This window comes from Sciurus vulgaris (genome assembly GCF_902686455.1).
Source record: "Sciurus vulgaris genome assembly, chromosome: 16".
NCBI classification, from domain to species: Eukaryota; Metazoa; Chordata; class Mammalia; order Rodentia; family Sciuridae; genus Sciurus; species Sciurus vulgaris.
The window spans coordinates 79382284-79526462 of NC_136477.1; the positions used below are offsets into that span (position 1 = coordinate 79382284).

Consider the following 144179-nt stretch of genomic DNA (forward strand, 5'->3'; position numbering starts at 1 on the left):
ACATTCATACCTTGCTATTGTCCTTAATAAGAAAGCTAGTTCTTATTAAAGAACTATATAGCTTTAATATATAGCTATATAAAAGAACTTATAAAGCTAGTTCTGTTAAATATCATGTTAACTGCAATTTTTTGGTAGATGTTCTTTATTGAATTTAATAAGTTCCTTACTCATAATTTATGGAGAGTTTTTATTATGTTGTTGTATATTGGGAAATAATTTTTCTGCAACTATTAACATGGGTTTAGGATTCTTCTTTCAGCTGTTTTTACATGTTCAACAAGTCTTCCATCCTTGGAGTAAGTCTTACTTGGTTGTGGTATATAGTTCATTTTATATATTGTTTTTTTTTTTCCTCCCATATTTTTAAAAATTGGTGAATTATAGTTTTTGCATGATGGGATTTGTTGTTTTATGTTCATAGATGCATATAATCTATTAATGTAATTTGGCCAATATCACTCTCCAGAAAAGCCCTCTCCCCACCTCCCACTCCTTGATCCCTTTTCTCTACTGACCTCCCTTTGATTTTAGGAGATTCCCCCCACCTCCACTTTTTCTTTCTTTCTTCCTTTCTTCTCTAGCTTCTGCATTTGAGAAAGACGTATGATCTTTAATCTTCTGAGTTTGCCTTTTTTCACTTAATATAAGGGTCTTAAGTTCCATTCTTTTGGTACAGCCAACTCATGTGGTGGTTCCATGCATAGTCTTCTAAGGAAACTTCATACTGATTTCCACAGTGTTTGTACTAATTTGGAGTCCCACCAATAGTGTAAAGGCATTCCTTTGTCTCTACATCGTCTCCACCTTGTATTTTTTGTTTGTTTGTTTTTGATGACTGCTATTCTGACTGGTGTGAATGAAATCTCAGTGTAGTTTTGATTAGCACTTACTGTTGGAAACAGGGTGATATCTGTGCAGCTAAATGTCTTAATCACCAGGATGCAGGTAGTTGCGACTGCACCCTCAAGAGCCAATACAGCGCAAACAGGACTGCTGGGCCCCCGTGCTTACCAAGGTTGTTAAGAGATATTTGTCTGAGGAATGTGCAGTTGCCTAGAAACCTTATCTATCAAGGACAGGGGGTCCTAAACCTGACCCATCTCCTGCACAGTTCACCCCTTGCCTCCACCCTTCTTCTAGGACCGTTCAGTTCTGGCGGGACCCAATGAGAATCAAATAAATTGGCAGGACCCAACCAAAGGAGGACTAATGTTTAGCTGTTCAAACGTTAACCAATAACGTACAGGTCTTTGTGTGTGAATGCTTGGAAATCTCTTAAATAGAGGGCTTTCTCGCCCCTCGGGGCCGCTCCCTTCCCCCAGCCATTGTATTGGTCTGAGGGGCTGGTTGTGGTCCAGGCTCAAGCTTGCTTTAATAAAACCTCATTGTGTGATTTGCATTACCATGTGTTCACTTTGACTCTCCGGGGATTAGTCGGAATGGGACCCTAACACTTACCAAATTGCTAACAATGTTGAACCTTATTTCTTTTATTTTTTGGCCATTTATTGTTGGGGGCTATGCCATGCAGACTCGCCAAGATGGCGCCTGGCAGCCAGCCAGAAGTTGTTTTGGTCACATCAGCGGTGAAGAGGTTGATTAACATAAGCACACCCAGGTGATTTATCATTGGCCATATTCAATTAAGTCCAGGCACACAACGTGTGCACAAGTGTTCCCAAGTGCTTTTGATCATGCCTGCTCGTTTTGACCTTTGCCATGATTGGGCAGCTAGCTCCTCGCCTAATCTTTGCATAATTGGCGTCAGTCCTACCCTTCATCTCTTGGAAGGGATATAAGCCAGCTCTCCTCGAGCACCGGAGTTCAGAGTTTGGAGTTTGGAGGAGTTTGGAGGAGTTTGGAGGAGTTTGGAGGAGTTTGGAGGAGTTCGGAGGAGTTTGGAGGAGTTCGGAGGAGTTCCAAGTCCCATGTTCTAGGTTCGAGAGCCAGGGTTCCTGGGTTTCCTGATTCAACAATAAACCGTTCCCTAATTCAAGAGCCTAGCTACTCTTTTGTCCCCCATGCCAAATCAATGCCACTGGACAGCGTCAATTTGTATTTCTTTTTTTGAGAAATATCTTTAATTTATTTTCCCATTTATTAATAAGATTATTTGGTTTTGGGGTGTAAAGTTTTGGTGTAAGTTGTTTTTTTGTTTTTTTTTTTTTAGTGTAAAGTCTTTAAATATTCTAGATATTAATTAACAGAAGAGTAGCTAGCAAAGATTTTCACTCATTCTTTAGGTTCTCTTTTCACATTCCTAATTGTTTCCTTTGCTCGGCTGAAGCCTTTTAATTTGATGCTGTCCTATTTATTAACTCTTGGCATTATTTCCTGAGATTTTGGGTTCTATTTAGAAAGTCACTGCCTGTGCCTATAAGCTGTAGTGTTGACTCTGTTTTATTCTAGGAGTTGCATAGTTTCTTGAACACACAGCCCTTTTAACATGTGCCATACCTCTAGCTACACCACCCTACCCCAATTTTGTTGAGGAATTTGTTGTTGAATTTCGTTTTTGTTCTCATGAAACTGGTCTAGTTTTTCTTTGTTGTAATATCTAACTTGAGTATTTTGGTGATGCTTTCCTCAAAGGATGAGTTAGGAAGCATTCCCTCTGTTTCTGTTTCTTGGTAGACATTGTAGAAATTGGTATTTCTTTATTGAATATTTAATAGAACTCACTAGTGAAACCATCTGAATCTGATGTTTTCTTTTTGGAAGATAACTGTCTTTAACATACATGTACAGGTCTATTTAGGTTATTTCTCCTTGTATGCATTTAAGGTAGATTGCATCTTTTATAGAATCAATCTAAATTAAATTTGTAGACATAGTGCTGTGCGTGGTATTCTTATTTTCACTGTAAGTATCCATGAGATCAATAGTTTTGAGTCCTGTTTTATTTGTGATGTAATTTGTGACTCCTCTCTTCGTGGTTAGTGTGGTGACAGGTTTTTCAACTTTTATTGATCTTGTAAAAGAAGTTTTGGGTTTCAAATTTTTTCTTTCATCTGTTGATTTTCCATTTCATTGATTTCTCTTTTTAAAATTTTTATATTTTATAGTTGTAGATGAGCAGAATGCCTTTATTTTATTTTGTTTTATTATTTTTATGTGGTGCTGTTTGAACCCAGTACTTCACACATGCCAGGCAAGTGCTCTGCTACTGAGCTACAGCCCCAGCCCCAGCCCCATTTCATTGGTTTCTTATCTTTTAATTCTATCTACTTGGTGTAGGTTTATTTTGCTCTTCTATAGTTTCTCAAAGTAGAAGTTTAGATTTTGATTTTATATCTTTTTTAAATTGATGCATTTATTGCTAAAAATGGTCCACATCCTTGCTTTCATGGCACCTCTCCAGTTTTGGTAAGTTGTATTTTTATTTTTATTCAATTCAAAGTATTTTTAATTTCTCTTGAAACTTCTTTTTTGACATGTTATTGATGTTCCATTTCCAAATAGTTTGGATTTTTTCCAGTGAATATTTTTGTTAATGATTTCAAGTTTAATTCCATTTTGGTTTGAGAGTATGCTTTGTGTGTTTCCTATTCTTTTAAGTGATCTCTTTTTCTTTTTAATTTGATGCTGGATAGCAAACCCAAGGGTCTTATGCTTGCTAGCCAAGTGCTCTACCACTGAACCATAACACGGGCCCTAACACATGGTCTTTCTTGGTAAATGTTCCATGTAAGCTTCTGAAGAATGTGTATTTTACTGTTGATGGATGAAGTGGTCTATAAAACTTATTTATCTTACTCTAGATTTCATTGTAAAATTACCATTTGGTTCTTTTTTATAATTGCTTCCTTACTGAGAAAGTCTGTTTTCACTTAAGAGTGTCTGTCCTTACTTCTTGGAATATTGTCTTGGACTTCTTTAAAGTCTTTTTTGGATAGTTCCAACACATGAGTCATTTGATAACCTCTCCCTCCTCTGGTCAAAGAGAACTGGTTTGAGACTTTGGTATGTGTGTGCCATTGGCAGTTCTACTTCATTGAACTGTTGTAATCCCAGGCTGGGATATAGGAGAGACAGAAAAAAATTTCACATGGATGTCACCACCAGATTTCCCAACTGGTTCTAAGACACCTAAGTCTGCTATGATTTTCCACCTTTTAGAGCTTCTTATACAGTTGCTCTGCATAGTTCAGTCCAGGCATCTAGTTGTAGGTTTGCAGAGAGAAAGGCTGAAGTGTGCTTACTACATTTTTTCCAGAAGTCCACGTCTGCATTTTCTTGTAAAACAGGTTATGTGATCCTTTCTGTAAGTCAGTGTTTTTATAAGAAATAGTAATTTTTTATTTTAAATAATTTATTTTTTAAATTTTCTACAGACTGCATTTTGATTCATGTACACAAATGGGTACATCATTTCATTTCTATGGTTGTACATGATGTAGATTCCCTACCATTCATGTAATCATACATGTACATAGGGTAATAATGTCTGTCTCATTGCACCATTTTTTATATCACCCCTCCCTGTCAAAATATAAAGTCTACATAAACTAAAGTTCTTCCATTCTTCTCTCACTCCCCCCATGACCTCCATTATATATCATTTTCCACTTGTCAGGGGAAACATTTGGCCTTTGGTTTTTTGGGATTGACTTATTTCACTTAGCAAGATATTCTCCAATTCCATCCATTTATTTGCAAATGCCATAATATATTATTCTTTATGACTGAATAGTATTCCATTGTGTATATATACCACAGTATCTTTATCCATTCATCTGTTGAAGGGCATCTAGGTTGTTTCCACAATCTAGTTATTGTGAATTGAGCTGCTATGAACATTGATGTGGCTGTGTTACTGTAGTATGCTAATTTTAAGTCCTTTGGGTATAGACCAAGGAGTGGGAAAACTGGGTCAAAAATGGGGTCCATTTCAAGTTTTCTGAGAATTCTCCACATTGCTTTCCAGAGTAGCTGCACCAATTTGCAACTCAATCAGCAGTGTAAAAGTGTGTCTTTTTCCACACATCCACACCCACATCTATTGTTTGTGTTCTTGATAATAGCCATTCTAATTGGAGTAAGATGAAATCTTAGATTTGTTTTAATTTGCATTTATCTAATTACTAGAGATGTTGAACACTTTTTCATATATTTATTAATCACCTATATGTCTTCCTCTGTGAAGTGTCTGTCCAGTTCGTTGGCCCATTTATTGATTGGATTTTTGTATTTTTGGTGTAACTTTTTATAAGTTCTTTAAAATTTTGGAGATAAGTGTTCTATCTGAAGTATGTGTAGAAAAGATTTTCTCCCATTCTGTAGGCTCTCTTTTCACATTATTGATTGTATCCTTTGCTGAGAAAAATCTTTTTACTTTGAGCACACTTCATTTATTGATTCTTTCTTTGATTTCTTGTGCTTTGGGAGTCTTGTTAAGGAAGTCTGATCCTAAGCCAACATGATGAAGATTTGGGCCTACTTTGTCTTCTATTTGGTGCAGCATCTCTGGTCTAATTCCTAAGTCCTTGATCCATTTTGAGTTGAGTTTTGTGCAGGATGAGAGATAAGATGTTTAATTTCATTTTACTGCATATGGATTTATAGTTTTGCCAGCACCATTTGTTGATCAGGCTACCTTTTCTCCATTGTATGTTTTTAGCTTTTTTGTTTAGTATGAGGTGACTGCATTTACGTGGGTTTATCTCTGTGTCTTCTCTACCATTGGTCTCCCTGTCTATTTTGTTGCCAATAACATTCCATTTTTGTTACTATTGCTTTGTGATGTAGTTTAAGGTCTGGTATTGTGATAGCTCCTTTTTTTGTGGTGCTGGGAAATAGAACCCTGGGCCTTGTGCATGTGAGGTATAAGTCAGTATTTAATGGCATAATATTTTGTTACTTCCTCTGTGCAGAAATCCCAGAGTGAGGAAATAACTAGCACAACTGACAGTGTGTATACAGGTGGGACTGAAGTGACTGCAGCATTTTTCTGTAAATCTGAAGAACCTGATTCTATTACCAAACCTATTAGTTCATCATCTGTTTCCTCTGGAACTGCGGACAAACCTGTAGATTTGTCTTCTAGAAAGAAACTTGATGCAGAATCTACAAGCCAAGGTAAAACTTAATGAATGTCTATAATCATGTATTACATAAAAGTACACCTGTATGTTTCAGAAGATAGACTTTTAAAGATATGAAGGGGCATAAGATATCAGCAATACTAAGAAGGAAAGTCATATGGCCTTACCAACAAAGAAAATAAATATGTATCTTTATTGTTAGACCTGTGGTTACAGGGATTGCACAGTATTGTGACTCTTGACTTTTTTGCCTGAACATAAAAATGAGAGTTTACTTACATGGTGACTCTCTTCATGATAATATTTTTATTTTAGTATGGTTTAATAGTATTGCTCAAGCTTTTATTTCTTTTTTATAAGTCTAAATGCTTGCTAAATTATTCAATTATAGTAACTAATGTTTGATATTGCTTTCTTCCCATTTTTTCATTCTAATTGAGGTGAAAGAAGTGTCTCTGTAAATTGTATTACTTTATAATATATAGTACATAAGTTTTTCCCCAAAAGGAGGTCTAAATAAGTAACAAATATTGCATTTATAGACACTTTAGAATTTTACTATGGTAAAAGAGGAAGGTAATTGCACACCTAAAAATCTCTACATTTTCAAATTAGTAAGGCATAGTGATTTCAGAGATCATATAGAATTCAGTTAACCCCACACTTATGATCAAATGCAAATGAGACATTTGGTTTTTGTGAGATTTTTTATAATACAGAACAAAAAACATTTTTATACAGATGTTTTCTAAAATCCTCCCCTCCATTGCTTGATTTAGCAAATTTTTGTAACAGACTTTACAAAGCAGAGACTGATTGTGTAATTATTTTAATAGTTCACCACCTCATTACTTTTTTGGCATGCATTTGGTGTAGTATTGTATTCATTGTGAATAGTACCTGTAAACATGATATTACTTAAGAAACTCAAAATTGGATGTAAAATTTACCAAAATATACAACTTACCAAAATATAGAAGCTAAACCTTTTTTCCCTTTAGTATGAAAAGTCTTGTCCTTTTTTCAGTCCTGGGGAAATCTTTGCTGTTCAGAACATCTTAAGTGAAAGAGTAAATTGTTCTTTTTCTTTTGTCAATGGAAAGAAAAACAGTTTCATTTGGATTTGAAAGTGGTAGAGCACTGTCATTTGCAAATTTGGCTTCCAGTAATTCTGGGGATTTTGCTTTTGGTCCTAAAGGTAAGATTAAGAAATTATTTTAATCATCATGTTAACGGAACAAGATGCAACTTAAAGAACCAGTAGTTTGTTACAGTGTTGTCACTAAAGTAACATGTCCCCATTTATTAAGTATTCTCATAATGAAGGACTTCTCTGATTGATTGTACTGGAGATTAAAACCAGAGGTCCTCTATCACTGAGTGTACATTGCCCACCCCTTTATAAAATTTTATTTTGAGACAGGGTTTCATTAAGTTGCTAAGGCTGTCCTTAAACCTGTGATTCTCCTGCCTCAGCATTCCCAATCACTGGGATTACAGATCTGCAAGACCACACCCTGATTAATTATATTATTAATAATATAACCATAAGAATTTTTAAAATTTTGTATAAATTATTCTAATGATCTTCCCTGTCCTTAAATGCAGAACTATCTTTCACTTTTTGAATAATTCTGACTTTGGTAATGTTATTCTTTTAACTATATGTACTTTTTGATTTGATTTGTTGATATTTTAAGAATTAGGAATCTACTTTTTTCCCCCTTCTTAGAGGTGCTAGGGATTGACCCCAGGACCTCACACATGGTAGTCAAGCCCTCTACCACTAAATTTTATCTCCATCCCTGAATCTCCATTTTTTTTTTTTTTTTTAGTGTGGGAAAAAATATTTATTAAATTCGTACAAAAAATGCCTTCCATTATAGGATATATCATGATGTTTGCTAGTACTATTACCAACTCTATTTATTAGTGGTAATGTATTTTTCACTGTATTTTTAGTTGTTTCATGGACTAATATACAACCATCTCAAAATATTTTTATGCACAAAAAAACAAAAGTATAGCTGTTTTACTTTTAACAATAGGCTTATTCACTTTTTTTATAGAACTCACTTTTTTCTTTTGCCTTTAGCAGTATATAGTAGGAATCGATTTGCAAGTGTGTGTATATATTTATTTTTTAAATTTTTATTGTACACAAATGGAATACATAATGTTTCTCTGTACATGAAGTAAACACATACCATTTGTGTAGTCATACATTTACATAGGGTAATGGTGTTTGATTCATTATGTTATTTTTTCCTTCTCTCCTACCCCTACCATCCCTCTTTTGCTTCTATACAGTCCCTCCATCCTGGATTCTAACCTCCCTCCCACCCCCCACTATGTGTCATCATCCACTTAGCAGCGAGATTATTCATCTTTTGGTTTTTGAGATTGGCTTATCTCACTTAGCATGATATTCTCCAATTTCTCCATTTCCCTGCAAATGTCATAATTTTATTATTCTTTATAGCTGAGTAATATTCCATTGTATATATATATATATATATATATATATATATATATATACACACACCACAGTTTTTCTTATCCATTCATCAATTGAAGGGCATCTCGGTTGGTTCCACAATCTGGCTATTGTGAATTGAGCAGCAATGAACATTGATGTGGCTATATCTCTGTGTATGCTAATTGTAAGTCCTTTGGGTATAGGACAAGGAGTAGGATACCTGGATCAAATGGTGGTTCCATTCCAAGTTTTCTAAGGAATCTCCACACTGCTTTACAGAGTGGGTGCACTAATATGCAACTCCACCAACAGTGTATGAGTGTACCTATTTCCCCACATCCTCGCCAACACCTATTGTTACATGCATTCTTGATGATGGCCATCAAGATGGAATCTTATAGTGGTTTTGATTTGCATTTTTCTTATTACTAGAGATGTTGAACATTTTTTCATATATCTCTTCATTGTTTGTAGCTCTTCTTCTATAAAGTTTCTGTTCATATCCTGAGCCCATTTGTTGATTGGATTATTTGTATTCTTGGTGTAGAGTGCTTTGTGTTCTTTATATATTCTGGAAATTAGTGCTCTATCTGAAGTATGAGTGACAAAGATTTTCTCCCACTCTGTAGGCTGTCTTTTCACATTGCTGATCTGAGAGAAAGCTTTTTAGTTTGAATCTATCCCAGTTATTGATTCTTGCTTTTATTTCTTATGCTATGGGAGTCCTGTTGAGGAAGTCTGATCCTAAGCTGACATGTTGAAGATTTGGAAATACTTTTTCTCTTCTATAAGATGCAGAGTCTCTGATCTGATTGCAAGGTCCTTGATCCATTTTAAGTTGAGTTTTGTGCAGGGTGAGAGATAGAGGTTTAATTTCATTCTGTTGCATATGGATTTCCAGTTTTCCCAGCACCATTTGTTGAAGAAGGCTATCTTTTCTCCATTGCATATTTTTGTCACCTTTGTCTAGTATGAGAAAATTGTATGTGTTTTGGTTTGCATCCATGTCCTCTTTTCTGTATCATTGATCTACCTATTTTGGTACCAATACCTTGCCATTTTTGTTACTATTGCCTTGTAGTATAGTTGATGTTCTGGTACTGCGATACCTTCTGCTTCAATCTTCCTGCTAAGGATTGCTTTAGCTATTCTGGGTTTCTTATTCTGCCAGATGAATTTCTTGATGGCTTGTTCTATTTCTGTAAGGTACATCATTGGGATTTTAATTTAATTGCATTGAATCTGTATAGCACTTTTGGTAGTATGGCCATTTTGACAATATTTGTTCTGCTTATCCAGGAACATGAGAGATCTTTCCATCTTCTAAGGTTTTGTTTAATTTATTTCTTTAGTGTTCTGTAGTTCTCATTGTAGAGGTCTTTCACCTTTTTTGTTTGATTGATTCCCGAGTATTTTTTTTTTTTTGAGGCTATTTTGAATGGCATAGTTTTCCTACCTTCTCTTTCTGAGGATTCATCACTTATGTATAAAAATGTATTAGGTTTATAATCATTGATCTTATATCCTGCTACTTTACTGAATTCACTTATGAGTTCTAAAAGTTTTTTGGTGGAATTTCTTTGTTCCTCTAAATATATAACCATGTCATCAGCAAAGAGGGATAGTTTGAGTTCTTCTTTTCCTATTCATATCCCTTTAATTTCCTTGGTCTGTCTAATTACTCTAGCTAGAGCTTCAAGGACAACAATGAAGAGAAGTTGTGAAAGAGGGCATCCTTGCCTTGTTCCAGTTTTTAGGGGGAATGCTTTCAGTTTTTCATCATTTAAAATGATATTGGCCATGGGCTTAGCATAGATGGCCTTTACAATGTTAAGGAATATTCCCACTATCCCTATTCTTTTTAGTGTTTTGAGCATGCAGGGGTGCTGTATTTTATCAAATGGTTTTTCTGTACCTATCAAAATAACCATGTGAGTCTTCACTTTAAGTCTGTTGATATGGTGAATTACATTTATTGATTTCCAAATGTTGAATCAACCTTGCACTCCTGGGATAAAACTCACTTGATCTGGTGCACTATCTTTTTTTAATATTTTTATGCGATTTGCTAAAATTTTGTTGAGAAATTTTTCATTGATATTCATAAAGGATATTGGTCTGAAATTTTCTTTCCTCGATGTATCTCTGTCTGGTTTAGTTATCATTGTGATATTGGCTTCATAGAATGAGTTTGGGAGGGTTCCCTCCTCTTCTATTTCATGGAATTCTTTGAGAAGTATTGGAATGAGCTCTTTAAAGATTTGGTAGAACTTGGCTGAAAACTCATCTGGTCCTGGAAAGCAGAGTGGCCTATACCCAAAGGTCTTCTCAGTTCACAATAGCCAGATTGTGGAACCAACCTAGATGTTCTTCAATTGATGAATGGATAAACTATGTATATACATATATATATATATATATACACACACACACACACACACACACACACACACAATGGAATATTACTCAGCCATAAAAAGTAATAAAATTACGGCATTTGCAGACAAATGGATGAAATAGGAGAATATCATGCTAAGATAAGCCAATCTCAAAAAACCAAAGGACAAATGATCTCCCTGCTAAGCGGATGATGACACATAATGGGCAGAGGGAGGGGGCAAGAATCAAGGAAGGAGGGACTGTATAGAGGGAAGTGAGGGGTGAGAGGAGTGGGGGGAAGAAAAATAACAATAAAACAAACACCATTACCCTATGTAGATGTATGATTACACAAATGGTATGCCTTTACTTCATGTGCAACCAGAGAAACAACATGTATCCCATTTGTTTATAATAAAAATTTAAGAAAAATCTGAAGGTAAGTTTTGCTGTATATAAGATTCTTGGTTGCCATCCATTTTCTTTCAGGGCCTGAAAAATGTTCCAGGACATTCTAGCTTTTAGAGTCTAGATTGAAAAATCTGTTGATATCCATTTTCATTTCCCCCTGAATGTAATTTGATTCTTTTCTCTCGCAGCCTATAAAATTCTGTCTTCATTTTGTATATTAGGTATTTTCATTATAATGTGCCTTGGTATGGGTCTGTTGTAATTTTGTGTATTTGGAGTCCTATAATCCCCTTGCACTAGATTTTCATTTTCATTCTTTGGATTTGGGACATTTTCTGATATTATTTCATTGAATAGATTGTTCATCCTTTGGTTTGTTTCTCTGTGCCTTCCTCAATCCTAATAATTCTTAAATTTGGCCTTTCCATGATATCCCATAATTCTTGTAGATTCTGTTCATGATTTCTTACCATCTTCTCTGTTTGATCAAATTTGTTTTCAAGATTAAATATTTTGTCTTCATTATCTGTGGTTCTGTCTTTGAGATGTTCTCTCTTATTGGTTATGCTTTCTATGGAGTTTTTAATTTGGCTTATTGTTTACTTCATTTCAAGGATTTCTGTTTTGATTTTTTTCAATATCTCTAACTCTTTATTGAAATGTACTTTTGCTTCCCATATTTGCTCTTTTAACTGTCGGTTGGTGTGATCATTCAATGCCTGCATTTGCTCTTTCATCTCCTTGTTTGCTTCCTTGATCATTTTAATCATGTACATTCTGAGCTCCCTTTCTGACATTTCTTCTGCCATGCTGTTATGGGATTTTATTGATGTAACATCTAGATTTGTTTGGGACATTTTCTTCACTTTTTTTCTCATAATGATCAGGTATCAGTGGAATGCTGAGATATTGCAGATTTCCTCTATTGGCTTATAGTGTCCCTGAAGACTTCCAGTGTATCTCCTCCTAGACTTCAGTATCCTGAAGACTTGGAGGAACTTGATAATGCAGTGCTCCACAAGGAAGCTGTCTCTCTAGGGGTGGTGGCCTTCAGGTGGGGAATATTTCCTACTAGTGAGCAGAGGCACCTCCACTTGTAGACCAGTGGCCAACCAAAGGGGAACTACACTGCGGGCTGAGGCTCGCCTTGTTTGAGCCTGTGTCTCTTGTTCTACTGCCTTTGTGGAAAAGCCTCACCCAGCAGGGAATATTCACCTGGTGGGGACATCTTGCTGGTGAGATCTCCTCCTAGAAGTTCCCCACAATCCAGAACTACCACCTGGGATGGGAAGCCCTCCTCTGCAATGTTCCCAGGGGCTTGGACCTACCTTCTGGGTCTGGGAGCATTGCCCTGCACCAAAGCTTCTCTTTGGGTGCACCCTCCTCATAGAATCTGCCCACAGTCCTGGAACATTTGCTCCACCCCTAAGCATCTTTCTGTGCAGCTCCTCCTTTGAGCAGTTGTCTAATGTCCCAGGGCCTTCGCTCCAAGTCCAAGCATCTCGCTGGGTGGCTTCTCCTCTGAGAAGTTGCCTAAAATCCCAGGGCATTTGCTCTTTGCCCGAGCATCTTGCTGAGCGGCCCTCCTCTACAATGCTCCAGGTTGTCTTAGTTCACCGCTCCAGTGGGAGTGGCGGGGGTGTCTCATTGGGCAACTCTATTTCACAACGTTCCCTGCATTCCAGTACTACTGCCCATCTGGGGCACCTCTCCAATGGGAGAGACTCACCCAGCAGCTTTGAGTTGGTTCCAAGTCTCTCAAAACCTCATTGTCTTGAATCCTGAGTCCTGGAGTGACTTGAAATGCAGTCACCCTCTAGTCTTCCATCTTGAAACTCCCTCTAATGGATTTCGATGACTTTTTGGGGAGCAGATCCTTTGCATGGTTCCTCTTTGTTCCCAAGAGCTGCTGCTTTTAGCTTCAAGTGCTCTCTTGTGCCACCAGTTTGTGTATTGTTCATGTACTATGGTTAATGTGCACATTAATAAAAGCTAAATAATAAGAGCTTAAAAGTTTTGCAGAGGAGCATGGTCATCAAACAGCTTTCACTAGGAGGTTATAATTTGGTTCTCAATGACAGTATGCTGGTTTGCATTTGGATGAATAAGCACAAAATATAAATGTTTTCCAGCAACAGAAGAAACATTCAATTCAAACTGTATTATTGACACTGGGAGCATATTCCCAGAAGAATTTTACAGTGGAAGAGTTTCTTAAATTGCTTTGCAAATGGATTTCAATGAAATGTTGTGAATTTATTAAGCTTACAACCCCATTGTGTTCTCAGGTACTAGTCCTCCTATCTATGAGAACTCTTTTATTAGACTAGTTTGTGTAATAGGAATTAGCTGATGTTTGAAGATACTGGCTGAAAATAGCTTACAATAACTGAGGAGGAGTAGATCCACAAAGTAGCTTCAATGTAAAAGTTCTCACTGTTCTTAATGTGTACCTTGTGTTTTGCATTGGGATCAATACCTCAAATTTTAACTGCTTACCAGAAAAGTCAGATTTTTTTTTTCAAAGCTCTCCTACCATTGTTAACTGGAATGTCATCCAAAAAGGAAATGGTAGTTGAAGAGTGATTGCTAAAAATGTTTCAGTAATGAATGTCAATGATTCTTTTGGGAACAGATGCAGTGCATATTTCCACTTTACCTCAAAGGTGCTTTCCAGGAACAGAAGAATCCTTTCAATTCAAAGTGTGTAATGTGAAGCTGGGAGTTTATTCCTAGCAGAAATCTGTTGTTAAAGAATATCTAAAAAATGTTTTACAAATGGATTTCAACTAGATCTTGTACATTTGATCATCCTTAGAGTCCTACTTTGCTTCCAGAGGATGGTGTGCATGTCTATGAGAACTTTCTTGTTAGCCTAGATTAGACATAAGTATAGAACTGTGGTTTTAATGTGCTTTCTCAAAACAGCTTAGAAGTGCTGAAGAGCAGGAGTTGCAGCAACAGGAATCAATGTAAACATACTCACTGTGTTCTCTATAAGAAAATGATGTTTTGTGTCTGGATGAATTATCTCAAAGCATAAGCACTTATCTGCAAGGAAAGTAAAGGTTTCAAATCACTTTCTGTGTACCAGTGGTAACTGGATATATATTCCAAAAGGGAAATTGCAGTTGAATAGTGATGGCATAAAAAAATTACTACAGTATTTCAATGATTACTTGAGGAAACTACATCTTGCCTGGCTCCACGATGATTTCAGTGACTGATCCTTGTAATTTCAAGAGCTTATTTGTTCTACCAGTTTGTGTATTACTAGTGAGCAGTGGTGTAAATGTGTATTCTAAAAGAGCATAGAAGGAATGCAGAGGAGGAGAGTCAGTCAGCAGCTTCAAACTGGAGACATTCACTCTGTTCTCAATGAGAATAGTTGGTTTACATTTGGAAAAATACATAGTTTGATTGTGCTTCCTCAAAACAGCTTAGAAGTGCTGAAGAGCAGCAGATGCAGCAACTAATTCCAATGTACACATACTCACTGTGTTCTCTATTTTAATATGATAATTTGTATAAGCAGGAATTGTCAAAAAGAATATGCACTTACCAGCAAGTAAATGAAACATTTCCAGTTACTGCCTTGTACCAGCAGTATCTGGCAGTAAAGTCCGTAGGGACAACTAAAGTTGAAGAGCGATTGCTAAAAATGTTTCATGAATGGATTCCAATGACCCCTTGGGGAACAGATCTTCTTCATGGTCCAACTTTGATCCTAGGGTTTTGTGCTTATACATACTAGAGCTCTCTTGTTCTACCAGTTTGTGTATTATTCATAAACTGTGGTTAATATAAACATTTGGAAGAATAAGTATAAAATGTAAGTGCTTTGGAGCAACAGAAAAAACAGTTTCAATTCAAAATGTATCATTGAAACTTGGAGTTAATTCCCTGCAGACAAATGCTGTGAAAGAATTTCTTACAAAGGTTTCACAACTGGATTTCAATGAGATCTTGTGGATTTGTTCATTCTTGCAGTCCTAATTTGCTCCCAGAGGATGGGGCTCTTCTACAAGAGAGCTCTCTTGTTAGACCAGTTTGTGTATTTGCACAGAAATGTGTTTTGAATGTGCTGTCTCAAAATAGCACAGAAGTGCTGAGGAAGAGCAGTTTCAGTAAGTTGCTTCAGTGTACAATACTCACTGTTTTCTTTGTGAGTATATGATAGTTTGTATGAAATATCACAAAGCATAAGTGCTTATCATCAATTAAGGAAAGGTTTCCAATCACTGCCTTTGTGGCAACTGGAAGTAAATTTAAATGGGCAATTGCAGTTGAAGAGTGAGTGCTGAAAATATAACAAATAAATTCCAATAAATCCTTGGAGAACAGATCCTCCACATGACCCCAATTTCATCCCAGGACTTGGTGCTTGTAGCTCCAAGAGTTCTCTTGGTAGAGAGTTTGTGTATTTTTTATGAACTGTGGTTAAAATGTACACTGGGAAGAGCTTAGAAGGTCTGCAGAGGAGCAGGGTCAGGAAACAGCTTGAACTTGAAGGAACTCACTCTGTTCTCAGTGAGAATATCTTGGTGTGCATTTTTATGAATAAGCACTAAATGTAAGAGCTTTCCAGCAACAGAAGAAACAGTTTCAATTCAAACTGCATTATTGAAATCAGGAGCACATTCCCAGAAGAAAACTTCAGTGGAAGAGTTTTCTTCAAATGTTCCCAAACGTATTTCAATGAAACTTTGTGAGTTTTATCACCCTTAGAGTCCCACGTGATTCCCACATGTCAGTTCTCCTATCTACAAGAGCTCTCTTTGTTAGACTCTCTTGTGCAATAGGACTGAACTGATGTTTGGATGTGTGGGCTCAAGACAGCTTTCAAGTGCTGAGAAGGAGAAGATCCAGCAAGTAGCTTCAATGCAAAGGCACTCACTCTTCTCAATGAGTACCTTGTGTTTTCCATTTGGATCAATTAGCTCAAAGCTTAGTTGCTTATCAGCAAGTTAAGAAAAACTCCCTGGTCAGAGCCTTCATACCATTGTAATCTGTAGTGTGTTCCAAAAGGGCAACTGCAATTGAAGAGTGATTGCTGAGAATATTTCAGAAATGGATTTCAATGACTCTTTGGGGAACAAATCTTTTGCAAGTTAAAACTTTGCAACATAAGTTATTTCCAGCAACAGAAGAAACCTTCATTTCAAATTTATCATTTGAACCTGGGAGTTCATTCCCAGAAGACAACTGCTTTAAAGAGTTTCTTAAAATATTTCACAAATGGGTTTCAAGGACATCTTCCGAATTTGATCATCATTGCAGTCCCACTTGGCTCACAGAGGATGGGGTTCCTGTCTATGAGAGCTTTCTTGTTAGCCCAGTTTGTGTATTAGCACAGAATTATGTTTTGAATGTGTTTCAAAACAACTTAGAAGAGCTGATGAAAAGCAATTCCAGAAAAGTGCTTCAACTTCATATTCACTGTGTTCTTTAGGAGTGTATGATAATTTGTATTTGGATGAATATATCACAAAGTGTTTTCCTAATTTGTTTCACAAAAATGGATTTCAATGTGACTTTTTGAATTTGATTATCATCCTTCCAGTCCCACTTGGAGCCCACATGTAAGTGCTCCTAACTACCAGTGCACTCTTGTTTGACTATTGTGTGTAATAGGACTGAACTGATATTTGAATGTGCTGGGTGAAAAGAGCTTACAAATGCTGCGATGCTTTAAGGTAGAGAACCTCACTGTACTCAATGAGTACCTTGTTTTCTCCATTTAGATCAATTAACAAAAAACTTCATTGCTCACCAGAAAGTTAAAAATTGTTTCTTGTCAGAGCCATCCTCAATTTGTTAACCGTCATTATAATCCAAAAGGGCAACTGCACTTGAAGAGTGATTGCTGAAAATGTATCACTAATGGACTTCAAAGACTCTTTGGGGAACAGATCCTATGCATCATCCCAGTTAAACACTTACATGCTTTCCAGCTACAAAAAAAAAAAAAAAAAAAAAAAAAAAAAAACTTTTAAAAGTTTATCCTTTGAAAGCAGGAGTTCATTCCCAGCAGACAACTACTTATTATAGAATTACTTAAAAAGGGTTTTGAAATGAATTTCAAGAAGTTCTTTTGGATTTGTTCATCTTTACCATCCCTCTTTTCTCCCAGATAATGGAGTTTCTATCACGGGGAAATTTTTTGTTAGTCCAGTGTTTGGAACAGTGTTTGCATGGAACAGTGGTTTCAATGTGCTGCCTCAAAATAGCATAGAAGTCCAGAGGAAGAGAGACTCTAGCACACTGCTTCAACCTACATCCTCAAAGGGTTTTTTACAAGTACATGGTAGCTTATATAAGGATGAATTGCCACAAAGCATAAGTGCTTTCCAGTGTAAAGATAGAAAGAGCCCGCACCTGTGTAAATACAAGGCTCTTCCCAAACTGCCCTCAACCCCTCATAAAAGCCACAAAGAATTTTCATCTCTTATCTGTAAAGGCCAGGTGGCTGGCCCAAAACAAACTTTGCTGGCACAAACGCAAACTTAAAGATAATGACAACCCTCCTCTTGGAGGTCAGGGTGACCCAGAACTTAAAATAACATGCTTTGTATACAATTTTATATGTTAACCAATTAAAAAGAACACTGTAAAACTGCTTGCCTTTCATTATAAAAACCCTGCTAAACAAGGGCTGGGGGCCTCTTAGCATCACTGGTTACCGAGTGTGCGGAGGACCAGGCTCGAGCTTGCTCATAAAAGACTCTTTGTGCTTGCATTGATGGTGGTCTCTGGTGGTCTTTGTGGGGTCTCGAGCCACTGGGCACAACATCTTGGGGGCTCGTCCGGGATACCCCAAGCCCACCCAGACACCTGATCATAGAGTCATAAGTGACATCATTGGCCAGTAAGTAAGGCATTGCCACATTTTTTGTCTGGATTGCCTGCAGGTTCTGGTTCTGGGCTGGTAAAATCCTGACAGACGCGCTATATGACCCCAGCAGGGTCTTGGGAGATGTCCCCTCGACCCATCTGGGCAACTCTTTGTCGCATCTGGGCAACCTCTGTGTTGCATCTGAGCAACTTTTGTGTTGCATCTGGGCAACTCTGTGTGGCAATCAGAAATTTTTGTTTTTGTCGACAAAATACTGACTAGCCAATTTTGATCTAGTACACTATATGTCTGTCTGTTTGTGTACTGTACCATATGATCTTTACTCTTGCCTCCTATTAATATTCTTCACTGTGTTAGTCTGCTACTATTCTCACTGTTTCTCATTCTTAAATTTCTCATCTTTAATCTGGAGGAAAACGGGTCTATAAATCTTCTGACAGAAAGGAGAAATACTACTCAATAGTCAAATTCATTTCATCCTTTTGGAATTATACAGGGAATACGTTTTCAACCGGATAGACAACCAGTGGTGGCTCTCTGCTGTAATGACATCTCCAACCCACATCGGTGTCATCTGGTCCAATTTCTTCTTTATCTATCCTTTACATTTCTCCTCCTCTTGATAGAGAAAAAGCCCACAGCTCCTCATCCTATTCTCCTGGAGGAGATCCAGACCCCCTTTTCTTTACCCCCCCTCCTTATATGCAAGCCCCTATTCCTCCTCAGGACCCAGGACAGGAGGTTGCAGAAGAAAGAGAACCTGCCACAGCCGGAAGTGAAAAAGAAAGAACTGGCTCGGGAGGGCCGGCAAGGAGAACGTGAGGCCGAGTTCAGCATGCAGCCTGCCCCTCCCGACCAGAAGCTCCAGATTCTACAATTGCTCTGCTGCTCTGAGAAACTTGGCCGCCAAACAATGCTGGCAATCCCCGGCTTCAATATTGGCCCTTCTCTACAAGCGATTTATATAATTGGAAAAATCAAAATGCCAAGTTTTCCGACAATCCTAAAGACTTGATTTCCCTTTTAGATAGCGTCATGTTTACTCACCAGCCTACTTGGGATGGCTGCCAGCAGTTACTCCGGATCCTGTTCACAACCAAGGAGCGTGAAAGAATCCAGATGGAAGCCAGAAAGTTGGTCCCAGGGATCAACGGACAACCCACAGTAAACCCTGACTTAATTAATGCTTCTTTCCCCTTGTCCAGGCCTCCACAAGATGAATGGGACTACAATACGGCTGAAGGTAGGGAGAGGCTCCGGGTTTATCACCAGACTCTAATAGGGGGTCTCTGGGCAGCAGCTCGTAAGCCCACTAATTTGGACAAGGTGTATTCAGTCATGCAAGAAAGGCAGGAATCACCCTCAGCTTATTTAGAAAGATTAATGGAGGCATTTTGACAGTACACTCCTATGAATCCAGAGTCACCCGAGATTCAGGCAGCAGTAGTAATGAGCTTTGTTAATCAGGCAGCACCGGATATAAGGTGGTGTAAGTTACAGAGAATAGAGGACTTAGAAGGGAAAAGTATTCAAGACTTAATGAGAATAGCCCAGCGGGTATTCAATAACAGAGATGCACCAGAAGAAAAACAGCTTAGGGCTACTAGGGAAATGACTAAAGCATTAGCAGTAGCAGTGCAGGGTGGAAGGACAGAAAAAGAAAGAGACTCCCGAGCAATCGACCACCACGTGGGAACTCCAGGGCACATGATCTGGGTCAAAATCAGTGTGCCTACTGTAAGAAGGAAGGTCATTGGGCTAGAGAATGCCCTAAAAAAAGAAACCATAGATCTAGAGATGGTAAATGGATGACCATTGGTCCTGGCACCCAAGATGAAATGCACAATTAGGGGTGACGGGGTTCAGAACCCCTCCCTGAACCTAGGGTAATTCTGAAAGTGGAGGGGACTCCAGTGCAATTTTTGGTGGATATAGGAGCTCAATATTCAGCTTCGACTGACCCTCAAGGAAAGATTTCAACAAGCACCTCATGGGTCCAAGGGGCTACAGGGATTAAAAAGTGCCCTTGGACGACCAAAAGAACAATAGATTTGGGAACAGGGAAAGTGTCCCACTCGTTCTTAGTCATACCCGACAGCCCCTATCCCTTGTTGGGAAGAGATTTATTAACCAAAATTGGGGCTCAAATTCATTTTCACCCCGAAGGCACCCAGGTAACAGGTGGACAAGAAAAATTGTTACCTATGCTAACTCTTACTTTGAAGGATGAATATCGGCTACACCAGGAGCTGCAATCCCCTGATAAAAACATTGAAGACTGGGTACAGTGGTTCCCAGATGCTTGGGCAGAGACTGAGGGAATTGGGTTAGCTAAACATCAGCCCGCCCTCTATATAGAAACAAAACCAGGAGCTAACCCCATTAGGGTTAAACAATACCCCATGACCAGGGAGGCTGGAACAGGAATAAACCCCCACATCAGGTGACTGCGACTGCTGAACCAAGAGGTACTACGATCTTGCTGGTCAGCATGGAATACCCCCCTGCTTCCGATACGGAAGCCCAACTCAAATGAGTACCGCCCAGTACAGGACCTAAGAGAGGTAAGCAAAAGGGTGGCAGACATATACCCTACTGTGCCTAATCCGGATACACTTCTGAGTGTGCTTCCTCCTTATAGACGGTGCTGGATTTAAAAGATGCCTTTTCCAGCTTGCCTCTAGCTCCAAAGAGCCAAGAGCTATTTGCCTTTGAATGGACAGACATTGATAAGGGTATCAATGGACAACTTACCTGGACAAGATATCTGCAGGCATTCAAAAATTCTCCCACCTTGTTTGACAAAGCTCTACATGAGGACTTGGATGAGTTTAGGCAAAATCATCCCAACCAAACCTTGTTACAATATGTAGATGATCTCCTTATAGCTGCTGAAACCTGGGATGAATGTATCTGAGGAACAGAAAATTTACTCCAGACACTGGGCAACCTGGGATATCGGGTGTCAGCAAAGAAGGCCCAAATCTGCAGACCTGAGGTAACATACTTGGGCTATCTCCTAAAGGGAGGTAAACGATGGTTAACTCAAGCTCGAAAAGAGACTGTTCTAAGAATCCCAAAGTCCCAGTCTCCATGTCAAGTAAGGGAATTCCTTGGGTCAGCTGGCTTCTATCGACTATGGATTCCAGGGTTTGCAGAATTAGCCAAACCACTGTATGAGGCTACAAAAGACAAGCAGCCCTTTAATTGGACAACAGAAACAGATAAAGCATTTCAAGAAATCAAGGATGCCCTCTTGTCAGCCCCAGCCCTGGGACTTCCCGATGTCATTAAACCATTTTTTCTCTATATAGATGAAAGTAAAGGGATAGCGAAAGGAGTCTTGACTCAATACCTAAGCCCCTGGAGAAAACCAGTAGCATACCTGTCAAAAAAACTGGAGCAACCGGTTGCTGCAGGCTGGCCCCCATGCCTACGTATGATTGCTGCCACAGCCCTAATGGTAAAAGATGCTGATAAATTGACTATGGGACAAGAATTACATGTGATCACTCCACATGCTATTGAGGGAATCCTGAGACAACCTCCAGATCGATGGCTCAGTAATGCTTGGCTCACATTATCACAGCCTATTGCTTAACCCTCTCAGGATTATTTTTCAGGCACCCTCAGCTCTCAATCCTGCTACGCTGCTGCCTGACCCTGACCTGGACACACCCATACATGGTTGCTCAGAAGCCCTAGCCCAGGTTCATGGACTTAGAGAAGACCTGCAAGATCATCCGCTGCTTGATGCAGATGCAGTGTGATTCATGGATGGGAGCAGCTTTTTACATCAGGGTCAAAGGTATGCGGGCACAGCAGTAGTAACTGAGACAGAGGTGATTTGGGCTGAGCCCCTACCAATAGGCACCTCTGCCAAGAAGGAAGAACTGATAGCCATGACTAAGGCTCTAACGATGGAAGAAGGCCAAAAATTGACTGTATACATGGACAGCCGTTATGCCTTTGCAACTGCCCATATTCATGGGGCTATTTATAGGGAAAGGGGAATGCTAACCACAGAAGGGAAATCTATTAAAAACAAGGAAGAAATTTTGTCCCTGATAGACGGCCTCTGGTTACCCAAGAAATGGCCCTGGGCATCAAAAACCAACTGATCCAGTTTCTAGGGGCAACTGCTTAGCAGATAAGATGGCACGAGAAATAGCCCTCCAGAGAGACTTGATTATGGTTGCTCAACTCCCAGACTCTGGCCCACGAACCCTTCCAAAAGACCCAACCTACATGGAAGAGGATTTATCATGGATTCACCATCAGCCACTAGCCCAATGCTTAGACGGATGGTGGAAAGACTCTGAAAGCCGGATAATACTTCCAGAACTGATGGGACAGAAAGTGTTGCACAGGCTCCACCAGAACACCCACATGGGGACAAGAAAATTACGGGACTTGATGCAGCAAGCAGGAATTAGAATTAAAGGTGTGCAAAATAAGATAGAACAGATTGTCAAAAGTTGCAGGATTTGTAAGTTAAAAAATACAGGATGTAGTAAGTCAGAATCAGGAAACAGATTAAGGGGAGATAGGCCAGGGGCTTATTGGGAAGTTGATTTCACTGAAGTAAGTCCTGGAAAGCATGGGTATAAATATCTATTAGTTTTTGTAGATACTTTTTCAGGATGGGTCGAAGCATTTCCCACCAAGTGAGAAATGGTGCAAATAGTGGCTAAAAAGATTTTAGAAGACCTCCTGCCAAGGTATGCATTTCCCATAATGAAAGGGTCAGACAATGGGCCAGCGTTTACTTCACAGGTAAGTCAGGGGCTGGCTTCAGTACTTGGGGCAAATTGGAAACTACATTGTGCTTATCAACCCCAAAGCTTAGGACAGGTAGAAAGAATGAACAGAACTTTAAAAGAGACCTTGACTAAATTAACCATGGAGACTGGTGGTAACTGGGTGGCTCTCCTTCCCTATGCCCTATATCGGGTGCGTAATTCTCCCTACAAGATGGGACTCACCACTTATGAAATCATGTCTGGGTCCCCACCTCTAATACTCCCTGATCTGACTGAGCGGCTCCTAAAAGAAGAAAATGTAGATGATTTTGAACTTTTATTTTCCCTCCAGTCCCTGCAGAGGGCCCACAGAGAAGCTTGGCCAAAGCTCAAAAGCCTGTATGAGTCAGGCCCGCCTCCTGTTTCTCACAACTTCCACCCAGGTGATTGGGTCCTAGTGAAGCGACACCGACAGAGTAACCTGGAACCACGGCGGAAGGGCCCCTACATGGTCATGTTGACTACACCCACTGCTCTCAAAGTCGACGGCATCACCTCCTGGATTCATCACACCCACGTCAAGCTGACTGAATCCCTTTCCGACATTGTGCTTCCTGCCCTAGACGACTCTACGTGGAGAGTGGACAGGTCCAAAGACAACCCACTAAAGATCAAGCTTTGCCGCCACAGACTGTGACCATGTTCTTACTTTTGCTTTGTTATTTTGCCCTGGCCACAACCGCAGCTATAGCTCCAGTTTTTGGAGCCACCAACCTCAGTCCACATCAGCCTTATGAAGTCACCTGGGAAGTAACCAACCCAGCGGCAAGAGTTCCCAGCCTGACTGTGACTGAATACCATCCTTTATGGACATGGTGGCCTGAACTGCAAGTAGACCTTTGCACTTTAGCAAATGGGGCTTTTTCTGTGGGAACAGGCACTATTAGTGTTAATGAAGAATTATACCTAAGTAAACGGGCCCTTTCAGATACAGTCAGTGGGAGAACAAGAAAATTTAACTGTGCCTATACTCGTGGGAGGGAGGAACTTCAGCATCTCCCCTTCTATGTGTGTCCTGGTTATTCTCACCAGAAAGAATGTGGAGGGGAAGAATCTTATTTCTGTGCTAAATGGGGATGTGAAACTACAGGGCAGGCTTATTGGATAAAAGCCTCTCGTGATTTAATTGAAGTCATGCGAGGTAAAAAAGCTTCATGAAACGATAATTGTAACCCCCTCTTAATCACCTTCACCGACAAGGGAAAGCAGGATAGACAATGGATAAGAACCCGATCATGGGGGTTACGCCTCTATGCTGAGGGACCTGATTTAGGGGTTGTGTTCACTGTTCGGATGATTATAAAGCTTTTCACCCAGCATTTAGAGCCTAACCAAATTTTACGCCCTCCAGCCCAAAGAATTCCAGTCATCCCCCCTACCCAAAGTCCAAAAATTATTAAATCAGTTACTAGCTTCCCAAATACCCCACAACTGACCACCCACTCCTTAAGTGCCCCCTACTTAAGGAAAAAATAACCCCATGAACAGTCGATTGTAGATCCAATTCAAACAGAAGCTCATCCCCTTCTGAGTCTTTTGTCTTGGTCCTTCCTGGTGCTCAATGCCACCTACCATAATTTGACCAGGTCCTGCTGGCTCTGCTATGACACTGTTCCCCCATATTATGAGGGAGTAGCAGTAGAAGCTCATGTTACTATCTCCACCAAGCTCCAGGATTGCCGTTGGCGATCTAAACAGTCCATAACCCTAGTGCAAGTGTCAGGGCAAGGGCTCTGTTTAGGAACAGTGCCACATGCCAGCCGGTCCCTCTGTCACTCGACATGGGAAATCTAACCTGAGGCAGAAAACTCTTTTATAATACCCCACAATGATACCTGGTGGGCTTGCTCCTCTGGACTCACTCCCTGTGTCCACTGAAGTGTGTTAAAACAGTCAAAGGATTACTGTGTTCTAGTCAGATTGGTTCCATGGCTAATTTACCATGGGCACCAGAGTTTTATGACTATGATTGAACAAGGATGGGGCATGAAACAGAACCCCATTCGACAAAAATGGGAACCTATTACCACTCTAACACTTAGTCTGCTGCTCAGGGCTAGCTTGGGAGGGTTAGGAACTGGAGTAGCATCCTTAGTCACTCAGAACCAACATTATTCCAATCTAAGAGCAGCAATAGATGCGGACATAGAGCGTTTAAAAGATTCAATCTCTCATTAACTTCCCTAGCTGAAGTGGTCTTACAAAATAGAAGAGGTTTGGACTTAATATTTTTACAACAAGGAGGCTTATGTGTTGCCCTAGGAGAAGAATGTTGTTTTTATATAGATCACTCTGGGATAATCAAGGATAATATGGCAAAAGTCAGAGAAGGACTAACAAACAGAAAGAAAGAATGGGAAGCTAGTCAGAGCTGGTTTGAATCCTGGTTCAGTTTTTCCCCTTGGTTAACTACTCTGGTGTCCGCTATCGTGGGACCCCTAATATTGTTGCTACTAGCTTTAACTATAGGACATTGTATAATCAATAAGTTAATTGCTTTTGTTAAAGATAGAATAAATACAGTACAGTAACTAATGGTGCTAAGGGCCCAATATCAGCCTGTGAAGCAGCAAGGGTTAAAACTATAGAGACCCAAGATTGACTCTCTAAATGTTCTTGGAAAGGGGGGAATGTAAAGATAGAAAGAGCCCGCACCTGTGTAAATACGAGACTCTTCACAAACTGCCCTCAACCCCTCATAAAAACCACAAAGAATTTTTGTCTCTTATCTTATCTGCAAAGGCCAGGTGGCTGACCCAAAAGCAAACTTTACTGGCACAAAAGTAAACTTAAAGATAATGACAACCCTCCTCTCGGAGGTCAGGGTGACCCAGAACTTAAAATAACATGCTTTGTATACAATTTTATATGTTAACCAATTAAAAAGAGCACTATAAAACTGCTTGCCTTTCATTATAAAAACCCTGCTAAACAAGGGCTCGCTCGGGGCCTCTTAGCGTCACTGGTTACCGAGTGTGCAGAGGACCAGGCTCGAGCTTGCTCATAATAGACTCTTTGTGCTTGCATTGATGGTGGTCTCTGGTGGTCTTTGTGGGGTCTCAAGCCACTGGGCACAACACCATCACCGAAAGAAAAGGTTTCCATTCAATGGTTTTATATTAGTAGGAACTGGAGATACATTTCCAATGGGCAACTGTAGTTGAATAGTGAATGCTGAAACAATTTTGTTAATGGATTTCAATCATTCCTTGGGAAACCAGTTCCTATGCCTAAACCAATGTTGATCCCAGTGGTTAATGCTTGAAATTTCAAGAGCTTTATTTTTCTACCACTATGTGTATTGTCAGGAGCTGTGGTTTTAATGAGTAGTCTAAAAGAGTTTGAGGATTGCAGAGGAGCAAGGTCGGCAAAAACTTCAACCTAGAGGCCCCTACTCACTCAGTTCTAAGAGAGGTGTTAATTTCCATTTGAATGAATAAGCAGGAACTTTAACTGCTTTCCAGCAACAGAAAAAATGCTGATCCAATGGAAGAGCTGACCCCATCCAGGTGGCAGCTGATCCTGGAGGTAGAGAAAAAAAATGACATTTGTTCTTCCTGCTCCCAAGTGAAAAGATTGGTTGAACAAGAAGTTCATTTTTTTGTCTATGACCATATGTAAATAAGTGAGAAAACACAGGCCTCAGATGAACATTTTAGACCATCTCTCAGCTGGACTCTCTCTCCAGAAAACTGTCTGTATACACACACTGCCACATTTTCACACTATCATAAATAATCACAGGGTTCTCCTCCAGGTGTCTGTTTTGTGGCACCAAGGACTCTTATGAACTGGATTCCTTTAAGTAGCAATGATGAGCTTTAGCAAATCCCCAGGCAGAATGAAAAAGAAAAAGCCCATTTTTACAAAATAGTTACTTGATCCTCTTTCATCAGGCACATTTTGATAACTTGTGAAAAGTTCTTGACATTTGACATTGAAAAAAATTCTAAAATGCCAAAGCTTTAGAGTGAGCAGAAAACTATCCCAAGTATGTTTCAACTTGAATGTTTTTAAGACTAATGTATGTCAAAAGTTTTATTTCAAAATAAATAAAAATAAAATAAAATAAAAAGTTCCATGTCCTCATTTCTCCCAGAGTTCATTTTGATTTCTAGCCCATTTAAGCAGATGACTTCAACACCATTCAAAAAAGAAACAATTCTTGTATAAAAGGAAACATTGTCAATCTGTAACTTCCTAATTCTTTCTACAGATCCTATCAGCTCCCTTAAAGGAGACTCCAGTCCTGACACAATCACATGCTCCAGGTCAAATCTAAGGTAAACTTGAAGCCATAGAGAAAACTTTATGTATTTATTTGAGAGTAGTACCATCAGTATTCCTGTTACAGTGTGGTTTCCAAGAGTCACAGCACTATTTAACCAGTACATTAGCTAGCAAGCACCTCCAGTTTTCCTGGCAGGCATGGTTCTTTATTCCAAATGATAAGATTTGTGTAGTCACTGATGAGCAGTCAAGGACTTCCCTGCTTTCTTCTATTGCAGAAGGGTTTTGATGATCTGCAAGGGTAACTCATATACATCTGGAATGAAAGTCTGCTTCTGTGATCTCTGCATAAGAGCAAGCAGAGATGTGTGTGCCTGGAATCTATAAGCAAAGCAAAGAAAGTAATTAGGTAAAGAAAAAAAAAAGGCTCATTTAGGGGGGTTGCTGAAATTCCTGTTTCATTTGTATAGTTACAGAAATGCTCCTACTACCTTGGGTACCAATTCCATGAAGAATTCTATGAGCACAATTTCTCCAATAGTTCCAACAATTCCAAACAGTGGCCCCTGGGACAGCATCCATCTTGGCCAACAGCGTGTGATGACTGCAAGTACTTCTCATCAAGTCAATAGAGAGTTCCTCAGCTGAAGTGAGCTTACATGTGTTCATTGACACAAAATGATCAGTAGCTTCCCTATCTGACAAAATCCTAGACATCAGTGACCTAATAAATAAATACTTACATCTCATTTTCTGGAAGTCCAGTGTGGATCTGGGTGCATTTCTCCATACAAAAGGCAGGTCCTAGGGTCTCTGCTGTAGGAAAAGAAAGATGTGTAGTCAGCACCTCTCTTATAGTCCACTGTCCAGAATAAGTCACATGACCACACACTGAATCCAGGGGTGGTTTGACTTTATTGGGTGGGAAATATTAAATACTTGGTGACCACCAATTTTCTCTGCCATAATGGGTATTACAGTTTCACTATTTTATGTATTTTCCAGCAGTTTTTCAACAAAACTTGTGTATAGAAAATGAACTCTGAAGAAACCATGAAGTTCCTTCATGTTTTTCTTCCTTTTTTTATTTGGTGGTGCTGTACTTTAGCCCAGGATCTCACACATGCTAGGCAAGGACTTAAATGCTTAATTACATCTCCACACCATTACATGCTTTTTTATTGGTCCAGAAAGAAACAGAGCCTTGCACAAATTATCCAGCTCAAATGTTGTGTATGGGATGGATTCTTAATTTTCCAGAGAGGTCTGTCAGAGAATGGCAAATATCCTTACCCTAAAGAAAGTTACTCTACACAGCATTAAGTCTGAAAGAACACTTTTATTTGGCAAGTAACCAGAATTATTACTAGAAGTAGAAACTATGAATATATGCTAAGTAAGTTTTCTTCTTGTTGTCTGTAGTTTACATGTTCATTTTGTGCCTGTGTTGAGGCAAGTTTGCCAGTCTCACCTGGTGGACACATTATGTCACACTGTTTCTTAGTTTATCCTCAACAAAAGGAAGATAGTAGACTATTCCTTAGGTAGCAAAGAAATTGTTGAAAATGAAACAATCCTTGTACTATGGACAATTCTGTGTCTGTCCATATCAAAATAAAAACAGGAAATATTTAGCAACCTCCTGAAGTCAGAAGTTTTTCTACTTCAGTAGGAAAGAAGTAGAGATATTTGAATGCTCAACTTGCTGTATCAACTTGTTTTGGATGATAAATGAGCAGGGAGATGACATGAACACAAGTTTCAAGGTTATACAGAACCTTAGAGGAAGATGGATAGATAGGCATATTATACTTTCATCAACAAATTTTCAATTTACAAAAAAGAAAAAAAGATGGAAAGAAGGAGAGGAAAAGAAATGGAGGAGAGAAAAACACTTGGAAAAAAGGAAGGCACCAATAAAAGGGTGACCAAAAGAAAGGTAGATAGGAAGAAAGAATAAAAAAAATATTTTTTCTCACTCAGTGAGCCGCTCTCCAAAGCTGTGCACCGTTGTAAGGTGGTTGAACTTGTCATTAGTAGCTGGGAAAATGTGTTGCCATCCAGTGCTCTAGATCCTTAGAGCATGTACAGGAGGGCTAGCAGTTTTCCTGAGGTGCTATGGCAAAACCTTTCCTTCCTGTGTATGTCATGGGGAAAGGAAAGGGCTTAAAGTCTAGCACTCAGGTGCCATCTGAAGTTCTTCCAAAATCTGTAGCCAAGACACTATTTTTTGTGAGTCACCAGTTTTGTTGCCTGTGAGAGCCACTGCAAATTTCTGTTAACTTTTGGAGACTCACCTTCCTGGGACTCCTTTGCTCATGGTTCCACATAGTTGTTGCACTCCTTACCATATTGATATAAACATAAAATTTGACCCTTCAACAATTTTCAAACAAATTTCCAAAACATAAAATCTTCATTAACTTGTGTTTATGACTTGAGATCTTTTCTGAAAAATTGGGTCAGAGGCCAGCACATACAAAATAATATCTTAAAAATCCATTTTATGAGGAGATATTATAGTTTCATGGGTAGAACTCAATGCTCTTAGGTTGTCAATAGTCTCTAAATTAATACACATATTCAAGAAACTGTCAATCAAAATACTAGAGGATTATTGTTAGAAATGACAAGCTGATTCTAACATGCACAGGAAAATGCAAAGGGATTTGAATAGGAAAAGCATTTGAAAGAGGAAGAACCAGTAAGAGAACTTAAATTGCTGTAGTTGAAGTCAGGTTAGAAATCTGCAAGTAGGCAAGACAATGTGATATTTATGTAAAGAGATATGCAAGTCAAATAAAATAATAGAATTTAGAGACAGCCTCACACAGACATGTTCGGATGGTTTTGAAAATAAGCTCAAAGTCAATGCAGTGGAAAGAGCTTTTCAAAAAATGGTGATGAATGACCATTATTTATATGCAAAAGCACACTATGATGACAATAAGCAGGGGCAGAGCCCTCCAAAGCTAGAAATTCTTGCTATAATCCTGCAGAGCCAATGCAGCAGGATAAGCATACACACTCACTCTTCTTACACCCTTGACAGGACTTGAGCCCTTACCCTCAGCCTGAAGTAAAACATTGTCTGACCTCACCATAGTTGTGAGAATGCTGTGCATGTGCCAAGATCAGAAACATGGTGGGTTGTGGCCCAGGTAAACAGTGCCTGGTGCCACCCATTTCTCACCTAGGCAAGCCACTTTTTCAGGTTCCTGTGACTCCTCTCTGCTTTTTTTTTTTCTGTTCTCACCTTTCCAGTGGCCCTAACTCTGCAGTTTCTTTCAGTTCCTTTAACTTTATTCCTACAGTATGTGAAGCATGTCAGCTGTAAAGTGGCTCCTGCTGATGATGCTATTGTGTGAGAGACAGCCATGGTGGGATGGCACTGAACAGCTATGACCTGGAGAAAGAGGGGGAGGAAGAAATGGGTCAGGTGGTCATGTTCAAGAGAGGGATGGGAAGAGCAGGTTCAGAATGGCAGACTGGATGGCAGGCTTATGATGGGCAGACAATGATCCTGAGCAAGATAGGCAGGAGAGAATAAAACATACCCCAAGCATATCATAATTCAGGATGTCTTGTTGAGATGTTAATGGAGGGTCAAGGCAAGATCTTGCAGAAACTTTTCAGGAAAAATTTGGGGGAATTTCAGTGTTCTAACAATCAGAATCACATTTTGTTAAAGAACCCAGGTGGAGGCAAAGTTAAGCAATGACTCACCTTTTAAAGTTAATAGACATATTTTTTTTCAAAATATTTTGTTTGTGTTTTGAAGTTTTAATTAATTTTTAAAATATAAGTTGGAGTTTTGAAAGTTTTAAAGTTAAAAATTGAAAATGTAGTTTAACATTGCAAACATGATTTTGGAAGTTTCTGAAAAGTTCTTTTTTAACAGCACTTAAACTGGACATTGTGACTTTTAAATTTTTAAATATGTGATGGTTATTTTATTAAAGATCTTTTTGATACCTGTTTTGTATATATGTAGTCATATCATCCAAATATGAGCATACGCATATGTGTATATATATATGCACACATAAATATTATTGCATGTATGTGTTAAACGCACATGACCCAGCACCTGCAGCATACTTACTATGCTTTCCCTGCCTGCGCTGGCAGATTCCCATTTGTACCACCAATCATGCTCACATGGATTCCCCTGCAGTCCTAGGCACCCTTCAAGCCTAACCTATTTTAATATACTGCAGCCTCTGGCAACCCTCACAGAGCCTGCCAACTGCTGTGTTTAGACATAAACCCTCTTTACCTTAGGTGAACACAGGACATCCCTTACCATCTAAAGAGATGCCCACAGGCTCAAGGACAATCAATAGAAATCCATATTTGCTGTAATCTGACACTATCTTACCTCTCCAGATAATGTATGTGGGCAGATGTGTCTGTAACAACAGTAAAATGAGTGTTTGCTCAGTAGGACTGAGTGATTTCTGAATCCTCAGGGCTTCTACACTTTCTAGTAATGTATAAAGGTAAAATAGCAAGTCTAAAGAATGTTTGCATGCCCATTGCATCAGTTCCATTGCAGAGAACTCTGGTCGTTTGCCTCATTCCTTCCTTGAGATGGTGGTAAAAGGAGCAAACAGTTGAGTTTGACACTGATGGCTTCAAATGCAAAAATGAATGAAGTGCAAGCACCTTTGGGGAACAGAAGGTCAGAAGCTGAGAAGCAAAGGGATGATGCATGGGAATCAGATAATACAAGAGTGAGACTGTGCAAGCACAATGCTAAATGCTATCACTTGAGCATACTTTGTCTATTTTGTTTTCAAACTTTTCACTAATAAAATACTTATTCATATCAAGTACCAATAAGACAGAGGGTTCTAAAGGGCCATCAAATCTCCAAAATAAAAAACAAAAATCAAAAGGGAAATCTTAATGCAGGTTTTTCTCCCTTCCTATGATTATTCAACTTGTTGTGAAATGATGTTCCTTCGGCAAGTGCATTGAGAGTCAATTAAGCAAACTTTGTTAACAGTTTTCTTTGTACAGCATGTGGGAATTGTTGATTTGGGCCCTTTGATTTTTGTGTATCCAACAATTTGTGCATATGCTCAAATGATAGCCCTCACTGTGTTTTACAAGTTACCTTTAGAGCATTAAGTCCAGCAAGGCATGGTGGTGCATGCCTGTAATTCCAGCAGCTTGGGAGACTAAAGCAGGAGAATCACAAGTTCAAAGCTATTCTCAGCAACTTAGCAAGGCCCTAAGCAACTTAGGGAGACCCTGTCTCAAAATAAAAAATTTAAAAAGCATTGAAGATGTTGTTCAGTGGTTAAGCATCTCTGGGTTCAAACCCTGGTACCATAAATAAACAAACAAATGAGTAAATAAATAAGTGTTAAACCCAGGCCCAGAGATTAGAAACTTTCAAAGGCAACACCTTTTTGCAACTTTTGAAACAGTAACTTAGGGATGCTCATGGACAAACACATGTAGTCCTCTGGGTCTATGGGAAGGTGTTGTGAATCTCCCTTAAGATCATTTAAATATTTAGATGTTGGTTTTTCCTTGACTACATCCCATTCCTTTTTGACAACTGGTAAACACAGGAAAGTTGTTAGGGGTATTAGAAATATTCTAAAAGTGGATATGGTTAGTGATTCTCAGAGTGAATGGGAAAAAAAAAAACTCATTTGCCTGAATATTTAAGATTTGTATGTGGTGGGACTGGGTTTAAAGACAGGGTAGCACATGACAGCAATTGCAGTGAGGAAGAAGAAGTGCAAGTCTGAGACTGGTATTGGCTACTTAGAAAGATCCTTTCTCAGAATAAAAAAAAAGGACTAAAAATGTGAGAGATGTAGTTCAGTGATATAAAAGATCTAAGTTCCATCCCCAGTACAAAAAAAGAAAAGTAAAATAATAATAATAATTTGTGCTCTTTATTTTGATACTCTTTTGCATGTTTCAAATTTGGACTTAAAAAATACCACAAATATTCTGTATTACCCTCCTAGGTAAAATATAGATGGGATAATCACACTTACTGTTCTTTACTTGTTGTCATTTCTGCTTGGTAGCCTTCCTCCTCCATCAAAACTAAATAATGATGATAAAATTCTTATAAGCAGACAACTGGGTTCAAGACTTACCATAATAAAGGTGAGTAACTTCCTAGTTCATTTGAGAAACTACAATTCTTCATGAAAGCAATAAAAATAGGTAGCATAACAGATACAAATTATGAAGAATTTGTGTGCTTTTCTTTTTTATAAAGTGAGGTTTATGCTATATTACACAAGCATAGTGGAGCAAATAAAGGAAATATGTTTCCTTCACATTTTTAAAAGAGATGTAACATTTTATTTCAAATATGTCGTACTGACTAGAATTTATGGTGGCATTTGGGTTTATGGTGCTAAGATTGAAACAAATACCAATGGGAAAAAAAAATAGAAAACCATTTGGAGAGACTGACCTGTTCTATAAAATACATAAACTTCAACCTATATTAATTATGAAATTATAGAGATTAGGAATTACAAAATTTATTAAAAGGTTTCTGGTGAATTTATATACAAATATCATCACTTTTTAAAATTAAAGTTCTTCATAAGTATAGTCTTGGGAAATATATTTTTCTTAAAAGATATTTTGATCTATACTTGTGCTATGTAAAAAATTATCTAAAAATTAATTGTGTACCTAAATGTAAAACCTAAAAGTATACAATTACTAAAAGAAAAGAGAGTAAACTATCTTTGTGGTCCTGTGTTATACATAGTTTTTGACTATGATACAAAAAGCACTGTCTTCATAATAAAAATGATAAGTGGGACTTCATCAACATTAATAATTCTCCCTTAATAAAACATGTCAAGCCACAGACTGAAAAGACATTTCTGCATAGAAAAAAATGTGGATTTCTATCCAAGTATTTAATAACTCTCAAAGTGCAACAAAGCCATGATAAAATATGAAAATTATTTTAAAGAATATTTTATTTAAAAAGATATGGACACATTTATTGAAGAAAAGATATTGTCTTCTACAAATGGTGCTGGGAAAACTGGAAATCCATACGTAGCAAACTAAAATTAAATCCCTATATCTCAACATGCACAGAAATAAATTCAAAGTGGATCAAAGATCTAGAAACTAAAACAGAGAACCTGTGCTTATTAGAAGAAAAGTAAGCCCAAATCTTCATCATGTCAGCTTAGGACCTGAGTTCCTTAACAAGACTCCTAAAATGCAAAAAGTAAAATCAAGAATCAATAAATGGGATAAATTCAAACTAAAAAGCTTCTTCTGAGCAAAGAAAACAATAATGAGAAGAGGGAGCCTATAAAATGGCAGAAAATCTTTGCCAGCTGCATCTCACACACAGCATTAAACTCCAGGATATATAAAGAATTCAAAAAACTTAACACAAAAACAAGCCAACAAACCAATAATGCAATCAACCAATGGTCTAGGGAACTGAACAGACACTTCTCAGAAGATGAAATATGATCGGTCAACAAGTATATGAAAAAGTGTTCAGAATCTCTAGCAATCAGAAGAATGCAAATAAAAACTACTCTAAGATTCCATCGAATTCCAGTCAGAATTGCAATTATCAGGAATCCAACCATTAATAAATGTTGGTGAAGATGTGGGAGAAAAGCTACACTCATACATTCTTGGTGGAACTGCAGATTGCCGCAACCAATATGGAAAATAGTATGGAGATTCCTGAGAAAACTTGTAATGGACCCACCATTTGACACAGTTATCTTGCTCCTTGATTTATAACCCAAGGATATAAAATCAGCATACTATAGTGATGCAGCCACATCAATATTTACAGCACCTCAATTCACAAAAGCTAAACTGTGGAACCAGATACCCTTTAACAGATAAATGGATAAAGAAAGTGTGGTATAAACACATAATGAAATGATTCAGCCTCAAAGAAAAATTAAATTATGGCATTTGCCAGGAAGTGGATGGAACTGAAGAATATCATGCTAAGGGAAATAAGCCAATCCCTCCAAATTAAAGGCTGAATATTTTCTCTGATATGTGAATGCTAATTGACAATAATGGAGAAGGGGCTAGGGAAGAATAGAGGTACTTTGGATTAGGCAGAAGGGAGTGAAAGAAGGGGAGGTGGTATGGGGGAGGAAGGATAGTAGAATGCATTGGATGTTATTACCCTATACACATATATGATTACACAGCTAGTGTGCTTCTATGCTGTGTACAACCAGAATGAGATGTGTATATGTATATGTATGATGTGTCAAATGTTTTCTACTGTCATGTATAACTATTTGGAACAAATTTTAAAAAGAATCTCTAAAAAAATAATATATGGGTGGAAAATAAGCATATGAAATGATGGTCAACATCATTTTACATTAGGTAAATGCAAATAAAAATAACAATGAGATGTTTATCGATGGGTGAGTTGATTAGCATATTTTTATATATGCATACAAGAAAATACTCAACAATAAAAAAGAATAAGAAATTGATACATACTAAAGCAAATTAATCTCATACTAACTAAAAACCATCAGAGTAAAACCTACTACATGATTTTGTTTATATAAAATTGTAAAAAGTAAGTGAATGCATAATGACAACAAAAGATGAATGGTTGCTATGTGGGCAGGAGGCGCAAGATTATTTCAACTTATCTACACTTTACATATGTATAGTTTATTTTTTGTAAATTGTTCTTCAGTGAAGCTATTTTTAAATATTTATTCTAGATTTTCCTGTTCTTGAAGTCCTATTTTTGGCTTACCCACCTCCAGGAGTTCTCTTAGTTCCTCTTCACCTTGATTATTCTGTTCTCTTATCTGAATTACAGAATTCGAGAGTCATCCATGATGAGCAATTCTGCTCTTGCCTGGAAGTATCAGCTTGTGACTTCAGCTCAAACTTGAACATCTGACACTCATCTATCAGAACTTCAGAAATTCTAGAGCCAAAGCATATGAATTCAGAAGTCTATGTATTTTCCCACTATTAGGTGGGTGATTCAGCAAGTTGCTCATTTTTTCTACACTCACATCACCTCATTTAAAAAATGATGAAGTTGATAAAAACCCATGTTATACAACTTGCTGTAAGGGATAAATGAATTAAAAAGGAAAATAAGTAGCATATATGGGGCATTTGATAAGTATTTTATATTATCTATTATTATTACTTCTATGATTAAAAGCATTTTTCCATGTTGTAGCATGTATCAGTAGTGTATTTCTTTTTATGTAATCCTCTCTTCACTTTTATTCAGTTTGTCAACTGTTTATACCTAAAGAATAATTTTCTTTTGCCTAATTTAAAAATGGTATAATATACATAAGATCAATTTTAATAATAACTTTACTGTATAATTCAATGACATTAACTAAATTTACATTGTTTTGCAAACCATTACCACTATGCATCTCCAGAACTTAATTACCCCAAACTAAAACCATGCAGGGTTCAGTTTCTAAACACTTACTTGCAATATTTCTCTTCCCCCAGTTTTTGATAACCACCATTCTATTTTCTCTATACATAAATTTGTCCATTCCTGATATCTCATTTAATTTGAACAAATAGAGTTTGTCCTTTGGTCTCTGACTTCTTTTGCTTAGTTTAATATTTCAAGAATCAACCATGTTTAAGTTTGTATCAGAAATTTATTACTTATTAGGGTTAATAATATTCAATTTCATGGCTGGACCATGAAATGACATGTTGTCATAAGGATACCTACCAAGGGATACATAACTGTTAGTATAAGCAGTCAGGAGGCAATATCATCAGGATCCCTGCAGTGACTAGGTATGGAAAATCCACACTGAGGTAGCCCCATGTGCACAATGAGAAAGCTCCATGGGAAGGATACACATAGAGGTAAGAACATGCCACTGCTAGATAAGCATCCAGACTGTAAACAAGTAAAAAAGAGGTGATATGAAGGTGGGGTTTAGTTGCTGATCACTATTCCTCCCTGTCTTTGAGCACTGGTAGCTCCCTCCCACAAAAATGAACAAATGCCATTTTTTGCTTATGTGATTGGTGAAGATAAATAGCATCTATTTTGGTGACAGCAAAGTGAAATGTACTTTATCAGAATACAATTAAGCAATATCTATCAAGTTTAAATAAAAACACCCTTAACCCAGCACATCAGTTTTATAAAAATATGATGAACACAGTATTCATGTAAAAGAATTCCCAAAGAAGCTTAGTTTACTGCTGATTCTACCTTCCCACTCCTCTCAGCTCACTTGGCATTCCCTGAAGATCTGAGCAGTCATATACTCAAAGCATAACACAAAAGACCTGGCACATGGGTTTCAAACCTCAGCAGCCCTCAGTCCTTCATTTGTCCCTCACAAATGACCTCTTACTGAAAATGACCTCAAATTTTCTACTAACAATTTACTTCTAATCCTGTCAAGTAATGTTTCTTCCTATTTCCTGGAAATATGTCATCAAATATTCTGCAGTGTTCTCACTCATTCACAAACATTTGTGGCCTCTGTCTCCAATACTGAACCCAGCATGTTCCCAGTTTGATATATCACAGTATGGTATGTAGCATCATGTTGGTATCATGGGGAAGAGAAAAAAAATCATGTGGAGACACAAAACCCAAGACTAGATGGGGCATTCATTTGATATTCCATCAAGGATATTCAAAGGTAACACAGGCAGATGGGCAGGGAAGATCTTTAATATTTTTCTTAACCCTTTATTATTGAATCTTCCCTCTGAACCTCATAAAGTTAAAATTCTTACATGTAAATTGAAAAAAAAAGTTTCTGTGATGACATGGAGTGGAGACAAGAATGAAAGCTGGAGCCATACACATTGAAATGAAGGAGGACAGTTGTAATGACCACATAGTTCTCTTGCCCAAAAGTTATTATTAGATTGCAACACTTATATATCCAAATTAATTGAAATAAAATCAGTGTTGGTGGGTGTTTTGTTGACCCACAAATCTAATACATGAAGGGAATACAGGATAAGGTTTTTGTTTTTGGTGTTTGAACAGGACTTATAGTCCAGAGGTTCATTTGAATAAAACTTGTTTTTGTGTGGTGGCATGTAACACTGTATATGTAAGACCTAGAAAGGTACAGTTTTAGGTTGTAAAGTCTAATAAGAACTGAGTTGTACATAAGTTTTGGGAGACCATGCCATATACTATCTGTCCTATAATCTAAATAGTCCTTATAAATTATAAAGTAGAATAAAAGAGATCTCTAAAGTCAAAATATATCTATTAAAATAAGTTGTGGGAGGTGTAAATGTTTACATAATTTTGAACTTGTTTCTAATTTGATTTTCTTGTGGGGTCTCCAAAACTGAAAATTTCATCTTAGAGTATGCTGTTTTTCTAAATTTTTTGGAGGTAATTTTTCTCTTCAGGGGTTGCTCTTAGAGAGTTTATGAGGAATACTTGCCTTCCTCAGTCTTTTTTCTCTACCAGAATTGACAAGAACCAGGATAGGTCAGTGTCCTGTTGACCACATTGCTTCCCATGGAAACACTGAGAATATCTCCCTCTTCAATGACTCCTTTAAACAAGATAGGCACTGTAGGTTCCTAGTGTTTGTGGTGTTCATAATCCCCCTGAATGGGAGATTTTATGACTTTCCAGAATTATGAAATCTTCAGGAGTACTGTCATTCTATAAAGCAAAATGTTAAAGTTTTAATTCAGGATATAAAAATATGAGGCTTATTTTCATTATCTCTACAGTGTTCTTAAAACTGTCTTATTTCCATAAATACAAACAGAAAAAAGTATAAAGATCAGATTTATGCAAATTATATTTTCCAAATAAAATTGATTAAAATGTGCAAAATAATTGAGATATTGCAGTACTATTTACCAAATAGTATGTTTTACTGTAATATATATCTTTTTTGAGTGGAATACTATGATACTTGTGAGATAATGACATAATTCAACACATGAGACATATTAACATTAGCATATTAGCATTAGCATATTAACATTAACACATTAGCATTAACACATTCACTTATATTTATTAACATATTGTATACATAATGTGAATATAGGTAAAAGTGCCCTGTAAACTGGGCATGATGGCTCATGTCTGTAATTGCAGCAAATTGGGAAGCAGAGGAAAGTGTTTCACAAGTTCAAAGTCAGTCTCAGAAACTTAAGTGAGGTTTTTAGCAAGTTAGCAACACTCTGTCTCAAAATTTGAAAAAGGGGGGAGGGACCCTAGGAATGTGGCTCTATGGTTAAGTATCCCTAAATTCAATCCACAGTACAAAAAAGAAAGTTTAAAACTATGCAATTTAGTAAAAAAAAAAAAAAAATCCCTCAAAAATAGATCCCTTAGAGCTCTTTCCTCCAGTATTAAAAAATGAGAATATTTAGTAATTTTGATTTATAAGAAATGTATATTGTTCCAAAGATGAGCTATCTACACTAAGGATGTATGATTTTTATGACAATTTTGTATATATACCTCATCAATTAATATTGTTTAATAAATTTTAAGCCAAAGTTAAAGGCAACTACTCATTTTCTATATTTAAATGATCTCTTTTACTTATCCTCTTATACATCAAGGTATGAGACATAGAAAAGACCTTTACTGGGGGGCGGGCGGCGGCTGTGTTGAGGAGCGGGGGCAGGGAGGTGCCGTCTGGCTCGGGCTGGGCCGGCGGGAGTGCAAGCAAGCCACGGCAGACCCGCGGGGCCCGCGGGCATCGGCCTCAGCGCAGCAACATCTCAGATCAGCGATGCACACTTGGCAGACACAATGATTGGCAAAGCGGTGGAACATATGTTTGAGACAGAGGATTGCCCTAAAGATGAATGGAGGGGAATGGTCTTGGCATGGGCACCTGTGATGAACACGTGGTTCTACATCACCTATGAGAAGAACCCTGTCTTGTACATGTACCAGCTGCTAGACGATTACAAAGAAGGCGACCTTCGCATCATGCCTGACTCCAATGACTCACCTCCAGCAGAAAGGGAACCAGGAGAAGTTGTGGACAGCCTGGTAGGCAAACAAGTGGAATATGCCAAAGAAGATGGCTTGAAAAGGACTGGCATGGTCATTCATCAAGTAGAAGCCAAACCATCCGTCCATGTCATCAAGTTTGATGATTTCCATATTTATGTCTACTATTTGGTGAAAACATCCTAGATGTCATCATGAACTTGCCAAATTTGTGGAACTATTAAATGTATAATTTATAGACATAAAGACTTGATTGCTTTCCAGCTTAATGAAGGCTTAAATGTCCCTGCGAACCCATAATCTCTGCCAGCAGAACTGGTTTTGTTCTGAATAGTACAGATTGATGTGAACACAAAGCATTTTGTGTAAGGAGGACTCCTTCTCTTGTAAGTCTGTCTGTCTGTTGGGAGGGGAGTTACAGGAAAGTTTGGTAAAAATTAAGCTAGTATTATAGTCATTTAAATCTGTAATAGATTCTAATCATTTCCCCCTTCACTCTAACACTGTCTTATTCCGCTGCCACAATGCAAGCATAGTTTGGTATTTTTGAGATATATGTACCTATATCTACTTGTCTCTCTCTGTATCTGTGTGCCCACGTGTATAATATGTACACACACACAGAGGTGCACATACACACATGCGCCACTGGCAGTCCTTTCCTTGTGGATTGGGATGGGGGGGTGATACTGTTTCCTCCAGTTTAACAGGAGTTGTTGACCTAAGTCAGTCATATTTATGATATTCCTGCTCTTTATTTAAAATTAAATTGAGGCACAGGAAGTACATAGGGATGTTCAAGTTGTTTTGAAAGTCAGAAATTCAGAGCACCTTTTCAATCTGGAGGCTTTAAACCATAAGTCCAGAAATGAATCATTTGTGAACAGTTAATGACCTACATTAGAATTTGGTAAACTGGTGAGAAATCTGGTTAAAAGGCTGCCTTTATTTATAAGCTTTGTAAAAAATTTTTTGTTTACATTTTAATCATGAATATTTTAGCAAAGCCCAGGTCCTTGGTTCACATGGTATAATATAGGTGCATTTTGGAAGGCATATTTGGTTTGTTATTTCTATACACCAGTAATCTTAAATTTGGTACATGGATTTAAAAGGCAACAGTATAGCCTATCTATCACCCAACGCTCGAGGTTCACCTCCCGATCGTCCGACAGCTGCCAGCAGATTGACCACAGACCACCAGTGGAGAACCAGCTGCCTGCTGCTGCCTGGAAGTTCACGGTTACAGTACATGCAGGTTTGATTACATGTGGCTGCCGCCATTTTGAGACAACAGCCAGGCCCTGTAGGACCCCTGGTCTGACTGAGTTCCATCTCCAGGACCCTCAGCCCAACCGATCACTCCCTGCCTCTGGGGCCCTCACATCACCTGACTGCTCTCTGCTGCCAGGATCCCCAGACCAACTGACTGTGCCCTATCACCAGGAACCCAGACCAACTGATTGCACCCGGCCTCCTGGATCCCAAAACCACACTAAACACACCCGACCTCCAGGACCACTGCTGGACCAACTGCATCCTGTCTCCAGGACCTCCAGCTGACCACGTCCACCCCTGAGCTGCAGCTCCCCATTTGCCAAGACATATGCTCCTCCCAAACTGAACCAGGAGGACATACACGATTTAAACAGATCAATATCAAGCAATGAAATAGAAGAAGCCATTAAAAATCTACCATCCAAGAAAAGCCCAGGACCAGACAGATTCTCAGCCGAGTTCTACAAGACCTTCAAAGAAGAACTCATTCCAATACTTCTCAAAGTATTCCAGGAAATAGAAAAGGAGGGTACCCTACCGAACTCATTCTATGAAGCTAATATCACCCTCATACCCAAACCAGGAAAAGACATCAAGGAAAGAAAATTTTAGACCAATATCCTTGATGAATATAGATGCTAAGATTCTTAACAAAATATTGGCAAACCGTATCCAAAAACATATTAAGAAAACTGTGCACCAAGATCAAGTGGGGTTCATTCCTGGAATGCAAGAATGGTTTAACATCTGTAAATCAATAAATGTAATCCATCATGTCAATAGACTTAAGGATAAGAATCATATGGTTATTTCAATTGACGCAGAAAAAGTATTTGACAATATACAACACCCCTTCATGCTGAAAACACTAGAAAAAATAGGGATAGTAGGAACATACCTGAACATTGTAAAGGCTATTTATGCTAAGCCCATTGCCAACATCATTCTTAATGGAGAAAAACTGAAACCATTCTCTTTAAAAATGGGAACAAGACAGGGATGTCCTCTTTCACCACTTCTATTCAACATTGTCCTCGAAACTCTAGCCAGAGCAATTAGGCAGACTAAAGAAATTAAAGGGATACGAATAGGAAAAGAGAACTTAAGCTGTCACTATTTGCGGATGACATGATTCTATATTTAGAGGATCCAAAAACCTCCTCCAGAAAACTTCTAGACCTCATCAATGAATTCAGCAAAATAGCAGGCTATAAAATCAACACGCATAAATCTACAGCATTTTTATACACAAGCAATGAAACAGCTGAAAGGGAAATGAGGAAAACAACTCCATTTGCAATAGACGCAAAAAACATAAAATACTTGGGTATCAATCTAACCAAAGAGGTAAAAGATCTGTACAATAAAAACTACAAAACACTGAAGAAAGAAATTAAGGAAGACCTTAGAAGATGGAAAGATCTTCCATGTTTTTGGATAGAAAAAATTAATATTGTCAAATTGGCCATACTACCAAAAGTGCTATACAGATTCAATGCAATTCCAATTAAAATCCCAATGACATACCTCACAGAAATAGAGCAAGCAATCATGAAATTCATCTGGAAGAATAAGAAACCCAGAATAGCTAAAGCAATCCTTAGCAGGAAGAATGAAACAGGGGGTATCGCAATACCAGAATTTCAACTATACTACAAAGCAATAGAAACAAAAACAGCGTGGTATTGGCACCAAACAGACAGGTAGATCAATGGTACAGAATAGAGGACATGGACACAAACCCAAATAAATACAATTTTCTCATACTAGACAAAGGTGCCAAAAATATGCAGTGGAGAAAAGATAGCCTCTTCAACAAATGGTGCTGGGAAAACTGGAAATCCATATGCAACAGAATGAAACTAAACCCCTATCTCTCACCCTGCACAAAACTCAACTCACAATGGATCAAGGACCTTGAAATCAGACTAGAGACCTTGCATCTTATAGAAGAAAAAGTAGGTCCAAATCTTCACCTTGTTGGCTTAGGATCAGGCTTCCTTAACAGGACTCCCATAGCACAAGAAATAAAAGCAAGGATCAATAACTGGGATAGATTCAAACTAAATAGCTTTCTCTCAGCAAAGGAAACTATCAGCAATGCGAAGAGAGAGCCTACAGAGTGGGAGAATATCTTTGCCTCTTCAGATAAAGCACTAATTTCCAGAATATATAAAGAACTCAAAAAACTCTACACCAAGAATACAAATAATCCAATCAACAAATGGGCTAAGGAAATGAACAGACACTTCACAGAAGAAGATGTACAAGCAATCAACAGATATATGAAAAAATGTTCAACACCTTTAGTAATAAGAGAAATGCAAATCAAAACTACACTAAGATTCCATCTCACCCCAATTAGAATGGCGATTATCAAGAACACAAGCAACAATAGGTGTTGGAGAGGATGTGGGGAAAAAGGTACACTCATACATTGCTGGTGTGACTGCAATTTAGTGCAGCCACTCTGGAAAGGAGTGTGGAGATTCCTTAGAAAACTTGGAATGGACCTACCATTTGACCCAGCTATCCCACTCCTCGGCCTATACCCAAAGGACTTAAAATTAGCACACTACAGAGATACAGCCACATCAATGTTCATAGCGGCTCAATTCACAATAGCCAGACTATGGAACCAACCTAGATGCCTTTCAATTGATGAATGGATAAAGAAACTGTGAAATATATATATATATATATACACACACACACAATGGAATATTACTCAGCTATAAAGAATAATAAAATTATGGCATTTGCAGGCAAATGGATGAAATTGGAGAATATCATACTAAGTGAGACAAGCCAATCTCAAAAATCCAAAAGAGGAATGATCTCACTGATAAGTGGATGATGACACTTAATGGGGGGTGGGAGTGGGACAAGAATGGAGGAAGGAGGGACTGTATAGAGGGAAAAGAGAGGTGGGAGGGGTGGGGGGAAGGAAAAAAATAATGGAATGAATCAAACATCATTACTCTATGTAAATTTATGAATATGCAAATGGTATGCTGTTACTCCATGTACAAACTGAAACAACATGTATTCCATTTGTTTACAATAAAAAATTTTTTTTAAAAAAAGGCAACAGTACATCAATGGTTTGTGAGTATGTGGTAAGTTCCTGGAAGAACAGTGTTTTTGTATTAGAAGTGTAAGTTTTAAGGATGGCCTTGTTGCCTCCTATCAAGTTCTCTGGGGCTTTCTAATTTTTATTACAATAATTGAGGATGGTCAGAAGGCCTCTTCATGTCCCTTCCCTCCTGCTTTTCCCCTCAAAAAATGTCTGGACAAATAATAGCTTAATCTCTTGACATCTTTTGTGGTGGTATTTGTTCTTACTTCCAGGTGTGCTGTTTAATGTGGGTTCATTCCCTTCATTGACCCCTCGGGGTTTGCATGTCAGTGATGTGTTACCGTAGAAGGCCCAGTCATCTGTGTTGGCTTGTGGGTGTAATAGCAGACCTTCGCCACAGAGTCCTTTCATGGTTTCTTCTTGCAAGGTTGTTTGACACTGAAATAGAATCACAAATGTGGTTGGTTGGTAAGCCAGATGGCTATTCTCCCTTTGTGTTGAAAGAACCTGGTGGTTTGACAGCCAGGAGAAGGTAGTACGTGAAACCAGTCTCTTGTGGAAACTTAACCTGTGGTTGGGGCAGAACCTACACGTGCATGCTGTCAGCCAAACACCAGAGGTTTTTGAGGGTCCCGAATGATCTCTGTTGGGGCTGTTCTTGATGTTAGAAATCATTCCGTAGCCTCACAACGCATGGTTTTCTCGATGCCCGTTTTGGCCCTCACGAGGGCTTGTGTCTTGTGCTTCTGGATGGTAATGACTGCTCACCATGTGAACACAGTACCTCAGTTTTCTTCTCTCCCTGGCTGAGTTGGCCTGTGCTCAGGGCTTCACCACGGGCAGCCAGGAACAAGCTTCTGAAAGCACTGTGATACCCTAGTCATAGATGATTTCTGTGCGTGTATGAGCAGGTGTTGTCCTGCAGATGTGCTTTTTTTCCCCTGCATGTAAATCTCAAAGCTGAACTTGGCTCCCCGAGCCCATACTGACATTTGTGGCACAAGTCTGCAAGTGTGTCCAGCACTCACAGTGTGCAGAATGTGGTGCAGTGACATCAGGTGGGAAAATAAAGTTCCTTTTGAAGTACTATTCTGAGGGTTGGGTCAATTGAAACGCTTCTAGCATTACCTAATGACTTGCATTGTGGTATTTTCTGCAGGCTGCTTTAGCGACTTTAATATACCCACAATCTCCCAGTCTCTAGAGAAATGCAACACGATGATAATGATGAAGATAATATTTTTAATCAATGTTCCATTTGTTGCCTTTAGGCTGAGGGAAAGGAAAGAGTCTTTTTGTTTGTTTGTTTTTTGGTTGTTTTTTCCACTTTTTTCCCCATTTTTTAATTTTTTTTATTTTTGTGGCTTATACCACATTTAATGACTCTGTGACTAATTCTGCTCCCAAGCCCACTTATCTTGGGCTTCGTTCTAGGCTCATGTTTCAGATCTGTATGCATTGCTTGCATTTTTCTGGTATCTGAATGTTGGTTCCTTGTTCTAGGAATTCAACATTGATTTCCAAAATTTTCATGGGACTTGTGAAAACACAAGACATGACTATGTATAAAATTTATTGGCCTTTCTCATTTACCTGCTCTAGTATTGTGTTGTGTGTGCATGTGTGTCAGGCTGCCACATAAAACTTCAGAGAACCATAAAAGCTGACCATCCTTTTTTGCATGCTCTATTCTAAGTAGAATGTTCAATGTAATAACTAAAATTGATGTTAAATATATTTAGGTTTTGTTTTCTTTCTTTATCTTTATTTTATTTCAGTTTCCTGTATATTTGCTTACTGTGCTGTTCTAGTGGTTGTGGGATAAAAATGCACTGGTGAAGCTAATGTAGTGCCAACAGAAGGTGATTTTCCAGTTGTATATGTCATGCAGCATTTGAAGGGACTGTGCATTCTTTAAAAAATCAGTTACTTCTAAACCAGATTTCATTTCTATTGTTTTATGTGCCAAACCCCAAAGTGCACCGGGTTTGAATCTCTGAACACTGTAGACCCATTTGAAGACTGTTCTGATTGTCACAAATTGTAGTGCCTGAAAATGCTCTTAAACTGATTGTCTTAAAAAATGAAAGTTAGGATCACAGACTTTGGGACAAGTGTTCCTGTGTTTCTCCTCTGCTAGTAAAGCAATAAACCTTCTTTTTCCTTTTTCTCAAAACCATGTCCTCATTATTGGATTGGCATTACAGACAAGGAGCAAGCTTTCAGCAACAATTGTACAATTTTGCAATCGGAGTTGTTCTGTCAAAGAACTATACTTCGAATTATTGCTTTTCCTTCTGAAATCAATCTCTGGGATTGTATGGAGATCAGCCCTGCTGCTCTGAGAAAATGGAGGCCCAGATCACACCAGCCTTATGCGGCTCACCACCTACAGTTTCAACTTCATCTCTTCACTCTCCCTCCCTTCTTTACTTCCCTCCTTTCCTCCTTCCTTCCTTCCCTCTTGTTACCCTTCCCTATATTTTTCCCTCTCCCCTCTTCCCACCCTTCCCTCCTTTTTCTCTTAAATATTTCTTGAGCATCAAAGATATGCCAGCACCATGATAGGTATTGGATGCAGAGAGTACACCAACATGTGAGAAAAGAAACAAGAAAATTATTTTGATAACAAAGGAATGAAATGGATGCTGCACAAGTCCCCAAAGTCAGCTTATCCAAGAGTACCTGAAGGGGTCAGTGAAGGCTGCACAGAAGAGGTGCCCCCTAGGCTGAGACTTCACATGTGACAGAGTTCTAGATGCATAAGAGGGGCAGGAAAAGATGGTGTCCAAGGTCGAGGTGATGGCATGTGAAAAGCCACAGAGACTGAGAAAACTTGGCATTTGCAATGAGGCACCCACCATGTTGCTCAAGTATAGAGCACCAAGATGGGTTCCCGGAGGTGGGACAAAGGGATCAGTCCTAAAGTGAAAGTTCCTATAAACTATGTGATGGGGGCTGGGGAGATAGCTCGGTCGGTAGAGTGCTTGCCTTGCAAGCACGAGGCCCTGGGTTCGATCCCCAGTAACTCAAAAAAAAAAAAAAAAAAACAGCTATGTGATGGAATTTCAGTTTTTATTGTATGGATGATGACAGCTAAAGAAAGATTTTTAGTGGAGGAGTGACATAAAGCAACTTTGCCTGCCAGGAACATCACTGTCAGCAGTGGAAGTGGTGAATTGAAAAAAGGGGAGTCCATGAGCGGGGGAACATAGAGGAGGCTGGTGGGAAGCTCAGGAGACAAGGGATTGATTTATGGCAGTGGCAGTGGGGATGGTGAGAAGGTCCCACAAGATACCTTAAAAGGTAAGATCAACAGACCTGAAGGTTGATGGGATATGGTAGGTCAGCGTTAGCATCAGCTAAGATGAGAAATGCTGGAGAAATCATTTACCTGTTAGGTTTGAGGAATTACAGTCTGGCACACCTCCGTTGCACCCTGCCCCATAGCCCAACATGTTCATTCTGATGTACACATCTGCTTATGTTACTTAAATATTTTTATGACCCTCTTCCTGGTCCCTACCTACCTCTGCACTACTTCCTACCATGAACTTTTACTTAAGACTCATACCCAGGAGGTCAGCATATTGCCAGGCAACTCTGCCTTTGTTCATTACATTCTTGATACCAAAACACATTTTCTGCTTCTTACTTTGTTGCCGAAACACTATTCATTCCTTTAGGACTTATCAACAATGTCTGTGAAGCCATCTGTAGCCAAAAGCTCAATGTTGGATTAAATTATTTCTTTATAGCCGTTTTTCCTATCTCTATTCAAACACTCAAAATCATCTGACTAGTCACATATGTGTCTCTTTTGTACTGTTTCTTTGATAAACACCCTTACAATACATTATGCTTATTTTTTATAGCTCTTACCCAAACATAATTAGATAATAAAACTTGCAATTAGTTGAAAAAAAAAATGAAAGTTCTCCAAAGACAAAACAGGAGCAATTATTATGACTAATTATGGTGGAAGTGACTGTGGTTCCTTGGAAATGCTGTGCTCCTTGTATTGTCCATCATTAGTGCAGTTTGAATGAATGTGTATAGTTCAGAGGTCTTCGTGTTCACATTTTAAAACTAGGTAAATGACCTCATCATTCGAGCTTGAATTCATTTTTAATTTTAATTTTATTTTATACAATGTGTAGACAGTTCCCTATTCTCTGTATTTAGAAGTGTACACAATATAAATCTGTTAATTCTGTAAGTAATTTTTATAATTATGATGTAACTCTATCCTATCCTTAAAACACTTAAAATAAACCCTTTATGTGCAAAAAAAAAAAAAAAAACTTTACTTCTTAAACTTTTTATTGTAAATAAAATAAGGTACTGCATAAGGGATTATCAATTGTTGGAGATACTGTCACACTGTCACAGGTTTTTCATTTAGATAATTCTCTTTGCTACTATTTTTCTGGTTTGGAATAAATTTTGACTCATCCTTATGGGAACGGTACAATGTTCTCATTTGTCCAGCTTCTCTCCAGTATGAATTCTCTGATGTCTAATAAGGTATAATTTTTGATTAAAGGCTTTGCCACATTGTTTACATTTGTAGGGCTTCTCTATGGTATGAATTCTCTGGTGGCAAATAAGTCTTGATTTTTTATTAAAAGCTTTGTCACATTCTGTACATTTGTAGGGCTTCTGTCCTGTATGAATTCTGCTGTGGTAAATAAGGCTTGATTTTTCACTAAAAACTTTGTCACATTCTTCACATTTGTAGGGCTTCTCTCCAGTATGTGTTCTCAGGTGGTGAGTAAGGCTTGACTTTTGATTAAAAGCTTTGCCACATTCTTGACATGTGTAGGGCTTCTCCCCAGTATGAATTCTATGGTGGTCAATAAGGTGTGATTTTGCCTTAAAAGTTTTGTCACATTCTTCACATTTGTAGGGCTTCTCTCCAGTATGAATTCTGCTGTGGCGAATAAGATGTGCTTTTTTACTAAAAGCTTTGTCACATTCTGTGCATTTGTAGGGCTTCTCTCCAGTATGAATTAATCTGTGGTGAATAAGGTTTGATTTTTCACTAAAAACTTTGTCACATTCTTCACATTTGTAGGGCTTCTCTCCAGTATGTGTTCTCTGGTGGTGAGTAAGGTTTGATTTTTGATTAAAAACTTTGCCACATTCTTTACATGTGTAGGGCTTCTCCCCAGTATGAATTATCTGGTGGTCAATAAGGTGTGATTTTGCCTTAAAAGTTTTGTCACATTCTTCACATTTGTAGGGCTTCTCTCCAGTATGAATTCTGCTGTGACAAATAAGATGTGCTTTTTTACTAAAAGCTTTGTCACATTCTGTGCATTTGTAGGGCTTCTCTCCAGTATGAATTAATCTGTGGTGAATAAGTTTTGATTTTTCACTAAAAACTTTGTCACATTCTTCACATTTGTAGGGCTTCTCTCCAGTATGTGTTCTCAGGTGGTGAGTAAGGCTTGACTTTTGATTAAAAGCTTTGCCACATTCTTGACATGTGTAGGGCTTCTCCCCAGTATGAATTCTATGGTGGTCAATAAGGTGTGATTTTGCCTTAAAAGTTTTGTCACATTCTTCACATTTGTAGGGCTTCTCTCCAGTATGAATTCTGCTGTGGCAAATAAGATGTGCTTTTTTACTAAAAGCTTTGTCACATTCTGTGCATTTGTAGGTCTTCTCTCCAGTATGAATTAATCTGTGGTGAATAAGGTTTGATTTTTCACTAAAAACTTTGTCACATTCTTCACATTTGTAGGACTTCTCTCCAGTATGTGTTCTCTGGTGGTGAGTAAGGCTTGATGTTTGATTAAAAACTTTGTCACATTCTTTACATTTGTAGGGCTTCTCCACAGTATGAATTATCTGGTGGTCAATAACATGTGTTTTTTTATTAAAAACTTTGTCACATTCTTTACATTTATAGGACTTCTCCTTAGTATGAATTCTGTGGTGGTGTGTAAGGGCAGACTTTTGATAATATGATTTCTGATGTTCATTCTCAGTTGCAGTTTTCAATATTTTCCATTGTTTTAAATAGTCAAGGTCACAATTTCCATATTTTCCATTTATCATTTTTTGAAATATATGTTTTATGCTCTGGTCTGGTGAAAATTCTTGGGTATGATGAGAAGTCATGACTGCAATAAGTCAAAATAAAAATTATTTTACTTACTAGACTGGAATGAATTTATTTTATCTACATTGCATGCATAACATATGAAATCATAGAAATGTCAGGACATCATCAGGCTAGCAGTTTAGTAAATTCAAAGTCATTATTATTACTCCAGAAATATATAAGTTAAATAAAAATGTACAGACAAATTAACATTGTAAAAATTACCCAAACTATTGTACAGATCACAGTATCCAAGATGAGTATCTTACTAAGGAGAGTAATATAGTAGTGGGAAGGAAATATGTTACTTTTATCTACCACAGACTTTTCTCCTCTGTAACATTGCATTGTTCAAAAGGAAAACTCTACCAGCTACATTCACTCTCAGTAGAATATGGGAAATAAGAAACATACACAAACAATTGTGGCTTTCTTGAAGAACATCTGAAATCTGCTTTCTGTCTATCATGACACAGGGACCTGAAAATAACATAGATTTTAGATGATAATACCACATATATTCAACAAAGGTAAAGAGGCTATGGATTCTTAAGAAGACACATGGAAAAATTTTTAATTTTAAAAATGCACTTATATCTGGAAGATTCTCCATTAAAAAAAGTTTGAGAGGCAATAAAAACATTGCACAGCCTATGTCCATATTACTTGGATGAAGTCAACACATGGCAATCAAGACTAAGAATTTTTGTTTTATTTTCTGTGTATTATTTGCTGATTTGTTTCACTGACAAATTGAACTTTGTGTATTTACTAAGTTCATCATGATATATATATATATATATGATGAAATAACTAAATGAAATGAATTAACACATGCATATTTCATACAATTATCAGTTTTGTGCTTATAAAGTATTGCATTCAGTCTTTTAATATTTATCAGGAACATAATTCACTACACTCACCATGTGGTACAACAAAACACTTGACCTTCTTTTACCCATTAATATAAAAATTTGTAGACTCTAACAAAATGCCAACAGTCAACAACACACAGGACCTGGTGGCCACAATTCTACTCCCTGAATTTCTGACTTCCACAAGTCAAATGTTCCTAATAACTGACTTTCTGTGTCTGCCTTATTTCACTTAATGCAGTCTTGCACATTCATACTATGTCAATTTAAATGATATATTTCTTTTTTTAGCTAATTTAATAGTGTATAAATATCACAGTTTTACTCATTTGATCATTGATGAGCACACAGTTGAGTCCATATCTTGAATATTGAGAACAATGTTTGCACTGAGCACAATAGTGAATCTCTCTCTTCAACATGCTTATTAATCTCTTATTGACACATATTTAACACTGGCATTTCTGGATCACAAGGTCATTTTTATGTGTGGTGCTTGGGATTAAGCCCAGTGGTGCTATACCACTGAACTACAACACAAGTCCTTTGAAAATTGTTTGAGACATGGTGTTTCAAAATTTCTGTAACTTGCCTCCAACTTGAAATCCTTTTTAATGGCCCCCAGTTAGCTGGGATTGCAAGCAAGTACCAGTGTACTTGCCATTTCATTCTTTATTTAAACACTTCCATACTTTTTTCCAGAATAACTATATAATCTACTGTTGACTGGTTTATTAATGAAAAAATCAATTAAAAATACTACAGCACAAAAAGATAAAGGAAAGCATGGCTTAATCAAAGTAATACAATGAAATATTAATAATTGAACATCAGCATAGGGAGTTACAAATTACCCAAAGAGCAATAAATAACCATTTGAAGAAAGTTTCAAGAGCTAAATTCAGACAAAAATTGTTAATATAAACAAGCAGAAATTGTTAATGTAAAGAATTTCTTAAGGAAAAGTTTCTAAAAGAGGTATTCATGGTGTGCAAAACCATCCAAGCAACATGGGAGAGGCTGAGCAAAGAGGATTATAAGTACCTATAGAATATATAAAGAATTGGGAGAGGAATGAAAGATTGCCACTATGAAAAGCAATGAACCACAAGATAAAACAGAAAGCAAAGTAAGAAAAATAATTATAATACAGAATACAACTTACAAATTGGAATAGTGAGTTCACTTTCAAAACCTATTGGATTATGAAAGTATTATTACAAGACACAGATCGAAACAAAAAGCTTGACTAACAGAATTAAATCTAAAACAGGGAGCTACCAAGTCAGTTCCAGTAGAGAGTATGGCCCTCTGGGGTCTTCCATTTCAAAGCCAGCAGATGACCTGAGAGTCATAGAGAAAGGCTTTGGTCTTTGCTGTGCAGACCGCTGGAACTCCCATTGGGTCAGCCTACTGCTTTGCCCAGGGTGTGAAATGTGAAGGACTGGCAAGCCTCTCCCCCTGTGTTGATGACCTAATGGCAACATTTGTTGGGGGCTTTGCCATGTGGGCTGCACCGGGATGGCACCTGGCAGCAGCTGGAGGTTGCTTTGATCACATCGGTGGTGAGGAGGTTGATTAACATAAGCACACCCAGGTGATTTATCATTGGCTGCATTCAATTAAGTCCATGCACACAACGCATGCACAGGTGTTCCCGAGTGCTCCTACTTGTGCCTGCTCATTCTAACCTTTGCCGTGATAGGGCAGCTGGCTCCTCACCTAATCTCAACTGGTGTGGCCCCGCCCTCTGCCTCCTGGAGGGAATATAAGCAGGCAGTAGGTGGAGGGCAAGGAGAAGCAGCAGTAAGCAGAAGCGGCAGTAAGCAGAAGCAGCAGTAAGCAGGAGCAGCAGTAAGCAGCACAGCAGTAAGAAGCAGCAGCTAGGAGAAGCAGAAGCTAGAAGAGAAAAGCAGCAGCTAGCAGAGAAGAGAAACAGCTAGCAGTAAGAAGCAGTAGGCAGCGGTAGAAGGCAGATCGTAGAGTGGAGAACTGAGAACACACCTCTAGGTTCCACCCTTTAGTTCACAGGATGCAGGTCACACCTCTAAGAAACAGATCTCTGATAAGCATAGCAAGCCTGTCTTTCTCTAAAACATTCTCTAAGCAAAGTTTCTCTTCTTCTAAGCAAAGTCTCTCTTCCTGATAAGCAAAGTTTCTCTTCCTCTAAGCAAAGCCTATCTTTCTCTCAAAATCTCTATTCCTCTATAAATTAGTGAATATAGGAGTATTTTATTTCCAGTCCACCTCCAATAAATACCCACGCAATTTTTGCCATGGGCAGTGACAAGCATTGACCAGTTGGACACCAGACCCAGGACATCTGTGCTTCTAAGTCTCCTGGCCCAGTCCTACCCATCCTAACCAAAGTAGGTGCTAGAAATTAGCACCTTTGGATGGCAGGTCATGGCATGTTGAGAAGAATGGCACTAACCAAATACATGGAGGCCAGCAGGGGCTTTGAGGGCCCAAGAAGGCAAGTAAATGCTGCAAAATTTTGCCAATAAGTATAGGCTAGGGGCCTCTGTGATTGCTCTGTGCAAGCCCCTGGAGACATATTGTCCTGACAAGGCAAACAAAAAACCATCCTGGAAAGTGAGAGAAGCCCTGAGGCTGGATGATTGGAAAAGTGAGCACCCTCAAGCAGTTGTTTGGTCTACCAAAAAGAGAAACTGCAGGAAAAAGCCCACCACCTTCAGAAAGATTTACTGCCTAATTATAGATAAAGGCCTGTGTATATAATATGAAAAAGCTGCTCTGAAAGTGACTTTGAAGTGGAGCTGTTAAGCCACTTCTAGTAGTAACAATTGTCCATGTTCGTTCAGTGGGTTAGAGAACACAGAGAAAACTTTGTGAGAAGAAAATGTTCTGTGCCAGATTATTTATACACAAAACACCTTTTTTAATATTACTTGTTACTTGTGTGCATTTTACTCCTCACTACTCTACATATATTTGACAATGCTAACTACTTTTACTGAAATATCTGGACTTTCTAGATGTTTTAAAGTGCTTGATGTATGCAAAAGGTAGAAGTGGTAAATTACAACACATCTTGCCATTTTTTAATTTAAATATCTATGAAATTTTTTTCAGGGGGGCAGTAGCCAAACCTCCTATTGAGTAATATACACTGTGTGCTGGTTTTCTGGATCAACATATCAGTGTGCTTACAATGAGGCAAGAGTAACCATTGTACTTATGTCTAAGCATTTCATTTCATTTTGCTGTGTATTTAGTGTGCATAAAAGACAAATGATTCCTAATATACATTTAGTTTTTCTAGATTTTGAGAGGTTTTCAAGAGGATGCCGGTTTATGACTAAAATATAAGCTGGTAAACAAAATTTGTAGGTTTTGTGCTAAAATTCTAAGGAAGGATTGTCTTCCTAAAATTTGAGCATTATAGCACATTGCATTGATGAAGGGCCATAATTTTCATATTTTGAAGAAATTTTTAAATTATAGCTATTGTTACATATGTGCAGTTTATTCAAGACCATCAGGTACATAGTAAACAAATTGAGTCCTTAATTGAATCATATAGTCTATCTAGATGATTAGAAATGCTCAGTGTATGCTACATGTAGAGGTAGCAAAATATTACTTCATAAGATTGAATGTTCTCTCTGATATGTGGATGCAAACACACAATATGGTGGAGAAGGGAAAAATAAAAGTTCATTGGATTAGACAAAAGAGAATAAAGGAAAGGGAGGGAGAATGGAAATAAGACAATAGAATGAATCAGACATAAATTTCTTATGTTCATAAATGAATACACAACCAGTGTAACTCCACACTGTGTACAACCACAGAATGAGAAGTTATATTCTTTGTATGGATAATATGTCAAAATACATTCTGCTGTCATGTATATGTAGGAAAGCACACAAAATATTTAAAACAGAAAAATAACAAATCTAAAAGAAATGCAACTGTATGTAATATACAGGAAACTCTAAATATAAGGAAAAAAGTAGAATGAAAACAAAAGAATGTAAGAATATTACATACAAAACTGGCCAAAAGAAAGTTAGCATGGTCAAATTTTGATACAGAAAACTATAAGGGTAAAGGTGAGCAGACTGAGAGGCAAGCACACAGGACAGCATACAGCATGAAATGGCTCCCATGTGAGAAAACCGGTTTTGTTTTATTAGCTACTCCAGGGTTATATCAGGTTACAATAGTGTAGTTAGCTTTGCATATGTACAGGTCATATAACTTATTTGCTTCTCAGAGTCCACTAGTACCAAATGTTTTTATAATGGCTAGAGAGAGGAGCTGCAGAATGTTCCTAAGTCAGGAAAACAGAAGGCCTTTATTACCTGAGGAGTGTGCTCACTCAAATGTTTATGCTCCTCTGTACTTTTCTATGGCCTGAACCTCTACAACTCCCCTTTTATGTTTTGTTTGGCCTTTTGAATAGACACGATTTGTCTTTTGTTTAAAGAGGGTGGAGGGAGAAAGTAAGGCAAATAATGGCAAAAACAAGCACAGCAAAATAAGAGAAATACCAGTAAACATCCTCCAATGAAAAGTTGCTCAATTCATGTAAAATTTGGTAGTCATAAGGCTAACCACTTTAATAAATCTCAACCTCCATTATCTTGCTGCACCTTCCTTACAATGTCTTTAAAATCATCCTATTCTTTCTGAATGGGGTTACTATGATGAGTTAAATTCAAACAACACATATTATTAAATTCATGGCATCCCTTATGATATAACAATAGCAAATAATCAATAGCAACCCTATAATCAAGAACAACTTGATGGATACAAATTTTGGAAGAAATAACAATTTCCAATAAGCAGACCCAAATATTATAATGAGTACAAGAAGCCAAAGTGAAACAGTTTTCTGTACAGTGGCACCACCAACAGGGATACAACAAAAAAATAACACAATCATAGTCATGAGAGTTGTGGAATTTGGGGTAAGTTTTGCAAACAGAACTGTAACCAAATTTTCTGGGGTACATTCTAAACACATCTGGGCTAACAATTTTTGGGCAGATGTTTTTAAACTTTTTATATTTTCCCAAGTCACTAGATGATTAGAAGTCTTGGGGCCCCTTGGGTTTCTTGTTCTTATTGAAGCTTCCTTTTTTGAATCAGAATCTTTCATCATCCATGATCAAATGAAAATCGAGAATCAGATTGTGAAGTTCTTAATGTCAACTCATGATGATTGACAGAACTCGTAGGAATTCAGGAAGAACCTGTAGGAGTAAGAATAGCAGCATATCCTTTCCCCCATGTAATCAAGGGTGCAAGGGGGCAGACCTCAATAGTTTACATATATCTTTGGTATTGGTATATTAGGGGTTAAGTATCTGTCCAAGGCACAGGAACAATGATGTGTATTATCTTCATATTGTACATTAAGAGCATTCATTTTGAACCAGGTAATATTGACATGAGTGAGGCTAATTCCCATTTTTGTTTTTGTTTTAAAAGACACATTTTAAGCATACAGTGTGTACATTCAACTAAGGCCTGTCTCGTAGGATTGTGGAGAATTCCATGGGTTGGAATTATATTCCACTGATTACAAAATTGAGCAAATGCACTAAAAGTATAATCAGGGGCATTTTCAGTTTTTAAATTATGTGATTTACCCATGTTGGCATTGCAGAGGAACAAATAAGAGAGACAGACTGAGACCTTCTCTGAACAATGTGCACTGGCTCATATAAGGCCTGAGAATGTATCTAAGAAACATGTAAGAAAGAATGAGGTGGAAGGGAGGAAAATGAGTTACATTCATATGCCAATGGGCATTAGAATGTAAACCTCAAGGGTTTACAGTTTCCCAAGTAGGAAAACAAAACTGTGTACAAATGAGAGCGACTATTAATGATTAAATGGGCCTGTTGAGAGGAAACTGAAAAGGTTTTGTTAAAAAGTGAGCATTTTGATGGAAGAAATTTTGCAATTCCACAGCATGTAAAAGAGAGAAATAGAAAAATACAGTCTTTTAGATCTATTACACATAAGGAAAAATCCTGAGGGATTAGATTAGGGTTAGGCAATCCACATTGAAGTGAACTCATCAGTTGTATAATTTCTCTTAAATCTTGTAATAATTTTTATTTCCCTGATTTCTTCCTTTATGATAAATATGGGCATATTCCATGGACTGGTAGAAGGTTCAATATGTCCCAACTGTAACTACTCTTGAATAAGGGCCTCAGCAGCTGCCACCTTTTTCTTAGACAATGGCCATTGTTTCACTCAGACAGGAGTGGTGACATTCCATTTTAATGGCAACGTGGTAAGAACTACAGAGGACCCTACAGAAAAGGTAATTCAGCAAACATTTGTAACTTGTGTAAGATGTCTCTACCCCACACAGGAAACAGAACTGCCACAATGTACTGTTGTACGTGAGTAATAATATGGTGTGGGTTGGAAAGGGCAGAACATCACAACCATAGACACCTTTTAGATACCTCTTCATTATTGTCTCCTATGCTCTAAACTGGGTTGGCCCTTTATAAGGGCCATTCACAACATCATATTGAAAGGGGTATAACTGTAACATCCGTACTGGTGTCCAGTAACCCTGTAATTAGTTGCTCATTTAAACACAGGGTTAACTTTGGTCCATTTTCAGTAATAGGTAAACATGTTCCAATGATGGTAGAACCAAATCCTGCATTTTATCTTTTATTTAGGTGTTAGGCAGTAATATAAGGAATCACAATTAATTGAGTGATGGAGGATATTTTGGGGTGATTCAAGGGCAAACCTGAATGTATGGTATAACAGTATACTCAGAATAAATTAATCCAGTAATTATAAATTTTCTTCCTTTAATACTGTGGGAGCAGGGCAAAATTAATCTTTGAGTAGAGGTCCTTGAATTTGGGTAGCAATTTTACAAACTTCCTCAGGGAGACATATTTGAGCATCCTCAGTAATAATCAAATCTATCCCAAAACTCCCTCTAGTGGCATGAAAGGATTTGTGGATGGAGCTTTTGTTGAATCAGAAACATTTGTGAAGGAGACATGCAACGGCAGGTGAAAAGGGTTCCCTGTCCTTTCATCCTGGGTCAGGGGGAGACCCATAATTAGGTTTCCTGACATGTCTGTTTTAGATCTGTATTGATTTGGCCCAATGAAATCCTTTATGACAGATTGACATTTTTTATTAGGCCACTTTTGTGTCCCTTTTTTTTTTTTTTCTCTTACAAATATTTTGAAGATGGCTAGGATTTTTATAATTGTAGCAAAATTTATCATTGGGGGAATTAAAGCAGTGGCCAGTAAAGTCACTTGGTGAGTTTCAGTTCCAACATTCTGACATGCCTTTATTAAATCAGAAAGCACTTTATGGTAAAGAGATTTCACCAGTTCTTTTCAATCTTGGTTGACACTTCTGTAAGATAATTGTGTCGTCAGAATATTGGCAGACTCCAAATTGTATATTTGTCTTTTGATAGCTTTAGTCAAACAGGTAACAAAATTAATAAAAGGCTCCTCTGAGGCTTTTTGAATTACAACAAAGGACTTGGAAGGATCCTGAGTGTCTGGGATCCTTTCTCCATGCTTTACAAACTAAGGTTCTAATTTGGGCAATGGTGGCTACAGGCAACTGAGTTTGTTGTTATAATGTCCCTCTTTGACCCATGCCAAATGAGTCATCATAATAAATATTGGCATTTCCCTGAACATTATCCTAAGCTTGAACATGGGATAAATTAGAGTATTCTTGTGGAAACAATATTTTGGGCAGGAGAAGTAACCATCTTCACCAATGCTTTCCAATCACTGGGAACCAAGGCACAACCCATTCCCAGCCCCTATATCATACTGAGCATGAAATTACTATTAATTCCACTCTCCAACACTATCCTTCTTAATTATTTAAACACAGTAAAAAGCAATTGTTCATATTTTGGATATTTAGCATCATTTTAATCTAATCAAACTGTCAGTGTGTGAGTTTCTCACTCAGCAGCTGTCTGCCTGAGACATTCAGATAAATGAGACCAGACTGGGGGAGGAGAAGGAGGAAGAAGGGAAGGAGAAGGAAAAACTTCAGTCACAGAGACTACCAGAGAAGTTGGCAGCACTGTCAAGGCTATTTTTGAGATAGCATCATGACACTAATACCAAGCTTGTAACACAGGTATAGGAGCCCACAGTCACTCATGCAGCTTTTTACCTAAATTTTCCCAATATTTGGGTCTTAACGATCAGTGCTCCAAATACTATGGACAGGAAGAATCTATTTCAGAGAGCAAAGTGGCAAAATCAGCATCAGTTACAGTATGTTTAGCCTCACAAAGCAAATAAGAAAGTTCACTCCAATGTGTTGCTGCGGATATTTGTTACCACCTGCAGCAACAATCTCACGGGTATTTATCGGAGGTGGACTGAAAATAAACTACTTCTATTCCTGAGCTGCTTCCTTGCTTGCTTGCTTGTTCCCTAGCTTATAGAGGAAGAGAGGCTTGCTTGATTTTAGAGGAAGAGAGGCTTTGAGAGGAAGAAAGTCTTTGCTTAGGAGAGAGAGAGGCTTTGCTTAGAGGAAGAGATGCTACACTTATCAGTGAGGCTACACTTTCAGAGATGCTACTTCTTAGAGTTCTGCTGCTGCTTCTTAGAGGTGCATCCTACATTCTGCGTACTAAAGGTGTGTGCTAGAGGTGCATGCTATCAGAGGTGCTTCTTAGTGGTGCATTCTTAGTTCTCTGTTCTGTGATCTGCAATCTGCGTCCCGCGACCTAGAGGAATTCCTTCATTTGGGATCTGCAACCTGTGACCTAGAGGAATTCTCCTCTGAGGTGAAGAGAATGTCTTATATACCTATGGCAGCCAATCATCTTAGGATTAGCACAATTGAAGTACACCCCACGGAACCAGTCAAGAAAGAATAAGGAACATCTGTTGACCACTAGCACAAAGGAGACATTAACTAATTAGGCAAAGGTAGATCACACCATGTTAACACTAATTAACACTAATTGTGCCACCTCTTGGCTCAACACCAGCCACCATCTTAGGGCTATCCAAACATGTCTCTGCATATCCCCCTTTTTAGTTTTAAAAAGGTGAAGAAAAGTAATGGATGCGTGATAGCTATCACTACATCTGGATCAACTGTGCCTGTCTTAGGTGTGTACATGTCCTAGTGACATTCTTACCCATCATCGGATAACCAAGAAACTTATCGTCTTGGCTCCTGTCTTAGGTTGATATGTCAGCCACACAAGACTTCCCTGTCTTTGACTACCAGCTGTCCATTTGAGACAACCAAGCAGTTCCGGCTTCTAAGGCAGCAAGTGCATTTACAATAATCTTATCCCTTTGTTGGTGTAGGCACATCTTACACATGCAGTAAAATGCTAACACAACAGACATATGAATAAATCTAAGTTTCCCAAAACTGGGGACATGTGTAGCATCCATTTGTCATAAATGACTAGGCAAAAAGCCTTTTACCAACATGAGGGACTAGAGAATGTGTTACATAGAATGAAAACAAGCAGCTTGCTTTACTGAAGAAAAGATGAAAACCATCTGAGTGGCCAAATCAGCCCCATGATTACCCTCATGTAAAGGACCAGGCAAGTTGGTGTAAGCTCTAATATGTCCAACAAACAAGGGCTCCCCATGCTCCCACAAAAGCCCCTGCACCTGCAAAAACAATTTGAATGCTGGAGTACGAGGGGCCACAGGTCTGGCCACTCCAATCTGGGAATCACCTGAGCGATGCAATCACTATCAGCAAAAAGATCTGTTGCTCCTTAAACTCTACAAGGGCTATGACAGCTGCTTCCATTTCCACCAATTAAGCCGATTTTTGAGATGTATGATAGTATCTTGGTGAATAATTACTGCAGCAGTACCATTAGAAGAAACATTCAGGGCCTTAGAAATAGGTTGTTTTTTACAGGTAGAAAGGATTATGACGAGGAACCATCTGAATTTGACATTGCTCCCCTCTAAAGTTCTGTACATTTGCGGGCCCTGTGCTCCATTTTTTAAATGATTTTGTAAAATCTTGCCCTCAACATCAGTAACTAATCTGCACTCATTAGCCCAATGTTTTCTTTTTCTGCACTTTGGGCAAAGACCTGGGGCACGAACTGTAACAGATTTTACTGTAGTCATCTCTTGTCTTTTGTTAGGGCATTGTCTCTTTGCTGCTGTGTATATCTGTACATACACTCCAGGATCATATTGATTTTGTGTGTTTATTGAAGCATATTGGCCTTCTCCTATTAGCATATCAACATTTCTACCAGGAAACCTTGCTACTGCATTTCTGCAAGCAGTTTCAACAGCTATTTCCTGCCACTGAGCTCTCCAATTCAGATATTGTCCTCCAGATAACACTGCTCTGCATAGCTGTTTCCAATCAGTCTTAACTGCCTCTTTAAAGTTTTTCTAATGGTTGATGGTATCTCTATTTTGGTCCTCAAATACAGGCAGGTTCCACAAATTTTGGGGTTCTTTGTATTATATGCAGTTCTCTCCTACCTTTTTCCCTTGTTAAGCTTTCACTACCACTTAGTTATTCCTTTTTGGGGTTCTTTGTATTATATTTAGCTCTTTCATACTTTTTTCCCTTGTTCTGAGTAATTGTTTTCTAAGTCACTATGTTCTTTTTCCCATTGTGACACCTTGAGCAGCCTTTCCTCTATAAACCCTGGGCTTATTATTACTAGAGTTTGAATATATGATTGTCCAGTGGTTTCCTTCACTGTTGTGTTTTTTTTGACCTTTAGCAACTTTTCAATGTTAACTCACTTATTTTCTAGTTCCTCCTCTGTATCTCCTTCCTCCTCAGAACCTCCTTCCTGCTCTTGGCTACTGCAGCTAACCTCTTTCTCAATCTCTTCTAGCACTTCTCCTTCTTGTAATATATTTTTTATGCCTTTTTGAATTATCCTTTCAGACTGATTCCGTGATATTTCCGAACCCATCTTATGCTGCTAAATAAGTTTGATACAGGACGAACAAAGACCACACTAACAGTAGTACAAACATACAAACAATAAAAAATACATGCACTCCAGAGCTCCTTCACCATCATGTCATTACCTTTTACTACATCTTTTTTAACCTTAATCATTTGGGTCTTTGAAATTTCTGACCCCATTTTTTCTTACTATCCCTCATCCTTAAACCGCTCTGACCAGAGACTTCCATGAGGCTCCTACTTTCCCTCACCCTATTCCTGCGAGGTTCCTACTTTCCCTCGCCCTATTCCTGTCAGGTTCCTCAGTTTCCCCACTGTGCCAATTTCCCTTTCCCTGTACAGGCCACCATTTGTTGCCACCTGCAGCAATAATCCCACGGATATTTGTTACCACCTGCAGCAACAATCTCGTGGGTATTTATCGGAGGTGGACTGGAAATAAACTACTTCTATTCCTGAGCTGCTTCCTTGCTTGTTCCCTAGCTTATAGAAGAAGAGAGGCTTGCTTGATTTTAGAGGAAGAGAGGCTTTGAGAGAAAGAAAAGGCTTTGCTTAGGAGAGAGAGAGGCTTTGCTTAGAGGAAGAGATGCTACGCTTATCAGAGAGGCTACACTTTCAGAGATGCTACTTCTTAGAGTTCTGCTGCTGCTTCTTAGAGGTGCGTCCTACATCCTGCATCCTAAAGGTGCATGCTAAAGGCGTGTCCTAGAGGTGCGTGCTAGAGGTGCATGCTATCAGAGGTGCTTCTTAGGGGTACGTTCTTAGTTCTCCATTCTGCGATCTGCAATCTGCATCCTGCAACCTAGAGGAATTCCTTCATTCTGCAATCTGCAACCTGTCACCTAGAGGAATTCTCCTCTGAGGTGAAGAGAATGTTTTGAATACCTCAGGTAGCCAATCAGCTTAGGATTAGCACAATTGAAGTACACCCCATGGTACCAATCAAGAAAGAATAAGGAACATCTGTTGACCACTAGCACAAAGGAGACATTAACTAATTAGGCAAAGGTAGATCACACCATGTTAACACTAATTATGTGCCACCTCTTTCCCCAACACCAGCCACCATCTTAGGACTATCCAAACATGTCTCTGCACCAATGATGACATTGAGGATCAGACAGGGAATTTCCCATAACTTACCAGTGGGATCTGTACCAGTTGATAAGAGATTCATGTCAAAGCCTATTCCAGGTGGCAAGCTACCCCTTCTCCCATCAATACATCCAGAAGCATTCCTGTTTAGGACATGAACTGCAAGGGTAAAGGTAAGAAAATAAAGAGGCAAGCAGACAGGATGACCTATAGCATGAAATGGATCCCACATGGGAGAGCCACTTTTGTTTCATTAACTACTCCAGAGTTACATCAGGTTACATTGGTGCAGTTATATATATGCATGTGTAGATCATATAACTTGTTTGCTTCTCAGAGTCAACTAGTACCAAATATTTTTATAAAGGCTAAAGGAGAGAGGAATTGCAGAATATTCCTAAGTGAGGAAAGCAGAGGGCATTTATCACCCAAAGGGTGTTTTCACTTAAAGTCTTATACTTCTCAATACTTTTGCATAACCTGAACCTCTATAGAAAACAGTTTAAAATGTGAAGTTATATGAGATAAAACATATTTTAAATTAAAAAACTTAGAAAAGAGGCAAAGTAGAATATTATATAAAGATAAACGTACCTTACCTTAAAATAATTCAATAAGAATAGTTACATTTCAACTCACATCATACTTCCCAGATATAAAAAGGTAAGTTTGAGAAAAGTAAATACATATATAAAAAGAAATGCTATAATACTAGGAGACACCAATTCAAACTTACTGTAAAGAAAAAGTCAAACAAAATGGTTATCACAAAACAGAAGATTACAAATAATAATTTAAGCCAATTTGATTTATATACTAAATGTCCTCAGTAGCAAATGGAATATTAAACTGGACAGACTAACTGGTAAGAAACAAAACAAAGGTTTATACATATAAAAATATTTAAATTATTTTGTAAAAATTATAGAATACCAGTAGAAATCAAAAGTAGAAGTGATGCTCAAAATTCCACGAATATTCTTGAACATTGTCTTGTTCCAGAATTCAATTTTTTTTTTTTTTTTTGTAATGGGGATTGAACTCGGGGCACTCAGTCATTGAGTCACATCCCCAGCCTTATTTTGTATTTTATTTAGAGGCAGGGTCTCACTGAGTTGCTTAGTGACTCATTTTTTTTTTTTTTTGCGGTGCTGGAGATTGAACCCTGGGCCCTGTGCTTGCAAGGCGAGCACTTTACCAACTGAGCTATCTCCCCAGCCCCAGTGACTCACTTTTGATGAGGCTGACTTTGAACCCATGATTCTCCTGCCTCCACTTCCTGAGCTACTGGGATTACAGGCATGTGCCACCAAAAGATAAAATTAAAAGACCTTTGTAACTTCAAAGTTATCAAGAGACTCCATGTAAATATCTATCAAACTTTCAATGTTATTTTTTACAAAAAAAAAAAAAGAAAAAGAAAAACATAGTCTAGCAATTTTATGGAATCTCAAAATTGTATGAATATCTCAAACATATTCAAAATATACAATTGGGAAAGTAAACTCTCATAACTTAAAAACATTAAAATTCACAATATTCAATAGGTAATACTGACCTCAAGTTAGAAAGATAAGCATATTGAATTCTGAGTGTAATAAGCCCTTACATACATAGCAAATTGTGATATATTTCCACATCAGTATTTGTTACAGTATTATTCAACAGAGCTGCTATGAGGAATCAAATCAAATATTCCTTGAAATGAGTGGAGGAGGCAATTTGGAATATAGAATCTACAGAATATTTTTAAATTAAAAGTTATGCATTTTTGAAAAATCTATATTCAATATAAATGTACAGTTCATTATATTAACTGAAATAAGTCTATCAAAAACAAGACCATGGCAGAATTCTTCTCCTATAAGATACCTAAACAAAACAAACAAACAAACAAACAAAAAACACACAGAAAGCTTTCTGAACAGAAATGAGAATTACATAAGTGCTGGGAGCAGAAATGAACCTTTATTTACACAGGAATTGATTTACTGATTTTTGAGTGGTAAACTTTCTACAGATATGTTACATAACAATTTGAATTTACATTACTGAACACTATATTTGATATGTTAGAGAAAGCAACTTTTGTGGTTTTGATCAGAATTAAAAATTTAAAACAACACAAAAAAGATAAAAAGAATTTTAAAAGTGTTTGAAAACTACTTTAAAGGGCTATGGTTTTCACCCTATAAATGAGAACAAACTCATGAATATGTAGATAAAGGATATGCATGTAATACCACTACTAAGAATTCTGAGGCAGAAAGACTGCAATTTCAAGGCCATCCTCAATAACTTAGTGAGAACCTCTCTCCAAATATAAATAGAAAGGGGCTGGAGATGTAGTTTATTATTACAGCACCCTGGATTCTATCCCCATTACATTACCATACAGAAAATTTACATTACTATGTACATAGGTGGGATGCAAAACCAATCCAGAAAAAATACAAAAGTCATTTAAAAAGGTGTAATATTTACACAGGTAAGTAAAACCACATATAATTTTGGCAATAGAAATAAGGATCATGCATATCTTAATTTCAACTTACATTGTTCTAATTTGTGAAGTAAGGAAAATTGCCATCTAATTATAAAATATAGATTAAACAAAAACAGAATTAAGTGATGTGAGAAAACTTACTCTACAACATGAAATCTACTCTGAAAGAAAAAAGAAAAAGAAAACTTAACCAACAAAATTATATATAAAGACAGATGTATTATTTTATAAGCCCTTTAACATTACTACAATTTGCAACTGTGACTATAGACTCCAAAGAGAATTCATTGTGAATCTTGAATTTTATTTCACAGAAAATCCATTATAAGTTTTCACAAAGATTTCTGATAAGGGAATTTTAATGAATAAATACATAAGTAATATTATATAAATTGTTTTATGATATTAATTTATTACAGAGGTTTGACCTAGATTTCTCCAAAAATGTGACCAGATTTCCTAGAGACCCACAAATAATGGAAGATCTTTTAGATCATGCTGACATTCTCAAACAAAGGGGTGTTTTGGTGTTTTATTTGAATGAACTGGCACATCATTGGAGAAAAAAAGGAAACTTTAAAGAATTTGAAAACATGATAAAAATAGGGCAGTACATGTTCAATGATAATGAGAAATAAACCTAAATTTCTGAAAAATCTTTTCTGCTACATAACTTCTCCATCAACATTTTGAAGTTTGGCTTTCTCCTTGACCTTTGGGTCTGTCAACTGGAACCACTGCTTTGTATAGGCCACAATATTTCACATCACTGAATTATTTTATGCACCAGTTATCTAAAGTGAAGGATATATAACACATCAAGAAAGGGAGAGATTAAAGACTAAAAAGAATGTCATTAACATTTTATCAGTACCAAAAATGCCCTTTTTTCTTGAAAACACAAGTATGAAACTCATTCTTACAGAGAAGTTCCCAGAAGATATTCTGAAGCGGAAGTAAATTAAATAATAATAATATATTAAGAATTTGTAAGGAAAGTTATGCTTACCCAGGAAGACCAAGTTTCTGTAGTTCTCTAACATCACATTTCTATGTAAATTTTTCTGAGCAGGCTCCAGGCATTCCCACTCCTCTTCAGTGAAATCAACAGTCACATCCCTGAATGTCAACAGTTCCTGAAATAGATATAGGTAAATAAATAGCACATTGACCACATGATCACTCAGTGTTTGAAATGAGAGTTAGAAAGACCCTCATATGGTGGGGTAAAGGAAAAATAACAGAATGAGACAAAATTCATTACCCTATATACATCTATGATTACACAAAAGGTGTGACTCTACTTTGTGTGCAACCAGAGAAAAAACAATTGTACCCCATTTGTGTACAATGAATCAAAATAAATTTTAAAAAAGACCCTCATGTAGGTGATGACTTTATTAAGACATTTTTAAACACAGTGATATTATCTACCTAAACTGCATATATCTCTCATAGTAGAAAGTTATGGTGATTAAGAAAGGGAATTCTCAAATTTGAATTATATAACAATGAATCAGGTATTCATTAAAATGTAAAATCTGATTTAGTAGTTCTGGGATGGAGTTGGGTTTTCTGAATATGTTACAAGCTCTCTAGTGATTTCAATTTCAGTAGCATAAGATAAAATTTTGAAGTGCAATAAGGTAGACCACTAAAGGAAACATTTACTAGTGAATTTGAGTTCAAATATTTTATGGTATTTTATATATGCTATTAAAATACCAAATATCAACAACAATCCTGTTTGGATTTTGTTTTGTTTTATTTTTTAATTCAAATTTATTTTCAAAATATAAAAATTACACATATTCATGCAATTAAAAGTTTTGATACATGTGTATATTATATGATCTTTATAAGAGAATAATACTTAGATTTTCAAAGAACTTTTTTTTTAAATATTGGTTCTAAGTTCTACATGGAAGTAGAATTTATTTTGATGAAATTATACAAGCAAGAGATATGTCTTAGTCTAATTAGCATCCTATTTTTGTAGGTGGGCATGATGGTGGGATTCACTAAGATATTTTTTATATGTGTACATAGAAAAATTATGCCTGATTTATTCTCTTTCCTAATTCTATCCCATTTCCTCCTTTTGTTCAGCATTGTCTACTTTACTAAACTCTTCTTATCCTCCCCCACTTTATGTGGTTTATCTTTCACATAATCAGCAAAAATACTCCACCTTTGGATTTTGGGGATTGCCTTATTTCACTTAGCATATTATTCTCCAGATTCATCTTTTCCCTGCAAAAATCATAAAGTCATTCTTCTTTATGGTGGATTAATATTCCATTGTGTATATGTACCACAATTTCTTATCCATAGATCTGTTGAAGGACATCTAGGCTGGTTTCATTATGCTCCTATAAACATTAATGTGCTGTTTCACTATAGTATGCTGATTTTAAATCCTTTGGATATATACTGAGGAGTGAGATAATTGGGTTAAATCATGGTTCCATTCTTTGAGGAATCTCCATACTGCTTTTCAGAGGGGTTGAAACAATCTGCAATCCCACCAACAATGCATGACCATTCCATTTTCCCCACATCCTCATGAATATTGTTACTAGTATTCTTGATATTTGCCATTCTGACTGCAGTGTGATGGAATCTGAGTAGTTTTAATTTTTTATCTAATATCTAGAGATGTTGAACATTTTTTTCACATATTTGTTGATCATATTTATTCTTTTGGGAGGGACCTCTTCAGTTTCAGTTTATTTTACTACTTTGTTAATTTTTTAAAAAAAATTTTTTTAGGTGTTAAGCTTTCTGAATTCTTTGCTTGTCCTAGCCATTAACAACATATGCAGGTAGGAAAGATTTTCTCTCATTCTGTAGGTTCTCTCTTCATGCTATTGATCATTTCTTTTGCTGTGAAGAAAGCGGTTCCTGTGCCAATATGTTGGAATGCTGGGTCTACATTTTCTTCTAGCAGGTACAAGAATTCTGGTAAAATTTCTAGGTCTTTGATCTACTGAGAGTTGATTTTTGTGTAGGGTGAGAAATAGAAATTAATTTTCATTCTATTACATGTGGACTTGCATTTTACCAGCAACATTTGTTGAAGAGGCTATCTTTTCTCCAGTGTGGATTTAAGCACCTTTGTTTAACATGAGGTAACTGTATTTATGTGAGTTTTTCTGTGTCTTCTATTCAGTTCAATTGGCTTTCTTTCCCACATTGGTGCCAATACTATGTTTTTTTTTTTTTTTTTTTTTTTTTTTTTTGTTACCATACCTCTGCAGTATACTCTAAGGCCTGGTATTGTGATGTTTCAGGCTTTGTACTCCTTGCCAAGAATTTTTTAGCTATTCTGGGCCTCTATTTTTACTAATAAATTTCATGACTTCCTCTTTTCTCTGAAGACATCTTAGAATTTTTTTTTTTTTTTTTTTTTGTGATCCTGGGTATTGAACTCAGGGCCTTGTGCTTAAAAGGGAAGCATTATACCAACTGAGCTATATCTCCAGCCCTCATAGAAATTTTGATGAGGATTTCCTTGAATTGTGTATAGCACTTTTGGTAGTGAAGTCATTTTGACTATAGTGATTCTCCTATCCAAAAACATGGGAGATGTTTCCATCTTCTAAGCTTTTCCACAATTTCTTTCTTAATGTTCTGTAGTTTTTATTGTAGAGACCTCTTTTTTATTTTCTTAAATTTATTTTTATTGTAAACAAATGGGATACATGTTGTTTCTATTTGTACATGGACTAACAGCATACCATTTGCATAATCATACATTCACATAGGGTAATGAGGTTTGATTCATTCTGTTACTTTTTCTTTCACCCTCACCCCTCCCACCCCTTTTACCTCTATATAGTCCCTCCTTCCTCCATTCTTGCCCTGTTCCCACCTCTCATTATGTGTCATCATCCAATTATCAGTGATATCATCCATCTTTTGAATTTTTGAGATTGGCTTATCTCACTTAGTATGATATTCTCCAGTTTCATCAATTTGCCTGCAAATGTATAATTTTATCATTCTTTATAGCTCAGTAATATTTCATTGTATATATATGCCACAGTTTCTTTATCCATTCATCAATTGAAGGACATCTAGGTTGGTTTCACAGTCTGGCTATTGTGAATTGAGCAGCTATGAACATTGATGTGGCTGTATCTTTGTAGTATGCTGATTTTAAGTCCTTTGGGTATAGGCTGAGGCGTGGGATAGCTGGGTCAATTTTTCCAAGTTTTCTTAGGAATCTCCACACTGCTTTCCAGAGTGGCTGCACTAATTTGCAGCCCCAGCAGCAATGTATGAGTGTACCTTTTTCCCCACATCCTCACCAACACCTATTGTTGCTTATGTTCTTGATAATCGCCATTCTATTTGAGGTGAGATGGAATCATAGTGTAGTTTTGATTTGCATTTCTCTTATTACTAAAGATGGTGAACATTTTTTCATATGTTTGTTGATTGCTTGTAGACCTTCTTCTGTGAAGTGTCTGTTCGTTTCCTTAGCCCATTTGTTGATTGGGTTATTTGTATTCTTGGTGTAGAGTTTTTTGAGTTCTTTATATATTCTGGAAATTAGTGCTCTATCTGAAGGATGACTGGCAAAGATTTTCTCCCATTCTGTAGACTCTCTCTTCGCTTTGCTGATAGTTTCCTTTGCTGAGAGAAAGCTATTTAGTTTGAATCTATCCCAGTTATTGATTCTTGCTTTTATTTCTTGTGCTATGGGAGTCCTGTTAAGGAAATCTGATCCTAAGCCAACAAGGTGAAGATGTGGACCTACTTTTTCTTCTATAAGATGCAGGGTCTCTGGTCTGATTTCAGGATCCTTGATCCATTGTGAGTTGATTTTTGTGCAGGGTGAGAGATAGGGTTTAGTTTCATTCTGTTGCATATGGATTTCCAGTTTTCCCAGCACCATTTGTTGAAGAGGCTTTCTTTTCTCCATTGCATATTTTTGGCACCTTTGTCTAGTATTAGAAAATTGTATTTATTTGGGTTTGTGTCCATGTCCTCTATTCTGTACCATTGATCTACCTGTCTATTTTGGTGCCAATACCATGCCGTTTTTGTTTCTATTGCTTTGTAGTATAGTTGAAGTACTGGCATTGTGATACCCCCCGCTTTGCTCTTTCTACTGAGGATTGCGTTAGCTATTCTGGGTTTCTTATTCTTCCAGATGAATTTCATGATTGCTTGCTCTATTTCTGTAAGGTACGTCTTTGGGATTTTAATTGGAATTGGATTGAATCTGTATAGCACTTTTGGTAGTATGGCCATTTTGACAATATTAATTCTGCCCATCCAAGAACATGGGAGATCTTTCCATCTTCTAAGGTCTTCCTCAATTTCTTTCTTCAATGTTTTGTAGTTTTCATTGAACAGATCTTTTACCACTTTGGTTAGATTGAGTTCCAAGTATTTTATTTTTTTTTTTTTTGAGGCTATTGAAAATGGAGTTCTTTTCCTCATTTCCTTTTCAGCTGTTTGTTGCTTGTGTATAAAAATGCTTTAGATTTATGTGTGTTGATTTTATAGCCTGCTATTTTGCTGAATTCATTGATGAGGTCTAGAAGTTTTCTGGAGGAGTTATTTGGATACTCTAAATATAGAATCATGTCATCAGCAAATAGTGAAAGCTTAAGTTCCTCTTTTCCTATTCATATCCCTTTAATTTCTTTGGTCTGTCTAACGGCTCTGGCTAGAGTTTTGAGGACAATTTTGAATAGAAGTGGTGAAAGAGGACATCCCTGTCTTGTTCCCATTTTTAAAGGGAATGGTTTCTGTTTTTCTCCATTAAGAATGATGTTGGCCATGGACTTAGCATAAATAGCCTTTACAATGTTCAGGTATGTTCCTACTCTCCCTACTTTTTCTAGTGTTTTGAGCATAAAGGGGTGCTGCATTTTGTTGAACGTTTTTTCTGTGACAATTGAAATGACCATATGATTCTTATCCTTATGTCTACTGACATGATGGATTACATTTTTTGATTTACGGATGTTAAACCATCCTTGCATTCCAGGGATGAACCCCACTTGATCGTGGTGCACGATTTTCTTAATATGTTTTTGGATATAGTTTGCCAATATTTTGATAAGGATCTATATTCATCAAAGATGTTGGTCTAAAGTTTTCTCTCCTTGATGTGTCTTTGCCTGGTTTGGGTATGAGGGTGATAGTAGCTTCAAAGAATGAGTTTGGTAGGGTACCTTCCTTTTCTATTTCCTGGAATACTTTGCAAAGTATTGGAATGAGTTCTTCTTTGAAGGTCTTGTAGAATTCGGCTGAGAATTCATCTGCTCCTGGGCTTTCCTTGGATGGTAGATTTTTAATGGCTTCTTCTGTTTCATTGCTTGATATTGATCTGCTTAAATTGTGTATGTCCTCCTGGTTCAGTTTGGGAGGAGTGTATGTCTCTAGAAATTCGTCAATGTCTTCGGTAGTTTCTATTTTGTTGGAAAACTGTTTTTCCAAGTAGCTTCTCATTATGTTATGTACCTCATTGGTGTCTGTCATGATATTTCCTTTTTCATCACAAATTTTAGTAATTTGAGTTTTCTTTCTTCTTCTCTTTGTTAGTGTGGCTAAGGGTTTATCTATTTTGCTTACTTTCTCAAAGAACCAACTTTTAATTTTGTCAATTTTTTAAATTGTTTCTTTTGTTTCAATTTCATTGATTTCAGCTCTGATTTTAATTATTTCCTGTCTTCTACTACTTTTGCTATTATTCTGTTTTTCTTTTTCTAGGGCTTTGAGCTGTAATGTTAGGTCATTTATTTGTTGACTTCATTCTTTTCTGGAATGTACTCCATGCAATGAATTTTCCTCTTAGTACCGCTTACATAGTGTCCAAGAGATTTTGATATGTTGTATCGTCATTTTCATTGACCTCTAAGAATTTTTTTTATCTTCTCCCTGATGTTTTTGTTATCATGTTTTATTCAATAGCATATTATTTATTCTCCAGGTGCTGCAGTAATTTCTGTTTTTTATTTTGTCATTGATTTCTACTCTCAGTCCATTATGATCTGATAGAACACAAGGCAGTATCTCTATTTTTTTGCATTTACTCAGGGCTGCTTTGTGGCATAACATATGGCCTATTTTCGAGAAGGTTCCATGTGCTGCTGAGAAGAAAGTGAATCTGCTCGTTGATGGATGGAATATTCTATATATGTCTATTAAGTCTAGGTTATTGATTGTGTTATTGAGTTCTATGGTTTCTTTGGTTGGTTTTTGTTTGGAAGATTTATCTAGTGGTGACAGCGGTGCATTAAAGTCACCCAGAATTATTGTGTTGTGGTCTATGTGATTCCTGAAATTGAGAAGGATGTGTTTGATGTACAGGGATGCACCATTGTTTGGGGCATAAATAGTTACTATCATTTTGTCTTCCTGATTTCTGGTTCCCTTAAGCAGTATGAAATGTCCTTCTTTATCCCTTCTGATTATCTTTGGCTTGAAGTCCACTTTATCTGATATAAGGATGGGAACCCTCACTTTTTTACTGAGTCCATGTGAGTGGTAGGTTTTTCCCCATCCTTTCACCTTTAGTCTGTGGATGTATTTTTCTATGAGATGAGTCTCTTGCAGGCAGCATATTGTTGGGTCTTTCTTTTTAGTCCATTCTGCCAGTCTATATCTTTTGATTGATGAGTTTAGGCCATTAGCATTCAGGGTTATTATTGAGATATGATTTGTATTCCCAGTCATTTGGCTTATTTTTGGTTTTTAAGCTGGCTTGGTTTCTCCTTTGAGTGGTTTTTCTCTAAAGTAGCTCCTCACTTTGCTGACCTCCATTGTTGTTTTTCATTTCCTCCTCATGGAATATTTTGTTGAGAACATTCTGTAGTGCAGGCTCTTAACAAAATACTGGCAAATCACCAACAAAACTATATTAAAAGGATAATGCACCATGATCAAGTGGAGTTTATTCCAGGGATGCAAGGTTGGGTCAACATTCAGAAATCAATAAATGTAATTCATCACATCAATAGACTTAAAGTTAAGAAATACATGAATATTTTAATAGAAGCTGAGAAATTATTTGATAAAATACATCACCCCTTCATGCTTAAAACACTAGAAAAAATAGGAAGAGTAGGAACATACCTCAATATTGTAAAGGCTATCTATGCTAAACCCATGGTCAACATTATTCTTTTTTTTTTTTTTTGTGGTACTAGGGATTTGAACCCAGGGCCTTGTGCTTGCAAGACAAGCACTCAACCAACTGAGCTATATCCCCAGCCCACCAAAATCATTCTTAATGGAGAAAAACTGAAAGCATTCTTTCTAAAAACTGGAACAAGGAAGGGATGTCCTCTTTCACCACTTCTATTCAACATCATCCTTGAAACACTAACCACAGCAATTAGACAGACCAAAGAAATTAAAGGGATACAAACAGAAAAAGACAAACTTAAGCTCTCACTATTTGCAGATGACAACATCCTATACAGAGAGGATCCAAAAAACTTCACTAGAAAATTTCTTGAACTAATAAATAAATTCAGCAAAGTAGGATACAAAAACAATATACATAAATCTAATACATTTCTATTCATAAATAATGAATCCTCTGAAAGAGAAATTAGGAAAACCATTCCATTCACAATAGCCTCAAAAAAAAAATACTTGGGAATTAATCTAACAAAAGATGTGAACGATCTCTACAATGAAAACTACTTAACACTAAAGAAAGAAATTGAAGAAAACCTTAGAAGATGGAAAGATCTCCCATGTTCTTGGATAGGCAGAATTAATATTGTCAAAATAGCCATTCTACCAAAGGTACTATACAGATTCAAAGCAATTCCAATTAAAATTCCAATGACATTCCTCACAGAAATAGAGAAGGAAATCATGAATTTCATCTGGAAGAACGAGAGACCTTGAATAGCCAAAACAATGCTGAACAGAAATAGTGAAGCAGGAGGTATCACAATACCAGATATTAAGCTATATTACAGAGCAATAGTAACAAAAACAGCATGATACTGGAACCAAAATATACAGGCAGACCAATGGTACAGAATAGAAGACACAGAGATGAATGAACATAAATAGAGTCACCTCATACTAGACAAAGGAGCCAAAAATATATAATGGAGAAAAGATAGCCTGTTCAACAAATGGTGCTGGCAAAATTGGAAATCCATTTCCAGTTAAATTAAATTAAACCTCTACTCTCACCCTGTACAAAACTCAACTCAAAATTGACCAAGGACTTAGGAATTAGACCAGAGACCCTGCACCTAATAGAAGACAAATTAGACCCAAATCTTCATTGTGTTGGCTTAGGATCAGACTTTCTCAATGAGACTCCCATAGCACAAGAAATCCAAGCAAGAATCAATAAATGGGATGGACTCAAACTAAAAAGCTTTTTCTCAGCAAAGGATACAATCACAAATGTGAAGAGAGAGCCTAGAGAGTAGGAGAAAATCTTTTTCACATGCACTGCAGATAGAACACTTACCTCCAAAATTTATAAAAAACTTACAAAACTTTACACTAAATACACAAAGAACCCAATCAATAAATGGACCAAGGAACTGGTCAGACACTTTACAGAAGACATACAAGCAATTAATAAATATATGAAAAATGTTCAACATATATAGTAATTAGATAAATGCAAATTAAAACAACTTTAAGATTTCATCTTACTCCAATTAAAATGGCTGTTATCAAGAACACAAACAATAATAGATGTTGGCATAGATGTGGGGAAAAAGGCATACTTTTACATTGCTGGTGGAGTTGAAAATTGTTACAGTAACTCTAGAAAGCAGTGTGGAGAATCCTAAGAAAACTTGGTATGGACCCACATTTTGACCCAGTTATCCCACTCCTCAGTTTATACCCAAAGGACTTAAAATTAGCATACTACAGTAACACAGTCAAATCAATGTTCATAGCAGCTCAATTCACAATAGCTAAACTGTGGAACCAACCTAGATGCCCTTGAACAGATGAATGGATAAAGAAACTGTGGTATATATATGCAATGGAATATTAGTCAGCCATAAAGAATAATATGGCATTTACAATAAATGGATAGAGTTGGAGAATATCATGCTAAGCGAAATAACCCAATCCCAAAAAACAAACGCCAAATGTTTTCCCTGATAAGTGGAGAATGATATATAATTGAGGTGGGGTTGTGGGGAGTGAGAGAAGAATGGAGAAACTTTGGATTGTTAGAAGGGAATGAGAGGGGAGTATGAAAGATGGTGAAATATGACAGACATCAATGCCCTTTTTACATATATAATTGCATGAATGGTATGAGTCTACATTGTGTACAACCATGGAGACAAAATGTTGTACCCCATTTGTGTATGGTGAATCAAGGTGCTGTCTGTAAAAAAATAATAAATAAATAATTTTTAAAAACAGCAACCTTTAACAAGAAGGCTACAAATGAGGAGAAACAAAAGTGTGTGTGTTCCTGTTTTTTAATTAATCAGTACATATTCAAATAAAAGAAAACACCAAAACAATAAAATTTCTTCTTGAGGTATAAACTGAGTATGGGAATATGGAATGTGGGCTGTCATGGCCTTCCTTTTTATTGTGTTGCTCACCAAGTTGCCAATTGGTGCTTAAGACTTCTAAACTTCCCTTCTTGGGTGATTTGTAAGGGGTGGAATAGGAGGACCTGTCCATTTCACTCCCAGGGTATGCTGCCCATTGGGTTCTGTGATTGAAGTTTCCATGCCTGGAGTTTCTGGTTGCAAGGGCTTAAGTTCTAATGGGATTCCAGTATGTTTGTTGTGTAGTGAGTTGCTGGCAGTGTTCAATAATATACTTCTAAATTCTGGTAAATATCAATCTGTGATGGGCTGGGCAGGTCAGGTGGTGAAATGGAGGGTTGGGTGGATTAGCCTATGGGCCAGATGGCAAAGCAGGTGGCTTGGTCAGGCAGGCCTAGTAGGGAACTGGCTATGAGCCAGACAGTCAAGCTGCAGACTATGAGGTCAAGGGGGGGCAGGGTGTGAAGTCAGGTGTTAGGGGGTCAGGAGACTGGGGGCAGAGGGACAGAGGTCACGGCAGGTTGGGATCACAGGGACCAATCAGACAGGGTTATGTTAGACAACCAGTAGGTACCAGGAACAGGAAGGGCACCAGATTGGGTGGGTGCTGGTGATTGGACAGATGCCAGACCAGGTGGGTTCCAGGGATAGACAGTGTCAAGGATCAGTCAGGCAGTTGAGTAGAAAGTCAAGTGTTCTGACACCCACCATATCAACTTCCTGATTTATTGTAGGTGGTCTTATGAGTTCCTGTGAACCACAGGACTCACTTGGAAAGAATTGGGTTCTCTCTAGCCACTTAAACTTGAGTTCACCAGAGCAAAATGCTCTCAGTTCCTGATTTTTCCTGGGTTTTTAGGCTCAGTTAAGTCTTTACTAGACTCAGGTAGGTTTACTCAGACCTAACCATAAACTCCCAGATATGGGTTTCCACCTTCCATTGACACAGCTGTAGTGTATACTCAAGATGGCTCCTGGTTTGGCTGCCAATGATAATTAATAAACATGGTGACCTTTTTTTAGACCCATTTAAAGAGTTGAACAGTCTCTGATTCAGTTAAGGCAGAGCAACCCTCCAGTCTTTTTACTCTAAGCAGTATTTTCACTGCTTGACTTCTGGTTAACTGAGCAGAAAGAAATTCTGCCTCACTATAGTACACCATCTTCCCTGCCTCAACATCAATCCTTTATGATCATCTCAAATGTATCCATATCACTCTAAAAGTTTTCATATCTTAACTCATAAAACCAAAAATAAGATGATAGCAGTAATAGTATTCATCTTTTATGACATTTTATGAAGCATACAGTAAATAATAGAGTTCAAGTTTTACCCAAGTTTATTTGATCTGGAATTCAGAGAAAAAGAAACATTAAGGTCAAAAGAAACTGTAAATGTTAAAAGACTTATCAGAGCAGGGCAATTATTCTAAATGTGAAGAGTAATGGAAACATGTTAAGAAAACAACAAAATCACTGGTCAAATGATATTTATATTTCATGTGTACATACATAAAAATGTCAACTTTTTATTCATTAAAGCAAAAAATTTTATGTAAAGAAAAAACTATTCAATATTTTAAAACTTATAAATCAATTTGGGATAGAGATTTTAAAAAAAAAAAAACACTACTAAATCAGGCATAGTGGTACATACCTGTAATCCCAGATGTTTGGGAGGCTGATGCAGAAGGATTGTAAATTCAATCCCACCCTCAGCATCATAGCAAGGCCCTAAGCAACTTAGTGCGACCCTGCCCCAAAATAAAAATCAAAAATAAAAAGTGCTGGGGATGTGGTTAAGTGATTAATCTCCCCTAGATACAATCCCTGGCTTAAAAAAAAAAAAAAAAAGTAAATAAGTTTGTATGGGTCAAAGTGAACCTGCAGAAGATAATCAATATTATCTCAAACAAGGTTTTATTTAACATGGTGGTAACCTCATTCCCAACCCCCTGAAGAAACAGTATTCCCTGAAGTGTTAATAGAGATAAAGTCTCTGTGGACAATTTCTTAAAAGATGGTAAAAGATGGATTTAGTTGGCTTTGCCAAATACCCTGCAATACCAAAATCCTGTCTGTTTAAAAAAAGAAATAAAATACACCCACTGATAAATACTAATTCAGGCAAGATCTGAGAGCTAAAAAGAACATCAAGTCAGATATTCATTTCACAGTAGCTCATCTATATTCCTTACTAATGACAATAGTAGGCAACTAAGCCTGGTTCAACATGCTGAATTTAAGAAATGATTTTTTTACATCTCTCTGATAAGGAATTCCTAATCACCACTTTTGAGTGAGAGGACTTCAATACAAAGTAACCTTCCAGTGTTGCTATGTTGTTGTCCATCGGGGATTTAAAAATCTTTTGTAATTTGTTTAATGAAAGTCCATCAAAACTGCTAGCTATGAGGATTATGGCTGGTTAAAGAAATCTTTTCACAGATGAGGATGATCGGCTTATAGTCAATCCCTATTATGAATTCAGATTTTCAAATTCTATATTGCTGCATTAAACAACCTACCTCATGTGGATGAGATGTCCACTAAAGTTACTACATTTTTAAATAAACCACCTATCTGGGATTACAGATTAGACAATAAACCTGAATTTTGATATCAGATGTAAAGCAGGCTATCTTTAGCCTTACAGAAGTCAGGAACCTGAAACAGGTACATGGGTTTCTGGAAATGTCAGTGTTATGGTTTAGATATTAGTTATTCCCCAAAAGTTCATGCATGAGACAATGCAAGAAAGTTTAGATGTGAAATGATTAGGTTGTGAGAGTTTTACCTATTCAGTGCATTAATCCTCTGGTAGGGCCTGAGAGGTAACTGTAGCCAAGTAGGGTATGGCAGGAGGAGGTAGGTCCCTGGGGGCATGTCTTTGGGGTTTATATTTTCCTTGATGAATACAGCACTCTCTTCTTCCTGGAACCATGTTCCCAGGTGCATTCATCCATCACACTCTCCTTCCATGGTGTTCTGACTCTTCCCAGATCCTGAGGAATGGAGTCAGCCATCTCTGCACTGAGATATCTAAAACTGTAAGGCCCAAAATAAACTTTTCATCCCCTAAAATTGCTCTTGAACAGAACTTTAGAAACATCAATGAAAAATCTGACTAAAACAGTTAGATACTGCCATATTTAGACCCATAATTTTGAACTAATAGGTAAAATTCTATATGAGCCCTTAAAAGGAACAAATAAAATATTAGACTTGTACACCAGAATTCCAAACTGCCTTTGAGAAGTAAAAGCAAAGCCTCATGGCAGACCCTGCTCTAAACCTTCCTGATACATAAAAGTTAAGAATGTAACAAGGTTCAGTCCTTGAAGTTCTTTTACACACATTGAAGACAAACTGTGATCAGTAACTTATGTATCAGAACAGATTTACCACATAGTGAAATGTGTGTCCTCCTTCCTTTGGGGTGTGATTGCCACTTGTGATTTACCACAAGAAGTGAGATACCCACTGTCAATTCATTAGTGCATTTATACATCATCAAGTCCTGTCCTGCTGAAATAGAAGGGTGGATGTTAGCTGACTACTGGGAGTATAAGGAGATTCCAGACCATCCCATTTGACATTCCAAATGTCAACTTTAGGAGAAACCATGTCTACCTTAAATCAAGGAATCCTGCTTCCAGCAGATGATAATTGACAAATGCAACATGATAACTCAGAGATCTTGGAGACTCTTCAGTAAGTTGGGTATGCTTGATTAGTCTATCACTGAGATAAACTGGAACCTCTTTACTGATAGAAGCAAGTTCATGGTCAATGGCCAGTGGATAGCTGGACTATGTAGTCATGGCACAACAGATATTAAAGACTGACATTTTGCTTCTAAAAACATCAGCCCATAAAGCCATTATTTCTCTGACAAAAGCTCTGAATGACTAAAGGAAAGGAAGCAAGCATTTATATTGACTCAAAATATACCTTCAATTTAGTGCATGCACATGTACTAAAGAGGATTCGTCCCAGCTAAGAATGAAGACATTAAACACACCCTTGAAAATATTGTCAGTAATATAAACTGTGTCCACATCAAAGTCGATGGCAATCATGCATCTTGCCTCCTGTAAGATGATTGATATCTATGTAATCAGAAGAAATCAGCTGCTGATGGGGCAACCAAAAGAGTAAGAAATAACATAGTTCTTATCAGGACCTTAATACCTCAACATGCATCAAACCAATCACAAACATTTTCATACTGAGGAGAATAATAAAAGGGATAAAGAATAGAGTTTGGCTTCTAGGAGAACACTACCACATGCTAATAGAAATCCCATGAGCTCATATCTTCTGCCTGAGGCACTGGACTGCTCTGTATAAAATACTTTCAGGAGAGTGTTCATGAAGAGAAGTTATCTTGGTAAACTTCATCAAGCCCCACTTGTGAGGGCCATGCTTCCAATGGACTATTAAACAAGTGACTTAAAACTGTGATTGATTTTTCCCCTCAAAACAATTCAAATAGCCTAATAGGAAGGCTATTATTAATAGAAAGACAGTATGTAAAAATATAGACTTTTGATGATTGACAAGTAGATTTTACCCAAATGCCCTGTCATAAGAATCTTTAAATATTTGCTTGTACTGGTAAACACTTTCTGTGTGAGTCAAGCTTATTCTACCAGGATATAAAAAGGCTTTAGAAATAACTGGAGTCCTCTAAAAGGAGTTGTTCCTAAGATATGGACTCCCCCTCCAAGCAAAGTAACTTTGGACTATCTTTCATTGCAGAAGTGACCCCATGATTTAGCAAAACTTTGCATGTCCAGTGAAAGTAATATGTATTCTCAATACAATCAATATCATTGATTACATTACATTGTACAATACAAACAATATCATTTTCTAGGCTCAAATGTTGACCTTAGTTTATGACTCTTTTTGACAAAATCCACCTGAATCTGCCTCTTAGGAAACATTTTTATGTCTTTCAAATACTACTGATAAAATACATAGATTTGGAAAACACAGTATGAAATAGGGTAACTCTGAGTAGAAAATAGTGACCAGAAATGCTACAGAAAATATTTCTCTAAATATAAATTCCTTCCGTGAGTCAGGATTCTCATATTATGACCCTCCCTGTTTTCATGACCCATTCTGGTTCAGTGTAAAATACAGGCAAGGAGCTACACAAAGTGGATGCCAAATCACTCAATGATAATCATTCAGGCACAGGATAATACAAGAAGGGTGCTGGTTACCAGTCTACTCTAAAAATGTGAGCCAGAAAAAGATAAAATATTAATGTGTCTCTGTGTTGAAATGGAATTCAGTTTAGTACCTGACCTTAGAAAAGCCCAGGTACTCACAGCCAGTTCTGGCTGCTTCCATCCACCCTTATTCCTTTTTACACAATACCTAACCCTGCAGAGTTACCATTTTCTGGCTTCTGCTATGTTTAGGCAACCTCTCTACAAATCCTCCATCACATGAACATCAGAGTGACAGAGTCTATGACAAAGCTACCCAGATGTCAGGGAACCTGAAGATGGATTCAGAGATTTGTCTGTGGAGCCACAGACAAAAATCCTCCAGATTATGAATTCCAACCCCTATTATCTGCCTATGGATCTTATTAGGTAATTCTCATCTCTCCTACCTGAATGGACAAAGTTCCAGGCTCAGATTCCTTTAGCCAGAGTGGCAGGTAAAGAAATTAAAAATCTGGCTGCAATACACAAGATTGATCAGTTGTTCGCTACAACCCTTTTCAGAAAGAGAATTAAAGTCACATCAACTTACCAATAACATTATCAATAATGTTTATTTACACATGTAAATAATAGTGAGAATTACTTTCAATTTTTAGGTTTTATAACTCTCATGTTCTGGTTGTATGTGAGTGAGTGAGTGAGTGAGTGAGTGAGTGTGTGTGTGTGTGTGTGTGTGTGCATGTTTAAACCCAGGGCCACTTTGTCACTGAGCTGTATTCAGTTCTTATTAAAATTTATTTTGGTCTCACTTAGTTGCTGAGGCTGACCTCAGATGTGATTCCCCTGCCTCAGGAACCCAAATGACTGGGATTAGAGACATACACCACAACATCCAGCTCATCCTCTTGTAATTTGAAGAAGCAGCCTGATCTCTACAAAGGAGAAAGCCCACAACAGCAGCACTGTCCATTAAAATCAAATATGGACCACATGTGAAACCTTGAATTTTTAGTGGTCACATAAGTGAAATCAATTGTAATAATTCATTTAACACAACATACTGAAACATTCTCATTTTAATACATGACCAATATAAAATTATTACTAACTGAACATATTTTTAGCACTAAACATTCGCAACTCCCTCTGTGTTTTAATTTTCCAGAACATCTCAATGCACACACCACATTTAGGTGTGTGACACCCTCAGTGGCAAAATGCTGCCAAAATGCAAATGCAGATTTGAGGGTTCTGATCCCCATGAATTCAGTAAGTGAATGACCTGAAACCTTTTTTGAAAAATCACAGTTGAGAAAACATGACTTCCCTCCTCAAATCTCTTTTGTCCCAAGTGGGGAAGAGATGGTACCTTGAGAAAAGTAAGTCTCCAAAGGTAGAGCACTGCTTCCCAACTGCTGTTTGGCAGTGGCACATCCCCTTGCAGACATCATATGGTCAATAACAGATGTTGTGGTCTAAGAAGAAATGAATCCCATGTGAACTTCAGATCTGTTCTTACATTGAACACCAAGTTTTGATGTGAAGGGAATAGACTAAAGACAAACTTATTTTGCATTTTAGCCTTGACCCTAATCTTACGCTATGGTTGTTTCATCATTTGCTGTGCAGTCCAGTGAGAATTTAAGCACTGTCAACATGTTTTCTTGTCTCCATGTATTTTCATGTAACTCAAAATGATCTAAAAAAAGAGTACATATTAACTCAGAGGAACAGAAACTTAGTACCTATTATATGTCTACTGCTTGTAAACCAGAATTCCATTATTCTTGGCATCCTGTTTACAATGTGTGTGTTGTTAGACATCTTTTAAGCATAATAAGCTACCCCCAAGCATAGTAGTTTATGATTTAAATTGTTAGATCATGATGAAGACAAATTTAGGTTGGGTTTACCTAGGCTCTTCTTCTTGTATCTGCTGGGCTCCATCAGGCATATGTTCTGTTACTTGACTTTGTGTCTCTACTTCTGGGAGAGAGTTGGATGTCCCCTGGGACATGTTTATTCTCCTCCACATGGCATCTTATTTTCATAAGTCTTTATGGAGTCGGTAGAGTTTGGAAAGGAAAAGAAAAAGCTTTCAAACATTTCAGACCTAGGCATAAAACTGGTACACTGTCATGTTCACTGTGTAATATTGGTCAAGTATATAAGCCATTTTGGATTCTAAGCTTGGGAAGAAAATTCTGTGTGTAAATGGAAACAGTAAAAGAACATGATGCCAAGGGCTGGGGAGCATGAAGAACTGGAGATGTTTTTGCAGTCTTTCATTCTGCTTTTTTTCAGATAGTTTATATTATTTTTCAAATTTGGAAAAATTTGCAGCACTGTATCTACTAAAAGCCTACTCTGGGATGAAATTCAAAATCACTATTACTTGGATCCAAAACTCAAATATCTTTCCTAGACCATAATAGTTATGCAGGTGCTCTACAACAAGAAAATGAAGTAAATCTTCTGTAATGATGCAGGATTCTTTTTAGATTTATATACCCTGAGTACTTATTATCAGGAATATTCACAAAAGAACACTTCAACTGTTTTAGAAATCTTGGAAAAATATTAATAAATGGCTTAGAACTATGTTTAAGAAATGAAATCTCAGTGATTTTTTTAAAAATATTTTTATCATGGGTTAAATTGGAAAATGTTTTTACTTCACTCTACAGTGTTTGAATTTCTCTTTAGTATTTGTAAGTTATTTATTACTTTTAACACAGACTAACTGAAAACACTGTGCCTAAAAAAGCTTTTTAATGTGAAAGCAAATGCCCAAGACAGATATGCTGAGAGGACATTTTCTCCAGCTACAATTTAACCTATCATCTGAGTACTATGGAAGTCATCTTTTGATTTTAACAGTGTAAAACACCCTTGGAACCAAGTTTTTAATGTACAACCTTGGGGAAAGATCTATCCAAACTGTAGCATTACCTAATTTCTACCCTTTTCACAAAGTCATCTTTGAGAGACTATTTTTTCTCATTGAACTTATATTTACTGAGATTACACTATTTAATCTATTTACTCTATTTACACTACTTAATTACACTATTTATAGGGCACTCTTGTTAGTACTCTGCTCTTAAAGAGCATCATTGAGGTAAAATATTTTACTGGGAAACAATTCAATCCAAAAGAAAGTCAAACTGGGTACAGTGGTGCCTGCTGTAATCCCAGAAGCTCAGGAGGCTGAGGTGGGAGGAATACAAATTAGACACTAGTGTCATCAGCTTAGTGAAATTCTGTCTTAAAATGAAAACAAAAACTAAAAGGGCTGGAGATGCAACTCAGTGGTAAAGGACTCTTGAAGCTCATACCTGTACTGAGAAAAAAATAAAAACAATCCAAAATGAAATGAAAGCTTAAAGATGTCACCCCCAGGGTTAAGACAAAATAAACACCTTTGAATATTAAAATCCATAAGATGAGTAAACATGGCCTACTTTAAAACAAAAACCAAATTTTTACTGTTATTCTAAAATACTCAGTTTTGGGCAAATCAATCAGATTTAATATTTGCATTGATATATGCTCTTCATGCAAAACACACACACAAAGCATTCATGTTAAGTTTCATAAATTTTCTCAAAGTTACAAAGGAGTAAAATCAGTCTTGCTCAGAATACATGAATAATCAGTTGCTTCTATCATAATATGCATCTTAACATATTGCAATTTGTATACAGATACTATAGCATAAATTTTATAACAAATATATAAAAATCTTAGGCTGTTTTTCTCCTATCTTCTTGTTCAAGAATTGGCTTGTATTTGTGCATTATAACTTCCACAATACAGTGTTATAATTTTTACTTAAAATAATTACACATTTTTTCAGTAAAATTGAAAGAATTGTATTAATGAATGTTTAAAAGGACTCACATTTAAGCTACACAATGTAATGTTTACATCTGTTTCACCCATAAGTTTTGTATTCATCAGTGAATACTGCCTACAAAAGTTGTTAGTATAATTATGTGTAATATGATTCTATATACTGTATCTATTAATATAAAATATTTTGTAGGATTTTTACCTACAGACAAGTTTAAACAACAATTTGTATGGTGCTACGATTGTAGTTAAATGATGCAGTACTTGTTTGGAATGTGCCCTGTGTTTGATTATTAGAAGCACAAAATCAAATGCAATAGCTTCCAGTAAGGCCATGACAATGTACAGACATTCCTGCAAATATCTTGTGAATTTACTCTAAATCATCTTCATGGAAAACTACAGAATTCAATGGGTTGCTCTTTTTATCATATGTAATAGAAACTTTGTTCTTTAAAATGTGAAATATTCTATTGGAATTATTCTTACTAATAATTCTTGTTAATTTCTAATATCATTAAGTTAAAGCAATCAGGTCCTATCACATATTTTAGTGACCCTAGTGACCCTAATGAGTCTTATAACCTCAGGCATAATATTTATTTGAAGTTTCATTAAGAGTTTAAAAGAATACAATTTAAAAATAGATCAAGGGAAGAAAATTTGATGTCTAGAAATAAACCACATGCCTGAGGACAATTTATTTTTCACAGAGTTGTCAAGATAATTTAATAGAGAAAGGACAGTCTCTTCCACAAATAACCTTAAGGTAAATGGTTACTTACATGCAAAGGATTGAGGTTTATATAATCTCAAAATAAAACATTTAAAAATAATTTTTTAATTGTCAATGGATCTTTTCTTTCACCCATTTATATATGGTTCCATTTTAATAGCTAAAACTAAATTTAAAGAAAGCTGAATTAAATATTCATGAATTCATATTTGGCAATGGAGCCTTAGGCTACAAAAATAAATGCAAGTGTTTAATCTTTACTACAATAAAATTTCTGTGCAAAATAGAACATTTTTATGGATGTAAGTAGATAATTTTAACAGTTTTACTTTGAATAGTTGTCTCAAAAAATGTTTAGCCTAAGCTGAAGACCAGTCATTTCCCCTTTTTGAGAAGATGATTAGAGCTAGACACACAACACTTCTGTTTTAGGCTTTCACCCTATAGTGCCTCTGGGCACCCTCCATATTCACCCAAGTGTCAGAGACCACACCATTAAGGACAACTTGCACATTCCAGAGCCCCCAAATTTTTTAATCTATTCAATTAATGTGGCTTCATAAACTTTTGTTGACCTGATACAAACTGAAAGATATAAAGTGCCTCCCAAGGATCAAGAGTGTGATAACTATGGCCTGGATAAGCCCTGTGGGCTCCTGTGTGTCAGCACATTTTTTCTCTTCAGAGCTATAAGTAACAGATTGTTAGACCTCCTATCTACCTAAATGTTGTTTTATTGTGTGCTGTAAACAAAGAAGTATTAAAATATACAAAAATAAAATCTAAAACTGTGACAAAACAGAAACAATATCAAGCTATGAAAAATTGAATATTCCATACATTTTTGGGAGAATGTAAAATGGTGCAATGGTGCTGTGGAAAGCATCTCCTTGTATTCTAAGTAATAAATACACAACTGACAGCAAAATAACACTGAATTACAAAATTAATCAGAATTCATCCCAGACATATACAGAAATAACTGAAATCATAGTTAGAAAACAATTTGTATATGAATATTTATAGTTGAATTATTCAAAATAACCAAAGGTGAAAACAACCCATATATCTAACAGCAGATTAACTGATAGCTTCCAGGCATGGTGGTACAACCTAGAATCACAGAAACTCTAGAGGGTATCCAGGGTAATTTCAAGTTTGAGCAAGTTTATGGAGTCCCTGATTCAAACAAATAAGCACAAATTCTGGAGATGTTGCTCAGTGGCAGAGTATACCTGGATTTATCCATGGTACTGCAAAGTCATAAAAATAACCATGAGAGATAACTAAAATTTGACATGTCTACATGATAGAATTGTATTCATCAAAATTTAATTAGAATCCTAAAACTCATAACATAAATGGCCTTGAAAGCATTAAATTCAGGGAAAGAAATTAGAGGAACTTGCCACATACTGCATAGGTCAAATTATTTTAAAATATTAAGACAAAGCAACTGTATTGAAAAACTGCATCTTAGTCACTCCAGGAACTGAGAGAAGGAGAAATTGGGAATGGTTGTTGAAAACACTGGTTGTTTTATATTTAAAAACGTCTGGTTCAGTTTTATAACTATATACTTGTAATTGTTTTACAACATCGTACATACACTAAATGGTAATAAATTGTACCCTTAAAATGGTTATAATGGTCAAATTAATTTTTAAATTATTTTTACAGACTGAATTTTGATTCATTGTACACAAACAGGGTACAACTTTCAATTTCTATGGTTGTACACAATGTAGATTTACACCATTCATGTAATCATTGACATACTTAGGGTAATACCATTTCATTCTATTATCTTTCCATCCCCCACTCCCTCCCAACCCACTTTCCTCTACACCATCTAAAGTTCCTTCATTCTTCTCTTCCCCCTGCCATCCCCCCTCAATTTATATCATCATCCACTTATCAGAGAAAATTGTCAGCCTTTGGTTTTTTGGTCTTGACCTATTTCACTTAGCATGATATTTTCCAACTTCATTCATTTACCAGCAAGTGCCATAATTTTATTTTTCTTTATGGTCAAGTAATAGTCCATTGTGTATGTATATCACAGTTTCTTTAAACATTCATCAATTGAAGGGCATCTCGGTTGGTTCACAATCTAGCTATTGTTCGTTTAACATTTGTGTGGCTGCATCACTATAGTATGCTGATTTTAAGTTATTCAGGTATAAACCAAGGACTGGGATAGATGGGTCATATGGTGGGTACATTCCAAGTTTTCTGAGGAACCTCCATACAGCTTTCCAGAGTGGTTGCACCAATTTGCAACTCCACCATCAATGTATGAGTGTACCTTTTTCCCCTCATCCATGCCAACACTTACTGCTTTTGTTCTTGATAATAGCCATTCTAACTGAAGTTATGTGAAATGTTAGGGTGGTTTTAATTTGCATTTCTCTAATTACAATGGATGATGAGCACTTTTTTATATATTTATTGATCACCTGTATATCTTCTGTGAAGTGAGTGCCCATTTCCTTAGCCCCATTCATTGATTGGGTTCTTTGTATTTTAGGTGTAAAGTTTTTAAGTTTTTTTAAGCTTTGAGATTAGTGCTCTGTCTAAAGTGTGTGTGGAAAAGATTCTTCCCCATTTTGTAGGCTTTCTTTTCACATTATTGTTTCCTTTGCTGGGAAAAAGCTTTGTAGTTTGAATTTATCCCATTTATTGATTCTTGTTTTTATTTCTTGTGCTATGGGTGTCTTGTTAAGGAAGTCTGGTCCTAAGCCAAGGTGATGGAAATTTGGGCCTACTTTTTTTTCTATTTGGTGAAGGGTCTTGGTCCTAATTCCTCAATTTAATTTTATGCATATTTCACCAGAATGAAAAAGACATGTTTGTATGTAGGCACCGAACAGTCAAATTCACTGCCAATAAAAAGGGGAAACAAAAATGTAAATGATAGTTTTTATAATAAATAATTTTCTTTTCCATAATTAGAAAGTTTACATTAATATGCCATAGTTATATACACTTGATCATCAGTGAAGTGTTATTCTTTTCTTTTTATGACTGATTTATATTTTTCAGAGAAAAAGTCTGAATGAATATTGGATATCTGTCAAGTGTTCCTTATACTTACATAACTAAATATAATTAAAATTATATTTTGATATATTCACATTGATATTTATATTAGCATAATGCACAGTAGCCAAATTATGAAAGTAGTTCAGATTCTCATTAATAGATGAATGAATTAAGAAAATGTCACACACTCTCACACACACAGAGGAGTTTTATTCTGCCATTAAGATTTAATTTATGACATTTTCTCATAAATGGATGGAAATGGAGAACACTACACAAAGTGAAATAAATCAGACTCAAAATCAAGGGTCAAATGTTTTCTCTCATGTGTGGCAGGTAGAGCAAAACAAGGGGAAAGTGGGGAATTATATTTCATAAAGATAAAGGGAAGGTTAGAAGTAGGTTGAGAAAGAGGGAGAAGGGGCAGGAAAAGAGATAAAGGGTGGAATGAATTTAGCAAATAATGTTATGTGCATATATAAACATAACAACATAAATTATACCTTCAGGTATATGTAGAAAGCATCAATTAAAAATAAATAAATAAATGAAAGAAAGATTAGTAGAGGAAGGAGAAAATTGGGAGGAAGGATGGAAGGGGAAAAGAAGGCAATGGGAATTAAAAGAGAAAAATTAAATTGAACCATCTATGATTTTGTCAAAATAAACCCAATTACTTTGTATAACTATACTGCTCTAATTTTAAAAAATCTATTTCTTTTTATTTTATTTATTTTTTTTGGTGGGAATTAACCCTTCGTTTTTTCACACACAAGGCAACTTCTCTACCACTGACTCACATCCCCAGCACAAATGAATGTTCCTAATCTTGATTATTTCTTCTTGGAAGACCATCAAATATCACTCTTTCTCGTATTTACTGTTTTATTGTTTTGTACCATGTATTATTGTTAAATGATCTTTTCTCACATAATGTTCTATCATCATCACCATTATATTGTTATTATTAATTATTTCCAATACACACGCTAAGAATTCCATATGATCTACCAAAACCTTGTACTGTTTTACACATGTCTCGTACAATTGCCTGTGTATCTAACCCAAAAGCAAACTATCCAGTCCTCTGGACTAGATAGTCTTCTCACTTTTACACTGGCACCAGCTCAGGGTTGACAATATCTCTAATCTACACTGGTATATAAGCCCTGCATTAGTATCTACCACATGTAGACACAGATTGTGCTAGAAAAAACAAAAACACAGAAAACAAATTTATCTGACATTGCTGTATTCATACAGAAGCAACTGTACAAAGGGAACATCACCTACATGAGAAATGAGCCACACTGACAATCAGTAATAAGAAAACAAAACCTAACAAATAAGTGGAACATAAAGAAGATATCTCACATGTTATTTTTAGATTGTACTTATAAATATTATAGATATATGCTTATTACATATCTGATCATTTTATTACATGTTATTTTTAGATTGTACTTATAAATATTATAGATATATGCTTATTACATATCTGATCATTTTATTACCAACTCCATTATTTTCAAATCCAACTCCCAGTTTTCCAATTTTTATTCCAAGTTCATTATGATCATATTAAAATGATTCAACATTATTGGATTTACATTTCAATTACAAAATCTGCCCTAATTTTAGAGGAAAAAAAGGTTTGCAGTTAAATCATACTGCAGATAAAATGGACACAAGTATCTATAAGACAGTTTGAGTAGTAATAGCTGACCACACTTTATTTTTACCTGCTCATGGAACTCTCTCCAAAATAGATCATATTTATGGCCACAAATAAAGTCCTCACAAGGCCTGTGGAACCAATGCCTTGTATCTTATCAGATCATTACACCCTGAAATCAACAGCAAGAAAAATTAAAGATAATACACAATCACATGGAGATTAAATAATACACTTTCAAGTGTATGACATAAAATAAATCAGGACAGAAATTTTTAAAATCTTAGAATCAAACAATAGAAATACAATATGCCAGAATTTTGGGGACACTGTGAAGAAAGATCTAAAAGGGAAATGCAATTATATGTTCCTACATAAAATACCAGAAAAATCCAAATCAAGTATCCTAGTAATCCATCTCACAGTCTTATAAATTTTTCATTACTTGAATACATCAAACACAAATCAACAGAAACTAGAAGAAGTAAGAACTTAGCTCATATTCAAAGGCTATATGTGATCAATCTAAAGTCAACATTCTATTGAATAGGAAAGAGCTGAATGCATGAATGCATTTTCTGTAAAATGAAGAACAATAGGAGGATGTTCAGTCCCACAACTTCTATACAATGAATACTCAAATTTTATTTGGAGCATTTGGTAAGAGGCAGAAAGGAAAGGGTAACAAGTAGGAAAGGAAGAAGTTAAATTATCTCTGTTTGCAGATGATATAATGCCAAACTTTGAAAATCCTAAGTTTTCCACCGAAAGGTTCCTTGCACAATAAACAAATTCAGTGAAATTTCAGAATAGATAAAGCAAAATAAGAAAACCAACATTTTTGCCCACAATAATGAAACTGTTGAGAAAGAAATATGGAAATTCATTTCATTCTGAATAACTTGAAAATTCTTAGTAATAAGTCTAACCAAAGAAAGAAAAGATCTTATAAGAAAAATTACAAAACTTTGAAAAACTTAGTCATCTATAGATAAATGAAAGTCATCTACATTAACTAAACTTAAAAAACTAAAGACATCTATAGATTAAATAAAGTCACCTACACATTCAATACAATCTTCAACAAAATACCCATATTATTCTATAAATAGAAAAAAATCCTAAAAATCATATGGTATAATAAAAGACTCAGAAAAGCAAGTAATTCTGTAAACTATAAACATGAAAGCCTCACAATACCTGACTTAAATTTATGATACAGAGTCATGATAACAAAAGCAATGTGGTTTTGGGACAATAACATGCCCAGTAACAAATGAAACAGAATAGGAGCTACAGAGGCCAATGAACCTTGTTTCATCTAATTACTGATTAAGATTCCCAAACATACATTTGAGAGTATTCTTTACCAAATTACACTGGGAAAATGGGATATCCATATGTAAACATCAACTCAAAATGTATTGAAGTCCTATGAATAAGTCCAGGAATGTAAAAAACTGCTAGAATAAAATCTACAACATTTAAGAGTAGGAAGTCACTTCCTCAAAAATGCTTACGTATCTTAGCATAGTATCAAGAACAAATACTGACATGGCATCAAAATGAAAATGCTTTTGAATGGCAAAGGATAAAAATTAACAGCATGAGGAAACAACATACTGCATGAGTGAATTTTTTTGCCATTTACTACTTTAACAAATGACTGAAATCTAAATATATGATTACTTTTAAAAATCTCAACATGAAAATAAAACTGAATAACCCATTCATTAACTTAGTGAATAAACAGAAACTTCTCAAAGAAAAAGTCCAAATGGCCAACAATTATGTAAAAAATTTCATCATCAGGGCTGGGGATATAGCTCAGTTGGTAGAGTACTTGCCTTACATGCAAAAGGCCCTGGGTTCAATCCCCAGCACCAAAAAAGAAAAAAAAAAATCAGCATCTTTAGCCATTAGGGAAAGGTAAATCAAAACTCTACTGTGATTTCATCTACTGTGATTTCATTTCACATCTCATTTGCCATCACAAATACTAGTAAGCATGCACAGAAAAAGGAACACTTGTACAATGTTGTTGATAAAGTCATGATGAATACTTCCTGAGGAAACTAATAATAGAACTATCATATGATACAGCTAATATATATCACTCTTTACTAGCTAATTGAATAAAAATCAGCATACATTATAGATCCATTCCTGGGTTTACAACAGCACAATTCACTATCACTAAGTCATGAAATCTGTCTGCATTTGGTTAACAGACAAAAAGATACAGAAAAGATGGTATAAACATACAATAGAACTTTATTCAGCAAAAGTCAGCTGTTCGCAGGAAAACGAATGCAATTGGAGAGCATTATGTTGACACAAATAAGACTGACTCAGAACAGTAAATGTTGTACATTTTATCTCATATACAAAAGCAACAGAGAAAAAAGAAAAAAGATATCTCATGAAAATAAAAGATAAAGCATTAAGATAAAGGAAAGGAATTGAGAGAGGACATGGGGAAAGCCTGTGGCATGACATTGATCTAAATACATTGTGCACATCTAGAAATATGCCAGAACAAAACTCACTACTTTGTATAATGAATAGGCACCATTTAAACACTGTTTTAAAATTCCACTGATTCCTACTATTTTGCCTCAATTATGATTTCTATTTCAAGGTGGTAATCCAAAGTTGAAAATCACAGAAACCAGAAAAATGGCATAAAGAATCAAGGAATAGTACTCTTCTGAAGCCAGATAATGTGGTTTTTATTATTTTTCTGTCCAATTCCACAAAGTGCAATTATGATGTGGTATTATGGTTAAGATATGAGATTTTCCTTAAAAGCTTTTGTGTGAGATAATGTAAGACTGCTTAGTGGTAAAATAATTAGATTATGAGTATTGAAAACCAATCATTGGGTTAATCCATTGATCTGGATCTAGGGTGTGGTAACTTTAAGAAGGTACAGAGTGAGTAGAAGAAGGAGTTCCCTGGGGCCTGCTTTCAGCTTTATCCCTGGTGAATAGAGTCATTCCCATGCTTCATGGCTGTCATATCCTGACCTGATTTCCTCTGTCACACCCTTCCCTCCTGATGTTTTGCCTTACCTTAGATCCAAAGCTATGGAGTCAGTGACTAGAATGAACCTGTGAAACCATGAGCCCAAATAAACATTTTCTCTTCTAAGATGTTCTTGTCAGGTCCTTTGGTCACAGTAATGCAAAGCTGACTAAAACACAGGGAATCCTGGACAAGTGACTATTTATTTCTTAAGTAATATAAATTTGAATGGTGTATCTGGCTTGCTGTGTTCAGAAGTAGTAGATTAGATTAATAGGAAAATATATCTGATTTTTAAATGAATAGCTTACAAACAGAAAATAATACAACTATCAAAGGAAGAACACACTAACAACATCCTAAAATAAATTCCAATGTATAATGCAGAAAAATCATGCATAAAAATGGTGAACAGTTTCTGAGTTAATTTTGTAGGTGTAGAGAATTGCCAAAAAGAATTGTACCTAAACATGAAACAAGAAAAATAATTTTTTTAAAAATCTGGAGATAAATGAGATATATTTTCTGAGCCCTATCAAAGCACAGATACCACAAGACAACTGAGGATACAAGAGTCTGTGCAAAACACAAGCTAGAAGTATTTGATGTATCACTGAAAACTATATAAACTAGTCAAATTAAACTGATACTTTTCAGCTAGTCCTGAAGTACACATATGGTTGGCTGAGTGAGAATGTGAAATCCATGAGTCTGCAATTGTATGTTCCTCATGATCATGCATGCTTTTTCTCAGGGATCCCACAAAATATGTCAAGGAAAATGGGGTAGTACCTTGAGAATTCTTCACACATGGTGCTGATGTAGAGACTACTATTTCACTCTGGCAGTGAAAGAGTCATCTTTTACATATTTCCTACAGAGCAAAAAATTCTTACATTCAGAGAAATAACATCAAAACTTAGGCCAAAGAGTACTTGGAGAAAACTCTCTAGAGCTGAGTGTGGAAATAAGGCTATTGCCTGAATCCCTGCAAACTTCCTCCTCTCAGCAATAAACAAAAGCTCTAATGTACAAAACATTGTTTAAAATACACTCCAGGTTGTGTAACAAACAAGCCTAAATCCTTTTAACCACTTGCAGAGGGGCTGGGAATGCATTCTTACCCCAGTGCTGCATCTGCAGGAGGGGCAGGAATATATCTGAAGTTCAATACCTGACACCCACTGAGATATACTTGAATAAAATGCAAGAGACAGAAAGAACATCTATGGTAGGACAGCTGTAACAAATCTGGGAAGTAGAAGAAAGTTATCATGAAAAGATTCAAATTCTGTCATGCTCAGCAGATTTATTATTTATGGTGACAAATGTCAATCCCAGCCTAATTCTTCTCTAGGTTGACCCAGACACCCTCACTTTGGGCATGGGGATTACTGCTCATCGGTAACCTTAAAAATATTTAAATTCAATATTATACATGACATATTTTGCCTGCAATGTACATTTTTCATAAAAGTAACAACTTTTACTTCAATATTAATGTCATTATTTGATTTCCTTTGCATTTTCTTATGATAATTAGTGTCAGTTGACCATTTTCTACAAAATGGCTTTAGGATTGGCATCGACTCATGTTTAATCTGCAGCTCCACTGTGGAATATTGATTTTTACCAAAATCAAACTGTCGATCATTGAATATTAGTACTTTCCCATTTGTTTCCATATTTTTTTTTTGCATTTGATTTTCACCTTTTCTTTTTACTTTGCAGTGGACAGGTTTTAAATTTACTTTATTGCTTTTATTTCCAGTTATTTTTCCTACATTTGTAAATGGATTTGTGTCTCAATTTTGACATTGCTCATTGCTAGGGTAATTTGCATAATTTTACACTGACCTTTTAATCTATGTACTGAATAAACTAATGTAGTTCTAATGTTTTGTTAGTGTGTGAAAATTCCTTGGAAACATTTTATAAAGGATAATATCTGCATAGGCTTTTTCTTCTTTGAGCTACAATATTCATGTTCAATATTCTCAGAATCATATTTAATCCCCAATCTTTCAAAAGGGAAAAAGAACAACAAATATCAGTTATTTCCTTCCAAAGTTACACAAAATAATATTTTAAATTTATAAATTTTATAATGCTAGAATAAAAATTTTATTCATCAAATGATTCCATTAAATGGTACAAGAACTGACAGTGAAAGAAACTATTTGCCTCACATGTCAAACAGACTGCAAAAGCAAGCAAGAAACTAGAACAGCCACTTTAAATAGAAGATATCTAAGTCTTCAATAATCATAAAAACTCGACATCTTTAGAAATATGGTAATGTAAAATAAAATTACATCATATATACAAAATTATATAATATTGATGAACACGTGAATAAATGCATTCTCATAAAGGGAGATGTAGATTATGCTGTTTTTATCCATTTGTAGAAACTATTTTGCTATTGAACATACATGTTACAGCCCCACCAGACAGACAGTAAAATTAGAGCACATATGAGGATATAGCCATAATCCTCCAGAGTTGAAACCCAGGGGCATGATTAAAGAGGATATACATACAATTAGGAAGAAATAAATTATAAACTGTGGGAAATAATGTTTTCTAGAAGACAGATACATTTTTTGTTATATTACATCCAGTTTGACAAATACTATAAAACACCATGTATGTTTTATATAGATGCCACATGAATGTAGCATTTCACATATAAACATATTTAAAAAGGAAATGTGCAGAAATTGAGAAAATAAAAATACAGAGAAGCACATAAAAGAATCAATTATACATCCTATGGATAGATGATAAAATACAACATTATAAAGATGACAACTTTCCCAAAGTAAAACTATAAAAATACTCTGATAAAATTTCACCATGCTTTACTTTTGAACTTTTTTTTTTTTTTTTGAGACAGGATCTCTATGAATTGCTTAGCACCTCACTTTTGCTGAGGCTGGCTTTGAACTCACATTCCTCCTGCCTCAGTCTCCCAAGTCACTTGGATTACAGGAATGCACCATAGCACCCAGTTATGCTTCAATTTTAATTAATAAAGAAACCAAAGCAAAAACTTCTAAAATTCTCCTGGAAGGCTATATATACTTAAAATTAGCCAAGAATTCTCCAAAATATGAGATCAAAAGCACCAGCTAGGGCTGGGGATATAGCTCAGTTGTTAGAGTGCTTGCCTCGAAAGCACAAGGACCCTAGGTTCAATCCCCAGCACCACAAAAAAAAAAAAAAAAAAAAAAAAAAAAAAAAAAAAGCACCAGCTATCATTACCTGAAACTAATATATATTGTAAAATTATAATATTTATTGCAGTATTTTAAAGACCAAGAAATCATAATACAGAAAATTCCCTAGGTAAATCCATATGTATGTACATATCATTTTTTATTGTTAAGAGTAATAAAAGTACCTACATAAATCCAACCATATCATGAAAAGTATTTAAGGTGAATAAATGATACAACTCAACCAAAAGGTAGATGTTAGAACTAGAGTCACAGATCACTGGTAGGGTTTGTGTACAGAATATACGACACTGGAATTATGCTGCAGCACCCCCAGAAAGTGTATATTAAGAGGGGTGATTTTAGAAGTATACCAGAATATGAGCCTCCTGACTCCCTCCATTCATGGATACACCAAATTAATATTATGAGTCCCTGTTAAGGTTATAAGTGAATTAGAGGAATAGACATTGGACAACAATTACAACAAAAAATCTACCATCAGATAAGTTGAAAAAATTAGCTTTAGCCTTCCTTGAGGAATGTACCATATAACTGGGACAGAATACCCAAATCCAGTGTTTCCCTGAGTAGGGGAAGACTGGGGTCATAAATATAGCATATTAACTTTAAATTGCCTGTAGTTTAAATTTTAATTATCTTGTGCACAGAGAAGAAAAGACTATATATACATGAGTATCAAGACCAGAGAAAAAGGGTGGTTTGTCTATGGCCATGCCGATCCATGAAGAAGAGGAGTTAAGTTGTAAGGTTCCAGTTTATCCCTAAAAGGATTTGCCAACATACTCTGTAAACTGTTGTTGCTAACAGCTGAGCTTCTAACTAGCCAGGATCAAAGAGTTAACAGGGGAAACAGAGTCCATAACTGGCAGACCAAGTGGTAGTTCAGCACTTTCCTCTCCCATAGCTCACCTCACTAATAACTCCAGGCCTAATTCTTTCTGTAAGGAATTTGTCCCAACCTCAACTTTTTCCATTCAATGGACTGCATCCTAAACTTCCAAGCTTTGGGAGTAAGAGCAACTGACACATGCATATCTCCCTATATCACAAAGGAGTGGCTTCACATTGGTGTGCAAACCTACCAGGAATGAAGAAAAAGACTTCAAAGCACAGATTCCTGTTTATTTCTAAAATAGTTTTACATCACCTTCTTCTACTGAGTATAAGGCAGCCTGGATTCTAACAAACTTGCATCAGGAATTTTGGGTGACAGTGAAATATAAGACCTGCAGCCTGAGCATGACTGTTGGAGAATAACTAATATCCATTTATATGGATATGGTAGAAACACTTTCACACTGTGCTAGAATATGAATTTAGTAGTCTTTTTTTTTTTTTTTTTTTTAAGCATTGGAAGTTTAAAGATCTTTAAAAACTAACATGATAATAATTTCTCGGTGCATTTCCAAAGTAGTTGAAATCAGTATGTTAAATAAATGGTTGCATTCTCATCTTCATTGTAGCAGTATTCACAGTTGCCCAGATAAGGAAACAACTGAAGTGCCTTTTGGTACACAAGGAGATTTCTCCCAGCTTTAGGGCACTCAGCTACTTCCCTGAGAAACTATACCACCTAAATTTAGACTGCTCTGTAACAGGATAAGACCCAAATACTGATATTCACTAGACTCTCAAGAGACAGTTGATGTGCCAGTTGTGGGATTCTCCTATCAGACTGTTCTGAAACACAGTGCCAGAAAACTATCAGAGAATGGAATGAGAGCCCTCTGACAAATTCCACAAGGGGTACTCTCAGCACAAAGTTTTCTGGCCTTGGAGAGACAGAGGGAGAATAAAAACACATGTTTTTTTAAAGGTCAAGTGATTCTTCTCTCCTTTTCTATATGTGTAACGCTCATAAACAAACAATGAACCTTCAGTTTTGCTTTTTTTCTATGGTACTGGGGATTTTACACAAGGGCATGTTTAATCTGAGCTATATAACCAGCCCTTGTTTTAAAATGTTCAGACAGGACTTTGTAACTTGCCCCTGGTCTACCTAAATTCCTGATCTTGAAATTGAAATCTTCCTGACTTAGTCACCTGAGTGTCTGGAATTATAGGCATGTGCCACTGCAGCCAGTCAGAGAGCAAATCCTTTAAAAAGTTCCATCCAGTTCTTTGTAAAACATTATAAAACTACTGTGCTCATTTGAAACATAATATGGAAAAAATAATTGATTACACTCAGAAGAGGGGAAGTTGTCATTAGGATTGTGGAGAAGGAGCTGTAATTTTAGGATTTTGTTGATATATACAAAACAGTTTAGGTTGGAAGACAGGGTTCTGAATTTGATATTTTGCTTCCCATATATTTAGAACATTCAGAAGGATCCAGGCAGGTTCGCACACATGTGTAATCCCAGGAACTGAGGAGACTGGGGCACAAGTTCGAGGGCAGACTTATCAACTTCTCAAAATAAAACGTACCAGGGATGTATCTCAGTGGTAAAGGACCTCTGGATTCAATCCACAGTACCACATTTACCCCAAGAAAGAAAGAAAAGAAAGCTCAGGAGGAATAAAGAACTGAAAGCCCTATAGACCACAGCCCATCTTATGCATGAAAACAATACATGGAGTTGTGAATCTGATGATCATCCTGCTTCACAATCCATCACACTATCTGGGAAGGTGCTGGAATGCTGCCACATATGTGCTCAGATAAGACTTCAGATAGGGCCTGCAGATATTCTACAGGGATAGGACAGGACTTCAAGAGTCTACTGCTGACATATGCCCCATTTGACTGTCCAGTGGGGATTCAGTGCTGACCTGCCCCAGAGGATAACCCAGCACTGCAGACTAGAGACTACCACAGGGATTCCAGTCTGCAATTGCCAGTGCCCACCATAATCATTGCAGCCAGTTTCAATCAGCCTCACTCCTCAGTTTCAGGATGCCACAGCACACTCACCTTTTACTGGCTTTTGAGGGGACCTGTTTTCTATCAGATCTTCCAGCACCTGCATTGCAGAGCAAACCAGGTACCCTGAACATAAAAGAGGGACCCTAGAGATGGATACCAACACTGGCAGGCTCCAGAGACAAAAGCCACACCAGATGGTCAAAGCCTGCTCCTCTTTACTGCCCATGTGCTGGATGAGACAATGCTTACCTAAGGGCTCTGGAATGGACAGGGCTTACGTTTTAACATAATCAGTCTGAGTCTAGTGAGTTTTCTAGGTAAGGGGAAGTGACATCAAATGCCTAAATGAATGAGATCACAATGACAGATTCTTGCTGTAGATTTTTTCTTTTGAGGTACTGGGAATTGAAATCCAGAACCTCAGGCTGCAGCTGATTTAAGGCAAGGTCTTCTTGAGAAGTGGGGTCCATTCCAGTCAGTAAGACATTTGCACTTAACCTTACATATAAGGCCTTTTCAATTTGTGGATTATATATGTCTATATATTATTTATGGTTAGAAATAGTAAAGTGACAATCCTATAAAATTTTATTTAACTTTCCTGCTCTCTTTTGTGAGAAAACAGATTGAACATTAAACTGGGAAGGAATCCCCTAAGGCAGTAATATTCAATGAAAATATATGAGTTTCAAGGGTAATTAAAAATTTTCTAGTATTCACATAAAAAATAAGTAGTAGAAATTGAGTTTAATAACATAACCCAACATATCCATTATGTGAATATTACCATTATGTGACCAATAAAATATTACTAGTGAAATATATATATATATATATATATATATATATTTGGAACAGCACTCTCTAAAACTATGTCAAGCCTCCAGAATATCTCAGTTCACAAAGCCATATTCAAAATTTGAAAGCTATGATTCCCCTGACCTCAGGAGGTCCTGACCACACTTTTATAAGTTATAAGTAAAGGATTCAGTTCTTTGCAGTAGTTGTGGTTCATGAGTTCAGATACAAAGCTTGGAGTTTATTATTTAAATGAATTAAAGACAAACTTCTTTTGCAATTTGGCCTTAGATCTAATGTCCAGTCTACTATGAAATTTTTTCTTCCTGTGATGAAAGCCTCTCAATAAGCAAGTGGGCTTGGAATTGAGATGAATTGTGTTGCCAGGCATTGTGGCACACACCTGTAATCTCAGTAGCTTGGGAAGCTGAGGTAGGAGGATAGCAAGTTCAAAGGCAGCCTCAGAAACTCAGCAAGGCCCTGTTACTGAATAAAACATAAAATGTGCTGGGGATGTGACTCAGTGGTTAAGTGCCCTGTTCAATCCCCAGTACACACACACACACACACACACACACACACACACACAAAGCATATATTTTAAAAGCCCAAATACAAATACCTCCACTATACCACATAACTCATACAATTTTTCTTGTTAATTTAGGACTTGGTTAGTGACACTTTTTCAAAAAAGAAGGATTGTGTATGTGTGTGTATACATACTAATACATACATATATATATACATGTGTATATATATGTGTGTGTGTGTGTGTGTGTGTGTGTGTGTGTGTGTGTGTATATATATATATATATATATTTTGCTTGCTGTCTGCTATCTGGAATGGAATGGACCATGTCAAGCATGACCAGCATTGGATGGGAAAAATTCTACTTCTGGAAACTTTCTTGTTAAAAGTCCCTGCTTTCAGGGCAGTATCTCTCTTGTTTTTTGAACCTGAAAAGAAAAGAAATATTGGTAAGGAATTGTATTCCTCACCTAAAAGAACTGCAGGCAAGAGATTTGTCTGCATCTATGTCCATGTATAAGTGTGTGTGTGTGTGTGTGTGTGTATATATATATATGCTTATATTTTTATGTATGTATATTTATGTATATATATATATATATAATATGCACATTTTATATACCTGATTGGTTATGGGATGTCCTCTCCAGGACCTGGGGATGTTTTGGTTCAGTTTGTAACAAGGAAAGATAGCAACCAGAAGTAATCTGGACCCTTTACCAATTAGCAAATAATACAGGTTTCTAAATCATTTTCTAAACATAGCTGAACATGGGCAATAGAGGCATGGAGCAGAGAACACTTTTACTGGGGATACAGAGTAAAAAAAAAAGACAAGGAGAAACAAAATTAGTTGCACCACCTTGAACCACCAGAGAATTGGAACCTGGAATTCAGACAAGGAAGATTCAACCTTTTATATTTGGGAATGTGCATGACATGAGTTCCTATATACATGTATTAGTAGCCTCCATAATAGCATTATCCATCTGTGTCCTCTAAAATTATTCTCATTGTAGAGATGAGACAATTCAGGTTTCTGGACATTAAATGGCAACTTGACAGCACCCCAAAACTACCCAGAGACAGAACTGTATGAAATTCCTTCAAAGTTCCTCAAAGGCTGGTTTACTCCTGACATAGGGGATGTCAATCTGGAGAAATATTTTTTTCTCCATTTTGAAGAGAGTGCCTAGAGAAGACATCCCAGGGGTAACACAAATATTTTTCCTTGTCTCACATTAAGAAATTCTTCAGAAACAGCTATCAACCCAGATTATTTATGAGGGTAAATGCTTGTAGGTTACAAGGTGCAAAAAAGCACAACACAGGCCCAGAGTCTGAGTATGACTCAGGAAAGAAATAAATCTATAAGGTTTATAAGAAATTGAAAAGAAAAATTATGTAACTATTTCTAAAAAAATAAATGTCCTTTTGTTGCTATTGTCATAATATATCATTCAGTAAACAATCATTTATGAATATTTCTAGGATTTGCCAGTTCTTATCCCATATGATTTTGTATTAAACTCCAAAATTCAGATAATAGAATGCATGATTCACTGTCAAAAATATAAAAAAAAAAAAACATTCAAGGAAGAAGAGTGGATGTTTTACTGAATGCGTCATACAACAATTTACTTACAAATGATTTTGAGAAAATATATTCATTTTCCTACAGCCATAGGGAAGACAGATTTTCCTTATTTATTTTTCCTGTGAGAATTTCCAAAGATAGACCCTAGAATTCAATTTGAAATGACCTCCAATATAAAGCAGAAAAGAAACCTACATTACTTACTCAGGGAAGAAAAAAGGCAATGTTGGGAACATGAGGTGGAAAGAGGTTTATGTTGCCTATGTGAGAGGTTCTCAGGTCCTGAACCTGGATACTGTGGTTAGAACACTAACCGCACTTAGCCCTATAACTATAGTAACCTAGCCCCCTTTCATCCTCAGCTACATTTTGTTCCTCTTGCTTTTTCTCTCAGTGACCTTTTAGCCCATTGGTTAAAATCCCTGCACATTTCGTAAGCCCACTGGGTCCAATAACACTCAGTGATATTCTGCCAGGATACTGCTTGATAATATAAGCCTACCATGTTACAAAAAAGTAGATCAAGTTCTTTGAAACTGATCTCCAGAAGTCTTTCTTCAACTCCATTGCCACACCCACATCAGCTGTTTGGTGGACAAAGAGACCCCACAAGACAAATAATTTTTTAAAATACTTAATACCCTTTTTTTCCCTTGAAATCAAATTATATCTGCCTTTTTGGATTCATTTTCTTATATTTGAAGCCAGAAACTACAAAGAAATGCAAACAAGAGTTTTGAACTGCCAATTTATACAGGGAATATCTAAATGTTCAATAATCATAAAAATGTTCAACATCTTTAGAAATTAGAGAAATATAAAATAAAATTTTGTCATAGACAAAATCAAATAGTATTGATGAGGATAATAAAACAAAAGAATGCTCATAAACTTGAGAAGAGTTTAAGTTATCTAATTGTGGAAACTGTTTTGCTATTGAAGATATATGATACTCCCCATCACAGACACTTACTGAAATGACAGCATATGTGACTATGATGACATGTAAAAACACAATAGTATTCATCCAAACACTTGTAACCCAGTGGGATGGTAGATCTTGGAAGAGATAAAAATAACCTGAGGGAACACTGGTCACTAAGGGCCATTCACATTTTGGTCATAGTATAAGCACTTTTTAAAATAGTATAAAACACCATGTTTAATTTTATATAGGTGTAATATGCACTGATATTTCACGTGTATGCATGTTCAGAAAGAATGTATATAGATTTGGGCTGGGGATATAGCTCAGTTGGTAGAGTGCTTGCCTTGCAAACACAAAGCCCTGGGTTCAAATCTCCAGCACCACACACACACACACACAAAAAGAATGTACATAGATTTAATAAGAAAATGAAAATCATCAGATGCTCACAAAAGACTCAATTACATATCCCATGTGTATATGATAAAACTCATCATCACAAAAATGAAAATTTTCCCCAAAATTAAAATACAATATATCCCCACCAAATTTGCTGTGTACATAAATGAATATAGCACAGTGAATTCTACCTTTATTTGTATCTATAAAGCCATAATTTAAAAAAAAAACTATAAATAAATGGAAGAGAGGGAAAGGTAGGAGAAGGAATGGGAAACTACTGGGTACTGAAGTCGAGCAAATTATATTTTGCACTTGTATGATTATGTCAAAATGAACACAAATATTACATATAACTATAATGCAATAATGCATTAAGTTCTAAAATTCATCCACAAAGTTATACATAACATTAGTCAAGAAATTTTTCAATTGTAAGAGCAAAAAAAAATACTTATCATACCTGACATTTATGTATATTATGAAACTATACTATTACAATAAGGAATCACAATATAAACAAAATCCATATATAAATCCATACATATGTAAAAATTATATACTTCACTGCAATATAAAAGTCTAGATAAATCAATCCATAACAAGGCTAATCTCAGCAACTTAACTAGTTTCTTTATCAAAACAAAAATAAAAAGTACCAAGGATATAGCTCTGTTAAAGTATCCCTTGGTCCAATTTCCAGTAACAAAAAAAGAAAAAAGAAAAAAGGAAGTGAAGAAAAAGAAAGTAAAAATGAATAATAAGTTAGCTCAGGAGGAAGCAAGGTTCCTATAGACCACAGCTCCTCTTCTGCAGGGAAATGATATGGGGATTTGATTATAATTGTCCCACAAGTCAATCACCAGCAGCTGGGAAGACCCCGCCCCGAGTCCCTGTCTGCTAGCTCCTGTTCCTGCCACAGCCAGTCCCATGTTTCCAAAAGTCTCTCTCCCCCAGTCTCCCTCCCCAGGTCCCTGATGCCACTGCACACTCACCATTTCCTGGTGCCTAGGACCCAGGTCTGTCCCTAGGGATATTCAGCACTCGCACAGTAGAGCAAAACGTGAGTCCAAAGGATGAGAGTGAGGGCTGGAGCCAAATGGCAAAAATGGCGGACTCAGGCGTAAAATACCCACGGCGAGATTATGGAATCCCACCCCTCCTCCCTGATTGCACACAGGATTGGATAGTTCTCACTAAGTGCTCCTGATTGGACAGGGCTTCAGATCCTACCCCCTGAGTCTGAGTTCAGTGAGTCTTTTTTTTTTTTTTAAGTGACAGGGAGTATTATCCAATCCTGGCATTAATAAAGCCAGAATGACAGGTTTGTTGGTTGCAGCTTTTTTTCTTTTTTTTCTTTTGAGATCAGGGAATTGCACCTCAGAGCCTCAGGCTGCTGCTGTTTTAAGGCAAGGTTTTCTTCCCGAGGTGGGATCTAGCCCAGCCAGCAGAACGTTTGCTTTTAACCTTGCAAATAAGATCATTTCAGTTTATGGTTTATATCCTGTTTATCATTCATGAATGAAAATAATATAATAACAATTACTATAAAATTTCATTTAACTTTTCTGCTTTCTGTTCTTGTTTAGGAGAAAGGCTGATCTTTGAACTGGGAAGTAACCCCCTAAAACAACAAGGTCCAAAGGAAACAACAGGGAAGGCACAAGGAAAATTAAAATATTTCTAGTATTCACATTAATAACATGTAAAGAAACAGTTGAAATTAATATTAATAACACAACCTAGCATATCCAGAATATTATCTCTAACTAATAAAATACTACTAATGAAGTATATGTGTTTTGAGAACTACACCCTCAAGTTTGACTCTATCATAACCCAGTTAACAGTAGCTATATTCCAGATTTGAGAGCTATGAGTCCCATGATGTCAGGGACTTAAAGGGCCTAGTCTATCTCTTTATATGCTAGAGTTGATGGATAGAGTTTTCTACTAATATTTCTCCTCAGACTCCATAAGTAGGAGAAACAATGTCCTGAGTGGGAGCAGGAACCTGCAACCAGGAAGTGTCCAAAAGTAGATCATTCTTTCCCACTTCATTCTGGTCATAGGTTCTTTCCCATTGCAGATATCAGACAGCATAAAAAAGAAGATGGGGGAGCCAGGGAGGTTAAAATTACATAGCCTGCAATCTTCCACAGTCTTGACTCTATGGTTTAAATACATTAAATGCAAACTTATTTGGCAATTTGGACTTAGACCTGATGGCCAGACTGTAACATCTGTTTCCTCTGGTGGACAAACTTCCACAACTAATAAGCAGGTGGGCTGGGACTCATGATGAGCTGTGTCTGACTCCAAAGCCAAAATACCTCCACCATATCAGAAGGCTTTTGCAATTTCTTGTTCTCATCAAAAAAGCAGGATTTGTGATATACATATATAAAATTCAGTCCTATATATTATATAACTCAGCAGAACATTCTCATATATCTGTGTCATCTTGGGCCTTCCATTCCAGGAGCCAGGGAATCTTGCTTCCATTTATATCTAGGGGAAACACCAACTAGAATTTAACTCAACACCCCTTTACATATCAAAATACAGGTTGATATTATTAATCAGGATTTATTAATTATAGAACAGGTTGATCTAGAGGAATGTAAAGGAACACAAAGCCCTATGATTTCAAAACGAAGAGGGACATGGGCTATAGAGGCATGCAGCAGAATTTTTTTTTTTTTATTGAAAGTATACATCAAAAGGAAGGTCAAGACTGGAGAGATATATAATTATTGGCAGTACCATAAAACATTAGAGAATTGGAATCTGGATTTCAGACCAGGAGGAATTGACATATTGTATTTGGGCTTGTGGATAACATGAGTGCCCATGATGAAATTTTAAGATTTAAGTTTCTGAAAGAAAATTAATAAGGTGTCAGATAATGGTTAAGCAGTATCTACACAATAACTTCAAAGTGTTTTGTCAGCCGTGGAAACACAGCACCTACTTAAATCAAAAGCTCCCGTGAAGACATTATCCAACTGAGTCCTCTGAAAACATACAATAGTAGAAATGAGAAAACACAGGTTTCTAGGTATGAAATGGCTTCTCAGCAGCATGTGTCTTTACTGAGAACTGCACAGGGAAGAACTGTATCAAATTCATTCTAAGCATCTCAAAGTCTGGTTTGGTCCTGATATAGAGGATTTCCATCTACAAAAATATTATTTTTCTCCATTTTAAAGAGAGAGCCTAGAGAAGACATCCCAGGAGGTCCCATTGACTTGAGAGAATAATGTTTATCCTATTTTCACTTTAAGGGAACTCTTTAGAATCAGAGCTATGTCAACCCAGGTTCCTCATTGGGGCAAATACTTGGAGACTACATGGAACAAGAAAGTGCAACACAGGGCCCAAAATGTGAGTATGACTTAGGGAAGAAAAGAATCTAAATGGCTGATAAATCAACTGAAAGGCAACTCAAGCTTTTCAGTTGGGAAACTGAAAAAAAAAAAATGGAACAGAGATTTTGTTTGCCACATGGACAAGAGATTAATGAAGAAAAGTAATTTTTAAATGCCAACACCCAGATAATCCTGGATGCAGAGAAGTAGCTACAACCAGACATTCTGTGGCAATGTAACTTCAGCAACCCTTCTGTGATGTAATCTGACTGTAGCTATTAAAATGTTACATGTGCGTATCCCTTCACTCAGTACTCCCTTTCCCAGGAGTCTGTCTTCACCAGAAGACTAGTTTGTTATTAGCTGAATTGTGCCTCTCCCCAAATCTCATATATTAATGTTCCAAATACCTAGTGCCTCAGACTGTGATTCTACTTAAATATGTTTCCTAAAGATATGATTAATTTAATCCAGTTAATTGGTGTAATGTATAATCCAATTCACTTTATCTCCTTTAAAAAGCAGCAATAAAGACATAGTTAGCATAGACAAATGTAATGCAAACAGAGAGACAAAAAATGGCAATATAGATGTCAAAGAGTGGACCTCAAAGGAAATCATTCCAGCAAGCACTTTGATATACAGATTCTGGAATTAGCATGAATAAATTTATGTTTAACCCCATCTGTGGCATTCTTGTAATGGTCCAATGATACTGATGCAGTTTATTAGGACACATATACACTGTTCCTGCATCATGGAAGAATGAAGAAACAATTGAATCACATCATATTCCACAAGCATTGAAAGACTGAACTACTGCAAGAAATGACATTACTTACTGTAATATTTTAAACCATGTGAGAACACTCTCCTTACCTGATGGGACTATAGAGATTTTTTTTGTGTGTGTGGTATGGTAGTCATGTAAAATATGTAGACTACTTTTACCTCATTTGTTTGTGTAACCCTCACTCATGTTTAGGCCAATACATTCCTGATGAAAGTGTTAGTGTTTAAGTCTTGTAAAAGAACTAGAAGTACAGCAGAGATGACTGGTATATGGGTTACCTCTGTCAGGTAGCACCAGAAAAGAAATATTCAGTACCCAGTAATCATTGAAAACAATGTGAAATTATTTTCTCTGTTAGTTCTACAAGTATGTAATCTGAAGATTTATACCTACTAGGTTGCCAGGGGTGGGTAATACAGTCTAGATTTCTTTAGGGATGGTAATGTAGGTCATTCAAGTGGTAAATACCTGGAACAGGGTTTATGGGAGTCCCCATTGGGTATTTGTCCTGTACCTATCTTGACCATCTCCAATTCCTGCCTGTGGAGACTCTTCTCCAGAAATCTCATCTAACTTTAGATCAGAGATATCATTGTTGGTTGTGTGGTGCACTTGTTCTTTCCCCAAGGAGACAGAATTAAGAAGTAGCTCCACAATGATCTGCATGGGGCTCTAAAAAGAGATTGTCATTCATGCTGGAAAATAATTAACTCTGGCCATCCTGGCTGACTCCATAGGGGACACTCCCATTGAAAATATTTATACCCAGGTATAGATTAATATATGCATAGGCCATATACTGGTGACACTTGTTTACAGAATAAATACTTTGGATAAATATTTGAGTAGAAAAATCTAGTATCCAGTACTTAAATATCCACCCTACTCATCATTTTCAGTAGTACAAACATGAAAGTTCTGCCACAGTTTCAACATGGAATAATCTACTCCTATTACTATAGGTTTCATAATTTCCCCCCTCACACACACAGAGACAGGGAAGGTCAAAGGACATCTCAGATATGATCCCAGATGAGAACTTGCCTTGATTGGTCATCTCTAGGTTCCTCTCTTTTACCTTTGGGTGCCTCCTGATAAGTGGTCTGGTGTGAGGGCTAAGTCAACATATGAAAATACTCCCATGCTGGATCTTTTTGTGCCTAGAACCTTAGAAGCTTGGATACATCAGGAATAAATCCTGCTGTGTTACACATCTTCCTTCACATGAGCTAAACAAGGGACTGTCCCTAGAATGCGGGTGCCTGGTTACCAGAGTTCTAAGTTCTGTTGGGTTGCAATGCTAAGAAATTGTCACTTCTTCAATGTTTAAATACCTGGACCTCTTTCCATAATAAAACCGCACCAAAGTGTCCTTTGGGGTGCTGCTTCATCTTCTTCTAATTAATCCAAAATCATACAGACAGGAATGGCCTTTCAGTCCCTTGGGAATTTGTCAATGTGTTGCTCTACTTTGGTGGAGGCTCACAGCAGGCCTCGAGAAGACTTGGACTTGAATGATTACATTAGAACCTTAATTTTCCTCAAACTGAGATCAAGCTATATTTTTTTTTGCTTTTAAAAGTTTATTTTTATACATTTTAAAAAATGCAACTTTCAGAAATATATAAGAAAAATATTTTTATAATATTGAAATGAGCATCTCTTTAGTATAAAAATCACACAATATGTGTGATCTTTAACTAAAAAATTAATGAAGATCTATGACCTAATATGCTGAACAAAACTATTCTTTGCCCATCCATATGTCCCCCTGCATTGTCCCCACTGTGGGGCTTAAGGATATACTTTTGTACACATCTCCATATCTACAAAGAATTAAAATGCCACATCAAATATGTTTAAAAAATTATAATATAGTAGAGCATTAGAGTTGGCTTAATTGTTGACACATGACATAAACCACCAAAAAGCAATACAAGATACAGGACACATAAAATTGAACACTGTCACTGAAATTTGATACATTGGAAACAAAGCAATTTCTTTAGAATTATTATGTAAATAATTTGCAACTTAGTAATAGTACTGAGTCACAAATTTGATAAGGTATTTTAAAGCAAGCACTCAAACATACAAAATGTAAAATACAAGAAATATTAATGAGAGCAATTAACCATAAAAATAAATAGGGCAAAAACATGCATTCTTTCTAGACACACTTTCATTTTCTGACATGCTTTTTAAAAAAGCATCTTCGAAGGGCAAAAAAAAAAATATATATTTTTAAGAACTATCAACAAAGTTCAAATTCCCATTAAAAAAGAGAATGTTTTCCTTCAAGTCAATAAAGTTCAGATTCATACATTTTTAGAGAAACAATTAGTCTTCATGCTAAAAATAGGAAGGAAAAAAAGCTTTTAATTATGTTTGTCTTTTAATCAACAAGGATTTAGCAAGTATTGTGTGATACTGTTTCAAGTGCTAAGGATATAAAAGCAAGACTCAATCATGGGTTTTGGAGAATTTACCCTAATGGAGTTGGATCTACCATAGGCAACCTTAGTTACCTCCTTGGACCATAAAATGAAGCTCAACTTCGAAGTCTACCATTCTTGCATCTTGATCTGTGTAGTATGCTACTGGTAGCACTGTAGCACTATTAACATTAATTATCTACGAATGGAATTAACTTCCATAAAGGAGTCTACAAAAGTTTAGAGGGCAGAAAGTATTTAAGAATAAACAAACACTGGTCTGCATCAAAAATATCAGTATTCCACTTTCATAAAAGTCAAGAAAAAAAATTCATTCTGAGTATATAGAACTGCTGGAAAAAGATCATCCTATGTATGCAGTACATGTGCAAAAACTGTATGTTAAGAAAGATGTTACACTGTCCAAATCAGGCCAAATCAGTTGTCAGGTTTCAAAGAATTATAGCCTTCTTTCAAGAGATCCCTCCAGGTTTTAAGGAAACGTGCATTTTCTGTACATTTGAGTGCTAGCTCTTCCACTTGAGCTGATACTGCAGATGTGGCTTCAAGAAGTTTGGTTAGAGAAAATGCTGCCTGAAATTAAAATAAAATAAAATAAAATAAAGTTTATTTTTAAAAGTCACATCTCAATTCATAGTCTAAATTAGATCAGTACTTTGAATCCAATGCCCACATTATTTTCTTTAAAAGTAATAGATTTTCAAATTAAAACACCAGTTTTTTTCAGGAAACGTAAGCAAACATCATTCCTGGTTAATACAGCAGGACTTAATTTTATATATTTACTTGTAACCAGTCTTGTTCTGTAAAAAGATTCTGAATCATCACTTTATCATCTTTAAAAAAAAAGAAAAAGAAAAAGAAATACTTGTGGAGCAATGAGATAATCAAGTTCAGTCCCCAATTTATAATGTACACAAAAGATCTATTCCACAAGGCTCCCCAGGATGGACATGCATTACAAACTTCACTCCCCTTGCCCCACTCTAGAGTCCATTAATACTGAATCTGCGATCGCCACCACTCAGCTCCAGTGGTGATAAGTGTGGTAAGTTGATAAGGTTGGGAGGCTAGGTGATAATTTCTGAAAATTTGAGAAATTTAGAGAACCTTCCCTACTACGCACTCTAGCATTCATAGGAGTCCTGCCCTAAACTGTTAATGAAACCAACAGAGGCGTCAGGGGCTGTGACTAAGACCTCCAAGTTGGGTCCAGCGCAAAGCAAGCCTAGGAGACAATAGCGTTACCAGCTGGCTCTGGGCAGATGGCCAACTAGAACAGCGGGCTCTAAGTCCCTCGGAAAGAAATCACAGCCTGGTCCAAATCACCAACAGGCAGCAAGGCTACCGGATAGCGCAGTTAAAGATGGGCGAAGAGGGGGCAGAGAGATCTGGCACCAACAGGCGCAGAAGAGATGCATGGTTTCGGGTTACAGATGACTGAAACCAGAAGGCGAAGCAAAAAGACAACAGGGGTGGGGCGGTGGAGGGATAGTTTCTTAATTCCTCGACCCGAAATCTAAAGGCAGAATTTCGGAATGGGTTGGTACTTTTAGCCGCTGGCATCGCCCACCCTTCAGGGACGGGAGCTGGCGAAGGGCTGGGTTGGGCTCCCAGCGCCGCCCGGGCTGGCAGGGTCTATCTTCTGAGAATCGCCAAGGCAGATGCGGTCCCAGCCTTGGAGCGAGACAGGACACTCACATCTCCGATCTGCAGCTCCACTTCCTCCAGCGGGTCCACAGTTCGGCCGCTGCTCCTGCTCGAAACCGGCCAGCCCAAACTCACTGGGACACTGGGGGAGGATGTCGATGAAACATCTGAAGAAGAGGGAGAGGAGGGAGGCGGTGGGGGAGGCGAAGAAACACGAAACTCCTCAGGGTCAGCCATGAGGAAGGGCTGGGACCACAGAGCCAGACCTAAACAGCAGAACCGACACCTCAAGCTATATTTTGAGCCTGTATTCTGGCTGGAGGTAGAAAACCATGATCATTACAGAAGGGGCCTGTCAAGAGAGCTCAAAACAATGTAAACCAAGCTTTGTGCCTGGGCTTGGTGAGAAATATCTGCAGTGGCCACATGATGGCAGCCTTGCACAAACCAAGGTCAACCTGGGTGCTTTCCCTGGTTCCAGCCCAGTTACTGTATCCCAGGCAGTGGGCGCTCACCTGCCTTCCTGCAAAACTGTCAAAGGCCCTGTCCAGGTGTGTATCCTTAATTGCAGCAAAACACTCTGTTCTTCTCAAGGGGAAAACAACAGCATCACAAACTGCTCACCCCAGTCTACTTGCCTTCATGCAGAACTGATCTGTTTCAAAAGGAATCAATGTGTGCTATCTTGCTCCCCAAGTTTCAATTATGCAAAAAGTCACATAAAACAAAGACTTATTATTAATAGGGTCTCAAGGGTCTCTAATTAAAAAAATTGGCTTTCATTGTGAGGCCAGGAAAGCTGATTGCAGATTTTCCTAATTTTGTAAATAAATGGATAGACATGCCAATAAATAAATGAAAACTCTACCTAATCCACTAAAATGTGTCCTAGAAAAATGTGGGAAGCCTTGATATTCCCTGCTCCCTGAGATCCCTCCCTTGGATGAATGGAGATGGGGATGGAGTTCTCTCTGTTCCTCTGTTTAGCACCCTGAATATCTATCTACCTTCCTCTCAGTCCCTGACACCTTTGGCAGCCTCTACTGCAGTAGAGATTCAGTTATATCGTCATGTACCTAAACACATTTCATCATCAGGCTGATTATAGCCATTTGGTTCCATGTTTCTTTTCAGTAATTATGAGTTTTGCTTGTCAATAACAGCATCCAAGGTATTTTGGTGAAGAGTTTTGCTCCATTTACAAAATGGGAAAAATATTTCTCTTGAAGAATTGACTGAGAAACTTCAGGCACATTCCCAGGATTCCATGGATGCCAAGTAACAGTTGTTTAAAATGGATGTGGGATGAGAAGGGGGAAGGTAGTCAGGGGCAGGACAGAAAATGCAATATATTGGGATTGAGAGCCCTACCTTCCCCCATGAAGTGTAGCCTAATATGATCCAGGCCTGGTCCTTGGGTTTTGGTGAGGGGGATGGGCCAATTCCCTAGCTAAGGCCAATTCCCTAAAGGCAATTTCCCTAGTGAAGTCAAGCTTAGACTGGTAACAAATATGCTGAAGATCATCACAGCCATGGCATACCACATGTGTCTGGTAGTCACAACTTGAGGTCAGTACACACTTGTCTTATGCAGTCATCCTTTTCAGACACATTGGGCCAGGTGCTGTGCTGAAGACTGGCACAGACTCTTAGCCAAGGAAGACATGGCCCAATCTCTCCTAGGATTTTCTGGCCAGTAAAAGTAGAAGCACCAACAAGAAGCAATGAAAGTAAGGAGACCAGGGCTCTAATTTTATCTTAGTGTTAACAAACAGTACATCAATATGTGGCCTTAAACAGTATTTATGAAGGAACTCTCTGGTTGGGTCCTGCTGTGGTGGGCTGGGCAGGCAGCAAGGAGAGAGACAAAGAAAGAGACATAGGGAACTATAGCAGTGACTGGCAGCATGGTCCAATGACCTTGAGTTCCATTGCAATGCTAGAGGAGCAAGAAGCAAAGGGTTCACTTGTGAATATTCATCCTGGATTGTAAACTTGAAGAGGTCAGGGCCAGAGCTCAATGCCCAAGCAGCATTGAAACATTCAGTTCCATTTGAATGTCGATTTCAAGTCTAAATATTTGGGGAAAAAAAACCCTTACAATGACTTGAATTCTGCAAAATTCAGTGCCATTCTTCTTGCATGGCACCTCTCATGAGTCTCTGAGTGGGGACAGGGAATATAATTGGATCATATCTTTCTATATTTCTACACACTGTCCCACAAATTCACTAGTACCACCACACTTGTATATACTTCAGACATTTTGCTCAAGAAACACAGCATCAGATAGCACAATAGTAATTTCATCATACATGCAATCACTGTTTTACATTTGAACATTACCTGAGTCACTTAAACCATCCATACTTTTAGGCCATTATTCATAAGTCTGCTTGAAAGCTTGTAGAACAGCCATACGCAGCCATATTGTTCCTTTTCAATGTTTGGGTTCCTTCTAATTTTTAGCTATAACAAAAATAAACTGTAAAATATAAAGACTTTAACCAAAAGAATAAAACCAAAGAGTGATGGTAGAGGAAGTATTTTTCATTGGGGAAGGATTTTTGTTCTCTCACATTGTTATCCCACAAGACCAGCCTTCCTTGGAATCCTGTTTCCTTAGCACAAGCTCTGCCCTTGAATTGTTTGGACCTCTTTCTCCTTAGCCTCCTTGTGTCTCTCATGCCTACTCAGCTCTCCTCATGGTGTAGTTGTGCTGAATCTGGGCAGCTGAGAAGCAGCACCCCCCTGGTCATCCCCCAGTAGCACTTGAAGAGGTACCAGAGATGGCCAGACTGAAACTCAGTTGAGGAACAGACAGCAGAGCAGCAGACAGCAGAGCGCCTGTGAGAGAAAAGGGCTCAGGCCACTGCCCTGCCTCCTCTAAGACAGTGACTCCATATTGCTTTCTGAAAATGATGAAACTTAATCCATCTGGAGCATCTGGTTTGAGGTTCCCAATCAACAGGATGGGAAGTTTCAAAGCCTTCAGGATGAGATCTGGGTGAGGTAGAGCTGTTTAGATTATTTGTATTTCTATAGAATCATTAGTCTATCAGATCATGTGTTTTATCTCCCAGGTGAGAGAATGTCATTGTGACTACATGGATATAATACAGAAACTAGATTATTCTAGATGAGAAGTCTGTCCTTGGAACTATGAACTTAATGTAATTTGGGTTGGAAACTTGTGCTAGGAGTCAGGGGACACTGATCCAGAAGTTGTACAAGATAAGGAGACAAGGGCCTTCAGAACTGGCTTCCTCCTCTGTATAGTAAGCAGCTTCTCCCTTATGCTCTCAAAGGCCCTCCTTCCTTTTGGAGTTGGTGGCTCTTCTGTCTTCACATGGAGACTGGTCTCTGGCAGAAATTTTAACAGCAGCTGGACAGAAGGATAGTGGGCCAAGATGTGACTGTGCTCAGTCTAGAACTGCCTGGTTTCCTGGGGACACTGTGAAAACATGGTTTCTTCTTCAGAGAGCACTTAAACAGTAATAAGCACAGAAGCAGTAAATTAGGAGTTATGATATGACTGAGTTGTTAGGCAAAAAGGTGCTAGAAGGCACCACAGCCTCTGAATATCATATGTCTGCAAGGGTTTGTGGTCAGAAACTAAGGATGCAGTTGTCACAACAAGGAGCCTGGCAATGAGGCCACTTTTGGGGTAGAAAATCCTGGCCACCTCATTGTGAGGGGCTGTGACTTTCCTCCCCTTGCTCTTAGAGTGCAAGGGACACTGCAGGCATGCTTTGAAAGTTATTTGTGGCAGAGGAGCACAGAGGTCATGTGTTTTCTGGTGTGACCTGCTAGATGTAATTCTCCAAACTGAGCCTGAAGATCCTTCCTCAGATATGGGGTGATTTTAAATGGTGAACAGATGGTGAGTATTTCATTGAGTATTTCTATGGGATTTTGAAATTAATTTTTATTTGAGGCAAGTAGTACTCATTTTATTGACAATTGCTATTGACAGTTGTGATTTTAAATATATTTTTGTAAGGTATAACAGGAAAGGTGAATTAAGAACAATAAATAAACAAAAATAATATAAGTGCAAAAATCGCAAAGTTGACATGGAAATAAATATGTATGGAAACCTCTAGAAGACATGAGTAGGCAGGAATCTTCTCAAATTCAGCCACAAACTGACTGGTACAGGGTCTTTGTGAGGTGCTGTCAGGGACTCTTCATCCTTCCTGCTTCCCCTCTTCCTTCCCTAGATCTGTAATAATCTTCTTGTACCTGAGGGAGACTAGCAATGATCTGGGAGGTCAAGATTGATTCAAAACATACTTTGGAGAATGGATTTGGCTTCATATTCTGGCTCTACCACTTTCAAGGCCAGTGGCCTTGAAAAGATTTAATCCCTCTGAGCCCTGATCTCCTCATCAATGAAGTGGTGATGTCCTGGTCTCTGAGTTCTTGAACAGTGCTATGAGCTGAAAAAGACAGAGACTTCCCAGCTTTATGGAGTACACAGTTGTTCCCCTGCAAATCAGAGGGGAGTCTGCTCAGAGGATGTTATCTCTCTATAGTGTTTGTTTTCTCTTCTTCCAGAAGTAGCTCCTGATTTTATCTGGTATCTCCCCCTGCATTTCACCCCATATGGGGTGAGTAGGGCAGGGGACGAGGCCTAAGAAGTCACAGCATGGAAGCCCCCTGAACAAGGAGGAACTTAGTCTCCCAAATTGGCTTGAGTTGGCCCAGACAGATTAAGAGGCCCACAAATGACTGGTAGAAAGCAAGCATGGAAAGCTTATTGTCATCTTTTGTCTACAGGGGAGACCATAAAATGGAATGGGAACTGAGAGAGAAAAAGACATTGGATCACTGACACCTGCTGTGCCCGCATTCAGAACTACCACAGGGTTTTTACTTGTAAAAGAACACAACCCCCCCCACACACACACACACATACACAATACCTTTGCCTATGTGAGAGTTGGTTTTCTGTCACTTGAAACCAAGAGTATTGACAGACCTATTGTTTTTCTCAATTCCCTTTTGTAGTAATGGAGGGAAAAGAAAATGATAGCAGGGAACAACAGAAGATTAAATCTCCAAAATAACCCAATTAATAAATGTGCGAATAAACTAAACAGACACTTCTCAAAAGAAGAAATACAAATGACCAAGAAATATATGAAGAAAAATTGTTCAACATCTTTACCAATTAGGGAAAGGAAAATCAAAACTATATTGAGATTTTATCTCACACAATTCAGAATTACAGTCATCAAAAATAAAAACAATAAATGTTGCAAAGGATATGAAGAAAAAGAAAAACTTTCATACACTTGGGAGGAATGTAAGTTAATGCAACCACTATGGAAATGAATATGGATGCTCCTCAAAAGACTGGATGTGAAACCACCATATGACCCAGCTGTACCACTTTTCACTATTTATCCTGAAGAACTGAAGACATGATGCTACAGTGGAACAAACATACATATCCATGTTTATAGCAACACATTTCACAATAGCCAAAATATAAAACCAGTCTACGTGTCCATCAACAGATGAATGGATACAGAAAATGTGGTATATATATATACAATGTAGTTTTACACATCCATAAAGAAAACTGAACATATGTCTTTGCAGGAAAATAGATGAAACTAGAGACCATCATGTTAAGGGAAATAAGTCAAATCCAGAAGTTTAAGGGTTATATGTTATATATGAAAGGTAGTGAGAAAAAAGAAAACAAAGCAGGGGGTAGATCTTCTAAAAATCAAAGGAAGATCAGTAAAGAAAAGGGACCAAGGGGTGGGATGTAGGGAGGGAGGAGGGAAGTGCTGGGGATTGATATTAGCCAAATTATATTGTTATATTGAGTGCATGTATAAATATGTAACAATGAATTCTAGCATTATGTACAACTGAAACCAGTCTTCAAAATCAGGATTGGGTCCTTGTTTCTCCTCTGTTGAAAATTAAACACCCAAGAAATGCCAAAGCAAGAAGAAAAAAGTTTTATTTAAAGAATAGAATAGAATAGAGAGAGAGAGAGAGAGAGAGAGAGAGAGAGAAAGCGCTCTGAAAAGGAGTTCAGTGCTGATGCTCAAGGACTGGGGGTGAATTTTCTCTTTATAAATTTTAGATTTTTTCTCATGTTCTCTTCTCCTCTTATCTTGCCTCTGTGACCAAAGATGATCAAAAGGGCAGGAAGATAGTCAATTAGGTGATGATTGCTTGTATTGAAGAATGTGATCCTTCCTCTCCCTCAGGGGCTGTTAGCAATCAGTTAATGATTAGTGATATCTACCCATTTCCCTTTCTTTGGTAATCAACTATTTGCTCTTTGCCCTGGTCTCACAACTATAATGCACCAATAAAAAATGTGACAAAAAATGTTTGTCTATTCAAGCTTTGAGAATGACCTAATACTGGTCACATGTTGGAGCATGACTTTATACAGTCCCAGAGATTGTGTCTGCCTTCATGGACCCCTCCCTATTCAAAGAAAGTTAAAAGTTATATTTTGCTACTGGGCTGGTATGTAGATGAATATAATCCAGGACAGAATGTATTTATTTATTTTTCTTTGGACTTCAAAATAAAACATTTCCATGCAATGTAGGTGCTCTGCCTACTGTGTTCAATGGATAAGTCAACTCTGAAAGTGCTTGCTTTTTTTCTGTATTACATATAACATTTTTGTCAGTGAGCATACATTTGAAACTAAAAATTTCTTTCTATTTTCACGAAATCATTTTTCACTAGATCTACAGTGCATATTAAGAACCACATCAACTGAGGCATATTTCTTGAGTGAATAGAACAGGAATAGCCCTGTGAATTTCTGTTGGTGGGGTGTCAAAGCAACAATAACTTCTGATAGGTCAAATGTAGTTGCAGTTTGATTGTGCCAAACAGGATGGAAGGGAGGAGCTCAGAGCACTGCTCACCTTTGATTAGCTAAATCCAGTTTTCTTATTGGACCCAGCATTGACCAGAACCCATGTGCTGGAGACTGCAGGCAGGAAATGATCATCATATGAAATCATGCTGGTTGTACAGCACAGAGGCTTCCCCTTTGTACTGGTAAATCTCTACCATGAAAGGCATCACATGTAAATCTTTGCAAAAAAGTAATAAAAAATTATGTCTATCTTGTAGAGTCGCCTAAAACTTGGCCTTGGGGAATATGGATGATGAGAATCCTGGCATCATTGATCATTTGCAAGTTAGTGGGAAACAAGGGCACTTGATGCTCAGAAATAGGTCCAAATTTATCTCCTGGTAAACCCATCTGCTAGAGTGTGATAAGGGCAAAGACACTCATAGTGTTTACCTCTATTCTTACATTTTCTACTTTTGACTCTTCCTGAAAGAGCTATAGACTGAGGCCCCTGAAATCTTCATAGTGTATCTGGAGCAAGATCAATGCAGATCATGAGAATCTTCAAATGTTTAATGTAACAGAGCTGGTGACTTCTGGGAAATTGAGACAGTGCAAAGGCTCCCCTTCTAACCCCAATTCTTGTGATCAAGTCAGAAAGACTTCAGAAATGTCACTCAGAGTAATAGGCATGAGTTTATTGAAGGGATAGGACAAGGGAAAAGGACACTGTCAAGGAAGAGAGTGAGTCCTCTCAGAAATGAGAGAGACTGTGTGCCTCTTCTGCACTCTAGTTTCATTAGAGGGTCCTAGATAAGTTTCCAGAGTTCCAACAATGTCCACATCATGATTTTTGACTGACAGCTTAATGATTTCAGACTGTCAAGTCCCCACTGCCACAACTCTAGGTGACTTTGACCCATGATTACAGGTTCTCCTTTAATTCTTAACCAAAAATTCTTACAGATTAGATGATTAGAAGGAATTGTCTTTATCATCATGAGTTTTGGCATCTGGCCTGTGGAAAGGGTCACTAAAATCTTCCTTCCTTATGAACATTATTTCAGGACTGTATTTCTCCTGCAGAAAACAGGTAGTTTCCTGAAGAATATGACATATCCTGTCTACTTAGGCCTGGTAGGGTTGCAGGTAAATTGCTTCTTGAAAAAGAAAGCAAGCGGGGATCAGCACAGTGGGCCTGCTTTATAAAATTATTCTCTTAACTTCACGTTCTCACATCTGTCTGTCCCTTATCATTTAAGAAGAAACCATTCTAAGTTATGTTATGGTTAAATGGGTTTCTAAAAGTGGGTCCCAGACCAACTGAGTTTCACCAGAGAACTTGATAGCAATGAAGATTCTCAAACCACACCCCAGACCTGCAGTATCAGATGCAGGGATCCTAATTTTCAAGATCCCTCCAGGTACACACTTGCAGGTGACCACCTGTTTTGGTCTTTCCTCCAAGAACACAATCTTTTTCACCACTTTGAAAAAACACTTTTTATGATGATCTCACAGTCACTTCAGGCAGACAGGCTTCCAGGGTTAGTCAGTTCCAGCCTAGGAGCTCTGAGATATAAGAGGCTGTACAAGCTGTTTCCTAGCACCCAGGAGTCCAGAGAATCCTTTTGCAGTGTCCCCTATATGATCCCAAACCACACCCAAGTTTAACAGTCAAAACCCTGTAAATGTTTTGACTTTTACTTCTCTTCCAGAGGTGGAAGCATTAGCTAATCTACTGCTTAAGAAGCTCTGAAAGCACTGTCATTGCACTGTGATGATGATTGAGAGGACTACGATTGAGAGGACCACGTTTTTCCTATATGGAAGATCCTGGGTCATAGTGTGCAGATCCCTGCAGTTTTCCCTCAAGACCACTAGATTGTCAGAGTGCACTTTTCTGCAAAAACTGAAGGGCACTCTGCAGTCGGTCTTCTGACTTCTCTGAGCCCCATCAGAGTCCCAAAAGTGTCAGTATGCTGAGGACGATTTTACTGTGTTGTCCAGGAAGTGATATGGAGCCAGCAGCATTGATTGGAGGGAGCAATGACCTTGGTACTGCAGCAGGAAAATCCTTTAGAGTTTTACAGGTCCTAGTCCCCATGCACATTAGGCTGACCATGTTCCCAAAGTTCTTAGTCCTGTGGATGGCAGAGCTCTGGTCACAGGCTCTGATAATACCAATCAGTAGGAGAAGAGGTCATAAAGTCACAACAGGCCATTTTCTTCTCATGGGAAGTCTAATCTGACTGTAAGAACACCCAAGAAAGAAAATGATCTGACTTTTATGATGCTTTAAAGTGTTCATTGGAAAGGTAACTGAGGAAATGGAAAGAAAACTCATCCAAGTCTAGTTCTACTCCAGATTATTGTGGGCTTTTGTCTGCTCCTGTGCCCTTTCTGTGACCCAAGTTTGCAGCCACCACCAAAGAAATTATGTGCATTATAAACAGTGCTTGCACAATTTCCACTTTCCAGGTACAGTGACCTTCCTCCCCTCCCATCTCTTGCAGCCCTTCATATTCCCCAGCACAAAGGATGAGGAAGGCCTAAAAGAATACAGAGAACTGGGTGGGCTCCCATGACCCAGGCCCAGGGACTCAGGCTATGGATGCAATTGTCCTGGCTCTTTTGAGGAGCTTTGCAAGTTTGGTGCTCTTGTAATGGTACTTGTCTTTTTTTTTTTTTATTGTTGTTGTTGTTTTTTTTAAATCTGGTATGTTAAGACTCACAGAAACAGATTTGACTCTCAAAGACTGCTACAGTTTCCATAAACAGTTGCACCAGGCCATATGGGAAGCACCCCTGTTGGTCAGGAGGCAGAGAGTGTGGAAGTTCAGGGAGAACTTGGGAAAAAGACTTATTTTATTTGTTCAGGAAGAAAAGAGAAAGCAGGTTTAGGATTAGTATGTTTCAATAATTTCAGTGGGCTCTAGTAGAAAAGGCCATCCCTTGTTCTCTGGGACCTGGACTTGGTATGAATAAGGCAATCGAATAGTGTCACAAGAGGTTGGAAGGCCAATAGGGAGGGAATTGGTGGTATGGGAACTGGATTGGTTTGTGTATGGTGAATATGCTGGAGAGATGGCTGACTTTCTAGGAATTAGCTATCTCCAGGAAGGCATGTTTCAGTGGCATGTGTCTGTAATCCAAGTGACTCAAGGAACTGAGGCAGGAGATCAGTCTGAGTTATTTTGTAAGACTCTGCCTTAAAATAAAATTTAAAAAGGGGTTAGAGACTTAGTTCAGTTGTGGGTGAGTTGTAGAATGCTCCTGGGTTCAATTTGAATAACCATCCACAATGCACGTGCACATCTGCACACACACACTCACTCACACACAAATCAGCATAGGAGGGCATGACCTTCAGGGTCATAAAAGTCCCAGTGTGAAAGATAAAGTATACCAACAATAAAAGGCATGGTTAATGGAAATAGTTTCCATTCCCAGAAAGGAAGAAATTGTAACTCTGCAGGTGCTTCTAGGGAGCCTGCTCTCTGGTGCCTCCAGTCCAGGATCTGTGTTTATGGTCTTTCAGATCATATGCTTCAGACGCCAGACTTCTAAGTGATTGTAGAGCACCAGGAGTCTTTCATTTTAATGGAGAACTTTCCAGTTTGAAATAAAGTTTGGCCAGCAGAACAGAGAATGCAGATGCTCATCAACAAACTGTCTTTTTATCCTCAATCTGGAGTGAGCTCAGGATGCTTGGGACAAGGACAGACTCCTCAGAGAGAAGAGGGCAGTGGGTAGGATTTGCAAGACACTGTTTCTCACTGGAGCTTGTATTTTCTCTAATAGCAACTTGGAAGAGGAAGTGAAGCACCATGCAGACCACTCTGAATGTATGGGATCAGAAGTCAATGGGTTTTCTTTGGAGTTGGCATGAGATATTCTCAGGTCACCAGCTCCAGTATGGGGCAGTGGATTCCAGTGGCCCTGCATGTTAATTTCTGTGTGTGTGAGTGTGTGTGTGTGTGTGTGTGTGTGTATGTGTGTGTGTGTGTGTGTGTGTGTGTGTGTGTGTGTGTGAGTGTGCATGCAGGAGAAGTGCTCGATGACTCATTGTGCATGCTTGGAATAAAAAAGGAAAGACTACTTTCTCAATAGGGGGTTACTACTTATAAGGAATCTTGCCTGATATTCAAGGAGGGGTACCTGGCTTCACATCAACAGCTGGACTTGGACTGGAAAACTTTTGGTAGAATGACCAAACTCTTTGACAGAGAGACTGTAGCACAAGAATCAGGCCCAAATTATTAATTCCCTTGCCCCCAGGTTTTAAGATGCCATGTGTCTTCCTCTCCTACTTCTTTTTTCTCTCTTCCTCACCTACTCTAAAATAATCACTGTTCTTGAAGTACTGAGGACAAAATAATGAACCAGAAAAGACCCAGTGCCTTCCTGATTAGCATTTATGATCTATACCAGGGTTCCTAAGCTTCAGCATGACTAACATGAGAGAACAGATGCTTTGTTGTGTTGGGGTGCTTGTATATGATGATGTATTTAGTAACATCCATGGTCCCTGACTAATAGATAACCTAGCACAGACACCTGCAATTTTTGATAGTTAAAAATGCACTATATATTGCTAAGTGATACCCCTTTCCGTATATCAATACTGACCTTATTTGTATAGTTCACAAATTCTAAGAATATTTCAATACCTAAATGTTTATATGTATGTATGTTTGTGTGTGTATGAATATGTATACACATATACAATAGCCCCCAACTGGAAATAATCCAAATTCTCAATGAAAGTTAAATGATAAGCCATGCCTTAGAAGATAAACATGGCAAATCTGAAAATCAAAAATGTATTTATAGCCAATATCATCCTCCTGCAGTTAACCCTCTTCTCATTCACATGAGATGTGGCTGAGAGACCCCTACACTTAACAGTGAAAAAAATATTAATGCTCTCACAAAGTTTTCCTAACAGTGGCTAGGAAGCATGCAGAATATAAGGAAAAAAGAATCTTGGAGACAAGGAAGACACAAAAGTCTTTCCTAGACCATATGAGAACTTGCAAGGGACCACAGAGACAGAATCAGCATTTAGATACCACTCTATAGGATATACTTATTTTCTCCTCCCCTAGATAGAAATGGGCTGGGGAAGAGATGTTTGGGGAGTGACAGAAAAACAAAGTAAGACTGGAAAACCCCAAGCAGAGCATTTGTACCCTATTTCCTGTTTGGACCTCAACACAAAGACTATATGTCCCATTAACAATACAGTCAAGTTCTGGAGAATAGGAAGGTTGCATGATACATTTACATAGCAAATCTCTGGATTTCTAATTAGTAAAAGGGTAACATTCAAATTGCTAAAAGGGTCAGTGGACATATTTTTAGTAATATATGCTATGGCACAGATTTTTGAAATGACACAGAAATTTACATTAGATATAATTCCCCTGCAACTCTACTAGGAGAAAGAAGTCTGTACTATATTATACAAAAATACTATATTTCAAATTGAAATAAAAAAAGGGTGAGATGCACTTCAAAGGAAAACCATTTCTTCCAAATGTGTACATGTAAATGCCCAAAGGGATATAACAAACAACCTGAAATTCATTGGACTATATAATACTTTAGCTCAAATATCAAGTTTAAAATCTCAGCCCCATAGTTAGTCCCCTTTGTTTAGTTACTGGAGTACTCATAATGATCTAAGCCTGAGGAAGATATGCAACTTTTCACTTCATCAATCACTTCCATCCTCACACTTGAGTAAATATTCTTTAGGATAGCTGTAAGGATCCTTCATTATCAACAGGTGTCCTTTTTGATCACAGGCACCATTTGAAATAATTAACAATGAAATATATTGCTTTCTGAATAAAGTTTATGGAATTAATGGAACCCTGTGTATGTAATATACTTGATAAAAATTTCACTTTGGAAAGTTAATGACATTTCTAAGCCACAACTGTTTAAAATTACACAGCCTCAGCAACCTAGAAAGACCCTGTCTCAGAAAATCAAAAGGGATAGAATATGGCTCAGTGGTTAAGCACCCCAGTACTAAAAATAGAAATAAAACAAAGGATTCATATATCTTCTTACAATTTCTGAGATTCAAAGTCACATTTTAACTTTCCAGTCAAACAATACTATATAAATAAGGATTAAAAACTCATTGGAAAATAATTCTACCAATACACAAGGGCTTTATAAAAAGTAAAAGTTGCACACATACTACAATATTCCCAAATAAAACTGACAGTTACTGGAAACATTCTCAAATGCTACACAGAAAAATGGGGTTGTTCACATGTATAAAAATAAATGGTTTTTTTTTCTTCATAATCAAATGATAGTTCCATATGTTATTTTGTATTTTGCAATATTTCAGAAAGCAATAAGCCATAGATATTTATCCATATTCATATAAGATAGATCAACAACATCCTTTTCAATAGCTTCATTGTCTATTACAACATAATTTAGCTATAACACTATAATGTGGCTATTTTGCTTACTGATACGTATTTATTGTTTCTAAATCTGCTATCTAACTATTACAGCAAACATTCTTATATGAATATTTCCCCAAACACACAAACATTCATTCCGTCTACTCTTGGTCATACCTGAGTAATATTCTCATTCCATTAGGAGAAAAAAAATATGATCAGTTTATTGCTATTTCCACAGTTCCTCTTATACTGAGACTGAATACAATGGACTGTTTTGGCATTTGTCAAAAGTTTTACTTTGGCTGGGCATGTTGGCACATGTCTGTAATCTTAGTGGCTCAGGAGACTAAGGCAGGAGGATCACAGATTTGAAGCCAGCCTCAGCAACTTAAAAAGACCATGTCTCAAAATAATAAATAAATAGATAGATGATAGATAGATAGATAGATAGATAGATAGATAGATAGATAGATAGATAGATAGGGCTGGCAATATGGTTCCATTGTTAACCACCTTTGGGTTTAATCCCTGGTACCAAAAAAAAAAAAAAAAAGAAATTTTACTTTGGTAGTTTATCTCTTAATCATAATAAAGATTAGGAATTTTAAAGATTCTTGGAATGTTCAATGAGAATAAATTATTATTTTATAGATCTGTAAATGAGAGTCAGAAAATGGACCCTCAAAGCATCATAGCTACCAAGTGGAATATTCAAGATTAGAAATCAGTTTCCTAATTCCAGTCCACTCTCACTGGAACACACTCCACCCATTTCCTGGAGGAAAACATCAATGCCAAAAAGTCTTGCTAGAAAAACAACAACTGGAACTACAGGAGTTCTTACAGCAGAGCTCCCCCAAGGACTCCCTTCCTGCCATGAGGAAAACCTTAGATTGTTTTACTTATTTACTTACTTACTTAGTCACAAGACAGTTAGGGTCTCCAAAGATAGCTCTAGAAAAGTAAATTATGTAGCTCATTCTTAAAACACTTCAATTGAATTTGGAGCAATGAGATAAAAAATAATACAATACCATCATTTAAATAGAAGAAAAATTATTATAGAAGACAGGCATCTTTTGGTATCCATGCTATCCAAAGCCCAGTTTAACATGTTTATGAAAAAGTTAATAAATTTTTTTAAACAATTTATTTTGCATCAAATCATTGGGGTCAATCAAGGAAAAAGACCAATGCAGCACTTTGGAAGTTCAAAGCAGCAAAAAATAATATCTCACTAGATGAATCAGGAAAGTCTTCGGAGAGTTAAGTGGTAGTATAAGTGGCCTTTGAAAGATAAATAGGGTACAAGAATAGAATGTATTCTTATGGTCTGCTGTAATCAGCACAATTGAAGGATGGTTAACTGACACAGGCAGTGAGGTGGATTGAAAAATTTAATTAGAATTTATAGAAATTAGAGAATCATTTTTTAGTGAAAAGCAGAGGAATACTGGATAACCCATTCTGGTAGAAACTGAATATGACCAAAAAATGGAGCCATAACAGTCATTTATATGGGTAGGTTCATCAAAGAGATTCAGTGAAAAACTTCATTAGGAAAACAGGATAAAGATGGGAAAAACAAGTTGCTTGGGGTTTAGCAGGTACATTGGTGTCTACTACTTCTTGGCAGGATGGCATTTAGAAATCAAGGTTTCTTGAACAAGTGTGTTCAATGACAAACACAGAACTTCCCCTATCAAAAGAAATCATCTTGCAAATGGGCTTCCCTGGGCACCCTCGAACCACAGCATTCCCAAAATAGGCATTGCACTGTCCAGGGTCTCACATAGTTCAAAGCATTGATTTATCAACCACCTTGGACATGTTCCTTTTCTCTATCCCTTATGAAGTCACTCTGTAATTATAAAGAAACATTTGCATTTGTATATATACACACACAAAGAAGTAATATACAAATCTAAAGAGTCTTATAGATGTAGATAAAAAAATTGAGTAAGAAATACATAAATTATTGGGTGCACACACCTGTAATCCCAGTGGCTCATGAGGCTGAAGCAAGAGGATCTCAAGTTTAAAGCCACACTCAGCAACTTATCAAGGCCCAAAGCTACTTAGCGAGACCCCGTCTCTATATAAAATACAAAATGGATGGGGGATGTGGCTCCGTGGATAAGTGTCCCTGGGTTCAATTCCTGGTGTTCTCCCAAAAAATACATAAATTAAAAAGGCAAGAGCTAAAGGGATGTCCAGTCCGATTCAGAACAAGCCAACTGAAGAAGAGAAAGTTTGGTTAAAGAAAAAAAATTATCACCACACATGAACTCCTTCAGCATCTGTATGATGAAAGATAAACAGGGAAGCAGAATGTAATGATCCAACTTATGCAGAGAAACTCAGTGATGGACTTGACTCCTACTGCCACCAATACCTTACGTGCAGTAGGATTTTTGAAAATTGTATTTAAATATATGTATTTGTTAACACACCTGGAATTTTAAAAAAGACTCAGGTATTTAAAGCTGGTTTCAAATAAGGTTTGCTGTATGTTAGAGAGAAAACAGCTATAGTTCTTTATATCTGCCTCTGAAGAGGAAAGAGGAAAAGTCTCTGGAAAGAACTTTCACTTTGACAATCAATATTTCCACTCATGGGGCTGGGGAGATAGCTCAGCTGGTAGAGTGCTTGCCTTGCAAGCACATGGCCCTGAGTACAATTCCCAGTACTGCAAAAAAAAAAAAAAAAAAAAAAAAATTCCACTCATAACTGGTCACTAAGTAGACTTCAACACCATACTCCATTGTGCAGGTCAGCCATACTTATCATCGTCACTTAGGTTCCTGTGCCATAAGCCAGTAGGCATTTCAGCTGTGTGACAGATCTCCATTCATCCATGCAATTTCTATCACTGGATGGGACTTCTACCTTGTCTGTCCTCAAAAACCACATATCCATCATTTAAACCAACTTGAATGTTCCTTTAAAGCTTTTGCAAACAAGACAGACCTCCAAACTCATCTCTTATAATTGTCTTCCTCATTAAATATATTCTAGCTCATCTGAAATGCTGGTGGAGCTTAGATTTCTTCAAACTTGAGCATCCATGTATAATTTATTTCCTCTACTCAGGTGGAACTCTTATCCTTCATTTTCTTGATTGACTAATTCCTACTTTTCCTTTGATCATACTTCAAATTAGAAAATCATTCCAATAACATAAGTACATACATACCTGCTAATGGTTCCTTTCTTTGTATTGTCAACAACACCACACTGCAAGACACAACTTAAAAACAATATGTACTACAAATATGAGGGAATTTGAGAATCTGGTATGAGAGGAACAAAATTAAAATTGTAAAATAAAACCAATGCTGAAGTGCTGGGCTGCACCCAGGGGTCAAAAGCACTGTGTCTATTATTCAGCCAAAGCACAGAATTTGTCTTTAGATACCATTTTAATGTTAAGTTAAGAACTGTCAACCAGCACTACTTGTTTGTAAACCCTCATCAAAGCACATCACCTCAATATGAATATGTACAGGCAAAAATGCAGACAGTGTATCTGCAATAACTTAACTTTCATCGACCAACATGCATGCATGCTTATAAACATTTTTCTCTCCCACTTTCCAGCATAACACAGTTTATACCAGAATAATTACTTGCTGATAATTGTTCAAGAAAACCGCTGTACAATATCCTCATGTTCAATAGTTTTCAAAACAAGTGAGAGAAATGTCATCAGCACAAAGAATAGTCCCCTCAATTTTAACTCTGCATGTCCTGTCATCTGATTCTCTTATCACTTTACTATTCTGAAATAAACCAGTGATAACCATAGACCCTGACAAATGAACTATTTCACAAATAGTAGTGATACATTTGATGTAATATAATTAGAAACAAATTAATCTTCTGATGTAATTGAAAGATTATCACAAATAGGAAAAGAAGAACTCAAACTATCCCTATTTGCTGATGACATGGTTTTATATTTAGCTTTTAGAATTCATAAGTAAATTCAGTAAAGTAGCAGGTTATAAGATCAATGCTCATAAATCTAATGCATTTTTATAATAAGTGATGAATCTTCACAAAGAGAAGTTAGGAAAACTATGCCATTCACAATAACCTCGAAGAAAATAAAATACTTGGGAATCAATCTAACAATAGAGGTGAAAGACCTCAACAATGAGAACTAGAGAACACTAAAGAAATTAAAGAAAACCTTAGAAGATGCAAAGATCTCCCATGTGCTTGGAGAGGCAGAATTAATATTGTCAAAATGGCCATACTACAAGTGCTATATAGATTCAATGCAATTCCAACTAAAATCCCAATGATGTACCTTCCAGAAATAGAGCAAGCAATCGTGAAATTCATCTGGAAGAATAAGAAATCCAGAATAGCTAAAACAATCCTTAGCAGGAAGAGTGAAGCCGGGGTATCACAATACCAGAACCTCAACTCTACTACAAAGCAATAGTAACAAAAATGGCATGGTATAGATACCAAAATAGAAAGGTAGATCAATGGTACAGAATAGAGAACATGGACACAAACCCAAATAAATACAATTTTCTCATATTACACAAAGGTGCCATAAAGATGAAGTGGAGAAAACATATCCTCTTCAACAAATGGTGCTGGGACAACTGTAAATCCATATGCAGCAGAATAAACATAAACTCCTATCTCTCACCCTGCACAAAACTCAACTCAAAATGGATCAAGAACCTCAGAATAAGATCAGAGATCATTCATCTTATAGAAGAAAAAGTAGGTTCAAATCTTCAAAATGTCTGCTTAGAATCAGACTTCCTTAACAGGAGTCCCATAGCACAAGAAATAAAAGCAAGAACTAATAACTGGGATAGATTCAAACTAAAAAGTTTTCTCTCAGCAAAGGAATGTGAAAAGAGAGCCTACAGAGTGGGAGAAAATCTTTGCCACTCGTAATTCAGAGAGACCACTAATCTCCAGAATATATAAAGAACTCAAAAAAGTCTACACCAAGAATACAAATAATCCAATCAACAAATGGGCTAAGGAAATGAACAGACACTTCACAGAAGATCTACAAGCAATCAACAAATATATGGAAAAACATTCAACATCTCTAGAAATAAGAGAAATGCAAATCAAAACTACTCCAAGATTCCATCTCACCCCAATTAGAATGGAAATTAGCAAGAATAGAAGCAACCATAAGTGTTGGAGAGGAGGTGGGGAAAAAGGTACACTCATACATTCCTGATTGGGCTGCAAATTAGTGCAGCCACTCTGGAAAGCAGTGTGGAGATTCCTCAGAAAGCTTGAAATGAAATCATCATTTGACCCAGCTATCCCACTCCTTGGCCTATACCCAAAGGACTTAAAATCAGCATACTACAGAGATGCAGCCACATCAATGTTCAGAGCTGCTCAATCCACAATAGCTAGACTAGTCCTTCAATTGAAGGACATCAAGCTAGATATGTATATATAAACAATGGAATATTGCTCAGCCATCAAGAATAATAAAATTATGCATTTGCAGGCAAATGGATGAAATTGGAGAATATCATGCTAAATGAGATAAGCCAATCTTAAAAAACCAAAGGACAAAGGATCTCACTGATAAGCGGATGATGACACATAATTGGGGGTGGGAGAGAGTCAAGAATGGAGGAAGGAGGGACTGTATAGAGGGAAAAGAGGGGTGGGAGGGGTGGGAGGGGTGGGGGAAAGGAAAAAATAACAGAATGAATCAAACACCATTACCCTATGTAAATGTATGATTACATTATGGAGTATGCCTTTACTCCATGCACAAACAGAGAAACAATATGTATCCCATTAGTTTACAGTAAAATAAATTTTTAAAAAAGGAAGATTATAAACAAAAACTGGAGAGTTTCATAACTTTCTAATAAAAACTTTAGTATTACATCTCATAAATTATCTTAAAAACAAGAATACTATCCTAAAATGTCAATTCAGAAAAATTAATACATAGAAAAAATTGAAATGATAGCAATAGAAATCCTAGATATAAAAGAATAATTAGAATATCCAGTTTACATCACTTCAAAGCAACTATGAAAACTGCTTTACTCCTCTGCCATATTTCAATATAAAGAAAATAATATTAACGTAATGGTTGTCATTCATGGAGTACTATGAATCACATACACTACAATGTCTCTAAATAATCCTATAAATTCTATAAACAGCTACTAATCATCTTTTTCAGATGAGAAAATTAAAACTAATCTGAAAGAGAAAGAAGATATACTGCAAGTCAAAAAAGTCAGAGATAAGATTCAAACCAGGTAGTTTGATTCTAGAATTGATCCTTTTCCCCTGGCTTCATTGATAATTTCTACATTATTTACATTTTCATTATTTCTTTCCAAAACTTGTGCTGTAGAGTGCTTTGCAGAATTAAGACCTAATCCTAAAAGGTCCTTAAAACAAGATATGAAACTTACAATTCCACGTTTTCCCACTCATTTTCAACAAACCTACTCTTAATGCTCATAAAATCTCTGGTCACTGGACTTCTACCAAATTGCCCTTTGACAGACTCCTACCTTTACTCTTCCCATTGCTCAACTTAGATTTTTTTAATCTAAATTCTTATTATAGGTATTACTGTACACTTTCTCTGACCTGTTTATTTGACACTGATTTTTTTAAAAGAAGCAGAATTTTAACAAATTTAAAGATATTTTTGGCTTTTAAAATATTTCATGAATCAGGTAGCACCTCTTCAAAAGAATGCAGAAAAGGTGATCCAATGAGCTAAGCACAGGATGTTAACTTTATAGGTAGAAAAGAGGCAAATAAAGCAAAAATAAGGATCAAAAAGTGGACTGTTTTAAAGTTATGCATTTTTATCAGTAAATTAATTTCTTATTATGCCACGTTAGGTTAACTGAGTCCCTTCTGATTGGCTACTGGGAATCTCCTGGTTTTTGTTTTTTTGTTATTTATACTGGACCATTTCAAAGTCCAGTTTCACTATGTAGTACCCAAAATGAATTGCTCCATTCTCCTCTTGTTTATTGGGGCCCAGTGCAGAAGCTCATTTGAAAATAATGGCCTCCTATAAATTTTGTTTAACACTGCTTAAGTCAAAAATTCTACAAACTGGATAATAAAACCTAAATACAACAGTCCTTTTCTATAGTTCTACCTTTTTTTTTTGGTACTTGGGAAAGGTACTCGACCACTGTGTCACATCCACAGCCCTATTTTGTATTTTATTTAGAGATTGGGTCTAACTGAGTTACTTAGCACCTCACTTTTGCTGAGGCTGGCTTTGAACTCTCAATCCTCCTGTCTCTGCCTCACAAGCCACAGGGATTACAGGCATGTGCCACCATGCCTGGCTTATAGTTCTACTGTTCATCAGTGACCATCATTGAAAGAAACTACATATTACACAACAGAATCCAATATGACTTAATATACTCTGAAATAAAAGCTCAGCAATATAACTAAGGTGTTGGAAAACAAAAGCACAGTGGGTCAAGTGGCATGTGCCACCTGATTTTGTATATAAACTATTTCAGAAACATAGTCACAGCCATTGGTTTACATAGAATCTGTGGTTTCTTTCACACAACAGCATGGTGAATACATGATACAGACCATATGGCTCACAAAGATGAAATATTTACTATTTGGCTTTGCATATATTAAAAAAATCTCTGACAACCTATGATATAACCTATAATGCACCTCCATAAAAGTATCTCAAGTCAGTAGGAGAAAAACAAAATCCATTTATGTTCACCTCAAATCTATAGACAGATTCCCTCTAGAAACCTGTTATTCTAAGCTATTTTCTATCCAAAATCTATCAGCTAATGATTACCTACACCTACTTGAGTATACAAGTATCTCCTGTATTTACTGTACTCCCATGGAACTAACCTAGACTCAGGTCTTCATAACCAGTTCTCTAGGTGATTGAATCAGTCTTTTTTATTAGTATTCACTTCCTTCTACAAGGAGGTACCCAATAATGGAGTACCATGATAAAACATAGGTCATATTTAGTATACTTATTAAAAATGTTTCAAATTTGTGACAGAATGTAACTTGAAACACTAAATGCATTCGATTTATACAAAAGTGACAGAAAATGTAAATATTTAAATTTTGCAAATAAAGAACTCCTTAGTATAAACAGAGCTCATTAGATTTATCTTCCAGTGACACTGCCCCATTTTTCTTTCCATCCCCCTGCAAAATGAACAAAACTCTCACCATTCTTTAGCTTCCAAACCCACAAATTTTCCCAAAGACCTAGCAGCACCTGAATGTTCAAACTGGTTTTCCTTTTTGGTGTCTGTTTGTCACCTCACTAGTAATCTAACATGCTCATTAAGAACCAATGAGCAGGGGGTTACAAGATGGCGGACTACAGGGTGGCTGCATTTCATATTGCTCCAGGACTCAGGATTCAAAAGAGGAGATATTGAGAGACTTGGGACCAACTCAAAGCAGCCGGGTGAGTCTCTCCCATTGGAGAGGCGTCCATGATGGGGCGGTAGTCCCGGAATGCAGGGAACTTTGTGAAGTAGAGCTGCCCGGTGAGACACCCCTCTCCTGGCTGGAACAGTGAACTCAGACAACTGGGAGCATCTTAGAAGAGGCCACTCAGCACAGCGCTTGGACTCGGAGCAACCACTGTCACTCTAGGTGGCGGCCCAGAGGAGGAGCTGTGAGGAGAGCTGTTTGGACTCAGAGTGACCGCTTCTGAACACTGGGGCCTGCCTGGAGGAGGTGGAGGAGCGTGGCGGGTTGCTTGGACTCGGAGTGACTGTACCAGAGCTACAGGTGGTTACCAGGGGAGGAGATGCACAGCAAGCTGTTTGGACTCAAAGTGACCACTTCTGAACACCAGGGCCTGCACAGAGGAGGAGGAGGAGGAGGAGGAGGAGTGCAGCGGGTCGCTTGGACTCGCTGGGGGTGACTGCATGAGAGCTATAGGCTGTTTTCAAAGGAGGAGCTGTGTGGTGAGCTGTTTGGATTCAGAGTGACCACTTCTGAACACCGGAGGGCTGCCTGGAGGAGGAGGAAGAGCGCGGCAGGTTGCTTGGACTCGGAGAGACTACATCAGAGTTCCAGGTGGCTGCTCAGAGGAGGAGGCGAATGGTGAGTTGTTTGGACTCAAAGCAACCGCTCCTGAACACCGGGGGGGGCTGCCCAGAGGAGCGCGGTGGGTCGCTTGGTCTCAGAGTGGCCTCACCAGAGCTCCGAGCGGCTGTAGTGTGCAGCGGGTCACTTGGACTTAGAGTGACTCAGAGCGACTGCTGCTGAACACCTGGGGGGCTACCTGGAGGAGGAGGAGGAGGAATGAAGCGGGTCACGTGAACTCGGAGTAACTGCCCAGGGCTACAGGTGGTTGGCAGGAGGAGGAGGCAAACACTGAGTTGCTTGAACTCCTAGTGACCACACCGGAACACTGGGTGGCTGTCCGGAGGAAGAGGCGTGCAGCGGGTCACTGGGACTAGGAGCGATTGTATGGGGCTCCAGGTGGCTGCTCAGAGGAGGGGCCGCACAGCCAGGCAATTAGGTGCAGAGCAGGGTCCCAGGACCTAGGAGGCTTGCTGATGGAAGAGAAACACAGAGACAAACTTAGGGGTGGAGCGAAGGTTCCAGGACTGTGGGCAGATTCTCTGAGGAGAGGTATACTAAGGAGATTTGTCTGCAAACGGTGAGGCTCCCAGGCCCAGGAGGTAGGTCTGGACCCCTGGGAACACTGCACAGGAAGGCAGCCCAGCCCAGGCGGTAGTTGTAGATTGAGGGGAACCTCTATGAGGGGAACTGACCAGTGAGACCTCCCCACCAGGTGAGTCTTCCCTGCCAGGTGAGGTTTTCCCACAAGGACGGTAAAGCCAGAGACACAGGACCAAACAGGACTTGCCTCAGCCTGCAGCCTAGTTCCCCTTTGGGTGATCATTGGTCAACAAGTGGAGGCGCCTCTGCCCACTAGCAGGGAATATACACCACCTGAAGGTCACCACCCCTAGAAACGCAGCTTCCTTGTGGAGCACTGCACTATCAACTTCCTCCAAGACTTCAGCATACTGAAGGCTGAGAGGGGATGTACTAGAAATCTTCAGGGATATTATAAGTCAATAGAGGAAATCTGTAATATTTCAGTGGACCACTGATACCTGAAAAATATGAGAAAACAAGGGAAGAAAATGCCCCAAACAAATCTAGATGTTACATCAATAAAACCCAAAGACAGAATGGCAGAAGAAATGACAGAAAAGGAGTTCAGAAGGTACATAATTAAAATGATCAGGGAAGCGAACAATGAGATGAAAGAGCAAATGCAGGCACTGAATGATGAGATGAAAGAGCAAACACAGGCATTGAATGATTGCACCAATCAACAGTTAAAAGAGCAAACACAGGAAGCAAAAGATCATTTCAATAAAGAGTTAGAGATATTGAAAAAAACAAACAGAAATCCTTGAAATGAAGGAAACAATAAACCAAATTAAGAACTCCATAGAAAAATATTCAATAGGATACAACACCTGGAAGACAGAACCTCAGACATTGAAGACAAAATATTTAACCTTGAAACCAAAGTTGACCAATCAGAGAAGATGATAAGAAATCATGAACAGAATCTCCAAGAACAGAATTATCCATGATATGGGATATCATGAAAAGGCCAAATTTAAGAATTATTGGGATTGAGGAAGGCTTAGAGAAACAAACCAAAGGAATGAACAATCTATTCAATGAAATAATATCAGAAAATTTCCCAAATCTGAAGAATGAAATGGAAAATAAAGTTGAAGAGGCTTATAGGACTCCAAATACACAAAATTACAACAGACCCACACCAAGGAACATTATAATGAAAATACCTAACATACGAAATAAAGACAGAATTTTAAAGGCTGTGAGAGAAAAGAACCAAATCACATTCAGGGGGAAACCAATACAGATATCAGCAGATTTTTCATTCCAGACCCTAAAAGCTGGAAGGCCCTGGAACAACATTTTCAAGCCCTGAAAGAAAATGGATTCCAACCGAGAATCTTACACCCCTCAAAACTTGCCTTCAAATTTGATGATGAAATAAAATCCATCCATGATAAACAAAAGCTAAAAGAATTTACAAAAAGAAAGAAAGCATTACAGAACATTCTCAGCAAAATATTCCATGAGGAAGAGATGAAAAACAAAGAAGCAAATCAGCAAAGGGAGGAATTATGCTAAAGGAATTGTCATAAAGGAGGAACCAATTTGTGTCAAATAAATAAATAAATGAAATAAAATAAAATAAATGAACCAAATGACTGGGAATACAAATCATATCTCAATAATAACCCGAATGTTAATGGCCTGAATTCATCAATCAAAAGACATAGGCAGGAAGATTGGATTAAAAAGAAAGATCCAACAATATGTTGCCTGCAAGAGACTCACCTCATAGAAAAAGATACCCATGGACTAAAGGTGAAAAGATGGGGAAAACACACCATGCACATGGGCCCAGCAAAAAAGCTGGAGTATCTATCCTCATTTCAGATAATGTGGACTTCAAGCCAAAGATACTCAGAAGGGATAAAGAAGGACATTTCATATTGCTTAAGGGAAGCATAAATCAGCAAGATATACCAATCATAAATGTCTATGCCCCAAACAGTGGCTCATCCACATATGTCAAACAAATCCTTCTGAATTTCAGGAACCAAATAGACCATAACACAATAATACTAGGTGATATTAACATGCCTCTCTCACCACTGGACAGATCTTCCAAACAAAAAATGAACAAAGAAACCATAGATCTCAATAACACAATCAATAATTTAGACTTAATAGACATTTATAGAGTATACCTTCGAACCAAGAGCGAATACACTTTCTTCTCAGCAGCACATGGATCCTCCTCTAAAATAGACCATATATTATGCCACAAACCTAATGTTAGCAAATACAAGAAGATAGAGACACTACCTTGTATTCTATCAGATCATAATGGATTGAAGATAGAAATAAATGAAAGAGTAAAAAACAGAAACTATTCCAACATCTGGAGATCAAACAATATGCTATTATATGATGAATGGATAACAGAAGATATTAGGAAGGAAATTTAAAAATTCTTAGAGGTAAATGAGAACAAAGAAACATCATATCAAAATCTCTGAGACACTATAAAAGCAGTACTTAGAAGAAAATTTATTTCATGGAGCGCATTTAATAAAAGAAGTAAAACTCAACAAATAGACGACCTAACACTACAGCTCAAAGCCCTAGAAAAAGAAGAGACCAGCACCAAAAGTAGTAGAAGACAGGAAATAGTTAAACTCAGAGCTGAAATCAACAAAATTGAAACAAAAGAAACAATACAAAAAATTGACAAAATAAATAGTTGGTTCTTCGAAAAAATAAACAAAATTGATAAACCTTTAGCCACACTAACAAAGAAAAGACGAGAGAAAACTCAAATCACTACAATTCGGAAAGAACAAGGAAATATCAAAACAGACACAATTGACATACAAAACATAATTAGAAGATATTTTGAAAATCTATACACCAACAAAATAGAAAATTTTGAAGACATGAACAGGTTTCTAGAGACATATGAATTGCCTAAACTGAATGAGGAGGACATACACAATTTAAATACACCAATTTCAAGTAATGAGATAGAAGAAGTCATCAAAATCCTAGCAACAAAGAAAAGTCCGGGACCAGATGAGTTCTTAGCCGAATTCTACAAAACCTTTAAAGAAGAGCTCATTCCAATACTTCTCAAAGTATTCCATAAAATAGAAGAGGAGGGAACCCTCCCAAACTTATTCTATGAAGCGAATATTAAACTGATACCTAAACCAGACAGAGACACATCGAGGAAAAAAAATTCAGACTAATATCCTTTTTTTTTCTTTTTTTTAAATTGTAAACAAATGGGATAAATGCTGTTTCTCTGTACATAGCATAAAGGCATACCATTTGTGTTATCATAAATTTACATAGGGTATTGTTGTTTGATTCATTCTGTTATTTTTCCCTTCCCCCCCTCCTCTCCCAAACCACTTTTCCGTCTATACAGGCCTTCCTTCCTCCATTCTTGCCCCCCTCCCTAACCCTAACTCTACCCCTAACACTAAACCCTCGCTCCCCCCATTATATGTCCTCATCAACTTATTAGCGATATCATTCGACCTTTGATTTTTTGAGATTGGCTTATCTCACTTAGCATGATATTCTCCAATTTCATCAATTTGCCTTCAAATGCCATAATTTTATCATTCTTTATGGCTGAGTAATATTCCATTGTGTATATATATATGTGTGTGTGTGTGTGTGTATATATATATATATACACATATATATCACAGTTTCCTTATCCATTCATCAATTGAAGGACATCTAGGTTGGTTCCACAATCTGGCTATTGTGAATTAAGCAGCTATGAACACTGAAGTGGATGTATCTCTGTAGTATGCTGATTTTAATTCCTTTGGGTATAGGCCAAGGAGTGGGATAGCTGGGTCAAATGGTTGTTCCATTCCAAGTTGTCTAAGGAATCTCCATACTGCTTTCCCGAGTGGCCACACTAATTTGCAACCCCACCAGCAATGTATGAGTGTACCTTTCTCCCCACATCCTCGCCAACACCTGTTGTTTCTTGTGTTCTTGATAATCACCATTCTACTTGGGGCGAGATGGAATCTTAGGGTGGTTTTGATTTGCATTTCTCTTATTACTAGAGATGTTGAACATTTTTCCATATGATTGTTGATTGCTTGTAGATCTTCTTCTGTGAAGTGTCTATTCATTTCCTTAGCCCATTTGTCAACTGGATTATTTGCATTCTTGGTGTAGAGTTTTTTGAGTTCTTTATAGATTCTGGAGATTAGTGCTCTATCTGAAGTATGATTGGCAAAGATTTTCTCCCACTCTGTAGGCTCTTTCCTCACATTGCTGATAGTTTCCTTTGCTGAGAGAAAGCTTTTTAGTTTGAATGTATCCCAGTTATTGATTCTTGCTTTTATTTCTTGTGCTATGAGAGTCCTGTTGAGGAAGTCTGGTCCTAACCTGACATGTTGAAGATCTGGACCTACTTTTTCTTCTATAATTTGCAGGTTCTCTGGTCTGATTCTGAGGTCCTTAATCCATTTTGAGTTTAGTTTCATGCATGGTGAGAGATATGGTATTAGTTTCATTCTGTTGCATATGGATTTCCAATTCTCCCAGCACCATTTGTTGAAGAGGCTATCTTTTCTCCATTGCATATTTTTGGCACCTTTGTCTAGTATGAGAAAATTGTATTTGGGTTTGTGTCCATGTCTTCTATTCTGTACCATTGATCTACCTGTCTATTTTGGTACCAATACCATGCCGTTTTTGTTACTATTGCTTTGTAGTAGTGTTGAAGATCTGGTATTTCGATACCCAGTGTTTCCCTCCTCCTGCTAAGGATTGCTTTAGCTGTTCTGCATTTCTTATTCTTCAGGGTAAATTTCATAATTGCTTGCTCTATTTCTGTAAGATATGTCATTGGGATTTTAATTGGAATTGCATTGAATCTGTATAGCACTTTAGGTAGTATGGCCATTTTGACAATATTAATTCTTCCTATCCAAGAACATGGGAGATCTTTCCAGCTTCTAAGGTTTTCTTTAATTTCTTTCCTTAGTGTTCTGTAGTTCTCATTGTAGAGAGCTTTCACCTCTTTTGTGAGACTGATTCCCAAGTATTTTATTTTTTTCGAGGCTATTGTGAATGGGATGGTTTTCCTGATTATTCTTTCCAAAGATTCATCACTTATGTATAAAAATGCATTAGATTTATGTGCATTGATCTTATATCCTGCTACTTTCCTGATTTCACTTATGAGTTCTAAAACTTTTCTGGCAGAATTTCATGGTTCCTCTAAGTATATAATCATCTCGTCAGCAAATAGGGATAGTTTGAGTTCTTCTTTTCCTATTTGTATCCCTTTAATTTCTTTGGTCTATCTAAATGCTCTGGCTAGAGTTTCAAGGACCTTAATGATTATCGATGCAAACATTCTCAACAAAATTTTAGCAAATCGCATACAAAAACATATTAAAAAGATAGTGCACCATGATCAAGTGGGTTTCATCCCAGGGACGCAAGGTTGGTTCAACATCAGGAATCCATAAATGTAATTCACCATATCAATAGACTTAAAGTCAAGAATCACATGATTATTTCAAGAGATGTAGAAAAAGCATGTGATAAAATACAGCACCCCTTCATGCTCAAAACACTAGAAAAAATAGGGATAGTGTGAACATTCCTTAACATTGTAAAGGCCATCTACGCTAAGTCCATAGCTAATATCTTTCTAAATGGTGAAAAACTGAAAGCATTCCCCCTAAAAACTGGAACAAGGCAGGGATGCCCTCTTTCATCACTTCTATTCACTTCTATTCACTTCTACTCTAGCCAGAGCAATTAGACAGACCAAAGAAATTAAAGGGATATGAATGGGAAAAAGAAGAACTCAAACTATCCCTATTTGCTGATGATATGATTATATACTTAGAGGAACCAGGAAATTCGACCAGAAAGCTTTTAGAACTCATAAGTGAATTCAGGAAAGTAGTGGGATATAAGATCAACGCACTTAAATCTAATGCAATTTTTACATAAGTGATGAATCTTTGGAAAGAATAATTAGGAAAACTACCCCATTCAAAATAGCCTCGAAAAATAAAATAAAATACTTGGGAATCAATCTCACAAAAGAGGTGAAAGACCTCTACAATGAGAACTACAGAACACTAAGGAAAGAAATTAAAGAAAACCTTAGAAGCTGGAAAGATCTCCCATGTTCTTGGATAGGAAGAATTAATATTGTCAAAATGGCCATACTACCTAAAGTGCTATACAGATTCAATGCAATTCCAATTAAAATCCCAATGACGTACTTTACAGAAATAGAGCAAGCAATTATGAAATTCATCTGGAAGAATAAGAAATGCAGAATAGCTAAAGCAATCCTTAGCAGGAAGAGGGAAACAGGGGGTATCACAATACCAGAACTTCAACTCTACTACAAAGCAATAGTAACAAAAACGGCATGTTATTGGTACCAAAATAGACAGGTAGATCAACAGTACAGAATAGAGGACATGGACACAAACCCAAATAAATACAATTTTCTCATACTAGACAAAGGTGCCAAAAATATGCAATGGAGAAAAGATAGCCTCTTCAACAAATGTTGCTGGGAGAATTGGAAATCCATACGCAACAGAATGAAACTAAACCCATATCTCTCACCACGCATGAAACTAAACTCAAAATGGATTAAGGACCTCAGAATCAGACCAGAGACCCTGCAGATTACAGAAGAAAAAGTAGGTCCAGATCTTCAACATGTCAGCTTAGAACCAGACTTCCTCAACAGGACTCCCATAGCACAAGAATCAATAACTGGGATAGATTCAAACTAAAAAGTTTTCTCTCACCAAAGGAAACTATCAGCAATGCGAAGAAAGTGCCTACACAGGGGGAGAAAATCTTTGCCACTCATACTTCAGATAGAGCACTAATCTCCAGAATCTATAAAGAACTCAAAAAACTCTACACCGCACAAGTCCCCAAGCCAGCGGAGACTTCTGAACCGCAAGCAGCCTCTGGGAACAGGGCTGGGCAGCCAGAGACCTCTCCGGGCAGCCTTGCACCCCTCCAGCTGCAGGCTTTTTCCACAGGGCGATCCACAGTGATGGACTAGAGGTTGACTGCATATCCAGTCGCTCCAGAACCCAGGATTCAAGAAGAGGAGGCAATAAGAGACTCAGACTAAAATAGAACCACGGGGTGAGTCTCCCCCACACAGTGAAGCTCAGTTGGGTGGCAGGTCTGGATTTGAGCAGCTTATTAGGGTAGGACAGGGCAGATAGAGTCTCCCCCAGGCAGCTCTGTGCACTCTGGCAGTGGGCTCCTCCCAAAGGGACAGATTCTCCAGCCTCATGCAGTAGGCACCCCAGTGAGAGCCTTTCTGCACAGAAGCAGCATGGCCAGCTCCGGCCCGACCTGCTGTCAGTTCTGGCCCACCGGCAGGTTGCTTCAGAGACCAGCACAAGGTGCCAGGGACTTCCCCAAGCAGCCCAGCCCCCTCCGGCTGGAAGCGCCTCTCTACGCTAGCTTTTCGGGGCAGACCGCCCAGTGAGAGCCTCTCGACGCAGAGCCAGCCACAAGACCCCAAGCCAGTGGAGACCTCCTACCTGCAAACAGCCACTGGGACCAGGGCTGGGCAGCAAGAGACCTTTCCAGGTCTCTCTCCCTGGAACCAGTAGCAGGCTAGGGGCAGTGTTCTTCGGAAGCACTACATTATCAAGTTAATCCAAGGCTTCAGGCTACTGAAGGCTGGTAGGTGATACACTGGAAATCTACAGGGACACTATAAGCCAATAGAGGAAATAGACAATATCACAGAGTCCTACTGACGTCTGACCAATATGAGAAAACAAGGGAAGAAAATGTCCCAAACAAACGTAGATACTATATCAATAAAACCCAATGACAGCACAGCAGAAGAAATGTCAGAAAGGGAGTTCAGAATGTACATAATTAAAACAATTAGGGAAGCAAACGAGGAGATGAAAGAACAAATGCAGGCATTAAATGAATGCACAAATCAACAGTTAAAAGAGCAAATAAGAGAATCAAAAGAGCATTTCAAAAAAGAGTTAGAGATACTGAAAAAAAAAAAACAAACAGAAATCCTTGAAATGAAGGAAACAATAAACAAAGTTAAAAACTGCATAGAAAGCATAACCAATGGGATAGATCACCTGGAAGACAGAACCTCAGATATTGAACACAAAATATTTAACCTTGAAAACAAGGTTGACCAAACACAAAAGATGGTAAGAAATCATGAACAGAATCTACAAGAATTATGGGATATCACGAAGAGGCCAAATTTAAGAATTATTGGGATTGAGGAAGGCTTAGAGAAACAAACCAAATGAATGAACAATCTTTTCAATGAAATAATATCAGAAAATTTTCCAAATCTGAAGAATGAAATGGAAATTTAAGTACAAGAGGCTTATAGGAATCCAAATATACAAAATTACAACAGACCTACACCAAGGCACATTATTATGAAAATACCAAACATACATA

At 37.3% G+C, this 144179-nt stretch overlaps 1 protein-coding gene and 1 long non-coding RNA gene across 2 annotated transcripts; both read right to left on the reverse strand.

The window, feature by feature from the left end:
• Window positions 1–50452: 50452 nt before the first annotated feature.
• Window positions 50453–105658, reverse strand: LOC306646876. Its single transcript, XR_013759993.1, has 4 exons — window positions 105501–105658; window positions 67094–67220; window positions 63627–63737; window positions 50453–50680 (listed from the first exon to the last, which is right to left on the reverse strand). It is a non-coding gene; the product is annotated as an uncharacterized lncRNA (long non-coding RNA).
• Window positions 105659–110337: 4679 nt separating this feature from the next.
• LOC306646252 (renal cancer differentiation gene 1 protein) lies at window positions 110338–113027 on the reverse strand. Its single transcript, XM_079114791.1, has 2 exons — window positions 112827–113027; window positions 110338–111698 (listed from the first exon to the last, which is right to left on the reverse strand). Exons 1-2 carry the CDS (start codon window positions 113010–113012, stop codon window positions 111543–111545), a joined length of 342 nt encoding a protein of 113 aa, XP_078970917.1. The 5' UTR covers window positions 113013–113027; the 3' UTR covers window positions 110338–111542.
• Window positions 113028–144179: the final 31152 nt, after the last annotated feature.

Excerpts from the sequence above, each read along its gene's own strand:
- LOC306646252 (XM_079114791.1), bottom strand. The coding sequence starts at position 113,012 with ATGGCTGACCCTGAGGAGTTTCGTGTTTCTTCGCCTCCCCCACCGCCT. Across the intron at positions 111,699-112,826 it reads TGGAGCTGCAGATCGGAGAT|GCAGCATTTTCTCTAACCAA; the intron begins GTGAGTGTCCTG and ends TTTTAATTTCAG.